This window comes from Haematobia irritans, chromosome 3 (genome assembly GCF_050003625.1).
Source record: "Haematobia irritans isolate KBUSLIRL chromosome 3, ASM5000362v1, whole genome shotgun sequence".
Taxonomy (NCBI): Eukaryota; Metazoa; Arthropoda; class Insecta; order Diptera; family Muscidae; genus Haematobia; species Haematobia irritans.
Genome location: NC_134399.1, coordinates 120,914,431 through 121,058,609, shown reverse-complemented (window position 1 = coordinate 121,058,609; position 144,179 = coordinate 120,914,431).

The following is a 144,179-nucleotide window of genomic DNA, read 5'->3' as shown; positions in this document are numbered from 1 at the left end:
ATTTTTATATGAAAAACTTGTTTTGCTCATATCTCCTAAACTATGCGCCCTAGAGCGAAAAGGAGCTTAATTCATGACCACCCCCCAAAAATCGAAAATTCCTTCCAAATCTTGAAAAAATGGAAATTTTTATATGAAAAACTTGTTTTGCTCATATCTCCTAAACTATGCGTCCTAGAGCGAAAAGGAGCTTAATTCATGACCACCTTCAAAAATTGAAAATTTCATCAAAATCCTGAAAAAATTGAAATTTTTAAATAAAAACTTGTTTTGCTCATATCTCCTAAACAATGCGTCCTAGAGCGAAAAGGAGCCTAATTCATGACCACCTCCAAAATTCCATCCAAATTCTGAAAAAATGGAAATTTTTATATGAAAAACTTGTTTTGCTCATATCTCCTAAACTATGCGTCCTAGAGCGAAAAGGAGCATAATTCAAGACCACCCCCCAAAAATTGAAAAATCCTTCCAAATCTTGAAAAAATTTAAATTTTTATATGAAAAACTTGTTTTGCTCATATCTCCTAAACTATGCGTCCTAGAGCGAAAAGGAGCTTAATTCATGACCACCCCCAAATTCTGAAAAAATGGAAATTTTTATATGAAAAACTTGTTTTGCTCATATCTCCTAAACTATGCGTCATAGAGCGAAAAGGAGCTTAATTCATGACCACCCCCAAAAAATTTAAAATTCCTTCCAAATCTTGAAAAAAATTTAAATTTTTATATGAAAAACTTGTTTTGCTCATATCTCCCAAACTATGCGTCCTAGAGCGAAAAGGAGCTTAATTCTTGACCACCCTCAAAAAATCGAAAATTCCTTCAAAATCCTGAAAAAATTGAAATTTTTATATGAAAAACTTTTTTTGCTCATATCTCCTAAACTATGCGTCCTAGAGCGAAAAGGAGCTTAATTCATGACCACCCCCCAAAAATTTAAAATTCCATCAAAATCCTAAAGAAAATGAAACTTTTATATGAAAAACTTGTTTTTCTCATATCTCCTAAACTATGCGTCCTAGAGCGAAAAGGATCTTAATTCATGACCAGCCCCCAAAAAGTGAAAATTCCTTCCAAATCATGAAAAAATTGAAATTTTTATATGAACAATTTGTTTTTCTCATATCTCCTAAACTATGCGTCCTAGAGCGAAAAGGAGCTTAATTCATGACCACTCCCCAAAAATTGAAAATTCCATCAAAATCCTAAAGAAAATGAAATTTTTATATGAAAAACTTGTTTTGCTCATATCTCCTAAACTATGCGTCCTAGAGCGAAAAGGAGCTCAATTCATAACCACCCTCAAAAATTGAAAATTCCATCCAAATCGTAAAAAAATTGAAATTTTTATATGAAAAATTTCATATCTCCTAAACTATGCGCCCTAGAGCGAAGAGGAGCTTAATTCATGACCACCTCCAAAAAATCGAAAATTCCATCCAAATCGTAAAGAAATTGACATTTTTATATGAAAAACTTGTTTTGCTCATATCTCCTAAACTATGCGTCCTAGAGCGAAAAGGAGCTTAATTCATGACCACCCCCAAAAAATCGAAAATTCCATCCAAATCGTGAAAAAATTAAATTTTTATATGAAAAACTTGTTTTGCTCATATCTCCTAAACTATGCGTCCTAGAGCGAAAATGAGCTTAATTCATGATCACCCCCAAAAATCGAAAATTCCACCCAAATCCTGAAAACACTGAAATTTTTATATGAAAGACTTGTTTTGCTCATATCTCCTAAACTATGCGACCTAGAGCGAAAAGGAGCTTAATTCATGACCACCCCCCAAAAATCGAAAATTCCATCAAAATCCTGAAAAAATTTAAATTTTTATATGAAAAACTTGTTTTGCTCATATCTCCTAAACTATGCGTCCTAGAGCGAAAAGGAGCTTAATTCATGACCACCCCAAAAAATCGAAATTTTTATTTGAAAAACTTTTTTTGCTCATATCTCCTAAACTATGTGTCCTAGAGCGAAAAGGGGCTTAATTCATGACCACTCCCCAAAAATTGAAAATTCCATCAAAATCCTAAAGAAAATGAAATTTTTATATGAAAAACTTGTTTTGCTCATATCTCCTAAACTATGCGTCCTAGAGCGAAAAGGAGCTCAATTCATAACCACCCTCAAAAATTGAAAATTCCATCCAAATCTTGAAAAAAATTAAATTTTTATATGAAAAACTTGTATTGCTCATATCTCCTAAACTATGCGTCCTAGAGCGAAAAGGAGCTTAATTCATGACCACCCCCAACAAATCGAAAATTCCATCCAAATTCTGAAAAAATGGAAATTTGTATATGAAAAACTTGTTTTGCTCATATCGCCTAAACTATGCGTCCTAGAGCGAAAAGGAGCTTAATTCATGACCACCCCCAAAAAATCGAAAATTCCATCCAAATTCTGAAAAAATGGAAATTTTTATATGAAAAACTTGTATTGCTCATATCTCCTAAACTATGCGTCCTAGAGCGAAAAGGAGCTTAATTCATAACCACCCCCAAAAATTGAAAATTCCCTCAAAATCCTGAAAAAATTGAAATTTTTGTATGAAAAACTTGTTTTGCTCATATCTCCTAAACTATGATTCCTAGAGCGAAAAGGAGCTTAATTCATGACCACCCCCAAAAAATCGAAAATTCCATCCAAATTCTAAAAAAATTGAAATTTTTAGATGAAAAACTTGTTTTGCTCGTATCTCCTAAACTATGCGTCCTAAAGCGAAAAGGAGCTTAATTCATGACCACCCGCAAAAAATCGAAAATTCCTTCAAAATCCTGAAAAAATTGAAATTTTTATATGAAAAACTTGTTTTGCTCATATCACCTAAACTATGCGTCCTACAGCGAAAAGGAGCTTAATTCATGACCACCCCCCAAAAATTTAAAATTCCATCAAAATTCTGAAAAAATGGAAATTTTTATATGAAAAACTTGTATTGCTCATATCTCTTAAACTATGCGTCCTAGAGCGAAAAGGAGCTTAATTCATGGCCACCCCCAAAAAATCGAAAATTCTCTCAAAATCCTGCAAAAATTTAAAATTTTATATGAAAAACTGGTTTTGCTCATATCTCCTAAACTATGCGCCCTAGAGCGAAAAGAAGCTTAATTCATGACCACCCCCAAAAAATCGAAAATTCCCTCAAAATCCTGCAAAAATTGAAATTTTTATATGAAAAACTTGTTTTGCTCATATCTCCTAAACTATGCGTCCTAGAGCGAAAAGGAGCTTAATTCATGACCACCCCCAAAAAATCGAAAATTCTCTCAAAATCCTGCAAAAATTGAAATTTTTATATGAAAAACTTGTATTGCTCATATCTCCTAAACTATGCGTCCTAGAGCGAAAAGGAGTTTAATTCATGACCACCCTCAAAAAATCGAAAATTCTCTCAAAATCCTGCAAAAATTGAAATTTTTATATGAAAAACTTGTATTGCTCATATCTCCTAAACTATGCGTCCTAGAGCGAAAAGGAGCTTAATTCATGACCACCCCCAAAAAATCGAAAAATCCATCCAAATTCTGAAAAAATGGAAATTTGTATATGAAAAACTTGTTTTGCTCATATCTCCTAAACTATGCGTCCTAGAGCGAAAACGAGCTTAATTCATGACCACCCCCAAAAAATCGAAAATTCCATCCAAATTCTGAAAAAATGGAAATTTTTATATGAAAAACTTGTTTTGCTCATATCTCCTAAACTATGCGTCCTAGAGCGAAAAGGAGCTTAATTCATAACCACCCCAAAAATTGAAAATTCCCTCAAAATCCTGAAAAAATTGAAATTTTTATATGAAAAACTTGTTTTGCTCATATCTCCTAAACTATGCGTCCTAGAGCGAAAAGGAGCTTAATTCATGACCACCCCCAAAAAATCGAAAATTCCATCCAAATTCTGAAAAAATGGAAATTTTTATATGAAAAACTTGTTTTGCTCATATCTCCTAAACTATGCGTCCTAGAGCGAAAAGGAGCTTAATTCATGACCACCCCAAAAAATCGAAAATTCCATCCAAATTCTGAAAAAATGGAAATTTTTATTTGAAAAACTTTTTTTGCTCATATCTCCTAAACTATGCGTCCTAGAGTGAAAAGGAGCTTAATTCATGACCACCCCCAAAAAATCGAAAATTCCATCCAAATCTTGAAAAAATTTAAATTCTTATCTGAAAAACTTGTATTGCTCATATCTCCTAAACTATGCGTCCTAGAGTGAAAAGGAGCTTAATTCATGACCACCCCCAAAAAATCGAAAATTCCATCCAAATCTTGATAAAATTTAAATTTTTATATGAAAAACTTGTTTTGCTCATATCTCCTAAACTATGCGTCCTAGAGCGAAAAGGAGCTTAATTCATGACCACCCCCCAAAAATTGAAAATTCCATCAAAATCCTAAAGAAAATGAAATTTTTATATGAAAACTTGTTTTGCTCATATCTCCTAAAAAAATTGAAAATTCCATCAAAATCCTAAAGAAAATGAAATTTTTATATGAAAAACTTGTTTTGCTCATATCTCCTAAACTATGCGTCCTAGAGTGAAAAGGAGCTTAATTCATGACCACCCCCAAAAAATCGAAAATTCCATCCAAATTCTGAAAAAATGGAAATTTTTAGATGAAAAACTTGTTTTGCTCATATCTCCTAAACTATGCGTCCTAGAGCGAAAAGGAGCTTAATTCATGACCACCCCCCAAAAATTGAAAATTCCATCAAAGTCCTGAATAAATTTAAATTTTTATATGAAAAACTTGTTTTGCTCATATCTCCTAAACTATGCGCCCTAGAGCGAAAAGGAGCTTAATTCATGACCACCCCCAAAAAATCGAAAATTCCATCCAAATTCTGAAAAAATGGAAATTTTTATATGAAAAACTTGTTTTGCTCATATCTCCTAAACTATGCGTCCTATAGCGAAAAGGAGCTTAATTCATGACCACCCCCCAAAAATTGAAAATTCCATCAAAGTCCTGAATAAATTTAATTTTTTATATGAAAAACTTGTTTTGCTCATATCTCCTAAACTATGCGTCCTAGAGCGAAAAGGAGCTTAATTCATGACCACCCCCCCAAAAATTTAAAATTCCATCAAAATCCTAAAGAAAATGACATTTTTATATGAAAAACTTGTTTTGCTCATATCTCCTAAACTATGCGTCCTAGAGCGAAAAGGAGCTTAATTCATGACCACCCCCCAAAAAATCACAATTCTCTCAAAATCCTGCAAAAATTGAAATTTTTATATGAAAAACTTGTTTTGCTCATATCTCCTAAACTATGCGTCCTAAATCGAAAATTCTCTCAAAATCCTGCAAAAATTGAAATTTTTATATGAAAAACTTGTTTTGCTCATATCTCCTAAACTATGCGTCCTAGAGCGAAAAGGAGCTTAATTCATGACCACCCCCCCAAAAATTGAAAATTCCTTCCAAATCTTGAAAAAATGTAAATTTTTATATGAAAAACTTGTTTTGCTCATATCTCCTAAACTATGCGTCCTAGAGCGAAAAGGAGCTTAATTCATAACCACCCCCAAAAATTGAAATTTCCCTCAAAATCCTGAAAAAATTGAAATTTTTATATGAAAAACTTGTTTTGCTCATATCTCCTAAACTATGCGTCCTAGAGCGAAAAGGAGCTTAATTCATGACCACCCCCAAAAAATCGAAAATTCCATCCAAATTCTGAAAAAATGGAAATTTTTATATGAAAAACTTGTTTTGCTCATATCTCCTAAACTATGCGTCCTAGAGCGAAAAGGAGCTTAATTCATGACCACCCCCAAAAAATCGAAAATTCCATCCAAATTCTGAAAAAATGAAAATTTTTATTTGAAAAACTGTTTTTGCTCATATCTCCTAAACTATGCGTCCTAGAGCGAAAAGGGGCTTAATTCATGACCACTCCCCAAAAATTGAAAATTCCATCAAAATCCTAAGAAAATGAAATTTTTATATGAAAAACTTGTTTTGCTCATATCTCCTAAACTATGCGTCCTAGAGCGAAAAGGAGCTTAATTCATGACCAGCCCCCAAAAAGTGAAAATTCCTCCCAAATCGTGGAAAAATTAAAATTTTTATATGAACAATTTGTTTTGCTCATATCTCCTAAACTATGCGTCCTAGAGTGAAAAGGAGCTTAATTCATAACCACCCCCAAAAATTGAAAATTCCATCCAAATTCTGAAAAAATGGAAATTTTTATATGAAAAACTTGTTTTGCTCATATCTCCTAAACTATGCGTCCTAGAGCGAAAAGGAGCTTAATTCATGACCACCCCCCAAAAATTTAAAATTCCATCAAAATCCTAAAGAAAATGACATTTTTATATGAAAAACTTGTTTTGCTCATATCTCCTAAACTATGCGTCCTAGAGCGAAAAGGAGCTTAATTCATGACCACCCCCCAAAAAATCACAATTCTCTCAAAATCCTGCAAAAATTGAAATTTTTATATGAAAAACTTGTTTTGCTCATATCTCCTAAACTATGCGTCCTAAATCGAAAATTCTCTCAAAATCCTGCAAAAATTGAAATTTTTATATGAAAAACTTGTTTTGCTCATATCTCCTAAACTATGCGTCCTAGAGCGAAAAGGAGCTTAATTCATGACCACCCCCCCAAAAATTGAAAATTCCTTCCAAATCTTGAAAAAATGTAAATTTTTATATGAAAAACTTGTTTTGCTCATATCTCCTAAACTATGCGTCCTAGAGCGAAAAGGAGCTTAATTCATAACCACCCCCAAAAATTGAAATTTCCCTCAAAATCCTGAAAAAATTGAAATTTTTATATGAAAAACTTGTTTTGCTCATATCTCCTAAACTATGCGTCCTAGAGCGAAAAGGAGCTTAATTCATGACCACCCCCCAAAAATTGAAAATTCCATCAAAGTCCTGAATAAATTTAAATTTTTATATGAAAAACTTGTTTTGCTCATATCTCCTAAACTATGCGTCCTACAGCGAAAAGGAGCTTAATTCATGACCACCCCCCAAAAATTTAAAATTCCATCAAAATCCTAAAGAAAATGCCATTTTTATATGAAAAACTTGTTTTGCTCATATCTCCTAAACTATGCGTCCTAGAGCGAAAAGGAGCTTAATTCATGACCACCCCCCAAAAAATCACAATTCTCTCAAAATCCTGCAAAAATTGAAATTTTTATATGAAAAACTTGTTTTGCTCATATCTCCTAAACTATGCGTCCTAAATCGAAAATTCTCTCAAAATCCTGCAAAAATTGAAATTTTTATATGAAAAACTTGTTTTGCTCATATCTCCTAAACTATGCGTCCTAGAGCGAAAAGGAGCTTAATTCATGACCACCCCCCCAAAAATTGAAAATTCCTTCCAAATCTTGAAAAAATGTAAATTTTTATATGAAAAACTTGTTTTGCTCATATCTCCTAAACTATGCGTCCTAGAGCGAAAAGGAGCTTAATTCATAACCACCCCCAAAAATTGAAATTTCCCTCAAAATCCTGAAAAAATTGAAATTTTTATATGAAAAACTTGTTTTGCTCATATCTCCTAAACTATGCGTCCTAGAGCGAAAAGGAGCTTAATTCATGACCACCCCCAAAAAATCGAAAATTCCATCCAAATTCTGAAAAAATGGAAATTTTTATATGAAAAACTTGTTTTGCTCATATCTCCTAAACTATGCGTCCAAGAGCGAAAATGAGCTTAATTCATGACCACCCCCAAAAAATCGAAAATTCCATCCAAATTCTGAAAAAATGAAAATTTTTATTTGAAAAACTGTTTTTGCTCATATCTCCTAAACTATGCGTCCTAGAGCGAAAAGGGGCTTAATTCATGACCACTCCCCAAAAATTGAAAATTCCATCAAAATCCTAAGAAAATGAAATTTTTATATGAAAAACTTGTTTTGCTCATATCTCCTAAACTATGCGTCCTAGAGCGAAAAGGAGCTTAATTCATGACCAGCCCCCAAAAAGTGAAAATTCCTTCCAAATCGTGAAAAAATTAAAATTTTTATATGAACAATTTGTTTTGCTCATATCTCCTAAACTATGCGTCCTAGAGTGAAAAGGAGCTTAATTCATAACCACCCCCAAAAATTGAAAATTCCATCCAAATTCTGAAAAAATGGAAATTTTTATATGAAAAACTTGTTTTGCTCATATCTCCTAAACTATGCGTCCTAGAGCGAAAAGGAGCTTAATTCATGACCACCCCCCAAAAATTTAAAATTCCATCAAAATCCTAAAGAAAATGACATTTTTATATGAAAAACTTGTTTTGCTCATATCTCCTAAACTATGCGTCCTAGAGCGAAAAGGAGCTTAATTCGTGACCACCCCCCAAAAATTGAAATTTCCTTCCAAATCTTGAAAAAATTGAAATTTTTATATGAAAAACTTGTTTTGCTCATATCTCCTAAACTATGCGTTCTAGAGCGAAAAGGAGCTTAATTCATGACCACCCCCAAAAAATCGAAAATTCTCTCAAAATCCTGCAAAAATTGAAATTTTTACATGAAAAACTTGTTTTGCTCATATCTCCTAAACTATGCGTCCTAGAGCGAAAAGGAGCTTAATTCATAACCACCCCCAAAAAATAGAAAATTCCCTCAAAATCCTGCGAAAATTGACATTTTTATATGAAAAACTTGTTTTGCTCATATCTCCTAAACTATGCGTCCTAGAGCGAAAAGGAGCTTAATTCATGACCACCCCCAAAAAATCGAAAATTCTCTCAAAATCCTGCAAAAATTGAAATTTTTATATGAAAAACTTGTTTTGCTCATATCTCCTAAACTATGCGTCCTAGAGCGAAAAGGAGCTTAATTCATGACCACCCCAAAAAAATCGAAAATTCCATCTAAATTCTGAAAAAATTGAAATTTTTATATGAAAAACTTGTTTTGCTCATATCTCCTAAACTATGCGTCCTAGAGCGAAAAGGAGCTTAATTCAAAACCACCCCCCAAAAATTGAAAATTCCATCAAAGTCCTGAAAAAATTTAAAGTTTTATATGAAAAACTTGTTTTGCTCATATCTCCTAAACTATGCGTCCTAGAGCGAAAAGGAGCTTAATTCATGACCACCCCCCCAAAAATTGAAAATTCCTTCCAAATCTTGAAAAAATTGAAATTTTTATATGAAAAGCTTGTTTTGCTCATATCTCCTAAACTATGCGTCCTAGAGCGAAAAGGAGCTTAATTCATGACCACCCCCAAAAAGTCGAAAATTCCATCCAAATTCTGAAAAAATGGAAATTTTTAGATGAAAAACTTGTTTTGCTCATATCTCCTAAACTATGCGTCCTAGAGCGAAAAGGAGCTTAATTCATGACCACCCCCAAAAAATCGAAAATTCCATCCAAATTCTGAAAAAATGGAAATTTTTATATGAAAAACTTGTTTTGCTCATATCTCCTAAACTATGCGTCCTAGAGCAAAAAGGAGCTTAATTCATGACCACCCCCCAAAAATTGAAAATTCCATCAAAATCCTGTAAAAATTTAAATTTTTATATGAAAAACTTGTTTTGCTCATATCTCCTAAACTATGCGCCCTAGAGCGAAAAAGATATTGCTCATATCTCCTAAACTATGCGTCCTAGAGCGAAAAGGAGCTTACTTCATGACCTCCCCCAAAAAATTGAAAATTCCATCCAAATCTTGAAAAAATTGAAATTTTTATATGAACAATTTGTTTTGCTCATATCTCCTAAACTATGCGTCCTAGAGCGAAAAGGAGCTTAATTCATGACCACCCCCAAAAAATCGAAAATTGCATCCAAATTCCGAAAAAATGGAAATTTTTATATGAAAAACTTGTTTTGCTCATATCTCCTAAACTATGCGTCCTAGAGCGAAAAAGAGCTTAATTCATAACCACCCCCAAAAATTGAAAATTCCATCCAAATCTTGAAAAAATTTAAATTTTTATATGAAAAATTTGTATTGCTCATATCTCCTAAACTATGCGTCCTAGAGCGAAAAGGAGCTTAATTCATGACCTCCCCCAAAAAATTGAAAATTCCATCCAAATCTTGAAAAAATTGAAATTTTTATATGAAAAACTTGTAGTGCTCATATCTCCTAAACTATGCGTCCTAGAGCGAAAAGGAGCTTAATTCATGACCACCCCCAAAAAATCGAAAATTCCATCCAAATTCTGAAAAAATGGAAATTTTTAGATGAAAAACTTGTTTTGCTCATATCTCCTAAACTATGCGTCCTAGAGCGAAAAGGAGCTTAATTCATGACCACCCCCAAAAAATCGAAAATTCTCTCAAAATCCTGCAAAAATTGAAATTTTTATATGAAAAACTTGTTTTGCTCATATCTCCTAAACTATGCGTCCTAGAGCGAAAAGGAGCTTAATTCATGACCACCCCCCCCAAAAATTGAAAATTCCTTCAAAATCTTGAAAAAATGTAAATTTTTATATGAAAAACTTGTTTTGCTCATATCTCGTAAACTATGCGTCCTAGAGCGAAAAGGAGCTTAATTCATAACCACCCCCAAAAATTTAAAATTCCCTCAAAATCCTGAAAAAATTGAAATTTTTGTATGAAAAACTTGTTTTGCTCATATCTCCTAAACTATGATTCCTAGAGCGAAAAGGAGCTTAATTCATGACCACCCCCCAAAAACTGAAAATTCCATCCAAATCTTGAAAAAATTTAAATTTTTATATGAAAAACTTGTATTGCTCATATCTCCTAAACTATGCGTCCTAGAGTGAAAAGGAGCTTAATTCATGACCACCCCCAAAAAATCGAAAATTCCATCCAAATTCTGAAAAAATGGAAATTTTTAGATGAAAAACTTGTTTTGCTCATATCTCCTAAACTATGCGTCCTAGAGCGAAAAGGAGCTTAATTCATGACCACCCCCCCAAAAATTGAAAATTCCATCAAAGTCCTGAAAAAATTTAAATTTTTATATGAAAAACTTGTTTTGCTCATATCTCCTAAACTATGCGTCCTAGAGCGAAAAGGAGCTTAATTCCTGACCACCCCCAAAAAATCGAAAATTCCATCCAAATTCTGAAAAAATGGAAATTTTTATATGAAAAACTTGTTTTGCTCATATCTCCTAAACTATGCGTCCTAGAGCGAAAAGGAGCTTAATTCATGACCACCCCCAAAAAATCGAAAATTCCATCCAAATTCTGCAAAAATGGAAATTTTTATATGAAAAACTTGTTTTGGTCATATCTCCTAAACTATGCGTCCTAAAGCGAAAAGGAGCTTAATTCATGACCACCCCCCCAAAAATTGAAAATTCCATCCAAATCTTGAAAAAATTTAAATTTTTATATAAAAACTTGTATTGCTCATATCTCCTAAACTATGCGTCCTAGAGCGAAAAGGAGCTTAATTCATGACCTCCCCCAAAAAATTGAAAATTCCATCCAAATCTTGAAAAAATTGAAATTTTTATATGAACAATTTGTTTTGCTCATATCTCCTAAACTATGCGTCCTAGAGCGAAAAGGAGCTTAATTCATGACCACCCCCAAAAAATCGAAAATTGCATCCAAATTCTGAAAAAATGGAAATTTTTATATGAAACACTTGTTTTGCTCATATCTCCTAAACTATGCGTCCTAGAGCGAAAAGGAGCTTAATTCATAACCACCCCCAAAAATTGAAAATTCCATCCAAATCTTGAAAAAATTTAAATTTTTATATGAAAAATTTGTATTGCTCATATCTCCTAAACTATGCGTCCTAGAGCGAAAAGGAGCTTAATTCATGACCTCCCCCAAAAAATTTAAAATTCCATCCAAATCTTGAAAAAATTGAAATTTTTATATGAAAAACTTGTAGTGCTCATATCTCCTAAACTATGCGTCCTAGAGCGAAAAGGAGCTTAATTCATGACCACCCCCAAAAAATCGAAAATTCCATCCAAATTCTGAAAAAATGGAAATTTTTAGATGAAAAACTTGTTTTGCTCATATCTCCTAAACTATGCGTCCTAGAGCGAAAAGGAGCTTAATTCATGACCACCCCCAAAAAATCGAAAATTCCATCCAAATTCTGAAAAAATGGAAATTTTTATATGAAAAACTTGTTTTGCTCATATCTCCTAAACTATGCGTCCTAGAGCGAAAAGGAGCTTAATTCATGACCACCTTCAAAAATTGAAAATTTCATCAAAATCCTGAAAAAATTGAAATTTTTAAATAAAAACTTGTTTTGCTCATATCTCCTAAACAATGCGTCCTCGAGCGAAAAGGAGCCTAATTCATGACCACCTCCAAAATTCCATCCAAATTCTGAAAAAATGGAAATTTTTATATGAAAAAGTTGTTTTGCTCATATCTCCTAAACTATGCGTCCTAGAGCGAAAAGGAGCTTAATTCATGACCAGCCCCCAAAAAGTGAAAATTCCATCCAAATCTTGAAAAAATTTAAATTTTTATATGAAAAACTTGTATTGCTCATATCTCCCAAACTATGCGTCCTAGAGCGAAAAGGAGCTTAATTCATGACCACCCCCAAAAATTGAAAATTCCATCCAAATCGTAAAAAAATTGAAATTTTTATATGAAAAACTTGTTTTGCTCATATCTCCTAAACTATGCGTCCTAGAGCGAAAAGGAGCTTAATTCATGACCACCCCCAAAAAATCGAAAATTCCATCCAAATCGTGAAAAAATTAAATTTTTATATGAAAAACTTGTTTTGCTCATATCTCCTAAACTATGCGTCATAGAGCGAAAAGTAGCTTAATTCATGACCACCCCCAAAAAATTTAAAATTCCTTCCAAATCTTGAAAAAAATTTAAATTTTTATATGAAAAACTTGTTTTGCTCATATCTCCCAAACTATGCGTCCTAGAGCGAAAAGGAGCTTAATTCTTGACCACCCTCAAAAAATCGAAAATTCCTTCAAAATCCTGAAAAAATTGAAATTTTTATATGAAAAACTTTTTTTGCTCATATCTCCTAAACTATGCGTCCTAGAGCGAAAAGGAGCTTAATTCATGACCACCCCCCAAAAATTTAAAATTCCAACAAAATCCTAACGAAAATGAAACTTTTATATGAAAAACTTGTTTTGCTCATATCTCCTAAACTATGCGTCCTAGAGCGAAAAGGATCTTAATTCATGACCAGCCCCCAAAAAGTGAAAATTCCTTCCAAATCATGAAAAAATTGAAATTTTTATATGAACAATTTGTTTTTCTCATATCTCCTAAACTATGCGTCCTAGAGCGAAAAGGAGCTTAATTCATGACCACTCCCCAAAAATTGAAAATTCCATCAAAATCCTAAAGAAAATGAAATTTTTATATGAAAAGCTTGTTTTGCTCATATCTCCTAAACTATGCGTCCTAGAGCGAAAAGGATCTTAATTCATGACCAGCCCCCAAAAAGTTAAAATTCCTTCCAAATCATGAAAAAATTGAAATTTTTATATGAACAATTTGTTTTTCTCATATCTCCTAAACTATGCGTCCTAGAGCGAAGGTTAGGTTATGTGGCAGCCTGATGTATCAGGCTCACTTAGACTATTCAGTCCATTGTGATACCACAGTGGTGAACTTCTCTCTTATCACTGAGTGCTGCCCGATTCCATGTTAAGCTCAATGACAAGGGACCTCCTTTTTATAGCCGAGTCCGAACGGCGTTCCACATTCCAGTGAAACCTAGAGCGAAAAGGAGCTTAATTCATGACCATACCCCAAAAATTGAAAATTCCATCAAAGTCCTGAAAAAATTTAAATTTTTATATGAAAAACTTGTTTTGCTCATATCTCCTAAACTTTGCGTCCTAGAGCGAAAAGGTGCTTAATTCATGACCACCCCCAAAAATTGAAAATTCCATCCAAATCGTAAAAAAATTGAAATTTTTATATGAAAAACTTGTTTTGCTCATATCTCCTAAACTATGCGTCCTAGAGCGAAAAGGAGCTTAATTCATGACCACCCCCAAAAAATCGAAAATTCCATCCAAATCGTGAAAAAATTAAATTTTTATATGAAAAACTTGTTTTGCTCATATCTCCTAAACTATGCGTCCTAGAGCGAAAATGAGCTTAATTCATGACCACCCTCAAAAAACCGAAAATTCTCTCAAAATCCTGCAAAAATTGAAATTTTTATATGAAAGACTTGTTTTGCTCATATCTCCTAAACTATGCGACCTAGAGCGAAAAGGAGCTTAATTCATGACCACCCCCCAAAAATCGAAAATTCCATCAAAATCCTGAAAAAATTTAAATTTTTATATGAAAAACTTGTTTTGCTCATATCTCCTAAACTATGCGTCCTAGAGCGAAAAGGAGCTTAATTCATGACCACTCCCCAAAAATTGAAAATTCCATCAAAATCCTAAAGAAAATGAAATTTTTATATGAAAAACTTGTTTTGCTCATATCTCCTAAACTATGCGTCCTAGAGCGAAAAGGAGCTCAATTCATAACCACCCTCAAAAATTGAAAATTCCATCCAAATCTTGAAAAAATTTAAATTTTTATATGAAAAACTTGTATTGCTCATATCTCCTAAACTATGCGTCCTAGAGCGAAAAGGAGCTTAATTCATGACCACCCCCAAAAAATCGAAAATTCCATCCAAATTCTGAAAAAATGGAAATTTGTATATGAAAAACTTGTTTTGCTCATATCTCCTAAACTATGCGTCCTAGAGCGAAAAGGAGCTTAATTCATGACCACCCCCAAAAAATCGAAAATTCCATCCAAATTCTGAAAAAATGGAAATTTTTATATGAAAAACTTGTATTGCTCATATCTCCTAAACTATGCGTCCTAGAGCGAAAAGGAGCTTAATTCATAACCACCCCCAAAAATTGAAAATTCCCTCAAAATCCTGAAAAAATTGAAATTTTTGTATGAAAAACTTGTTTTGCTCATATCTCCTAAACTATGATTCCTAGAGCGAAAAGGAGCTTAATTCATGACCACCCCCAAAAAATCGAAAATTCCATCCAAATTCTAAAAAAATTGAAATTTTTAGATGAAAAACTTGTTTTGCTCGTATCTCCTAAACTATGTGTCCTAAAGCGAAAAGGAGCTTAATTCATGACCACCCTCAAAAAATCGAAAATTCCTTCAAAATCCTGAAAAAATTGAAATTTTTATATGAAAAACTTGTTTTGCTCATATCACCTAAACTATGCGTCCTACAGCGAAAAGGAGCTTAATTCATGACCACCCCCCAAAAATTTAAAATTCCATCAAAATTCTGAAAAAATGGAAATTTTTATATGAAAAACTTGTATTGCTCATATCTCTTAAACTATGCGTCCTAGAGCGAAAAGGAGCTTAATTCATGGCCACCCCCAAAAAATCGAAAATTCTCTCAAAATCCTGCAAAAATTTAAATTTTTATATGAAAAACTGGTTTTGCTCATATCTCCTAAACTATGCGCCCTAGAGCGAAAAGAAGCTTAATTCATGACCACCCCCCAAAAATTGAAAATTCCATCAAAGTCCTGAAAAAATTTAAATTTTTACATGAAAAACTTGTTTTGCTCATATCTCCTAAACTATGCGTCCTAGAGCGAAAAGGAGCTTAATTCATGACCACCCCCAAAAAATCGAAAATTCTCTCAAAATCCTGCAAAAATTGAAATTTTTATATGAAAAACTTGTATTGCTCATATCTCCTAAACTATGCGTCCTAGAGCGAAAAGGAGTTTAATTCATGACCACCCTCAAAAAATCGAAAATTCTCTCAAAATCCTGCAAAAATTGAAATTTTTATATGAAAAACTTGTATTGCTCATATCTCCTAAACTATGCGTCCTAGAGCGAAAAGGAGCTTAATTCATGACCACCCCCAAAAAATCGAAAAATCCATCCAAATTCTGAAAAAATGGAAATTTGTATATGAAAAACTTGTTTTCCTCATATCTCCTAAACTATGCGTCCTAGAGCGAAAAGGAGCTTAATTCATGACCACCCCCAAAAAATCGAAAATTCCATCCAAATTCTGAAAAAATGGAAATTTTTATATGAAAAACTTGTTTTGCTCATATCTCCTAAACTATGCGTCCTAGAGCGAAAAGGAGCTTAATTCATAACCACCCCCAAAAATTGAAAATTCCCTCAAAATCCTGAAAAAATTGAAATTTTTATATGAAAAACTTGTTTTGCTCATATCTCCTAAAATATGCGTCCTAGAGCGAAAAGGAGCTTAATTCATGACCACCCCCAAAAAATCGAAAATTCCATCCAAATTCTGAAAAAATGGAAATTTTTATATGAAAAACTTGTTTTGCTCATATCTCCTAAACAATGCGTCCTAGAGCGAAAAGGAGCTTAATTCATGACCACCCCAAAAAATCGAAAATTCCATCCAAATTCTGAAAAAATGGAAATTTTTATTTGAAAAACTTTTTTTGCTCATATCTCCTAAACTATGCGTCCTAGAGTGAAAAGGAGCTTAATTCATGACCACCCCCAAAAAATCGAAAATTCCATCCAAATCTTGAAAAAATTTAAATTCTTATATGAAAAACTTGTATTGCTCATATCTCCTAAACTATGCGTCCTAGAGTGAAAAGGAGCTTAATTCATGACCACCCCCAAAAAATCGGAAATTCCATCCAAATCTTGAAAAAATTTAAATTTTTATATGAAAAACTTGTTTTGCTCATATCTCCTAAACTATGCGTCCTAGAGCGAAAAGGAGCTTAATTCATGACCACCCCCCAAAAATTGAAAATTCCATCAAAATCCTAAAGAAAATGAAATTTTTATATGAAAAACTTGTTTTGCTCATATCTCCTAAAAAAATTGAAAATTCCATCAAAATCCTAAAGAAAATGAAATTTTTATATGAAAAACTTGTTTTGCTCATATCTCCTAAACTATGCGTCCTAGAGTGAAAAGGAGCTTAATTCATGACCACCCCCAAAAAATCGAAAATTCCATCCAAATTCTGAAAAAATGGAAATTTTTAGATGAAAAACTTGTTTTGCTCATATCTCCTAAACTATGCGTCCTAGAGCGAAAAGGAGCTTAATTCATGACCACCCCCCAAAAATTGAAAATTCCATCAAAGTCCTGAATAAATTTAAATTTTTATATGAAAAACTTGTTTTGCTCATATCTCCTAAACTATGCGTCCTAGAGTGAAAAGGAGCTTAATTCATGACCACCCCCAAAAAATCGAAAATTCCATTCAAATCTTGAAAAAAATTTAATTTTTATATGAAAAACTTGTATTGCTCATATCTCCTAAACTATGCGTCCTAGAGTGAAAAGGAGCTTAATTCATGACCACCCCCAAAAAATCGAAAATTCCATCCAAATTCTGAAAAAATGGAAATTTTTAGATGAAAAACTTGTTTTGCTCATATCTCCTAAACTATGCGTCCTAGAGCGAAAAGGAGCTTAATTCATGACCACCCCCCAAAAATTGAAAATTCCATCAAAGTCCTGAATAAATTTAAATTTTTATATGAAAAACTTGTTTTGCTCATATCTCCTAAACTATGCGTCCTAGAGCGAAAAGGAGCTTAATTCATGACCACCCCCCAAAAATTTAAAATTCCATCAAAATCCTAAAGAAAATGACATTTTTATATGAAAAACTTGTTTTGCTCATATCTCCTAAACTATGCGTCCTAGAGCGAAAAGGAGCTTAATTCATGACCACCCCCCAAAAAATCACAATTCTCTCAAAATCCTGCAAAAATTGAAATTTTTATATGAAAAACTTGTTTTGCTCATATCTCCTAAACTATGCGTCCTAAATCGAAAATTCTCTCAAAATCCTGCAAAAATTGAAATTTTTATATGAAAAACTTGTTTTGCTCATATCTCCTAAACTATGCGTCCTAGAGCGAAAAGGAGCTTAATTCATGACCACCCCCCCAAAAATTGAAAATTCCTTCCAAATCTTGAAAAAATGTAAATTTTTATATGAAAAACTTGTTTTGCTCATATCTCCTAAACTATGCGTCCTAGAGCGAAAAGGAGCTTAATTCATAACCACCCCCAAAAATTGAAATTTCCCTCAAAATCCTGAAAAAATTGAAATTTTTATATGAAAAACTTGTTTTGCTCATATCTCCTAAACTATGCGTCCTAGAGCGAAAAGGAGCTTAATTCATGACCACCCCCAAAAAATCGAAAATTCCATCCAAATTCTGAAAAAATGGAAATTTTTATATGAAAAACTTGTTTTGCTCATATCTCCTAAACTATGCGTCCTAGAGCGAAAAGGAGCTTAATTCATGACCACCCCCAAAAAATCGAAAATTCCATCCAAATTCTGAAAAAATGAAAATTTTTATTTGAAAAACTGTTTTTGCTCATATCTCCTAAACTATGCGTCCTAGAGCGAAAAGGGGCTTAATTCATGACCACTCCCCAAAAATTGAAAATTCCATCAAAATCCTAAGAAAATGAAATTTTTATATGAAAAACTTGTTTTGCTCATATCTCCTAAACTATGCGTCCTAGAGCGAAAAGGAGCTTAATTCATGACCAGCCCCCAAAAAGTGAAATTCCTTCCAAATCGTGGAAAAATTAAAATTTTTATATGAACAATTTGTTTTGCTCATATCTCCTAAACTATGCGTCCTAGAGTGAAAAGGAGCTTAATTCATAACCACCCCCAAAAATTGAAAATTCCATCCAAATTCTGAAAAAATGGAAATTTTTATATGAAAAACTTGTTTTGCTCATATCTCCTAAACTATGCGTCCTAGAGCGAAAAGGAGCTTAATTCATGACCACCCCCCAAAAATTTAAAATTCCATCAAAATCCTAAAGAAAATGACATTTTTATATGAAAAACTTGTTTTGCTCATATCTCCTAAACTATGCGTCCTAGAGCGAAAAGGAGCTTAATTCATGACCACCCCCCAAAAAATCACAATTCTCTCAAAATCCTGCCAAAATTGAAATTTTTATATGAAAAACTTGTTTTGCTCATATCTCCTAAACTATGCGTCCTAAATCGAAAATTCTCTCAAAATCCTGCAAAAATTGAAATTTTTATATGAAAAACTTGTTTTGCTCATATCTCCTAAACTATGCGTCCTAGAGCGAAAAGGAGCTTAATTCATGACCACCCCCCCAAAAATTGAAAATTCCTTCCAAATCTTGAAAAAATGTAAATTTTTATATGAAAAACTTGTTTTGCTCATATCTCCTAAACTATGCGTCCTAGAGCGAAAAGGAGCTTAATTCATAACCACCCCCAAAAATTGAAATTTCCCTTAAAATCCTGAAAAAATTGAAATTTTTATATGAAAAACTTGTTTTGCTCATATCTCCTAAACTATGCGTCCTAGAGCGAAAAGGAGCTTAATTCATGACCACCCCCCAAAAATTGAAAATTCCATCAAAGTCCTGAATAAATTTAAATTTTTATATGAAAAACTTGTTTTGCTCATATCTCCTAAACTATGCGTCCTAGAGCGAAAAGGAGCTTAATTCATGACCACCCCCCAAAAATTTAAAATTCCATCAAAATCCTAAAGAAAATGACATTTTTATATGAAAAACTTGTTTTGCTCATATCTCCTAAACTATGCGTCCTAGAGCGAAAAGGAGCTTAATTCATGACCACCCCCCAAAAAATCACAATTCTCTCAAAATCCTGCAAAAATTGAAATTTTTATATGAAAAACTTGTTTTGCTCATATCTCCTAAACTATGCGTCCTAAATCGAAAATTCTCTCAAAATCCTGCAAAAATTGAAATTTTTATATGAAAAACTTGTTTTGCTCATATCTCCTAAACTATGCGTCCTAGAGCGAAAAGGAGCTTAATTCATGACCACCCCCCCCAAAATTGAAAATTCCTTCCAAATCTTGAAAAAATGTAAATTTTTATATGAAAAACTTGTTTTGCTCATATCTCCTAAACTATGCGTCCTAAAGCGAAAAGGAGCTTAATTCATAACCACCCCCAAAAATTGAAATTTCCCTCAAAATCCTGAAAAAATTGAAATTTTTATATGAAAAACTTGTTTTGCTCATATCTCCTAAACTATGCGTCCTAGAGCGAAAAGGAGCTTAATTCATGACCACCCCCAAAAAATCGAAAATTCCATCCAAATTCTGAAAAAATGAAAATTTTTATTTGAAAAACTGTTTTTGCTCATATCTCCTAAACTATGCGTCCTAGAGCGAAAAGGGGCTTAATTCATGACCACTCCCCAAAAATTGAAAATTCCATCAAAATCCTAAGAAAATGAAATTTTTATATGAAAAACTTGTTTTGCTCATATCTCCTAAACTATGCGTCCTAGAGCGAAAAGGAGCTTAATTCATGACCACCCCCCAAAAATTTAAAATTCCATCAAAATCCTAAAGAAAATGACATTTTTATATGAAAAACTTGTTTTGCTCATATCTCCTAAACTATGCGTCCTAGAGCGAAAAGGAGCTTAATTCGTGACCACCCCCCAAAAATTGAAAATTCCTTCCAAATCTTGAAAAAATTGAAATTTTTATATGAAAAACTTGTTTTGCTCATATCTCCTAAACTATGCGTTCTAGAGCGAAAAGGAGCTTAATTCATGACCACCCCCAAAAAATCGAAAATTCTCTCAAAATCCTGCAAAAATTGAAATTTTTATATGAAAAACTTGTTTTGCTCATATCTCCTAAACTATGCGTCCTAGAGCGAAAAGGAGCTTAATTCATAACCACCCCCAAAAAATAGAAAATTCCCTCAAAATCCTGCGAAAATTGACATTTTTATATGAAAAACTTGTTTTGCTCATATCTCCTAAACTATGCGTCCTAGAGCGAAAAGGAGCTTAATTCATGACCACCCCCAAAAAATCGAAAATTCTCTCAAAATCCTGCAAAAATTGAAATTTTTATATGAAAAACTTGTTTTGCTCATATCTCCTAAACTATGCGTCCTAGAGCGAAAAGGAGCTTAATTCATGACCACCCCAAAAAAATCGAAAATTCCATCTAAATTCTGAAAAAATTGAAATTTTTATATGAAAAACTTGTTTTGGTCATATCTCCTAAACTATGCGTCCTAGAGCGAAAAGGAGCTTAATTCATAACCACCCCCCAAAAATTGAAAATTCCATCAAAGTCCTGAAAAAATTTAAAGTTTTATATGAAAAACTTGTTTTGCTCATATCTCCTAAACTATGCGTCATAGAGCGAAAAGGAGCTTAATTCATGACCACCCCCAAAAAATCGAAAATTCCATCCAAATTCTGAAAAAATTTAAATTTTTATATGAAAAACTTGTTTTGCTCATATCTCCTAAACTATGCGTCCTAGAGAGAAAAGGAGCTTAATTCATGAATACCCCCCAAAAATTGAAAATTCCATCAAAGTCCTGAAAAAATTTAAATTTTTATATGAAAAACTTGTTTTGCTCATATCTTCTAAACTATGCGTCCTAAAGCGAAAAGGAGTTTAATTCCTGACCACCCCCAAAAAATCGAAAATTCCATCCAAATTCTGAAAAAATGGAAATTTTTATATGAAAAACTTGTTTTGCTCATATCTCCTAAACTATGCGTCCTAGAGCGAAAAGGAGCTTAATTCATGACCACCCCCCAAAAATTGAAAATTCCATCAAAGTCCTGAATAAATTTAAATTTTTATATGAAAAACTTGTTTTGCTCATATCTCCTAAACTATGCGCCCTAGAGCGAAAAAGATATTGCTCATATCTCCTAAACTATGCGTCCTAGAGCGAAAAGGAGCTTACTTCATGACCTCCCCCAAAAAATTGAAAATTCCATCCAAATCTTGAAAAAATTGAAATTTTTATATGAACAATTTGTTATGCTCATATCTCCTAAACTATGCGTCCTAGAGCGAAAAGGAGCTTAATTCATGACCACCCCCAAAAAATCGAAAATTCCATCCAAATTCTGAAAAAATGGAAATTTTTATATGAAAAACTTGTTTTGGTCATATCTCCTAAACTATGCGTCCTAGAGCGAAAAGGAGCTTAATTCATGACCACCCCCCCAAAAATTGAAAATTCCATCCAAATCTTGAAAAAATTTAAATTTTTATATGAAAAACTTGTATTGCTCATATCTCCTAAACTATGCGTCCTAGAGCGAAAAGGAGCTTAATTCATGACCTCCCCCAAAAAATTGAAAATTCCATCCAAATCTTGAAAAAATTGAAATTTTTATATGAACAATTTGTTTTGCTCATATCTCCTAAACTATGCGTCCTAGAGCGAAAAGGAGCTTAATTTTATATGAAAAACTTGTTTTGCTCATATCTCCTAAACTATGCGTCCTAGAGCGAAAAAGAGCTTAATTCATAACCACCCCCAAAAAATCGAAAATTCCATCCAAATTCTGAAAAAAATGGAAATTTTTATATGAAAAACTTGTTTTGCTCATATCTCCTAAACTATGCGTCCTAGAGCGAAAAAGAGCTTAATTCATAACCACCCCCAAAAATTGAAAATTCCATCCAAATCTTGAAAAAATTTAAATTTTTATATGAAAAATTTGTATTGCTCATATCTCCTAAACTATGCGTCCTAGAGCGAAAAGGAGCTTAATTCATGACCTCCCCCAAAAAATTGAAAATTCCATCCAAATCTTGAAAAAATTGAAATTTTTATATGAAAAACTTGTAGTGCTCATATCTCCTAAACTATGCGTCCTAGAGCGAAAAGGAGCTTAATTCATGACCACCCCCAAAAAATCGAAAATTCCATCCAAATTCTGAAAAAATGGAAATTTTTAGATGAAAAACTTGTTTTGCTCATATCTCCTAAACTATGCGTCCTAGAGCGAAAAGGAGCTTAATTCATGACCACCCCCAAAAAATCGAAAATTCTCTCAAAATCCTGCAAAAATTGAAATTTTTATATGAAAAACTTGTTTTGCTCATATCTCCTAAACTATGCGTCCTAGAGCGAAAAGGATCTTAATTCATGACCACCCCCCCCAAAAATTGAAAATTCCTTCAAAATCTTGAAAAAATGTAAATTTTTATATGAAAAACTTGTTTTGCTCATATCTCGTAAACTATGCGTCCTAGAGCGAAAAGGAGCTTAATTCATAACCACCCCCAAAAATTTAAAATTCCCTCAAAATCCTGAAAAAATTGAAATTTTTGTATGAAAAACTTGTTTTGCTCATATCTCCTAAACTATGATTCCTAGAGCGAAAAGGAGCTTAATTCATGACCACCCCCCAAAAATTGAAAATTCCATCCAAATCTTGAAAAAATTTAAATTTTTATATGAAAAACTTGTATTGCTCATATCTCCTAAACTATGCGTCCTAGAGTGAAAAGGAGCTTAATTCATGACCACCCCCAAAAAATCGAAAATTCCATCCAAATTCTGAAAAAATGGAAATTTTTAGATGAAAAACTTGTTTTGCTCATATCTCCTAAACTATGCGTCCTAGAGCGAAAAGGAGCTTAATTCATGACCACCCCCCCAAAAATTGAAAATTCCATCAAAGTCCTGAAAAAATTTAAATTTTTATATGAAAAACTTGTTTTGCTCATATCTCCTAAACTATGCGTCCTAGAGCGAAAAGGAGCTTAATTCCTGACCACCCCCAAAAAATCGAAAATTCCATCCAAATTCTGAAAAAATGGAAATTTTTATATGAAAAACTTGTTTTGCTCATATCTCCTAAACTATGCGTCCTAGAGCGAAAAGGAGCTTAATTCATGACCACCCCCAAAAAATCGAAAATTCCATCCAAATTCTGCAAAAATGGAAATTTTTATATGAAAAACTTGTTTTGGTCATATCTCCTAAACTATGCGTCCTAGAGCGAAAAGGAGCTTAATTCATGACCACCCCCCCAAAAATTGAAAATTCCATCCAAATCTTGAAAAAATTTAAATTTTTATATAAAAACTTGTATTGCTCATATCTCCTAAACTATGCGTCCTAGAGCGAAAAGGAGCTTAATTCATGACCTCCCCCAAAAAATTGAAAATTCCATCCAAATCTTGAAAAAATTGAAATTTTTATATGAAAAACTTGTAGTGCTCATATCTCCTAAACTATGCGTCCTAGAGCGAAAAGGAGCTTAATTCATGACCACCCCCAAAAAATCGAAAATTCCATCCAAATTCTGAAAAAATGGAAATTTTTAGATGAAAAACTTGTTTTGCTCATATCTCCTAAACTATGCGTCCTAGAGCGAAAAGGAGCTTAATTCATGACCACCCCCAAAAAATCGAAAATTCCATCCAAATTCTGAAAAAATGGAAATTTTTATATGAAAAACTTGTTTTGCTCATATCTCCTAAACTATGCGTCCTAGAGCAAAAAGGAGCTTAATTCATGACCACCCCCCAAAAATTGAAAATTCCATCAAAATCCTGTAAAAATTTAAATTTTTATATGAAAAACTTGTTTTGCTCATATCTCCTAAACTATGCGCCCTAGAGCGAAAAAGATATTGCTCATATCTCCTAAACTATGCGTCCTAGAGCGAAAAGGAGCTTACTTCATGACCTCCCCCAAAAAATTGAAAATTCCATCCAAATCTTGAAAAAATTGAAATTTTTATATGAACAATTTGTTTTGCTCATATCTCCTAAACTATGCGTCCTACAGCGAAAAGGAGCTTAATTCATGACCACCCCCAAAAAATCGAAAATTCCATCCAAATTCTGAAAAAATGGAAATTTTTATATGAAAAACTTGTTTTGGTCATATCTCCTAAACTATGCGTCCTAGAGCGAAAAGGAGCTTAATTCATGACCACCCCCCCAAAAATTGAAAATTCCATCCAAATCTTGAAAAAATTTAAATTTTTATATGAAAAACTTGTATTGCTCATATCTCCTAAACTATGCGTCCTAGAGCGAAAAGGAGCTTAATTCATGACCTCCCCCAAAAAATTGAAAATTCCATCCAAATCTTGAAAAAATTGAAATTTTTATATGAACAATTTGTTTTGCTCATATCTCCTAAACTATGCGTCCTAGAGCGAAAAGGAGCTTAATTCATGACCACCCCCAAAAAATCGAAAATTGCATCCAAATTCCGAAAAAATGGAAATTTTTATATGAAAAACTTGTTTTGCTCATATCTCCTAAACTATGCGTCCTAGAGCGAAAAAGAGCTTAATTCATAACCACCCCCAAAAATTGAAAATTCCATCCAAATCTTGAAAAATTTTAAATTTTTATATGAAAAATTTGTATTGCTCATATCTCCTAAACTATGCGTCCTAGAGCGAAAAGGAGCTTAATTCATGACCTCCCCCAAAAAATTGAAAATTCCATCCAAATCTTGAAAAAATTTAAATTTTTATATGAAAAACTTGTATTGCTCATATCTCCTAAACTATGCGTCCTAGAGCGAAAAGGAGCTTAATTCATGACCTCCCCCAAAAAATTGAAAATTCCATCCAAATCTTGAAAAAATTGAAATTTTTATATGAACAATTTGTTTTGCTCATATCTCCTAAACTATGCGTCCTAGAGCGAAAAGGAGCTTAATTCATGACCACCCCCAAAAAATCGAAAATTGCATCCAAATTCCGAAAAAATGGAAATTTTTATATGAAAAACTTGTTTTGCTCATATCTCCTAAACTATGCGTCCTAGAGCGAAAAGGAGCTTAATTCATGACCACCCCCCCCAAAAATTGAAAATTCCTTCAAAATCTTGAAAAAATGTAAATTTTTATATGAAAAACTTGTTTTGCTCATATCTCGTAAACTATGCGTCCTAGAGCGAAAAGGAGCTTAATTCATAACCACCCCCAAAAATTTAAAAATCCCTCAAAATCCTGAAAAAATTGAAATTTTTGTATGAAAAACTTGTTTTGCTCATATCTCCTAAACTATGATTCCTAGAGCGAAAAGGAGCTTAATTCATGACCACCCCCCAAAAATTGAAAATTCCATCCAAATCTTGAAAAAATTTAAATTTTTATATGAAAAACTTGTATTGCTCATATCTCCTAAACTATGCGTCCTAGAGTGAAAAGGAGCTTAATTCATGACCACCCCCAAAAAATCGAAAATTCCATCCAAATTCTGAAAAAATGGAAATTTTTAGATGAAAAACTTGTTTTGCTCATATCTCCTAAACTATGCGTCCTAGAGCGAAAAGGAGCTTAATTCATGACCACCCCCCCAAAAATTGAAAATTCCATCAAAGTCCTGAAAAAATTTAAATTTTTATATGAAAAACTTGTTTTGCTCATATCTCCTAAACTATGCGTCCTAGAGCGAAAAGGAGCTTAATTCCTGACCACCCCCAAAAAATCGAAAATTCCATCCAAATTCTGAAAAAATGGAAATTTTTATATGAAAAACTTGTTTTGCTCATATCTCCTAAACTATGCGTCCTAGAGCGAAAAGGAGCTTAATTCATGACCACCCCCAAAAAATCGAAAATTCCATCCAAATTCTGCAAAAATGGAAATTTTTATATGAAAAACTTGTTTTGGTCATATCTCCTAAACTATGCGTCCTAGAGCGAAAAGGAGCTTAATTCATGACCACCCCCCCAAAAATTGAAAATTCCATCCAAATCTTGAAAAAATTTAAATTTTTATATAAAAACTTGTATTGCTCATATCTCCTAAACTATGCGTCCTAGAGCGAAAAGGAGCTTAATTCATGACCTCCCCCAAAAAATTGAAAATTCCATCCAAATCTTGAAAAAATTGAAATTTTTATATGAACAATTTGTTTTGCTCATATCTCCTAAACTATGCGTCCTAGAGCGAAAAGGAGCTTAATTCATGACCACCCCCAAAAAATCGAAAATTGCATCCAAATTCTGAAAAAATGGAAATTTTTAGAGCGAAAAGGAGCTTAATTCATGACCACCCCCAAAAAAACGAAAATTCCATCCAAATTCTGAAAAAATGGAAATTTCTATATGAAAAACTTGTTTTGCTCATATCTCCTAAACTATGCGTCCTAGAGCGAAAAGGAGCTTAATTCATGACCACCCCCCAAAAATTTAAAATTCCATCAAAATCCTAAAGAAAATGACATTTTTATATGAAAAACTTGTTTTGCTCATATCTCCTAAACTATGATTCCTAGAGCGAAAAGGAGCTTAATTCATGACCACCCCCCAAAAATTTTAAATTCCATCAAAGTCCTGAAAAAATTTAAATTTTTATATGAAAAACTTGTTTTGCTCATATCTCCTAAACTATGCGTCCTAGAGCGAAAAGGAGCTTAATTCATGACCACCCCCAAAAAATCGAAAATTCCATCCAAATTCTGAAAAAATGGAAATTTTTATATGAAAAACTTGTTTTGCTCATATCTCCTAAACTATGCTTCCTAGAGCGAAAAGGAGCTTAATTCATGACCACCCCCGAAAAATCGAAAATTCCATCCAAATTCTGAAAAATGGAAATTTTTATATGAAAAACTTGTTTTGCTCATATCTCCTAAACTATGCGTCCTAGAGCGAAAAGGAGCTTAATTCATGACCACCCCCCAAAAATTTAAAATTCCATCCAAATTCTGAAAAAATGGAAATTTTTATATGAAAAACTTGTTTTGCTCATATCTCCTAAACTATGCGTCCTAGAGCGAAAAGGAGCTTAATTCATGACCACCCCCCAAAAATTGAAAATTCCATCAAAGTCCTGAAAAAATTTAAATTTTTATATGAAAAACTTGTTTTGCTCATATCTCCTAAACTATGCGTCCTAGAGCGAAAAGGAGCTTAATTCATGACCACCCCCAAAAAATCGAAAATTCCATCCAAATTCTGAAAAAATGGAAATTTTTATATGAAAAACTTGTTTTGCTCATATCTCCTAAACTATGCTTCCTAGAGCGAAAAGGAGCTTGATTCATGACCACCCCCAAAAAATCGAAAATTCTCTCAAAATCCTGCAAAAATTGACATTTTTATATGAAAAACTTGTTTTGCTCATATCTCCTAAACTATGCGTCCTAGAGCGAAAAGGAGCTTAATTCATGACCACCCCCCAAAAATTTCAAATTCCATCAAAATCCTAAAGAAAATGACATTTTTATATGAAAAACTTGTTTTGCTCATATCTCCTAAACTATGCGTCCTAGAGCGAAAAGGAGCTTAATTCATGACCACCCCCCAAAAATTTAAAATTCCATCAAAATCCTAAAGAAAATGACATTTTTATATGAAAAACTTGTTTTGCTCATATCTCCTAAACTATGCGTCCTAGAGCGAAAAGGAGCTTAATTCATAACCACCCCCAAAAATTGAAAATTCCCTCAAAATCCTGAAAAAATTGAAATTTTTGTATGAAAAACTTGTTTTGCTCATATCTCCTAAACTATGATTCCTAGAGCGAAAAGGAGCTTAATTCATGACCACCCCCCAAAAATTGAAAATTCCATCAAAATCTTGAAAAAATTTAAATTTTTATATGAAAAACTTGTATTGCTCATATCTCCTAAACTATGCGTCCTAGAGTGAAAAGGAGCTTAATTCATGACCACCCCCAAAAAATCGAAAATTCCATCCAAATTCTGAAAAAATGGAAATTTTTAGATGAAAAACTTGTTTTGCTCATATCTCCTAAACTATGCGTCCTAGGGCGAAAAGGAGCTTAATTCATGACCACCCCCCAAAAATTGAAAATTCCATCAAAGTCCTGAAAAAATTTAAATTGTTATATGAAAAACTTGTTTTGCTCATATCTCCTAAACTATGATTCCTAGAGCGAAAAGGAGCTTAATTCATGACCACCCCCCAAAAATTGAAAATTCCATCAAAATCTTGAAAACATTTAAATTTTTATATGAAAAACTTGTATTGCTCATATCTCCTAAACTATGCGTCCTAGAGTGAAAAGGAGCTTAATTCATGACCACCCCCAAAAAATCGAAAATTCCATCCAAATTCTGAAAAAATTGAAATTTTTATATGAAAAACTTGTTTTGCTCATATCTCCTAAACTATGCGTCCTAGAGCGAAAAGGAGCTTAATTCATGACCACCCCCCCAAAATTAAAAATTCCTTCCAAATCTTGAAAAAATTGAAATTTTTATATGAAAAACTTGTTTTGCTCATATCTCCTAAACTATGCGTCCTAGAGCGAAGAGGAGCTTAATTCATGACCACCCTTAAAAAATCGAAAATTCTCTCAAAATCCTGCAAAAATTGAAATTTTTATATGAAAAACTTCTTTTGCTCATATCTCCTAAACTATGCGTCCTAGAGCGAAAAGGAGCTTAATTCATGACCACCCCCCCAAAAATTGAAAATTCCTTCCAAATCTTGAAAAAATTTAAATTGTTATATGAAAAACTTGTTTTGCTCATATCTCCTAAACTATGCGTCCTAGAGCGAAAAGGAGCTTAATTCATGACCACCCCCAAAAAATAGAAAATTCTCTCAAAATCCTGAAAAAATTGAAATTTTTATATGAAAAACTTGTTTTGCTCATATCTCCTAAACTATGCGTCCTAGAGCGAAAAGGAGCTTAATTCATGACCACCCCAAAAAAATCGAAAATTCCATCTAAATTCTGAAAAAATTGAAATTTTTATATGAAAAACTTGTTTTGCTCATATCTCCTAATCTATGCGTCCTAGAGCGAAAAGGAGCTTAATTCATGACCACCCCCAAAAAATCGAAAATTCCATCCAAATTCTGAAAAAATGGAAATTTTTATATGAAAAATTTGTTTTGCTCATATCTCCTAAACTATGCGTCCTAGAGCGAAAAGGAGCTTAATTCATGACCACCCCCCAAAAATTGAAAATTCCATCAAAATCCTGAAAAAATTGAAATTTTTATATGAAAAACTTGTTTTGCTCATATCTCCTAAACTATGCATCCTAGAGCGAAAAGGAGCTTAATTCATGACCACCCCAAAAAATCGAAAATTCCATCCAAATTCTGAAAAATGGAAATTTTTATTTGAAAAACTGTTTTTGCTCATATCTCCTAAACTATGCGTCCTAGAGCGAAAAGGGGCTTAATTCATGACCACTCCCCAAATATTGAAATTTCCATCAAAATCCTAAAGAAAATGAAATTTTTATATGAAAAACTTGTTTTGCTCATATCTCCTAAACTATGCGTCCTAGAGCGAAAAGGAGCTTAATTCATGACCAGCCCCCAAAAAGTGAAAATTCCTTCCAAATCGTGAAAAAATTGAAATTTTTATATGAACAATTTGTTTTGCTCATATATCCTAAACTATGCGTCCTAGAGTGAAAAGGAGCTTAATTCATAACCACCCCCAAAAATTGAAAATTCCATCCAAATTCTGAAAAAAATGGAAATTTTTATATGAAAAACTTGTTTTGCTCATATCTCCTAAACTATGCGTCCTAGAGCGAAAAGGAGCTTAATTCATGACCACCCCCCAAAAATTGAAAATTCCTTCCAAATCTTGAAAAAATTGAAATTTTTATATGAAAAACTTGTTTTGCTCATATCTCCTAAACTATGCGTCCTAGAGCGAAAAGGAGCTTAATTCATGACCACCCCCAAAAAATCGAAAATTCTCTCAAAATCCTGCAAAAATTGAAATTTTTATATGAAAAACTTGTTTTGCTCATATCTCCTAAACTATGCGTCCTAGAGCGAAAAGGAGCTTAATTCATGACCACCCCCCAACAAATAGAAAATTCCCTCAAAATCCTGCAAAAATTGAAATTTTTATATGAAAAACTTGTTTTGCTCATATCTCCTAAACTATGCGTCCTAGAGCGAAAAGGAGCTTAATTCATGACCACCCCCCAAAAATTGAAAATTCCTTCCAAATCTTGAAAAAATTGAAATTTTTATATGAAAAACTTGTTTTGCTCATATCTCCTAAACTATGCATCCTAAAGCGAAAAGGAGCTTAATTCATGACCACCCTCAAAAAATCGAAAATTCCTTCAAAATCCTGAAAAAATTTAAATTGTTATATGAAAAACTTGTATTGCTCATATCTCCTAAACTATGCGTCCTAGAGCGAAAAGGAGCTTAATTCATGACCACCCCCTAAAAATCGAAAATTCCATCCAAATTCTGAAAAAATGGAAATTTTTATATGAAAAACTTGTTTTGCTCATATCTCCTAAACTATGCTTCCTAGAGCGAAAAGGAGCTTAATTCATGACCACCCCCAAAAAATCGAAAATTCCATCCAAATTCTGAAAAATGGAAATTTTTATATGAAAAACTTGTTTTTCTCATATCTCCAAAACTATGCGTCCTAGAGCGAAAAGGAGCTTAATTCATGACCACCCCCCAAAAATTTAAAATTCCATCAAAATCCTAAAGAAAATGACATTTTTATATGAAAAACTTGTTTTGCTCACATCTCCTAAACTATGCGTCCTAGAGCGAAAAGGAGCTTAATTCATGACCACCCCCCAAAAATTGAAAATTCCTTCCAAATCTTGAAAAAATTGAAATTTTTATATGAAAAACTTGTTTTGCTCATATCTCCTAAACTATGCGTCCTAGAGCGAAAAGAAGCTTAATTCATGACCACCCCCAAAAAATCGAAAATTCCCTCAAAATCCTGCAAAAATTGAAATTTTTATATGAAAAACTTGTTTTGCTCATATCTCCTAAACTATGCGTCCTAAAGTGAAAAGGAGCTTAATTCATGACCACCCTCAAAAAATCGAAAATTCCTTCAAAATCCTGAAAAAATTGAAATTTTTATATGAAAAACTTGTTTTGCTCATATCTCCTAAACTATGCGTCCTAAAGCGAAAAGGAGCTTAATTCATGACCACCCCCAAAAAATCGAAAATTCCATCCAAATTCTGAAAAAATGGAAATTTTTATATGAAAAACTTGTTTTGCTCATATCTCCTAAACTATGCGTCCTAGAGCGAAAAGGAGCTTAATTCATGACCACCCCCCCAAAAATTAAAAATTCCTTCCAAATCTTGAAAAAATTGAAATTTTTATATGAAAAACTTGTTTTGCTCATATCTCCTAAACTATGCGTCCTAGAGCGAAGAGGAGCTTAATTCATGACCACCCCCCCAAAAATTGAAAATTCCTTCCAAATCTTGAAAAAATGTAAATTGTTATATGAAAAACTTGTTTTGCTCATATCTCCTAAACTATGCGTCCTAGAGCGAAAAGGAGCTTAATTCATGACCACCCCCAAAAAATAGAAAATTCTCTCAAAATCCTGCAAAAATTGAAATTTTTATATGAAAAACTTCTTTTGCTCATATCTCCTAAACTATGCGTCCTAGAGCGAAAAGGAGCTTAATTCATGACCACCCCCCCAAAAATTGAAAATTCCTTCCAAATCTTGAAAAAATGTAAATTGTTATATGAAAAACTTGTTTTGCTCATATCTCCTAAACTATGCGTCCTAGAGCGAAAAGGAGCTTAATTCATGACCACCCCCAAAAAATAGAAAATTCTCTCAAAATCCTGAAAAAATTGAAATTTTTATATGAAAAACTTGTTTTGCTCATATCTCCTAAACTATGCGTCCTAGAGCGAAAAGGAGCTTAATTCATGACCACCCCAAAAAAATCGAAAATTCCATCTAAATTCTGAAAAAATTGAAATTTTTATATGAAAAACTTGTTTTGCTCATATCTCCTAAACTATGCGTCCTAGAGCGAAAAGGAGCTTAATTCATGACCACCCCCCAAAAATTGAAAATTCCATCAAAATCCTGAAAAAATTGAAATTTTTATATGAAAAACTTGTTTTGCTCATATCTCCTAAACTATGCATCCTAGAGCGAAAAGGAGCTTAATTCATGACCACCCCAAAAAATCGAAAATTCCATCCAAATTCTGAAAAATGGAAATTTTTATTTGAAAAACTGTTTTTGCTCATATCTCCTAAACTATGCGTCCTAGAGCGAAAAGGGGCTTAATTCATGACCACTCCCCAAATATTGAAATTTCCATCAAAATCCTAAAGAAAATGAAATTTTTATATGAAAAACTTGTTTTGCTCATATCTCCTAAACTATGCGTCCTAGAGCGAAAAGGAGCTTAATTCATGACCAGCCCCCAAAAAGTGAAAATTCCTTCCAAATCGTGAAAAAATTGAAATTTTTATATGAACAATTTGTTTTGCTCATATCTCCTAAACTATGCGTCCTAGAGTGAAAAGGAGCTTAATTCATAACCACCCCCAATAATTGAAAATTCCATCCAAATTCTGAACAAAATGTAAATTTTTATATGAAAAACTTGTTTTGCTCATATCTCCTAAACTATGCGTCCTAGAGCGAAAAGGAGCTTAATTCATGACCACCCCCTAAAAATCGAAAATTCCATCCAAATTCTGAAAAAATGGAAATTTTTATATGAAAAACTTGTTTTGCTCATATCTCCTAAACTATGCTTCCTAGAGCGAAAAGGAGCTTAATTCATGACCACCCCCAAAAAATCGAAAATTCCATCCAAATTCTGAAAAATGGAAATTTTTATATGAAAAACTTGTTTTTCTCATATCTCCTAAACTATGCGTCCTAGAGCGAAAAGGAGCTTAATTCATGACCACCCCCCAAAAATTTAAAATTCCATCAAAATCCTAAAGAAAATGACATTTTTATATGAAAAACTTGTTTTGCTCACATCTCCTAAACTATGCGTCCTAGAGCGAAAAGGAGCTTAATTCATGACCACCCCCCAAAAATTGAAAATTCCTTCCAAATCTTGAAAAAATTGAAATTTTTATATGAAAAACTTGTTTTGCTCATATCTCCTAAACTATGCGTCCTAGAGCGAAAAGGAGCTTAATTCATGACCACCCCCAAAAAATCGAAAATTCCCTCAAAATCCTGCAAAAATTGAAATTTTTATATGAAAAACTTGTTTTGCTCATATCTCCTAAACTATGCGTCCTAGAGCGAAAAGGAGCTTAATTCATGACCACCCCCAAAAAATCGAAAATTCTCTCAAAATCCTGCAAAAATTGAAATTTTTATATGAAAAACTTGTTTTGCTCATATCTCCTAAACTATGCGTCCTAGAGCGAAAAGGAGCTTAATTCATGACCACCCCAAAAAAATCGAAAATTCCATCTAAATTCTGAAAAAAATGAAATTTTTATATGAAAAACTTGTTTTGCTCATATCTCCTAAACTATGCGTCCTAGAGCGAAAAGGAGCTTAATTCATAACCACCCCCCAAAAATTGAAAATTCCATCAAAGTCCTGAAAAAATTTAAATTTTTATATGAAAAACTTGTTTTGCTCATATCTCCTAAACTATGCGTCCTAGAGCGAAAAGGAGCTTAATTCATGACCACCCCCCAAAAATTAAAAATTCCTTCCAAATCTTGAAAAAATTGACATTTTTATATGAAAAACTTGTTTTGCTCATATCTCCTAAACTATGCGTCCTAGAGCGAAGAGGAGCTTAATTCATGACCACCCTTAAAAAATCGAAAATTCTCTCAAAATCCTGCAAAAATTGAAATTTTTATATGAAAAACTTCTTTTGCTCATATCTCCTAAACTATGCGTCCTAGAGCGAAAAGGAGCTTAATTCATGACCACCCCCCCAAAAATTGAAAATTCCTTCCAAATCTTGAAAAAATGTAAATTGTTATATGAAAAACTTGTTTTGCTCATATCTCCTAAACTATGCGTCCTAGAGCGAAAAGGAGCTTAATTCATGACCACCCCCAAAAAATAGAAAATTCTCTCAAAATCCTGAAAAAATTGAAATTTTTATATGAAAAACTTGTTTTGCTCATATCTCCTAAACTATGCGTCCTAGAGCGAAAAGGAGCTTAATTCATGACCACCCCAAAAAAATCGAAAATTCCATCTAAATTCTGAAAAAATTGAAATTTTTATATGAAAAACTTGTTTTGCTCATATCTCCTAAACTATGCATCCTAGAGCGAAAAGGAGCTTAATTCATGACCACCCCAAAAAATCGAAAATTCCATCCAAATTCTGAAAAATGGAAATTTTTATTTGAAAAACTGTTTTTGCTCATTTTATATGAACAATTTGTTTTGCTCATATCTCCTAAACTATGCGTCCTAGAGTGAAAAGGAGCTTAATTCATAACCACCCCCAAAAATTGAAAATTCCATCCAAATTCTGAAAAAATGGAAATTTTTATATGAAAAACTTGTTTTGCTCATATCTCCTAAACTATGCGTCCTAGAGCGAAAAGGAGCTTAATTCATGACCACCCCCCAAAAATTGAAAATTCCTTCCAAATCTTGAAAAAATTGAAATTTTTATATGAAAAACTTGTTTTGCTCATATCTCCTAAACTATGCGTCCTAGAGCGAAAAGGAGCTTAATTCATGACCACCCCCAAAAAATCGAAAATTCTCTCAAAATCCTGCAAAAATTGAAATTTTTATATGAAAAACTTGTTTTGCTCATATCTCCTAAACTATGCGTCCTAGAGCGAAAAGGAGCTTAATTCATGACCACCCCCCAAAAATTGAAAATTCCTTCCAAATCTTGAAAAAATTGAAATTTTTATATGAAAAACTTGTTTTGCTCATATCTCCTAAACTATGCATCCTAAAGCGAAAAGGAGCTTAATTCATGACCACCCTCAAAAAATCGAAAATTCCTTCAAAATCCTGAAAAAATTTAAATTTTTATATGAAAAACTTGTTTTGCTCATATCTCCTAAACTATGCGTCCTAGAGTGAAAAGGAGCTTAATTCATGACCACCCCCAAAAAATCGAAAATTCCATCCAAATTCTGAAAAAATGGAAATTTTTATATGAAAAACTTGTTTTGCTCATATCTCCTAAACTATGCGTCCTAGAGCGAAAAGGAGCTTAATTCATGACCACCCCCCAAAAATTGAAAATTCCATCAAAGTCCTGAAAAAATTTCAATTTTTATATGAAAAACTTGTTTTGCTCATATCTCCTAAACTATGCGTCCTAGAGCGAAAAGGAGCTTAATTCATGACCACCCCCAAAAAATCGAAAATTCTCTCAAAATCCTGCAAAAATTGAAATTTTTATATGAAAAACTTGTTTTGCTCATATCTCCTAAACTATGCGTCCTAGAGCGAAAAGGAGCTTAATCCATGACCACCCCCCCAAAAATTGAAAATTCCTTCCAAATCTTGAAAAAATGTAAATTTTTATATGAAAAACTTGTTTTGCTCATATCTCCTAAACTATGCGTCCTAGAGCGAAAAGGAGCTTAATTCATAACCACCCCCAAAAATTGAAAATTCCCTCAAAATCCTGAAAAAATTGAAATTTTTGTATGAAAAACTTGTTTTGCTCATATCTCCTAAACTATGATTCCTAGAGCGAAAAGGAGCTTAATTCATGACCACCCCCAAAAATTGAAAATTCCATCCAAATTCTGAAAAAATGGAAATTTTTAGATGAAAAACTTGTTTTGCTCATATCTCCTAAACTATGCGTCCTAGAGAGAAAAGGAGCTTAATTCATGACCACCCCTCAAAAATTGAAAATTCCATCAAAGTCATGAAAAAATTTAAATTTTTATATGAAAAACTTGTTTTGCTCATATCTCCTAAACTATGCGTCCTAGAGCGAAGAGGAGCTTAATTCATGACCACCCTTAAAAAATCGAAAATTCTCTCAAAATCCTGCAAAAATTGAAATTTTTATATGAAAAACTTCTTTTGCTCATATCTCCTAAACTATGCGTCCTAGAGCGAAAAGGAGCTTAATTCATGACCACCCCCAAAAAATCGAAAATTTCCTCAAAATCCTGCAAAAATTGAAATTTTTATATGAAAAACTTGTTTCGCTCATATCTCCTAAACTATGCGTCCTAGAGCGAAAAGGAGCTTAATTCATGACCACCCCCAAAAACTCGAAAATTCTCTCAAAATCCTGCAAAAATTGAAATTTTTATATGAAAAACTTGTTTTGCTCATATCTCCTAAACTATGCGTCCTAGAGCGAAAAGGAGCTTAATTCATGACCACCCCCCAAAAATTGAAAATTCCATCAAAATCCTGCAAAAATTGAAATTTTTATATGAAAAACTTGTTTTGCTCATATCTCCTAAACTATGCATCCTAGAGCGAAAAGGAGCTTAATTCATGACCACCCCAAAAAATCGAAAATTCCATCCAAATTCTGAAAAATGGAAATTTTTATTTGAAAAACTGTTTTTGCTCATATCTCCTAAACTATGCGTCCTAGAGCGAAAAGGGGCTTAATTCATGACCACTCCCCAAATATTGAAATTTCCATCAAAATCCTAAAGAAAATGAAATTTTTATATGAAAAACTTGTTTTGCTCATATCTCCTAAACTATGCGTCCTAGAGCGAAAAGGAGCTTAATTCATGACCAGCCCCCAAAAAGTGAAAATTCCTTCCAAATCGTGAAAAAATTGAAATTTTTATATGAACAATTTGTTTTGCTCATATCTCCTAAACTATGCGTCCTAGAGTGAAAAGGAGCTTAATTCATAACCACCCCCAAAAATTGAAAATTCCATCCAAATTCTGAAAAAAATGTAAATTTTTATATGAAAAACTTGTTTTGCTCATATCTCCTAAACTATGCGTCCTAGAGCGAAAAGGAGCTTAATTCATGACCACCCCCTAAAAATCGAAAATTCCATCCAAATTCTGAAAAAATGGAAATTTTTATATGAAAAACTTGTTTTGCTCATATCTCCTAAACTATGCTTCCTAGAGCGAAAAGGAGCTTAATTCATGACCACCCCCAAAAAATCGAAAATTCCATCCAAATTCTGAAAAATGGAAATTTTTATATGAAAAACTTGTTTTTCTCATATCTCCTAAACTATGCGTCCTAGAGCGAAAAGAAGCTTAATTCATGACCACCCCCCAAAAATTTAAAATTCCATCAAAATCCTAAAGAAAATGACATTTTTATATGAAAAACTTGTTTTGCTCACATCTCCTAAACTATGCGTCCTAGAGCGAAAAGGAGCTTAATTCATGACCACCCCCCAAAAATTGAAAATTCCTTCCAAATCTTGAAAAAATTGAAATTTTTATATGAAAAACTTGTTTTGCTCATATCTCCTAAACTATGCGTCCTAGAGCGAAAAGGAGCTTAATTCATGACCACCCCCAAAAACTCGAAAATTCTCTCAAAATCCTGCAAAAATTGAAATTTTTATATGAAAAACTTGTTTTGCTCATATCTCCTAAACTATGCGTCCTAGAGCGAAAAGGAGCTTAATTCATGACCACCCCCTAAAAATCGAAAATTCCATCCAAATTCTGAAAAAATGGAAATTTTTATATAAAAAACTTGTTTTGCTCATATCTCCTAAACTATGCTTCCTAGAGCGAAAAGGAGCTTAATTCATGACCACCCCCAAAAAATCGAAAATTCCATCCAAATTCTGAAAAATGGAAATTTTTAGATGAAAAACTTGTTTTGCTCATATCTCCTAAACTATGCGTCCTAGAGCGAAAAGAAGCTTAATTCATGACCACCCCCCAAAAATTGAAAATTCCATCAAAGTCGTGAAAAAATTTAAATGTTTATATGAAAAACTTGTTTTGCTCATATCTCATAAACTATGCGTCCTAGAGCGAAAAGGAGCTTAATTCATACCACCCCCCAAAAATTGAAAATTCCATCAAAGTCGTGAAAAAATTTAAATGTTTATATGAAAAACTTGTTTTGCTCATATCTCCTAAACTATGCGTCCTAGAGCGAAAAGGAGCTTAATTCATGACCACCCCCAAAAAATCGAAAATTCCCTCAAAATCCTGCAAAAATTGAAATTTTTATATGAAAAACTTGTTTTGCTCATATCTCCTAAACTATGCGTCCTAGAGCGAAAAGGAGCTTAATTCATGACCACCCCCAAAAAATCGAAAATTCTCTCAAAATCCTGCAAAAATTGAAATTTTTATATGAAAAACTTGTTTTGCTCATATCTCCTAAACTATGCGTCCTAGAGCGAAAAGGAGCTTAATTCATGACCACCCCCAAAAAATCGAAAATTCCCTCAAAATCCTGCAAAAATTGAAATTTTTATATGAAAAACTTGTTTTGCTCATATCTCCTAAACTATGCGTCCTAGAGCGAAAAGGAGCTTAATTCATGACCACCCCCAAAAAATCGAAAATTCTCTCAAAATCCTGCAAAAATTGAAATTTTTATATGAAAAACTTGTTTTGCTCATATCTCCTAAACTATGCGTCCTAGAGCGAAAAGGAGCTTAATTCATAACCACCCCCCAAAAATTGAAAATTCCATCAAAGTCCTGAAAAAATTTAAATTTTTATATGAAAAACTTGTTTTGCTCATATCTCCTAAACTATGCGTCCTAGAGCGAAAAGGAGCTTAATTCATGACCACCCCCCAAAAATTAAAAATTCCTTCCAAATCTTGAAAAAATTGAAATTTTTATATGAAAAACTTGTTTTGCTCATATCTCCTAAACTATGCGTCCTAGAGCGAAGAGGAGCTTAATTCATGACCACCCTTAAAAAATCGAAAATTCTCTCAAAATCCTGCAAAAATTGAAATTTTTATATGAAAAACTTCTTTTGCTCATATCTCCTAAACTATGCGTCCTAGAGCGAAAAGGAGCTTAATTCATGACCACCCCCCCAAAAATTGAAAATTCCTTCCAAATCTTGAAAAAATGTAAATTGTTATATGAAAAACTTGTTTTGCTCATATCTCCTAAACTATGCGTCCTAGAGCGAAAAGGAGCTTAATTCATGACCACCCCCAAAAAATAGAAAATTCTCTCAAAATCCTGAAAAAATTGAAATTTTTATATGAAAAACTTGTTTTGCTCATATCTCCTAAACTATGCGTCCTAGAGCGAAAAGGAGCTTAATTCATGACCACCCCCAAAAAATCGAAAATTCCATCCAAATTCTGAAAAAATGGAAATTTTTATATGAAAAATTTGTTTTGCTCATATCTCCTAAACTATGCGTCCTAGAGCGAAAAGGAGCTTAATTCATGACCACCCCCCAAAAATTGAAAATTCCATCAAAATCCTGAAAAAATTGAAATTTTTATATGAAAAACTTGTTTTGCTCATATCTCCTAAACTATGCATCCTAGAGCGAAAAGGAGCTTAATTCATGACCACCCCAAAAAATCGAAAATTCCATCCAAATTCTGAAAAATGGAAATTTTTATTTGAAAAACTGTTTTTGCTCATATCTCCTAAACTATGCGTCCTAGAGCGAAAAGGGGCTTAATTCATGACCACTCCCCAAATATTGAAATTTCCATCAAAATCCTAAAGAAAATGAAATTTTTATATGAAAAACTTGTTTTGCTCATATCTCCTAAACTATGCGTCCTAAACCGAAAAGGAGCTTAATTCATGACCAGCCCCCAAAAAGTGAAAATTCCTTCCAAATCGTGAAAAAATTGAAATTTTTATATGAACAATTTGTTTTGCTCATATCTCCTAAACTATGCGTCCTAGAGTGAAAAGGAGCTTAATTCATAACCACCCCCAAAAATTGAAAATTCCATCCAAATTCTGAAAAAATGGAAATTTTTATATGAAAAACTTGTTTTGCTCATATCTCCTAAACTATGCGTCCTAGAGCGAAAAGGAGCTTAATTCATGACCACCCCCCAAAAATTGAAAATTCCTTCCAAATCTTGAAAAAATTGAAATTTTTATATGAAAAACTTGTTTTGCTCATATCTCCTAAACTATGCGTCCTAGAGCGAAAAGGAGCTTAATTCATGACCACCCCCAAAAAATCGAAAATTCTCTCAAAATCCTGCAAAAATTGAAATTTTTATATGAAAAACTTGTTTTGCTCATATCTCCTAAACTATGCGTCCTAGAGCGAAAAGGAGCTTAATTCATGACCACCCCCCAAAAATTGAAAATTCCTTCCAAATCTTGAAAAAATTGAAATTTTTATATGAAAAACTTGTTTTGCTCATATCTCCTAAACTATGCATCCTATAGCGAAAAGGAGCTTAATTCATGACCACCCTCAAAAAATCGAAAATTCCTTCAAAATCCTGAAAAAATTTAAATTTTTATATGAAAAACTTGTTTTGCTCATATCTCCTAAACTATGCGTCCTAGAGTGAAAAGGAGCTTAATTCATGACCACCTCCCCCAAAAATTGAAAATTCCTTCCAAATCTTGAAAAAATAATAATTCATGACCACCTTAAGGAGCTTAATTCATGACCCACCCCCAAAAAATCGAAAATTCCATCCAAATTCTGAAAAATGGAAATTTTTATATGAAAAACTTGTTTTGCTCATATCTCCTAAACTATGCGTCCTAGAGCGAAAAGGAGCTTAATTCATGACCACCCCCAAAAAATCGAAAATTCCATCCAAATTCTGAAAAAATGGAAATTTTTATATGAAAAGCTTGTTTTTCTCATATCTCCTAAACTATGCGTCCTAGAGCGAAAAGGAGCTTAATTCATGACCACCCCCCAAAAATTTAAAATTCCATCAAAATCCTAAAGAAAATGACATTTTTATATGAAAAGCTTGTTTTGCTCATATCTCCTAAACTATGCGTCCTAGAGCGAAGAGGAGCTTAATTCATGACCACCCTTAAAAAATCGAAAATTCTCTCAAAATCCTGCAAAAATTGAAATTTTTATATGAAAAACTTGTTTTGCTCATATCTCCTAAACTATGCGTCCTAGAGCGAAAAGGAGCTTAATTCATGACCACCCCCCCCAAAAATTGAAAATTCCTTCCAAATCTTGAAAAAATGTAAATTGTTATATGAAAAACTTGTTTTGCTCATATCTCCTAAACTACGCGTCCTAGAGCGAAAAGGAGCTTAATTCATGACCACCCCCCAAAAATTGAAAATTCCGTCCAAATCTTGAAAAAATTGAAATTTTTATATGAAAAACTTGTTTTGCTCATATCTCCTAAACTATGCGTCCTAGAGCGAAAAGGAGCTTAATTCATGACCACCTCCAAAAAATAGAAAATTCCCTCAAAATCCTGCAAAAATTGAAATTTTTATATGAAAAACTTGTTTTGCTCATATCTCCTAATCTATGCGTCCTAGAGCGAAAAGGAGCTTAATTCACGACCACCCCCAAAAAATCGAAAATTCTCTCAAAATCCTGAAAAAATTGAAATTTTTATATGAAAAACTTGTTTTGCTCATATCTCCTAATCTATGCGTCCTAGAGCGAAAAGGAGCTTAATTCATGACCACCCCCAAAAAATCGAAAATTCTCTCAAAATCCACCCCCCAAAAATTGAAAATTCCATCCAAATCTTGAAAAAATTTAAATTTTTATATGAAAAACTTGTATTGCTCATATCTCCTAAACTATGCGTCCTAGAGCGAAAAGGAGCTTAATTCATGACCACCCCCAAAAAATCGAAAATTCCATCCAAATTCTGAAAAAATGGAAATTTTTATATGAAAAACTTGTTTTGCTCATATCTCCTAAACTATGCGTCCTAGAGCGAAAAGGAGCTTAATTCATGACCACCCCCCAAAAAAATCGAAAATTCCATCAAAGTCCTGAAAAAATTTAAATTTTTATATGAAAAACTTGTTTTGCTCATATCTCCTAAACTATGCGTCCTAGAGCGAAGAGGAGCTTAATTCATGACCACCCTTAAAAAATCGAAAATTCTCTCAAAATCCTGCAAAAATTGAAATTTTTATATGAAAAACTTCTTTTGCTCATATCTCCTAAACTATGCGTCCTAGAGCGAAAAGGAGCTTAATTCATGACCACCCTCAAAAAATCTAAAATTCCTTCAAAATCCTGAAAAAATTTAAATTTATATATGAAAAACTTGTTTTGCTCATATCTCCTAAACTATGCGTCCTAAAGCGAAAAGGAGCTTAATTCATGACCACCCTCAAAAAATCTAAAATTCCTTCAAAATCCTGAAAAAATTTAAATTTATATATGAAAAACTTGTTTTGCTCATATCTCCTAAACTATGCGTCCTAGAGCGAAAAGGAGCTTAATTCATAACCTACCCCCCAAAAATTTAAAATTCCATCAAAATCCTGAAAAAATTGAAATTTTTATATGAAAAACTTGTTTTGCTCATATCTCCTAAACTATGCGCCCTAGAGCGAAAAGGAGCTTAATTCATGACCACCCCCCAAAAAAATCGAAAATTCCATCAAAGTCCTGAAAAAATTTAAATTTTTATATGAAAAACTTGTTTTGCTCATATCTCCTAAACTATGCATCCTAAAGCGAAAAGGAGCTTAATTCATGACCACCCTCAAAAAATCGAAAATTCCTTCAAAATCCTGAAAAAATTGAAATTTTTATATGAAAAACTTGTTTTGCTCATATCTCCTAAACTATGCGTCCTAGAGCGAAAAGGAGCTTAATTCATGACCACCCCCAAAAAATCGAAAATTCCATACAAATTCTGAAAAAATGGAAATTTTTATATGAAAAACTTGTTTTGCTCATATCTCCTAAACTATGCGTCCTAGAGCGAAAAGGAGCTTAATTCATGACCACCCCCCAAAAATTGAAAATTCCATCAAAGTCCTGAAAAAATTTAAATTTTTATATGAAAAACTTGTTTTGCTAATATCTCCTAAACTATGCGTCCTAGAGCGAAAAGGAGCTTAATTCATGAACACCCCCAAAAAATCGAAAATTCTCTCAAAATCCTGCAAAAATAGAAATTTTTATATGAAAAACTTGTTTTGCTCATATCTCCTAAACTATGCGTCCTAGAGCGAAAAGGAGCTTAATTCATGACCACCCCCAAAAAATCGAAAATTCTCTCAAAATCCTGCAAAAATTGAAATTTTTATATGAAAAACTTGTTTTGCTCATATCTACTAAACTATGCGTCCTAGAGCGAAAAGGAGCTTAATTCATGACCACCCCCCCAAAAATTGAAAATTCCTTCCAAATCTTGAAAAAATGTAAAGTTTTATATGAAAAACGTGTTTTGCTCATATCTCCTAAACTATGCGTCCTAGAGTGAAAATAAGCTTAATTCATGACCACCCCCAAAAAATCGAAAATTTCATCCAAATTCTGAAAAAATGGAAATTTTTAGATGAAAAACTTGTTTTGCTCATATCTCCTAAACTATGCGTCCTAGAGCGAGAAGGAGCTTAATTCATGACCACCCCCCAAAAATTGAAAATTCCATCAAAGTCCTGCAAAAATTTAAATTTTTATATGAAAAACTTGTTTTGCTCATATCTCCTAAACTATGCGTCCTAGAGCGAAAAGGAGCTTAATTCATGACCACCCCCAAAAAATCGAAAATTCCATCCAAATTCTGAAAAAATGGAAATTTTTATATGAAAAACTTGATTTGCTCATATCTCCTAAACTATGCGTCCTAGAGCGAAAAGGAGCTTAATTCATGACCACCCCCCAAAAATTTAAAATTCCATCAAAATCCTAAAGATTATGACATTTTTATATGAAAAACTTGTTTTGCTCATATCTCCTAAACTATGCGTCCTAGAGCGAAAAGGAGCTTAATTCATGACCACCCCCAAAAAATCGAAAATTCCATCCAAATTCTGAAAAAAATGGGAATTTTTATGTGAAAAACTTGTTTTGCTCATATCTCCTAAACTATGCGTCCTAGAGCGAAAAGGAGCTTAATTCATGACCACACCCAAAAAATCGAAAATTCCATCCAAATTCTGAAAAAATGGTAATTTTTATATGAAAAACTTGTTTTGCTCATATCTCCTAAACTATGCGTCCTAGAGCGAAAAGGAGCTTAATTCATGACCACCCCCAAAAATTGAAAATTCCCTCAAAATCCTGAAAAAATTGAAATTTTTGTATGAAAAACTTGTTTTGCTCATATCTCCTAAACTATGATTCCTAGAGCGAAAAGGAGCTTAATTCATGACCACCCCCAAAAAATCGAAAATTCCTTCCAAATCTTGAAAAAAGGGAAATTTTTATATGAAAAACTTGTTTTGCTCATATCTCCTAAACTATGCGTCCTAGAGCGAAAAGGAGCTTAATTCATGACCACCCCCCAAAAAATTGAAAATTCCATCCAAATTCTGAAAAAATGGAAATTTTTATATGAAAAACTTGTTTTGCTCATATCTCCTAAACTATGCGTCCTAAAGCGAAAAGGAGCTTAATTCATGACCACCCCCGAAAAATTTAAAATTCCTTCCAAATCTTGAAAAAATTGAAATTTTTATATGAAAAACTTGTTTTGCTCATATCTCCTAAACTATGCGTCCTAGAGCGAGAAGGAGCTTAATTCATGACCACCCCCAAAAAATCGAAAATTCCATCCAAATTCTGAAAAAATTGAAATTTTTATATGAAAAACTTGTTTTGCTCATATCTCCTAAACTATGCGTCCTAAAGCGAAAAGGAGCTTAATTCATGACCACCCCCAAAAAATCGAAAATTCCATCCAAATTCTGAAAAAATTTAAATTTTTATATGAAAAACTTGTTTTGCTCATATCTCCTAAACTATGCGTCCTAGAGCGAAAAGGAGCTTAATTCATGACCACCCCCAAAAAATCGAAAATTCCATCCAAATTCTGAAAAAATGGAAATTTTTATATGAAAAACTTGTTTTGCTCATATCTCCTAAACTATGCGTCCTAGAGCGAAAAGGAGCTTAATTCATGACCACCCCCAAAAAATCGAAAATTCCATCCAAATTCTGAAAAAATGGAAATTTTTATATGAAAAACTTGTTTTGCTCATATCTTCTAAACTATGCGTCCTAGAGCGAAAAGGAGCTTAATTCATGACCACCCCCAAAAAATCGAAAATTCCATCCAAATTCTGAAAAAATGGAAATTTTTATATGAAAAACTTGTTTTGCTCATATCTCCTAAACTATGCATCCTAGAGCAAAAAGGAGCTTAATTCATGACCACCCCCCAAAAATTGAAAATTCCATCAAAATCCTGAAAAAATTGAAATTTTTATATGAAAAACTTGTTTTGCTCATATCTCCTAAAGTATGCGTCCTAGAGCGAAAAGGAGCTTAATTCATGACCACCCCCAAAAAAATCGAAAATTCCATCAAAGTCCTGAAAAAATTTAAATTTTTATATGAAAAACTTGTTTTGCTCATATCTCCTAAACTATGCATCCTAAAGCGAAAAGGAGCTTAATTCATGACCACCCTCAAAAAATCGAAAATTCTCTCAAAATCCTGAAAAAATTGAAATTTTTATATGAACAACTTGTTTTGCTCATATCTCCTAAACTATGCGTCCTAGAGCGAAAAGGAGCTTAATTCATGACCACCCCCAAAAAATCGAAAATTCCATCCAAATTCTGAAAAAATGAAATTTTTATATGAAAAACTTGTTTTGCTCATATCTCCTAAACTATGCGTCCTAGAGCGAAAAGGAGCTTAATTCATGACCACCCCCCAAAAATTGAAAATTCCATCAAAGTCCTGAAAAAATTTAAATTTTTATATGAAAAACTTGTTTTGCTCATATCTCCTAAACTATGCGTCCTAGAGCGAAAAGGAGCTTAATTCATGACCACCCCCAAAAAATCGAAAATTCTCTCAACATCCTGCAAAAATTGAAATTTTTATATGAAAAACTTGTTTTGCTCATATCTCCTAAACTATGCGTCCTAGAGCGAAAAGGAGCTTAATTCATGACCACCCCAAAAAAATCGAAAATTCTCTCAAAATCCTGCAAAAATTTAAATTTTTATATGAAAAACTTGTTTTGCTCATATCTCCTAAACTATGCGTCCTAGAGCGAAAAGGAGCTTAATTCATGACCACTCCCCCAAAAATTGAAAAATTCCTTCCAAATCTTGAAAAAATGTAAATTTTTATATGAAAAACTTGTTTTGCTCATATCTCCTAAACTATGCGTCCTAGAGTGAAAAGGAGCTTAATTCATGACCACCCCCAAAAAATCGAAAATTCCATCCAAATTCTGAAAAAATGGAAATTTTTAGATGAAAAACTTGTTTTGCTCATATCTCCTAAACTATGCGTCCTAGAGCGAAAAGGAGCTTAATTCATGACCACCCCCCAAAAATTGAAAATTCCATCAAAGTCGTGAAAAAATTTAAATGTTTATATGAAAAACTTGTTTTGCTCATATCTCATAAACTATGCGTCCTAGAGCGAAAAGGAGCTTAATTCATGACCACCCCCCAAAAATTGAAAATTCCATCAAAGTCGTGAAAAAATTTAAATGTTTATATGAAAAACTTGTTTTGCTCATATCTCCTAAACTATGCGTCCTAGAGCGAAAAGGAGCTTAATTCATGACCACCCCCAAAAAATCGAAAATTCTCTCAACATCCTGCAAAAATTGAAATTTTTATATGAAAAGCTTGTTTTGCTCATATCTCCTAAACTATGCGTCCTAGAGCGAAAAGGAGCTTAATTCATGACCACCCCCAAAAAATCGAAAATTCCATCCAAATTCTGAAAAAATGAAATTTTTATATGAAAAACTTGTTTTGCTCATATCTCCTAAACTATGCGTCCTAGAGCGAAAAGGAGCTTAATTCATGACCACCCCCCAAAAATTGAAAATTCCATCAAAGTCCTGAAAAAATTTAAATTTTTATATGAAAAACTTGTTTTGCTCATATCTCCTAAACTATGCGTCCTAGAGCGAAAAGGAGCTTAATTCATGACCACCCCCAAAAAATCGAAAATGCTCTCAACATCCTGCAAAAATTGAAATTTTTATATGAAAAACTTGTTTTGCTCATATCTCCTAAACTATGCGTCCTAGAGCGAAAAGGAGCTTAATTCATGACCACCCCCCCAAAAATTGAAAATTCCTTCCAAATCTTGAAAAAATGTAAATTGTTATATGAAAAACTTGTTTTGCTCATATCTCCTAAACTATGCGTCCTAGAGCGAAAAGGAGCTTAATTCATGACCACCCCCAAAAAATCGAAAATTCTCTCAAAATCCTGCAAAAATTTAAATTTTTATATGAAAAACTTGTTGTGCTCATATCTCCTAAACTATGCGTCCTAGAGCGAAAAGGAGCTTAATTCATGACCACTCCCCCAAAAATTGAAAAATTCCTTCCAAATCTTGAAAAAATGTAAATTTTTATATGAAAAACTTGTTTTGCTCATATCTCCTAAACTATGCGTCCTAGAGTGAAAAGGAGCTTAATTCATGACCACCCCCAGAAAATCGAAAATTCCATTCAAATCTTGAAAAAATGTAAATTTTTATATGAAAAACTTGTTTTGCTCATATCTCCTAAACTATGCGTCCTTGAGTGAAAAGGAGCTTAATTCATGACCACCCCCAAAAAATCGAAAATTCCATTCAAATTCTGAAAAAATGGAAATTTTTATATGAAAAACTTGTTTTGCTCATATCTCCTAAACTATGCGTCCTAGAGCGAAAAGGAGCTTAATTCATGACCACCCCCCCCAAAAATTGAAAATTCCTTCCAAATCTTGAAAAAATGTAAATTGTTATATGAAAAACTTGTTTTGCTCATATCTCCTAAACTATGCGTCCTAGAGCGAAAAGGAGCTTAATTCATGACCACCCCCAAAAAATCGAAAATTCTCTCAAAATCCTGCAAAAATTTAAATTTTTATATGAAAAACTTGTTTTGCACATATCTCCTAAACTATGCGTCCTAGAGCGAAAAGGAGCTTAATTCATGACCACCCCCAAAAAATCGAAAATTCTCTCAACATCCTGCAAAAATTGAAATTTTTATATGAAAAACTTGTTTTGCTCATATCTCCTAAACTATGCGTCCTAGAGCGAAAAGGAGCTTAATTCATGACCACTCCCCCAAAAATTGAAAAATTCCTTCCAAATCTTGAAAAAATGTAAATTTTTATATGAAAAACTTGTTTTGCTCATATCTCCTAAACTATGCGTCCTAGAGCGAAAAGGAGCTTAATTCATGACCACCCCCAAAAATTGAAAATTCCATCAAAGTCGTGAAAAAATTTAAATGTTTATATGAAAAACTTGTTTTGCTCATATCTCATAAACTATGCGTCCTAGAGCGAAAAGGAGCTTAATTCATGACCACCCCCCAAAAATTGAAAATTCCATCAAAGTCATGAAAAAATTTAAATTTTTATATGAAAAACTTGTTTTGCTCATATCTCCTAAACTATGCGTCCTAGAGCGAAAAGGAGCTTAATTCATGACCCACCCCCAAAAAATCGAAAATTCCATCCAAATTCTGAAAAATGGAAATTTTTATATGAAAAACTTGTTTTGCTCATATCTCCTAAACTATGCGTCCTAGAGCGAAAAGGAGCTTAATTCATGACCACCCCCCAAAAATTTAAAATTCCATCAAAATCCTAAAGAAAATGACATTTTTATATGAAAAGCTTGTTTTGCTCATATCTCCTAAACTATGCGTCCTAGAGCGAAGAGGAGCTTAATTCATGACCACCCTTAAAAAATCGAAAATTCTCTCAAAATCCTGCAAAAATTGAAATTTTTATATGAAAAACTTGTTTTGCTCATATCTCCTAAACTATGCGTCCTAGAGCGAAAAGGAGCTTAATTCATGACCACCCCCCCAAAAATTGAAAATTCCTTCCAAATCTTGAAAAAATGTAAATTGTTATATGAAAAACTTGTTTTGCTCATATCTCCTAAACTACGCGTCCTAGAGCGAAAAGGAGCTTAATTCATGACCACCCCCAAAAAATAGAAAATTCTCTCAAAATCCTGAAAAAATTTAAATTTTTATATGAAAAACTTGTTTTGCTCATATCTCCTAAACTATGCGTCCTAGAGCGAAAAGGAGCTTAATTCATGACCACCTCCAAAAAATAGAAAATTCCCTCAAAATCCTGCAAAAATTGAAATTTTTATATGAAAAACTTGTTTTGCTCATATCTCCTAATCTATGCGTCCTAGAGCGAAAAGGAGCTTAATTCACGACCACCCCCAAAAAATCGAAAATTCTCTCAAAATCCTGAAAAAATTGAAATTTTTATATGAAAAACTTGTTTTGCTCATATCTCCTAATCTATGCGTCCTAGAGCGAAAAGGAGCTTAATTCATGACCACCCCCAAAAAATCGAAAATTCTCTCAAAATCCACCCCCCAAAAATTGAAAATTCCATCCAAATCTTGAAAAAATTTAAATTTTTATATGAAAAACTTGTATTGCTCATATCTCCTAAACTATGCGTCCTAGAGCGAAAAGGAGCTTAATTCATGACCACCCCCAAAAAATCGAAAATTCCATCCAAATTCTGAAAAAATGGAAATTTTTATATGAAAAACTTGTTTTGCTCATATCTCCTAAACTATGCGTCCTAGAGCGAAAAGGAGCTTAATTCATGACCACCCCCCAAAAAAATCGAAAATTCCATCAAAGTCCTGAAAAAATTTAAATTTTTATATGAAAAACTTGTTTTGCTCATATCTCCTAAACTATGCATCCTAAAGCGAAAAGGAGCTTAATTCATGACCACCCTCAAAAAATCGAAAATTCCTTCAAAATCCTGAAAAAATTTAAATTTATATATGAAAAACTTGTTTTGCTCATATCTCCTAAACTATGCGTCCTAGAGCGAAAAGGAGCTTAATTCATAACCTACCCCCCAAAAATTTAAAATTCCATCAAAATCCTGAAAAAATTGAAATTTTTATATGAAAAACTTGTTTTGCTCATATCTCCTAAACTATGCGCCCTAGAGCGAAAAGGAGCTTAATTCATGACCACCCCCCAAAAAAATCGAAAATTCCATCAAAGTCCTGAAAAAATTTAAATTTTTATATGAAAAACTTGTTTTGCTCATATCTCCTAAACTATGCATCCTAAAGCGAAAAGGAGCTTAATTCATGACCACCCTCAAAAAATCGAAAATTCCTTCAAAATCTTGAAAAAATTTAAATTTTTATATGAAAAACTTGTATTGCTCATATCTCCTAAACTATGCGTCCTAGAGCGAAAAGGAGCTTAATTCATGACCACCCCCAAAAAATCGAAAATTCCATCCAAATTCTGAAAAAATGGAAATTTTTATATGAAAAACTTGTTTTGCTCATATCTCCTAAACTATGCATCCTAAAGCGAAAAGGAGCTTAATTCATGACCACCCCCCAAAAATTGAAAATTCCATCAAAGTCCTGAAAAAATTTAAATTTTTATATGAAAAACTTGTTTTGCTAATATCTCCTAAACTATGCGTCCTAGAGCGAAAAGGAGCTTAATTCATGAACACCCCCAAAAAATCGAAAATTCTCTCAAAATCCTGCAAAAATAGAAATTTTTATATGAAAAACTTGTTTTGCTCATATCTCCTAAACTATGCGTCCTAGAGCGAAAAGGAGCTTAATTCATGACCACCCCCAAAAAATCGAAAATTCTCTCAAAATCCTGCAAAAATTGAAATTTTTATATGAAAAACTTGTTTTGCTCATATCTACTAAACTATGCGTCCTAGAGCGAAAAGGAGCTTAATTCATGACCACCCCCCCCAAAAATTGAAAATTCCTTCCAAATCTTGAAAAAATGTAAAGTTTTATATGAAAAACTTGTTTTGCTCATATCTCCTAAACTATGCGTCCTAGAGTGAAAAGGAGCTTAATTCATGACCACCCCCAAAAAATCGAAAATTTCATCCAAATTCTGAAAAAATGGAAATTTTTAGATGAAAAACTTGTTTTGCTCATATCTCCTAAACTATGCGTCCTAGAGCGAGAAGGAGCTTAATTCATGACCATCCCCCAAAAATTGAAAATTCCATCAAAGTCCTGCAAAAATTTAAATTTTTATATGAAAAACTTGTTTTGCTCATATCTCCTAAACTATGCGTCCTAGAGCGAAAAGGAGCTTAATTCATGATCACCCCCAAAAAATCGAAAATTCCATCCAAATTCTGAAAAAATGGAAATTTTTATATGAAAAACTTGATTTGCTCATATCTCCTAAACTATGCGTCCTAGAGCGAAAAGGAGCTTAATTCATGACCACCCCCCAAAAATTTAAAATTCCATCACAATCCTAAAGATTATGACATTTTTATATGAAAAACTTGTTTTGCTCATATCTCCTAAACTATGCGTCCTAGAGCGAAAAGGAGCTTAATTCATGACCACACCCAAAAAATCGAAAATTCCATCCAAATTCTGAAAAAAATGGTAATTTTTATATGAAAAACTTGTTTTGCTCATATCTCCTAAACTATGCGTCCTAGAGCGAAAAGGAGCTTAATTCATGACCACCCCCAAAAAATCGAAAATTCCATCCAAATTCTGAAAAAATGGAAATTTTTATATGAAAAACTTGTTTTGCTCATATCTTCTAAACTATGCGTCCTAGAGCGAAAAGGAGCTTAATTCATGACCACCCCCAAAAAATCGAAAATTCCATCCAAATTCTGAAAAAATGGAAATTTTTATATGAAAAACTTGTTTTGCTCATATCTCCTAAACTATGCATCCTAGAGCAAAAAGGAGCTTAATTCATGACCACCCCCCAAAAATTGAAAATTCCATCAAAATCCTGAAAAAATTGAAATTTTTATATGAAAAACTTGTTTTGCTCATATCTCCTAAAGTATGCGTCCTAGAGCGAAAAGGAGCTTAATTCATGACCACCCCCAAAAAAATCGAAAATTCCATCAAAGTCCTGAAAAAATTTAAATTTTTATATGAAAAACTTGTTTTGCTCATATCTCCTAAACTATGCATCCTAAAGCGAAAAGGAGCTTAATTCATGACCACCCTCAAAAAATCGAAAATTCCTTCAAAATCCTGAAAAAATTGAAATTTTTATATGAACAACTTGTTTTGCTCATATCTCCTAAACTATGCGTCCTAGAGCGAAAAGGAGCTTAATTCATGACCACCCCCAAAAAATCGAAAATTCCATCCAAATTCTGAAAAAATGAAATTTTTATATGAAAAACTTGTTTTGCTCATATCTCCTAAACTATGCGTCCTAGAGCGAAAAGGAGCTTAATTCATGACTACCCCCCAAAAATTGAAAATTCCATCAAAGTCCTGAAAAAATTTAAATTTTTATATGAAAAACTTGTTTTGCTCATATCTCCTAAACTATGCGTCCTAGAGCGAAAAGGAGCTTAATTCATGACCACCCCCAAAAAATCGAAAATTCTCTCAACATCCTGCAAAAATTGAAATTTTTATATGAAAAACTTGTTTTGCTCATATCTCCTAAACTATGCGTCCTAGAGCGAAAAGGAGCTTAATTCATGACCACCCCCCCAAAAATTGAAAATTCCTTCCAAATCTTGAAAAAATGTAAATTGTTATATGAAAAACTTGTTTTGCTCATATCTCCTAAACTATGCGTCCTAGAGCGAAAAGGAGCTTAATTCATGACCACCCCCAAAAAATCGAAAATTCTCTCAAAATCCTGCAAAAATTTAAATTTTTATATGAAAAACTTGTTTTGCTCATATCTCCTAAACTATGCGTCCTAGAGCGAAAAGGAGCTTAATTCATGACCACTCCCCCAAAAATTGAAAAATTCCTTCCAAATCTTGAAAAAATGTAAATTTTTATATGAAAAACTTGTTTTGCTCATATCTCCTAAACTATGCGTCCTAGAGTGAAAAGGAGCTTAATTCATGACCACCCCCAAAAAATCGAAAATTCCATTCAAATCTTGAAAAAATGTAAATTTTTATATGAAAAACTTGTTTTGCTCATATCTCCTAAACTATGCGTCCTTGAGTGAAAAGGAGCTTAATTCATGACCACCCCCAAAAAATCGAAAATTCCATTCAAATTCTGAAAAAATGGAAATTTTTATATGAAAAACTTGTTTTGCTCATATCTCCTAAACTATGCGTCCTAGAGCGAAAAGGAGCTTAATTCATGACCACCCCCAAAAAATCGAAAATTCTCTCAACATCCTGCAAAAATTGAAATTTTTATATGAAAAACTTGTTTTGCTCATATCTCCTAAACTATGCGTCCTAGAGCGAAAAGGAGCTTAATTCATGACCACCCCCCCCAAAAATTGAAAATTCCTTCCAAATCTTGAAAAAATGTAAATTGTTATATGAAAAACTTGTTTTGCTCATATCTCCTAAACTATGCGTCCTAGAGCGAAAAGGAGCTTAATTCATGACCACCCCCAAAAAATCGAAAATTCCATTCAAATTCTGAAAAAATGGAAATTTTTAGATGAAAAACTTGTTTTGCTCATATCTCCTAAACTATGCGTCCTAGAGCGAAAAGGAGCTTAATTCATGACCACTCCCCCAAAAATTGAAAAATTCCTTCCAAATCTTGAAAAAATGTAAATTTTTATATGAAAAACTTGTTTTGCTCATATCTCCTAAACTATGCGTCCTAGAGCGAAAAGGAGCTTAATTCATAACCTACCCCCCAAAAATTTAAAATTCCATCAAAATCCTGAAAAAATTGAAATTTTTATATGAAAAACTTGTTTTGCTCATATCTCCTAAACTATGCGCCCTAGAGCGAAAAGGAGCTTAACTCATGACCACCCCCCAAAAAAATCGAAAATTCCATCAAAGTCCTGAAAAAATTTAAATTTTTATATGAAAAACTTGTTTTGCTCATATCTCCTAAACTATGCATCCTAAAGCGAAAAGGAGCTTAATTCATGACCACCCTCAAAAAATCGAAAATTCCTTCAAAATCTTGAAAAAATTTAAATTTTTATATGAAAAACTTGTATTGCTCATATCTCCTAAACTATGCGTCCTAGAGCGAAAAGGAGCTTAATTCATGACCACCCCCAAAAAATCGAAAATTCCATCCAAATTCTGAAAAAATGGAAATTTTTATATGAAAAACTTGTTTTGCTCATATCTCCTAAACTATGCGTCCTAGAGCGAAAAGGAGCTTAATTCATGACCACCCCCCAAAAATTGAAAATTCCATCAAAGTCCTGAAAAAATTTAAATTTTTATATGAAAAACTTGTTTTGCTAATATCTCCTAAACTATGCGTCCTAGAGCGAAAAGGAGCTTAATTCATGAACACCCCCAAAAAATCGAAAATTCTCTCAAAATCCTGCAAAAATAGAAATTTTTATATGAAAAACTTGTTTTGCTCATATCTCCTAAACTATGCGTCCTAGAGCGAAAAGGAGCTTAATTCATGACCACCCCCCAAAAATTTAAAATTCCATCACAATCCTAAAGATTATGACATTTTTATATGAAAAACTTGAAAAGGAGCTTAATTCATGACCACCCCCAAAAAATCGAAAATTCCATCCAAATTCTGAAAAAATGGAAATTTTTATATGAAAAACTTGTTTTGCTCATATCTTCTAAACTATGCGTCCTAGAGCGAAAAGGAGCTTAATTCATGACCACCCCCAAAAAATCGAAAATTCCATCCAAATTCTGAAAAAATGGAAATTTTTATATGAAAAACTTGTTTTGCTCATATCTCCTAAACTATGCATCCTAGAGCAAAAAGGAGCTTAATTCATGACCACCCCCCAAAAATTGAAAATTCCATCAAAATCCTGAAAAAATTGAAATTTTTATATGAAAAACTTGTTTTGCTCATATCTCCTAAAGTATGCGTCCTAGAGCGAAAAGGAGCTTAATTCATGACCACCCCCAAAAAAATCGAAAATTCCATCAAAGTCCTGAAAAAATTTAAATTTTTATATGAAAAACTTGTTTTGCTCATATCTCCTAAACTATGCATCCTAAAGCGAAAAGGAGCTTAATTCATGACCACCCTCAAAAAATCGAAAATTCCTTCAAAATCCTGAAAAAATTGAAATTTTTATATGAACAACTTGTTTTGCTCATATCTCCTAAACTATGCGTCCTAGAGCGAAAAGGAGCTTAATTCATGACCACCCCCAAAAAATCGAAAATTCCATCCAAATTCTGAAAAAATGAAATTTTTATATGAAAAACTTGTTTTGCTCATATCTCCTAAACTATGCGTCCTAGAGCGAAAAGGAGCTTAATTCATGACCACCCCCCAAAAATTGAAAATTCCATCAAAGTCCTGAAAAAATTTAAATTTTTATATGAAAAACTTGTTTTGCTCATATCTCCTAAACTATGCGTCCTAGAGCGAAAAGGAGCTTAATTCATGACCACCCCCAAAAAATCGAAAATTCTCTCAACATCCTGCAAAAATTGAAATTTTTATATGAAAAACTTGTTTTGCTCATATCTCCTAAACTATGCGTCCTAGAGCGAAAAGGAGCTTAATTCATGACCACCCCCCCAAAAATTGAAAATTCCTTCCAAATCTTGAAAAAATGTAAATTGTTATATGAAAAACTTGTTTTGCTCATATCTCCTAAACTATGCGTCCTAGAGCGAAAAGGAGCTTAATTCATGACCACCCCCAAAAAATCGAAAATTCTCTCAAAATCCTGCAAAAATTTAAATTTTTATATGAAAAACTTGTTTTGCTCATATCTCCTAAACTATGCGTCCTAGAGCGAAAAGGAGCTTAATTCATGACCACTCCCCCAAAAATTGAAAAATTCCTTCCAAATCTTGAAAAAATGTAAATTTTTATATGAAAAACTTGTTTTGCTCATATCTCCTAAACTATGCGTCCTAGAGTGAAAAGGAGCTTAATTCATGACCACCCCCAAAAAATCGAAAATTCCATTCAAATCTTGAAAAAATGTAAATTTTTATATGAAAAACTTGTTTTGCTCATATCTCCTAAACTATGCGTCCTTGAGTGAAAAGGAGCTTAATTCATGACCACCCCCAAAAAATCGAAAATTCCATTCAAATTCTGAAAAAATGGAAATTTTTATATGAAAAACTTGTTTTGCTCATATCTCCTAAACTATGCGTCCTAGAGCGAAAAGGAGCTTAATTCATGACCACCCCCAAAAAATCGAAAATTCTCTCAACATCCTGCAAAAATTGAAATTTTTATATGAAAAACTTGTTTTGCTCATATCTCCTAAACTATGCGTCCTAGAGCGAAAAGGAGCTTAATTCATGACCACCCCCCCCAAAAATTGAAAATTCCTTCCAAATCTTGAAAAAATGTAAATTGTTATATGAAAAACTTGTTTTGCTCATATCTCCTAAACTATGCGTCCTAGAGCGAAAAGGAGCTTAATTCATGACCACCCCCAAAAAATCGAAAATTCCATTCAAATTCTGAAAAAATGGAAATTTTTAGATGAAAAACTTGTTTTGCTCATATCTCCTAAACTATGCGTCCTAGAGCGAAAAGGAGCTTAATTCATGACCACTCCCCCAAAAATTGAAAAATTCCTTCCAAATCTTGAAAAAATGTAAATTTTTATATGAAAAACTTGTTTTGCTCATATCTCCTAAACTATGCGTCCTAGAGCGAAAAGGAGCTTAATTCATAACCTACCCCCCAAAAATTTAAAATTCCATCAAAATCCTGAAAAAATTGAAATTTTTATATGAAAAACTTGTTTTGCTCATATCTCCTAAACTATGCGCCCTAGAGCGAAAAGGAGCTTAACTCATGACCACCCCCCAAAAAAATCGAAAATTCCATCAAAGTCCTGAAAAAATTTAAATTTTTATATGAAAAACTTGTTTTGCTCATATCTCCTAAACTATGCATCCTAAAGCGAAAAGGAGCTTAATTCATGACCACCCTCAAAAAATCGAAAATTCCTTCAAAATCTTGAAAAAATTTAAATTTTTATATGAAAAACTTGTATTGCTCATATCTCCTAAACTATGCGTCCTAGAGCGAAAAGGAGCTTAATTCATGACCACCCCCAAAAAATCGAAAATTCCATCCAAATTCTGAAAAAATGGAAATTTTTATATGAAAAACTTGTTTTGCTCATATCTCCTAAACTATGCGTCCTAGAGCGAAAAGGAGCTTAATTCATGACCACCCCCCAAAAATTGAAAATTCCATCAAAGTCCTGAAAAAATTTAAATTTTTATATGAAAAACTTGTTTTGCTAATATCTCCTAAACTATGCGTCCTAGAGCGAAAAGGAGCTTAATTCATGAACACCCCCAAAAAATCGAAAATTCTCTCAAAATCCTGCAAAAATAGAAATTTTTATATGAAAAACTTGTTTTGCTCATATCTCCTAAACTATGCGTCCTAGAGCGAAAAGGAGCTTAATTCATGACCACCCCCAAAAAATCGAAAATTCTCTCAAAATCCTGCAAAAATTGAAATTTTTATATGAAAAACTTGTTTTGCTCATATCTACTAAACTATGCGTCCTAGAGCGAAAAGGAGCTTAATTCATGACCACCCCCCCCAAAAATTGAAAATTCCTTCCAAATCTTGAAAAAATGTAAAGTTTTATATGAAAAACTTGTTTTGCTCATATCTCCTAAACTATGCGTCCTAGAGTGAAAAGGAGCTTTATTCATGACCACCCCCAAAAAATCGAAAATTTCATCCAAATTCTGAAAAAATGGAAATTTTTAGATGAAAAACTTGTTTTGCTCATATCTCCTAAACTATGCGTCCTAGAGCGAGAAGGAGCTTAATTCATGACCACCCCCCAAAAATTGAAAATTCCATCAAAGTCCTGCAAAAATTTAAATTTTTATATGAAAAACTTGTTTTGCTCATATCTCCTAAACTATGCGTCCTAGAGCGAAAAGGAGCTTAATTCATGACCACCCCCAAAAAATCGAAAATTCCATCCAAATTCTGAAAAAATGGAAATTTTTATATGAAAAACTTGATTTGCTCATATCTCCTAAACTATGCGTCCTAGAGCGAAAAGGAGCTTAATTCATGACCACCCCCCAAAAATTTAAAATTCCATCACAATCCTAAAGATTATGACATTTTTATATGAAAAACTTGTTTTGCTCATATCTCCTAAACTATGCGTCCTAGAGCGAAAAGGAGCTTAATTCATGACCACACCCAAAAAATCGAAAATTCCATCCAAATTCTGAAAAAAATGGTAATTTTTATATGAAAAACTTGTTTTGCTCATATCTCCTAAACTATGCGTCCTAGAGCGAAAAGGAGCTTAATTCATGACCACCCCCAAAAAATCGAAAATTCCATCCAAATTCTGAAAAAATGGAAATTTTTATATGAAAAACTTGTTTTGCTCATATCTTCTAAACTATGCGTCCTAGAGCGAAAAGGAGCTTAATTCATGACCACCCCCAAAAAATCGAAAATTCCATCCAAATTCTGAAAAAATGGAAATTTTTATATGAAAAACTTGTTTTGCTCATATCTCCTAAACTATGCATCCTAGAGCAAAAAGGAGCTTAATTCATGACCACCCCCCAAAAATTGAAAATTCCATCAAAATCCTGAAAAAATTGAAATTTTTATATGAAAAACTTGTTTTGCTCATATCTCCTAAAGTATGCGTCCTAGAGCGAAAAGGAGCTTAATTCATGACCACCCCCAAAAAAATCGAAAATTCCATCAAAGTCCTGAAAAAATTTAAATTTTTATATGAAAAACTTGTTTTGCTCATATCTCCTAAACTATGCATCCTAAAGCGAAAAGGAGCTTAATTCATGACCACCCTCAAAAAATCGAAAATTCCTTCAAAATCCTGAAAAAATTGAAATTTTTATATGAACAACTTGTTTTGCTCATATCTCCTAAACTATGCGTCCTAGAGCGAAAAGGAGCTTAATTCATGACCACCCCCAAAAAATCGAAAATTCCATCCAAGTTCTGAAAAAATGAAATTTTTATATGAAAAACTTGTTTTGCTCATATCTCCTAAACTATGCGTCCTAGAGCGAAAAGGAGCTTAATTCATGACCACCCCCCAAAAATTGAAAATTCCATCAAAGTCCTGAAAAAATTTAAATTTTTATATGAAAAACTTGTTTTGCTCATATCTCCTAAACTATGCGTCCTAGAGCGAAAAGGAGCTTAATTCATGACCACCCCCAAAAAATCGAAAATTCTCTCAACATCCTGCAAAAATTGAAATTTTTATATGAAAAACTTGTTTTGCTCATATCTCCTAAACTATGCGTCCTAGAGCGAAAAGGAGCTTAATTCATGACCACCCCCCCAAAAATTGAAAATTCCTTCCAAATCTTGAAAAAATGTAAATTGTTATATGAAAAACTTGTTTTGCTCATATCTCCTAAACTATGCGTCCTAGAGCGAAAAGGAGCTTAATTCATGACCACCCCCAAAAAATCGAAAATTCTCTCAAAATCCTGCAAAAATTTAAATTTTTATATGAAAAACTTGTTTTGCTCATATCTCCTAAACTATGCGTCCTAGAGCGAAAAGGAGCTTAATTCATGACCACTCCCCCAAAAATTGAAAAATTCCTTCCAAATCTTGAAAAAATGTAAATTTTTATATGAAAAACTTGTTTTGCTCATATCTCCTAAACTATGCGTCCTAGAGTGAAAAGGAGCTTAATTCATGACCACCCCCAAAAAATCGAAAATTCCATTCAAATCTTGAAAAAATGTAAATTTTTATATGAAAAACTTGTTTTGCTCATATCTCCTAAACTATGCGTCCTTGAGTGAAAAGGAGCTTAATTCATGACCACCCCCAAAAAATCGAAAATTCCATTCAAATTCTGAAAAAATGGAAATTTTTATATGAAAAACTTGTTTTGCTCATATCTCCTAAACTATGCGTCCTAGAGCGAAAAGGAGCTTAATTCATGACCACCCCCCCAAAAATTGAAAATTCCTTCCAAATCTTGAAAAAATGTAAATTGTTATATGAAAAACTTGTTTTGCTCATATCTCCTAAACTATGCGTCCTAGAGCGAAAAGGAGCTTAATTCATGACCACCCCCAAAAAATCGAAAATTCTCTCAAAATCCTGCAAAAATTTAAATTTTTATATGAAAAACTTGTTTTGCACATATCTCCTAAACTATGCGTCCTAGAGCGAAAAGGAGCTTAATTCATGACCACTCCCCCAAAAAATTGAAAAATTCCTTCCAAATCTTGAAAAAATGTAAATTTTTATATGAAAAATTTGTTTTGCTCATATCTCCTAAACTATGCGTCCTAGAGTGAAAAGGAGCTTAATTCATGACCACCCCCAAAAAATCGAAAATTCCATCCAAATTCTGAAAAAATGGAAATTTTTAGATGAAAAACTTGTTTTGCTCATATCTCCTAAACTATGCGTCCTAGAGCTTAATTCATGACCACCCCCCAAAAATTGAAAATTCCATCAAAGTCGTGAAAAAATTTAAATGTTTATATGAAAAACTTGTTTTGCTCATATCTCCTAAACTATGCGTCCTAGAGCGAAAAGGAGCTTAATTCATGACCACCCCCAAAAAATCGAAAATTCCATCCAAATTCTGAAAAAATGAAATTTTTATATGAAAAACATGTTTTGCTCATATCTCCCAAACTATGCGTCCTAGAGCGAAAAGGAGCTTAATTCATGACCACCCCCCAAAAATTGAAAATTCCATCAAAGTCCTGAAAAAATTTAAATTTTTATATGAAAAACTTGTTTTGCTCATATCTCCTAAACTATGCGTCCTAGAGCGAAAAGGAGCTTAATTCATGACCACCCCCAAAAAATCGAAAATTCTCTCAACATCCTGCAAAAATTGAAATTTTTATATGAAAAACTTGTTTTGCTCATATCTCCTAAACTATGCGTCCTAGAGCGAAAAGGAGCTTAATTCATGACCACCCCCAAAAAATCGAAAATTCCATCCAAATTCTGAAAAAATGAAATTTTTATATGAAAAACATGTTTTGCTCATATCTCCCAAACTATGCGTCCTAGAGCGAAAAGGAGCTTAATTCATGACCACCCCCCAAAAATTGAAAATTCCTTCAAAATCCTGAAAAAATTGAAATTTTTATATGAACAACTTGTTTTGCTCATATCTCCTAAACTATGCGTCCTAGAGCGAAAAGGAGCTTAATTCATGACCACCCCCAAAAAATCGAAAATTCCATCCAAGTTCTGAAAAAATGAAATTTTTATATGAAAAACTTGTTTTGCTCATATCTCCTAAACTATGCGTCCTAGAGCGAAAAGGAGCTTAATTCATGACCACCCCCCAAAAATTGAAAATTCCATCAAAGTCGTGAAAAAATTTAAATGTTTATATGAAAAACTTGTTTTGCTCATATCTCCTAAACTATGCGTCCTAGAGCGAAAAGGAGCTTAATTCATGACCACCCCCAAAAAATCGAAAATTCCATCCAAATTCTGAAAAAATGAAATTTTTATATGAAAAACATGTTTTGCTCATATCTCCCAAACTATGCGTCCTAGAGCGAAAAGGAGCTTAATTCATGACCACCCCCCAAAAATTGAAAATTCCTTCAAAATCCTGAAAAAATTGAAATTTTTATATGAACAACTTGTTTTGCTCATATCTCCTAAACTATGCGTCCTAGAGCGAAAAGGAGCTTAATTCATGACCACCCCCAAAAAATCGAAAATTCCATCCAAGTTCTGAAAAAATGAAATTTTTATATGAAAAACTTGTTTTGCTCATATCTCCTAAACTATGCGTCCTAGAGCGAAAAGGAGCTTAATTCATGACCACCCCCCAAAAATTGAAAATTCCATCAAAGTCCTGAAAAAATTTAAATTTTTATATGAAAAACTTGTTTTGCTCATATCTCCTAAACTATGCGTCCTAGAGCGAAAAGGAGCTTAATTCATGACCACCCCCAAAAAATCGAAAATTCTCTCAACATCCTGCAAAAATTGAAATTTTTATATGAAAAACTTGTTTTGCTCATATCTCCTAAACTATGCGTCCTAGAGCGATAAGGAGCTTAATTCATGACCACCCCCCCAAAAATTGAAAATTCCTTCCAAATCTTGAAAAAATGTAAATTGTTATATGAAAAACTTGTTTTGCTCATATCTCCTAAACTATGCGTCCTAGAGCGAAAAGGAGCTTAATTCATGACCACCCCCAAAAAATCGAAAATTCTCTCAAAATCCTGCAAAAATTTAAATTTTTATATGAAAAACTTGTTTTGCTCATATCTCCTAAACTATGCGTCCTAGAGCGAAAAGGAGCTTAATTCATGACCACTCCCCCAAAAATTGAAAAATTCCTTCCAAATCTTGAAAAAATGTAAATTTTTATATGAAAAACTTGTTTTGCTCATATCTCCTAAACTATGCGTCCTAGAGTGAAAAGGAGCTTAATTCATGACCACCCCCAAAAAATCGAAAATTCCATTCAAATCTTGAAAAAATGTAAATTTTTATATGAAAAACTTGTTTTGCTCATATCTCCTAAACTATGCGTCCTTGAGTGAAAAGGAGCTTAATTCATGACCACCCCCAAAAAATCGAAAATTCCATTCAAATTCTGAAAAAATGGAAATTTTTATATGAAAAACTTGTTTTGCTCATATCTCCTAAACTATGCGTCCTAGAGCGAAAAGGAGCTTAATTCATGACCACCCCCCCAAAAATTGAAAATTCCTTCCAAATCTTGAAAAAATGTAAATTGTTATATGAAAAACTTGTTTTGCTCATATCTCCTAAACTATGCGTCCTAGAGCGAAAAGGAGCTTAATTCATGACCACCCCCAAAAAATCGAAAATTCTCTCAAAATCCTGCAAAAATTTAAATTTTTATATGAAAAACTTGTTTTGCACATATCTCCTAAACTATGCGTCCTAGAGCGAAAAGGAGCTTAATTCATGACCACTCCCCCAAAAAATTGAAAAATTCCTTCCAAATCTTGAAAAAATGTAAATTTTTATATGAAAAATTTGTTTTGCTCATATCTCCTAAACTATGCGTCCTAGAGTGAAAAGGAGCTTAATTCATGACCACCCCCAAAAAATCGAAAATTCCATCCAAATTCTGAAAAAATGGAAATTTTTAGATGAAAAACTTGTTTTGCTCATATCTCCTAAACTATGCGTCCTAGAGCTTAATTCATGACCACCCCCCAAAAATTGAAAATTCCATCAAAGTCGTGAAAAAATTTAAATGTTTATATGAAAAACTTGTTTTGCTCATATCTCCTAAACTATGCGTCCTAGAGCGAAAAGGAGCTTAATTCATGACCACCCCCAAAAAATCGAAAATTCCATCCAAATTCTGAAAAAATGAAATTTTTATATGAAAAACATGTTTTGCTCATATCTCCCAAACTATGCGTCCTAGAGCGAAAAGGAGCTTAATTCATGACCACCCCCCAAAAATTGAAAATTCCATCAAAGTCCTGAAAAAATTTAAATTTTTATATGAAAAACTTGTTTTGCTCATATCTCCTAAACTATGCGTCCTAGAGCGAAAAGGAGCTTAATTCATGACCACCCCCAAAAAATCGAAAATTCTCTCAACATCCTGCAAAAATTGAAATTTTTATATGAAAAACTTGTTTTGCTCATATCTCCTAAACTATGCGTCCTAGAGCGAAAAGGAGCTTAATTCATGACCACCCCCCCCCCCAAAAATTGAAAATTCCTTCCAAATCTTGAAAAAATGTAAATTGTTATATGAAAAACTTGTTTTGCTCATATCTCCTAAACTATGCGTCCTAGAGCGAAAAGGAGCTTAATTCATGACCACCCCCAAAAAATCGAAAATTCCATTCAAATTCTGAAAAAATGGAAATTTTTAGATGAAAAACTTGTTTTGCTCATATCTCCTAAACTATGCGTCCTAGAGCGAAAAGGAGCTTAATTCATGACCACTCCCCCAAAAATTGAAAAATTCCTTCCAAATCTTGAAAAAATGTAAATTTTTATATGAAAAACTTGTTTTGCTCATATCTCCTAAACTATGCGTCCTAGAGTGAAAAGGAGCTTAATTCATGACCACCCCCAAAAAATCGAAAATTCCATTCAAATTCTGAAAAAATGGAAATTTTTAGATGAAAAACTTGTTTTGCTCATATCTCCTAAACTATGCGTCCTAGAGCGAAAAGGAGCTTAATTCATGACCACCCCCCAAAAATTGAAAATTCCATCAAAGTCGTGAAAAAATTTAAATGTTTATATGAAAAACTTGTTTTGCTCATATCTCCTAAACTATGCGTCGTAGAGCGAAAAGGAGCTTAATTCATGACCACCCCCCAAAAATTGAAAATTCCATCAAAGTCGTGAAAAAATTTAAATGTTTATATGAAAAACTTGTTTTGCTCATATCTCCTAAACTATGCGTCCAGAGCGAAAAGGAGCTTAATTCATGACCACCCCCAAAAAATCGAAAATTCTCTCAACATCCTGCAAAAATTGAAATTTTTATATGAAAAACTTGTTTTGCTCATATCTCCTAAACTATGCGTCCTAGAGCGAAAAGGAGCTTAATTCATGACCACCCCCCCAAAAATTGAAAATTCCTTCCAAATCTTGAAAAAATGTAAATTGTTATATGAAAAACTTGTTTTGCTCATATCTCCTAAACTATGCGTCCTAGAGCGAAAAGGGGCTTAATTCATGACCACCCCCAAAAAATCGAAAATTCTCTCAAAATCCTGCAAAAATTGAAATTTTTATATGAAAAACTTGTTTTGCTCATATCTCCTAAACTATGCGTCCTAGAGCGAAAAGGAGCTTAATTCATGACCACCCCCAAAAAATCGAAAATTCCATCCAAATTCTGAAAAAATGGGAATTTTTATATGAAAAACTTGTTTTGCTCATATCTCCTAAACTATGCGTCCTAGAGCGAAAAGGAGCTTAATTCATGACCACCCCCAAAAAATCGAAAATTCCATCCAAATTCTGAAAAAATGGAAATTTTTATATGAAAAACTTGTTTTGCTCATATCTCCTTAACTATGCGTCCTAGAGCGAAAAAGAGCTTAATTCATGACCACCCCCCCAAAAATTGAAAATTCCTTCCAAATCTTGAAAAAATGTATATTTTTATATGAAAAACTAGTTTTGCTCATATCTCCTAAACTATGCGTCCTAGAGCGAAAAGGAGCTTAATTCATAACCACCCCCAAAAATTGAAAATTCCCTCAAAATCCTGAAAAAATTGAAATTTTTGTATGAAAAACTTTTTTTGCTCATATCTCCTAAACTATGATTCCTAGAGCGAAAAGGAGCTTAATTCATGACCACCCCCAAAAAATCGAAAATTCCATCCAAATTCTGAAAAAATGGAAATTTTTAGATGAAAAACTTGTTTTGCTCATATCTCCTAAACTATGCGTCCTAGAGCGAAAAGGAGCTTAATTCATGACCACCCCCCCAAAAATTGAAAATTCCATCCAAATCTTGAAAAAATTTAAATTTTTATATGAAAAACTTGTATTGCTCATATCTCTAAACTATACGTCCTAGAGTGAAAAGGAGCTTAATTCATGACCACCCCCAAAAAATCGAAAATTCCATCCAAATTCTGAAAAAATGGAAATTTTTATATGAAAAACTTGTTTTTCTCATATCTCCTAAACTATGCGTCCTAGAGCGAAAAGGAGCTTAATTCATGACCACCCCCCAAAAATTTAAAATTCCATCAAAATCCTAAAGAAAATGACATTTTTATATGAAAAACTTGTTTTGCTCATGTCTCCTAAACTATGCGTCCTAGAGCGAAAAGGATCTTTATTCATGACAACCCCCCAAAAATTAAAAATTCCATCAAAATTCTGAAAAAATGGAAATTTTTATATGAAAAACTTGTTTTGCTCATATCTCCTAAAGTATGCGTCCTAGAGCGAAAAGAGCTTAATTCATGACCACCTCCCAAAAATTGAAAATTCCATCAAAATTCTGAAAAAATGGAAATTTTTATATGAAAAACTTGTATTGCTCATATCTCCTAAACTATGCGTCCTAGAGCGAAAAGGAGCTTAATTCATGACCACCCCCAAAAAAATTGAAAATTCCATCAAAATTCTAAAGAAAATGACATTTTTATCTGAAAAACTTGTTTTGCTCATATCTCCTAAACTATGCGTCCTAGAGCGAAAAGGAGCTAAATTCATGACCACCCCCAAAAAATCGAAAATTCCATCCAAATTCTGAAAAAATGGAAATTTTTATATGAAAAACTTGTTTTGCTCATATCTCCTAAACTATGCGTCCTAGAGCGAAAAGGAGCTTAATTCATGACCACCCCCAAAAAATCGAAAATTCTCTCAAAATCCTACAAAAATTGAAATTTTTATATGAAAAACTTGTTTTGCTCAGGAGCTTAATTCATGACCACCCCCCCAAAAATTGAAAATTCCTTCCAAATCTTGAAAAAATGTAAATTTTTATATGAAAAATTTGTTTTGCTCATATCTCCTAAACTATGCGTCCTAGAGCGAAAAGGAGCTTAATTCATGACCACCCCCAAAAAATCGAAAATTCTCTCAAAATCCTGAAAAAATTTTAATTTTTATATGAAAAACTTGTTTTGCTCATATCTCCTAAACTATGCGTCCTAGAGCGAAAAGGAGCTTAATTCATGACCACCCCCAAAAAATCGAAAATTCTCTCAAAATCCTGCAAAAATTGAAATTTTTATATGAAAAACTTGTTTTGCTCATATCTCCTAAACTATGCGTCCTAGAGCGAAAAGGAGCTTAATTCATGACCACCCCCAAAAAATCGAAAATTCCATCCAAATTCTGAAAAAATGGAAAATTTTATATGAAAAACTTGTTTTGCTCATATCTCCTAAACTATGCGTCCTAGAGCGAAAAGGAGCTTAATTCATGACCACCCCCAAAAAATCGAAAATTCTCTCAAAATCCTGAAAAAATTTTAATTTTTATATGAAAAACTTGTTTTGCTCATATCTCCTAAACTATGCGTCCTAGAGCGAAAAGGAGCTTAATTCATGACCACCCCCAAAAAATCGAAAATTCTCTCAAAATCCTGCAAAAATTGAAATTTTTATATGAAAAACTTGTTTTGCTCATATCTCCTAAACTATGCGTCCTAGAGCGAAAAGGAGCTTAATTCATGACCACCCCCAAAAAATCGAAAATTCCATCCAAATTCTGAAAAAATGGAAAATTTTATATGAAAAACTTGTTTTGCTCATATCTCCTAAACTATGCGTCCTAGAGCGAAAAGGAGCTTAATTCATGACCACCCCCAAAAAATCGAAAATTCTCTCAAAATCCTGAAAAAATTTTAATTTTTATATGAAAAACTTGTTTTGCTCATATCTCCTAAACTATGCGTCCTAGAGCGAAAAGGAGCTTAATTCATGACCACCCCCAAAAAATCGAAAATTCTCTCAAAATCCTGCAAAAATTGAAATTTTTATATGAAAAACTTGTTTTGCTCATATCTCCTAAACTATGCGTCCTAGAGCGAAAAGGAGCTTAATTCATGACCACCCTCAAAAAATCGAAAATTCCATCCAAATTCTGAAAAAATGGAAAATTTTATATGAAAAACTTGTTTTGCTCATATCTCCTAAACTATGCGTCCTAGAGCGAAAAGGAGCTTAATTCATGACCACCCCCAAAAAATCGAAAATTCCATCCAAATTCTGAAAAAATGGAAATTTTTATATGAAAAACTTGTTTTGCTCATATCTCCTAAACTATGCGTCCTAGAGCGAAAAGGAGCTTAATTCATGACCACCCCCAAAAAATCGAAAATTCTCTCAAAATCCTGCAAAAATTGAAATTTTTATATGAAAAACTTGTTTTGCTCATATCTCCTAAACTATGCGTCTTAGAGCGAAAAGGAGCTTAATTCATGACCACCCCCAAAAAATCGAAAATTCCATCCAAATTCTGAAAAAATGGAAATTTTTATATGAAAAACTTGTTTTGCTCATATCTCCTAAACTATGCGTCCTAGAGCGAAAAGGAGCTTAATTCATGACCACCCCCAAAAAATCGAGAATTCCATCCAAATTCTGAAAAAATGGAAATTTTTATATGAAAAACTTGTTTTGCTCATATCTCCTAAACTATGCGTCCTAGAGCGAAAAGGAGCTTAATTCATGACCACCCCCAAAAAATCGAAAATTCCTTCCAAATCTTGAAAAAAATTTAAATTTTAATATGAAAAACTTGTTTTGCTCATATCTCCTAAACTATGCGTCCTAAAGCGAAAAGGAGCTTAATTCATGACCCCCCTCAAAAAATCGAAAATTCCTTCAAAATCCTGAAAAAATTTTAAATTTTTATATGAAAAACTTGTCTTGCTCATATCTCCTAAACTATGCGTCCTAGAGCGAAAAGGAGCTTAATTCATGACCACCCCCCAAAAATTGAAAATTCCATCAAAATTCTGAAAAAATGGAAATTTTTATATGAAAAACTTGTATTGCTCATATCTCCTAAACTATGCGTCCTAGAGCGAAAAGGAGCTTAATTCATGACCACCCAAAAATTGCAAATTCCATCAAAATCCTAAAGAAAATGGCATTTTTATATGAAAAACTTGTTTTGCTCATATCTCCTAAACTATGCGTCCTAAAGCGAAAAGGAGCTTAATTCATGACCACCCTCAAAAAATCGAAAATTCCTTCAAAATCCTGAAAAAAATGAAATTTTTATATGAAAAACTTGTTTTGCTCATATCTCCTAAACTATGCGTCCTAGAGCGAAAAGGAGCTTAATTCATGACCACCCCCAAAAAATCGAAAATTCCATCCAAATTCTGAAAAAATGGAAATTTTTATATGAAAAACTTGTTTTGCTCATATCTCCTAAACTATGCGTCCTAGAGCGAAAAGGAGCTTAATTCATGACCACCCCCCAAAAATTTAAAATTCCATCAAAGTCCTGAAAAAATTTAAATTTTTATATGAAAAACTTGTTTTGCTCATATCTCCTAAACTATGCGTCCTCGAGCGAAAAGGAGCTTAATTCATGACCACCCCCAAAAAATCGAAAATTCTCTCAAAATCCTGCAAAAATTAAAATTTTTAGATGAAAAACTTGTTTTGCTCATATCTCCTAAACTATGCGTCCTAGAGAGAAAAGGAGCTTAATTCATGACCACCCCCAAAAAATCGAAAATTCTCTCAAAATCCTGCAAAAATTGAAATTTTTATATGAAAAACTTGTTTTGCTCATATCTCCTAAACTATGCGTCCTAGAGCGAAAAGGAGCTTAATTCATGACCACTCCCAAAAAACCGAAAATTCCATCCAAATTCTGAAAAAATTGACATTTTTATATGAAAAACTTGTTTTGCTCATTTCTCCTAAACTATGCGTCCTAGAGCGAAAAGGACTTTAATTCATGACCACCCCCAAAAAATTGAAAAATCCACCCAAAACCTAAAAAAATTGAAATTTTTATATGAAAAACTTCTTTTGCCCATATCTCCTTAAATATGCGTCCTAGAACGAAAAGGACTTTAATTCGTGACCACCCCCAAAAAGTTGAAGAATCCACCCAAAACCTAAAAAAATTGAGATTTTTATATGAAAAACTTCTTTTGTTTATATCTCCTTAAATATGCGTCCTAGAGCGAAAAGGACTTTAATTCGTAACCACCCCCAAAAAATTGAAAAATCCACCCAAAACCTAAAAATATTGAAATTTTTATATGAAAAACTTCTTTTGCCCATATCTCCTTAAATATGCGTCCTAGAGCGAAAAGGAATTTAATTCGCGACCACCCTCAAAAAATTGAAAAATCCACCCAAAACCTAAAAAAATTGAAATTTTTATATGAAAAACTTATTTTGCCCATATCTCCTAAACTAAGCGTCCTAGAGCGAAAAGGACTTTAATTCGCGATCACCCCCAAAAAATTGAAAAATCCACCCAAAACCTAAAAAAATTGAAATTTTTATATGAAAAACTTCTTTTGCCCATATCTCCTTAAATATGCGTCCTAGAGCGAAAAGGACTTTAATTCGTGACTACCCTCAAAAAATTGAAAAATCCACCCAAAACCTAAAAAAATTGAAATTTTTATATGAAAAACTTCTTTTGCCCATATCTTCTTAAATATGCGTCCTAGAGCGAAAAGGACTTTAATTCATGACCACCCCCAAAAAATTGCAAAATCCACCCAAAACCTAAAAAAATTGAAATTTTTATATGAAAAACTTCTTTTGCCCGTATCTCCTTAAATATGCGTCCTAGAGCGAAAAGGACTTTAATTCATGACCACCCCCAAAAAGTTTAAAAATCCACTCAAAACCTTAAAAAATTTAAATTTTTATATGAAAAACTTCTTTTGCCTATATCTCCTTAAATATGCGTCCTAGAGCGAAAAGGACTTTAATTCGTGACCACCCCAAAAAATTGCAAATTCCACCCAAAACCTAAAAAAATTGAAATTTTTATATGAAAAACTTCTTTTGCTCATATCTCCTAAACTATGCGTCCTAGAACGAAAAGGAGCTAAATTCATGACCACCCTCACAAAATCGAAAATTCCTTCAAAATCCTGAAAAAATTGAAATTTTTATATGAAAAATTTGTTTTGCTCATATCTCCTTAACTAAGCGTCCTAGAGCGAAAAGGACTTTAATTCGTCACCACCCCCAAAAAATTGAAAAATCCACCCAAAACCTAAAAAAATTGAAATTTTTATATGAAAAACTTCTTTTGCCCATATCTCCTTAAATATGCGTCCTAGAGCGAAAAGGACTTTAATTCGTCACCACCCCCAAAAAATTGAAAAATCCACCCAAAACCTAAAAAAATTGAAATTTTTATATGAAAAACTTCTTTTGCCCATATCTCCTTAAATATGCGTCCAAGAGCGAAAAGGACTTTAATTCGTCACCACCCCCAAAAAATTGAAAAATCCACCCAAAACCTAAAAATATTGAAATTTTTATATGAAAAACTTCTTTTGCCCATATCTCCTAAACTAAGCGTCCTAGAGCGAAAAGGACTTTAATTCGCGACCACCCCCAAAAAATTGAAAAATCCAACCAAAACCTAAAAAAATTGAAATTTTTATATGAAAAACTTCTTTTGCCCATATCTCCTTAAATATGCGTCCTAGAGCGAAAAGGACTTTAATTGGTGACCACCCCCAAAAAATTGAAAAATCCACCCAAAACCTAAAAAAATTGAGATTTTTATATGAAAAACTTCTTTTGCCCATATCTCCTTAAATATGCGTCCTAGAGCGAAAAGGACTTTAATACGTGACCACCCCCAAAAAATTTAAAAATCCACCCAAAACCGAAAAAAATTGAGATTTTTATATGAAAAACTTCTTTTGCCCATATCTCCTTAAATATGCGTCCTAGAGCGAAATGGACTTTAATTCGTGACCACCCTCAAAAAATTGAAAAATCCACCCAAAACCTAAAAAAACCTAAAAAAAATTTTATATGAAATACTTCTGTTGCTCATATCTCCTAAACTATGCGTCCTAGAGCGAAAAGGAGCTAAATTCATGACCTCCCCCAAAAAATCGAAAATTCCATCCAAATTCTAAAAAAATGGAAATTTTTATATGAAAAACTTGTTTTGCTCATATCTCCTAAACTATGCGTCCTAGAGCGAAAAGGAGCTTAATTCATGACCACCCCCCCAAAAATTGAAAATTCCTTCCAAATGTTGAAAAAATGTAAATTTTTATATGAAAAACTTGTTTTGCTCATATCTCCTAAACTATGCGTCCTAGAGCGAAAAGGAGCTTAATTCATGACCACCCCCCAAAAATCGAAAATTCCATCCAAATTCTGAAAAAATGGAAATTTTTAGATGAAAAACTTGTTTTGCTCATATCTCCTAAACTATGCGTCCTAGAGCGAAAAGGAGCTTAATTCATGACCACCCCCCCAACAATTGAAAATTCCCTCAAAATCCTGAAAAAATGGAAATTTTTAGATGAAAAACTTGTTTTGCTCATATCTCCTAAACAATGCGTCCTAGAGCGAAGAGGAGCTTAATTCATGACCACCTCCAAAAAATCGAAAATTCCATCCAAATTCTTAAAAAATGGAAATTTTTATATGAAAAACTTTTTTTTGCTCATATCTCCTAAACTATGCGTCCTAGAGCGAAAAGGAGCTTAATTCATGACCACCCCCAAAAAATCGAAAATTCCATCAAAGTCCTGAAAAAATTGAAATTTTTATATGAATAACTTGTTTTGCTCATATCTCCTAAACTATGCGTCCTAAAGCGAAAAGGAGCTTAATTCATGACCACCCTCACAAAATCGAAAATTCCTTCAAAATCCTGAAAAAATTTAAATTTTTATATGAAAAACTTGTTTTGCTCATATCTCCTAAACTATGCGTCCTAGAGCGAAAAGGAGCTCAATTCATGACCACCCCCCAAAAATTGAAAATTCCATCAAAATTCTGAAAAAATGGAAATTTTTATATGAAAAACTTGTTTTGCTCATATCTTCTAAACTATGCGTCCTAGAGCGAAAAGGAGCTTCATTCATGACCACCCTCACAAAATCGAAAATTCCTTCAAAATCCTGAAAAAATTGAAAATTTTATATGAAAAACTTGTTTTGCTCATATCTCCTAAACTATGCGTCCTAGAGCGAAAAGGAGCTTAATTCATGACCACCCCCAAAAAATTGAAAATTCCATTCAAATTCTGAAAAAAATGGAAATTTTTATATGAAAAACTTGTTTTGCTCATATCTCCTAAACTATGCGTCCTAGAGCGAAAAGGAGCTTAATTCATGACCACCCCCCAAAAATTGAAAATTCCATCAAAGTCCTGAAAAAATTTAAATTTTTATATGAAAATCTTGTTTTGCTCATATCTCCTAAACTATGCATCCTAGAGCAAACTATGCATCCTAAACTATGCGTCCTAGAGCGAAAAGGACTTTAATTCATGACCACCCCCAAAAAATTGAAAAATCCACCCAAAACCTAAAAAAATTGAAATTTTTATATGAAAAACTTCTTTTGTCCATATCTCCTTAAATATGCGTCCTAGAGCGAAAAGGACTTTAATTCGTGACCACCCCCAAAAAATTGAAAATTCCCTCAAAGTCCTGAAAAAATTTAAATTTTTATATGAAAAACTTCTTTTGCCCATATCTCCTTAAATATGCGTCCTAGAGCGAAAAGGACTTTAATTCGTTACCAGCACGAAAAACTTGAAAAATCCACTCAAAACCTAAAAAATTTAAATTTTTATATGAAAAACTTCTTTTGCCCATATCTCCTTAAATATGCGTCCTAGAGCTAAAAGGACTTTAATTCGTGACCAGCACGAAAAACTTGAAAAATCCACTCAAAACCTAAAAAAATTTAAATTTTTATATGAAAAACTTCTTTTGCCCATATCTCCTTAAATATGCGTCCTAGAGCGAAAAGGACTTTAATTCGTGACCACCCCCAAAAAGTTGAAAAATCTACTCAAAACCTAAAAAAATTGAAATTTTTATATGAAAAACTTCTTTTGCCCATATCTCCTTAAATATGCGTCCTAGAGCGAAAAGGGACTTTAATTTGTGACCACCCCCAAAAAGTTTAAAAATCCACCCAAAACCTTAAAAAATTTAAATTTTTATATGAAAAACTTCTTTTGCCCATATCTCCTAAACTAAGCGTCCTAGAGCGAAAAGGACTTTAATTCGCGACCACCCGTAAAAAATTGAAAAATCCACCCAAAACCTAAAAAATTGAAATTTTTATATGAAAAACTTCTTTTGCGCATATCTCCTTAAATATGCGTCCTAGAGCGAAAAGGACTTTAATTCGTGATCACCCCCAGAAAGTTGAAAAATCCACTCGAAACCTAAAAAAATTTAGATTTTTATATGAAAAACTTCTTTTGCCCATATCTCCTAAACTAAGCGTCCTAGAGCGAAAAGGACTTTAATTCGCGACCACCCCCAAAAAATTGAAAAATCCACCCAAAACCTAAAAAAAAAATTGAAATTTTTATATGAAAAACTTCTTTTGCTCATATCTCCTAAACTAAGCGTCCTAGAGCGAAAAGGAATTTAATTCGTGACCACCCCCAAAAAGTTTAAAAATCCACTCAAAACCTAACAAAATTTAAATTTTTATATGAAAAACTCCTTTTGCCCATATCTCCTAAACTAAGCGTCCTAGAGCGAAAAGGACTTTAATTCGTGACCACCCTCAAAAAATTGAAAAATCCACCCAAAACCTAAAAAAATTGAAATTTTTATATGAAAAACTTCTTTTGCCCATATCTCCTTAAATATGCGTCCTAGAGCGAAAAGGACTTTAATTCGTGACCACCCCCAAAAAGTTTAAAAATCCACTCAAAACCTAACAAAATTTAAATTTTTATATGAAAAACTTCTTTTGCCCATATCTCCTAAACTAAGCGTCCTAGAGCGAAAAGGACTTTACTTCGTGACCACCCCCAAAAAGTTGAAAAATCCACCCAAAACCTTAAAAAATTTAAATTTTTATATGAAAAACTTCTTTTGCCCATATCTCCTTAAATATGCGTCCTACAGCGAAAAGGACTTTAATTCGTGACCACCCCCAAAAAATTGAAAAATCCACCCAAAACCTAAAACAATTGAAATTTTTATATGAAAAACTTCTTTTGCCCATATCTCCTTAAATATGCGTCCTAGAGCGAAAAGGACTTTAATTCGTGACCACCCCCAAAAAATTGAAAAATCCACCCAAAACCTAAAAAAATTTAAATTTTTATATGAAAAACTTCTTTTGCCCATATCTCCTAAACTAAGCGTCCTAGAGCGAAAAGGACTTTAATTCGTGACCACCCTCAAAAAATTGAAAAATCCACCCAAAACCTAAAAAAATTGAAATTTTTATATGAAAAACTTCTTTTGCCCATATCTCCTTAAATATGCGTCCTAGAGCGAAAAGGACTTTAATTCGTGACCACCCTCAAAAAATTGAAAAATCCACCCAAAACCTAAAAAAATTGAAATTTTTATATGAAAAACTTCTTTTGCCCATATCTCCTAAACTAAGCGTCCTAGAGCGAAAAGGACTTTAATTCGTGACCACCCCCAAAAAGTTGAAAAATCCACCCAAAACCTAAAAAAATTGAGATTTTTATATGAAATACTTCTTTTGCCCATATCTCCTTAAATATGCGAAAAGGAGCTTAATTCATCACCACCCCCAAAAAACCGAAAATTCCATCCAAATTCTGAAAAAATTGAAATTTTTATATGAAAAACTTGTTTTGCTCATTTCTCCTAAACTATGCGTCCTAGAGCGAAAAGGACTTTAATTCATGACCACCCTCAAAAAATTGAAAAATCCACCCAAAACCTAAAAAAATTGAAATTTTTATATGAAAAACTTCTTTTGCCCATATCTCCTAAACTAAGCGTCCTAGAGCGAAAAGGACTTTAATTCGTGACCACCCTCAAAAAATTGAAAAATCCACCCAAAGCCTAAAAAAATTGAAATTTTTATATGAAAAACTTCTTTTGCCCATATCTCCTTAAATATGCGTCCTAGAACGAAAAGGACTTTAATTCGTGACCACCCCCAAAAAGTTGAAAAATCCACCCAAAACGTAAAAAAATTGAGATTTTTATATGAAAAACTTCTTTTGTCCATATCTCCTTAAATATGCGTCCTAGAGCGAAAACGACTTTAATTCGTGACCACCCCCAAAAAATTGAAAAATCCACCCAAAACCTAAAAAAATTGAAATTTTTATATGAAAAACTTCTTTTGCCCATATCTCCTTAAATATGCGTCCTAGAGCGAAAAGGACTTTAATTCGTTACCAGCACGAAAAACTTGAAAAATCCACTCAAAACCTAATAAAATTTAAATTTTTATATGAAAAACTTCTTTTGCCCATATCTCCTTAAATATGCGTCCTAGAGCGAAAAGGACTTTAATTCGTGACCAGCACGAAAAACTTGAAAAATCCACTCAAAACCTAAAAAAATTTAAATTTTAATATGAAAAACTTCTTTTGCCCATATCTCCTTAAATATGCGTCCTAGAGCGAAAAGGACTTTAATTCGTGACCACCCCCAAAAAGTTGAAAAATCTACTCAAAACCTAAAAAAAATGAAATTTTTATATGAAAAACTTCTTTTGCCCATATCTCCTTAAATATGCGTCCTAGAGCGAAAAGGGACTTTAATTTGTGACCACCCCCAAAAAGTTTAAAAATCCACCCAAAACCTTAAAAAATTTAAATTTTTATATAAAAAACTTATTTTGCCCATATCTCCTAAACTAAGCGTCCTAGAGCGAAAAGGACTTTAATTCGAGACCACCCTCAAAAAATTGAAAAATCCACCCAAAACCTAAAAAAATTGAAATTTTTATATGAAAAACTTATTTTGCGCATATCTCCTTAAATATGCGTCCTAGAGCGAAAAGGACTTTAATTCGTGACCACCCCCAGAAAGTTGAAAAATCCACTCGAAACCTAAAAAAAATTAGATTTTTATATGAAAAACTTCTTTTGCCCATATCTCCTTAAATATGCGTCCTACAGCGAAAAGGACTTTAATTCGTGACCACCCCCAAAAAATTGAAAAATCCACCCAAAACCTAAAACAATTGAAATTTTTATATGAAAAACTTCTTTTGCCCATATCTCTTAACTAAGCGTCCTAGAGCGAAAAGGACTTTACTTCGTGACCACCCCCAAAAAGTTTAAAAATCCACCCAAAACCTTAAAAAATTTAAATTTTTATATAAAAAACTTATTTTGCCCATATCTCCTAAACTAAGCGTCCTAGAGCGAAAAGGACTTTAATTCGAGACCACCCTCAAAAAATTGAAAAATCCACTCGAAACCTAAAAAAAATTAGATTTTTATATGAAAAACTTCTTTTGCCCATATCTCCTTAAATATGCGTCCTACAGCGAAAAGGACTTTAATTCGTGACCACCCTCAAAAAATTGAAAAATCCACCCAAAACCTAAAAAAATTTAAATTTTTATATGAAAAACTTCTTTTGCCCATATCTCCTTAAATATGCGTCCTACAGCGAAAAGGACTTTACTTCGTGACCACCCCCAAAAAGTTGAAAAATCCACCCAAAACCTTAAAAAATTGAAATTTTTATATGAAAAACTTCTTTTGTCCATATCTCCTTAAATATGCGTCCTAGAGCGAAAAGGACTTTAATTCGTGACCACCCCCAAAAAATTGAAAAATCCACCCAAAACCTAAAAAAATTGAAATTTTTATATGAAAAACTTCTTTTGCCCATATCTCCTTAAATATGCGTCCTAGAGCGAAAAATCCACTCAAAACCTAAAAAAATTTAAATTTTTATATGAAAAACTTCTTTTGCCCATATCTCCTAAACTAAGCGTCCTAGAGCGAAAAGGACTTTAATTCGTAACCATCCCCAAAAAGTTGAAAAATCCACTCAAAACCTAAAAAAATTGAAATTTTTATATGAAAAACTTCTCTTGCCCATATCTCCTTAAATATGCGTCCTAGAGCGAAAAGGACTTTAATTCGCGACCACCCTCAAAAAATTGAAAAATCCACCCAAAACCTAAAAAAATTGAAATTTTTATATGAAAACCTTCTTTTGCCCATATCTCCTAAACTAAGCGTCCTAGAGCGAAAAGGACTTTAATTCGTGACCACCCTCAAAAAATTGAAAAATCCACCCAAAACCTAAAAAAATTTAAATTTTTATATGAAAAACTTCTTTTGCCCATATCTCCTTAAATATGCGTCCTAGAGCGAAAAGGACTTTAATTCGTGACCACCCCCAAAAAGTTGAAAAATCCTAACAAAATTGAAATTTTTATATGAAAAACTTATTTTGCCCATATCTCCTAAACTAAGCGTTCTAGAGCGAAAAGGACTTTAATTCGTAACCACCCCCAAAAAGTTGAAAAATCCACTCAAAACCTAAAAAAATTGAAATTTTTATATGAAAAACTTCTTTTGCCCATATCTCCTTAAATATGCGTCCTAGAACGAAAAGGACTTTAATTCGTGACCACCCCCAAAAAGTTGAAAAATCCGCCCAAAACCTAAAAAAATTGAGTTTTTTTTTTGAAAAACTTCTTTTGCCCATATCTCCTTAAATATGCGTCCTAGAGCGAAAAGGACTTTAATTCGCGACCACCCTCAAAAAATTGAAAAATCCACCCAAAACCTAAAAAAATTGAAATTTTTATATGAAAAACTTCTTTTGCCCATATCTCCTAAACTAAGCGTCCTAGAGCGAAAAGGACTTTAATTCGCGACCACCCTCAAAAAATTGAAAAATCCACCCAAAGCCGAAAACAATTGAAATTTTTATATGAAAAACTTCTTTTGCCCATATCTCCTTAAATATGCGTCCTAGAGCGAAAAGGACTTTAATTCGCGACCACCCTCAAAAAATTGAAAAATCCACCCAAAACCTAAAAAAATTGAAATTTTGATATGAAGAACTTCTTTTGCCCATATCTCCTTAAATATGCGTCCTAGAACGAAAAGGACTTTAATTCGTGACCACCCCCAAAAAATTGAAAAATCCACCCAAAACCTAAAACAATTGAAATTTTTATATGAAAAACTTCTTTTGCCCATATCTCCTTAAATATGCGTCCTAGAGCGAAAAGGTCTTTAATTCGTGACCACCCCCAAAAAATTGAAAAATCCACCCAAAACCTAAAAAATTTAAATTTTTATATGAAAAACTTCTTTTGCTCATATCTCCTAAACTATGCGTCCTAGAGCGAAAAGGAGCTTAATTCATGACCACCCCCCAAAAATTGAAAATTCCATCAAAGTCCTGAAAAAATTTAAATTTTTATATGAAAAACTTGTTTTGCTCATATCTCCTAAACTATGCGTCCTAGAGCGAAAAGGAGCTTAATTCATGACCACCCCCAAAAAATCGAAAATTCTCTCAAAATCCTGCAAAAATTGAAATTTTTATATGAAAAACTTGTTTTGCTCATATCTCCTAAACTATGCGTCCTAGAGCGAAAAGGAGCTTAATTCATGACCACCCCCAAAAAACCGAAAATTCCATCCAAATTCTGAAAAAATGGAAATTTTCATATGAAAAACTTGTTTTGCTCATTTCTCCTAAACTATGCGTCCTAGAGCGAAAAGGACTTTAATTCATGACCACCCCCAAAAAATTGGATTTTTCAATTTTTTGAAAAATCCAATTTTAAAAAAATTGAAATTTTTATATGAAGAACTTCTTTTGCCCATATCTCCTTAAATATGCGTCCTAGAACGAAAAGGACTTTAATTCGTGACCACCCCCAAAAAGTTGAAAAATTCACCCAAAACCTAAAAAAATTGAAATTTTTATATGAAAAACTTCTTTTGCCCATATCTCCTTAAATATGCGTCCTAGAGCGAAAAGGACTTTAATTCGTGACCACCACGAAAAACTTGAAAAATCCACTCAAAACCTAAAAAAATTTAAATTTTTATATGAAAAACTTCTTTGGCCTATATCTCCTAAACTAAGCGTCCTAGAGCGAAAAGGACTTTACTTCGTAACCACCCCCAAAAAGTTGAAAAATCCACCCAAAACCTAAAAAAATTAAAATTTTTATTTGAAAAACTTCTTTTGCCCATATCTCCTTAAATATGCGTCCTAGAGCGAAAAGGACTTTAATTCGTGACCACCCCCAAAAAATTGCAAAATCCACCCAAAACCTAAAAAAATTGAAATTTTTATATGAAAAACTTCTTTTGCCCATATCTCTTAACTAAGCGTCCTAGAGCGAAAAGGACTTTAATTCGTGACCACCCTCAAAAAATTGAAAAATCCACCCAAAACCTAAAAAAATTTAAATTTTTATATGAAAAACTTCTTTTGCCCATATCTCCTTAAATATGCGTCCTACAGCGAAAAGGACTTTACTTCGTGACCACCCCCAAAAAGTTGAAAAATCCACCCAAAACCTTAAAAAATTGAAATTTTTATATGAAAAACTTCTTTTGTCCATATCTCCTTAAATATGCGTCCTAGAGCGAAAAGGACTTTAATTCGTGACCACCCCCAAAAAATTGAAAAATCCACCCAAAACCTAAAAAAATTGAAATTTTTATATGAAAAACTTCTTTTGCCCATATCTCCTTAAATATGCGTCCTAGAGCGAAAAATCCACTCAAAACCTAAAAAAATTTAAATTTTTATATGAAAAACTTCTTTTGCCCATATCTCCTAAACTAAGCGTCCTAGAGCGAAAAGGACTTTAATTCGTAACCATCCCCAAAAAGTTGAAAAATCCACTCAAAACCTAAAAAAATTGAAATTTTTATATGAAAAACTTCTCTTGCCCATATCTCCTTAAATATGCGTCCTAGAGCGAAAAGGACTTTAATTCGCGACCACCCTCAAAAAATTGAAAAATCCACCCAAAACCTAAAAAAATTGAAATTTTTATATGAAAACCTTCTTTTGCCCATATCTCCTAAACTAAGCGTCCTAGAGCGAAAAGGACTTTAATTCGTGACCACCCTCAAAAAATTGAAAAATCCACCCAAAACCTAAAAAAATTTAAATTTTTATATGAAAAACTTCTTTTGCCCATATCTCCTTAAATATGCGTCCTAGAGCGAAAAGGACTTTAATTCGTGACCACCCCCAAAAAGTTGAAAAATCCTAACAAAATTGAAATTTTTATATGAAAAACTTATTTTGCCCATATCTCCTAAACTAAGCGTTCTAGAGCGAAAAGGACTTTAATTCGTAACCACCCCCAAAAAGTTGAAAAATCCACTCAAAACCTAAAAAAATTGAAATTTTTATATGAAAAACTTCTTTTGCCCATATCTCCTTAAATATGCGTCCTAGAACGAAAAGGACTTTAATTCGTGACCACCCCCAAAAAGTTGAAAAATCCGCCCAAAACCTAAAAAAATTGAGTTTTTTTTTTGAAAAACTTCTTTTGCCCATATCTCCTTAAATATGCGTCCTAGAGCGAAAAGGACTTTAATTCGCGACCACCCTCAAAAAATTGAAAAATCCACCCAAAACCTAAAAAAATTGAAATTTTTATATGAAAAACTTCTTTTGCCCATATCTCCTAAACTAAGCGTCCTAGAGCGAAAAGGACTTTAATTCGCGACCACCCTCAAAAAATTGAAAAATCCACCCAAAGCCGAAAACAATTGAAATTTTTATATGAAAAACTTCTTTTGCCCATATCTCCTTAAATATGCGTCCTAGAGCGAAAAGGACTTTAATTCGCGACCACCCTCAAAAAATTGAAAAATCCACCCAAAACCTAAAAAAATTGAAATTTTGATATGAAGAACTTCTTTTGCCCATATCTCCTTAAATATGCGTCCTAGAACGAAAAGGACTTTAATTCGTGACCACCCCCAAAAAATTGAAAAATCCACCCAAAACCTAAAACAATTGAAATTTTTATATGAAAAACTTCTTTTGCCCATATCTCCTTAAATATGCGTCCTAGAGCGAAAAGGTCTTTAATTCGTGACCACCCCCAAAAAATTGAAAAATCCACCCAAAACCTAAAAAATTTAAATTTTTATATGAAAAACTTCTTTTGCTCATATCTCCTAAACTATGCGTCCTAGAGCGAAAAGGAGCTTAATTCATGACCACCCCCCAAAAATTGAAAATTCCATCAAAGTCCTGAAAAAATTTAAATTTTTATATGAAAAACTTGTTTTGCTCATATCTCCTAAACTATGCGTCCTAGAGCGAAAAGGAGCTTAATTCATGACCACCCCCAAAAAATCGAAAATTCTCTCAAAATCCTGCAAAAATTGAAATTTTTATATGAAAAACTTGTTTTGCTCATATCTCCTAAACTATGCGTCCTAGAGCGAAAAGGAGCTTAATTCATGACCACCCCCAAAAAACCGAAAATTCCATCCAAATTCTGAAAAAATGGAAATTTTCATATGAAAAACTTGTTTTGCTCATTTCTCCTAAACTATGCGTCCTAGAGCGAAAAGGACTTTAATTCATGACCACCCCCAAAAAATTGGATTTTTCAATTTTTTGAAAAATCCAATTTTAAAAAAATTGAAATTTTTATATGAAGAACTTCTTTTGCCCATATCTCCTTAAATATGCGTCCTAGAACGAAAAGGACTTTAATTCGTGACCACCCCCAAAAAGTTGAAAAATTCACCCAAAACCTAAAAAAATTGAAATTTTTATATGAAAAACTTCTTTTGCCCATATCTCCTTAAATATGCGTCCTAGAGCGAAAAGGACTTTAATTCGTGACCACCACGAAAAACTTGAAAAATCCACTCAAAACCTAAAAAAATTTAAATTTTTATATGAAAAACTTCTTTGGCCTATATCTCCTAAACTAAGCGTCCTAGAGCGAAAAGGACTTTACTTCGTAACCACCCCCAAAAAGTTGAAAAATCCACCCAAAACCTAAAAAAATTAAAATTTTTATTTGAAAAACTTCTTTTGCCCATATCTCCTTAAATATGCGTCCTAGAGCGAAAAGGACTTTAATTCGTGACCACCCCCAAAAAATTGCAAAATCCACCCAAAACCTAAAAAAATTGAAATTTTTATATGAAAAACTTCTTTTGCCCATATCTCCTTAAATATGCGTCCTAGAGCGAAAAGGACTTTAATTCGTGACCACCACGAAAAACTTGAAAAATCCACTCAAAACCTAAAAAAATTTAAATTTTTATATGAAAAACTTCTTTTGCCTATATCTCCTAAACTAAGCGTCCTAGAGCGAAAAGGACTTTAATTCGTAACCACCCCCAAAAAGTTGAAAAATCCACTCGAAACCTAAAAAAATTGAAATTTTTATATGAAAAACTTCTTTTGCCCATATCTCCTTAAATATGCGTCCTAGAGCGAAAAGGACTTTAATTCGCGACCACCCTCAAAAAATTGAAAAATCCACCCAAAACCTAAAAAAATTGAAATTTTTATATGAAAAACTTCTTTTGCCCATATCTCCTTAAATATGCGTCCTAGAGCGAAAAGGACTTTAATCCGTGACCACCCCCAAAAAGTTGAAAAATCCACTCAAAACCTAACAAAATTGAAATTTTTATATGAAAAACTTATTTTGCCCATATCTCCTAAACTAAGCGTCCTAGAGCGAAAAGGACTTTAATTCGCGACCACCCCCAAAAAATTGAAAAATCCACCCAAAACCTAAAAAAATTGAAATTTTTATATGAAAAACTTGTTTTGCCCATATCTTCTTAAATATGCGCCCTAGAGCGAAAAGGACTTTAATTCATGACCACCCCCAAAAAATTGAAAAATCCACCCAAAACCTAAAAAAATTGAAATTTTTATATGAAAAACTTCTTTTGCCCATATCTCATAAACTAAGCGTCCTAGAGCGAAAAGGACTTTAATTCGTGACCACCCTCAAAAAATTGAAAAATCCACCCAAAGCCTAAAACAATTGAAATTTTTATATGAAAAACTTCTTTTGCCCATATCTCCTTAAATATGCGTCCTAGAGCGAAAAGGACTTTAATTCGTGACCACCCCCAAAAAGTTGAAAAATCCACTCAAAACCTAAAAAAATTTAAATTTTTATATGAAAACCTTCTTTTGCCCATAGCTCCTAAACTAAGCGTCCTAGAGCGAAAAGGACTTTAATTCGCGACCACCCTCAAAAAATTTAAAAATCCACCCAAAACCTAAAAAAATTGAAATTTTTATATGAAAAACTTATTTTGCCCATATCTCCTAAACTAAGCGTCCTAGAGCGAAAAGGACTTTAATTCGCGACCACCCCCAAAAAATTGAAAAATCCACCCAAAACCTAAAAAAATTGAAATTTTTATATGAAAAACTTGTTTTGCCCATATCTTCTTAAATATGCGCCCTAGAGCGAAAAGGACTTTAATTCGTGACCACCCCCAAAAAGTTGAAAAATCCACTCAAAACCTAAAAAAATTGAAATTTTTATATGAAAAACTTATTTTGCCCATATCTCCTAAACTAAGCGTCCTAGAGCGAAAAGGACTTTAATTCGTGACCACCCCCACAAAGTTGAAAAATCCACTCAAAACCTAACAAAATTGAAATTTTTATATGAAAAACTTATTTTGCCCATATCTCCTAAACTAAGCGTCCTAGAGCGAAAAGGACTTTAATTCGTAACCACCCCAAAAAGTTGAAAAATCCACTCAAAACCTAAAAAAATTGAAATTTTTATATGAAAAACTTCTTTTGCCCATATCTCCTTAAATATGCGTCCTAGAGCGAAAAGGACTTTAATTCGTGACCACCCCCAAAAAGTTTAAAAATCCACTCAAAACCTAACAAAATTTAAATTTTTATATGAAAAACTTCTTTTGCCCATATCTCCTAAACTAAGCGTCCTAGAGCGAAAAGGACTTTACTTCGTGACCACCCCCAAAAAGTTGAAAAATCCACCCAAAACCTTAAAAAATTGAAATTTTTATATGAAAAACTTCTTTTGCCCATATCTCCTTAAATATGCGTCCTACAGCGAAAAGGACTTTAATTCGTGACCACCCCCAAAAAATTGAAAAATCCACCCAAAACCTAAAACAATTGAAATTTTTATATGAAAAACTTCTTTTGCCCATATCTCCTTAAATATGCGTCCTAGAGCGAAAAAGACTTTAATTCGTGACCACCCCCAAAAAATTGAAAAATCCACCCAAAACCTAAAAAAATTTAAATTTTTATATGAAAAACTTCTTTTGCCCATATCTCCTAAACTAAGCGTCCTAGAGCGAAAAGGACTTTAATTCGTGACCACCCTCAAAAAATTGAAAAATCCACCCAAAACCTAAAAAAATTGAAATTTTTATATGAAAAACTTCTTTTGCCCATATCTCCTAAACTAAGCGTCCTAGAGCGAAAAGGACCACCCCCAAAAAGTTGAAAAATCCACCCAAAACCTAAAAAAAATTGAGATTTTTATATGAAATACTTCTTTTGCCCATATCTCCTTAAATATGCGTCCTACAGCGAAAAGGACTTTAATTCGTGACCACCCCCAAAAAATTGAAAAATCCAACCAAAACCTAAAACAATTGAAATTTTTATATGAAAAACTTCTTTTGCCCATATCTCCTTAAATATGCGTCCTAGAGCGAAAAGGTCTTTAATTCGTGACCACCCCCAAAAAATTGAAAAATCCACCCAAAACCTAAAAAAATTTAAATTTTTATATGAAAAACTTCTTTTGCTCATATCTCCTAAACTATGCGTCCTAAAGCGAAAAGGAGCTTAATTCATGACCACCCTCACAAAATCGAAAATTCCTTCAAAATCCTGAAAAAATTGAAATTTTTATATGAAAAACTTGTTTTGCTCATATCTCCTAAACTATGCGTCCTAGAGCGAAAAGGAGCTTAATTCATGACCACCCCCAAAAAATCGAAAATTCCATCAAAATTCTGAAAAAATGGAAATTTTTATATGAAAAACTTGTTTTGCTCATATCTCCTTAACTATGCGTCCTAGAGCGAACAGGAGCTTAATTCATGACCACCCCCCAAAAATTGAAAATTCCATCAAAGTCCTGAAAAAATTTAAATTTTTATATGAAAAACTTGTTTTGCTCATATCTCCTAAACTATGCGTCCTAGAGCGAAAAGGAGCTTAATTCATGACCACCCCCAAAAAATCGAAAATTCTCTCAAAATCCTGCAAAAATTGAAATTTTTATATGAATAACTTGTTTTGCTCATATCTCCTAAACTATGCGTCCTAGAGAGAAAAGGAGCTTAATTCATGACCACCCCCAAAAAATCGAAAATTCTCTCAAAATCCTGCAAAAATGTAATTTTTTATATGAAAAGCTTGTTTTGCTCATATCTCCTAAACTATGCGTCCTAGAGCGAAAAGGAGCTTAATTCATGACCACCCCAAAAAAAAATCGAAAATTCCATCCAAATTCTGAAAAAATGGAAATTTTTATATGAAAAACTTGTTTTGCTCATATCTCCTAAACTATGCGTCCTAGAGCGAACAGGAGCTTAATTCATGACCACCCCCCAAAAATTGAAAATTCCATCAAAGTCCTGAAAAAATTTAAATTTTTATATGAAAAACTTGTTTTGCTCATATCTCCTAAACTATGCGTCCTAGAGCGAAAAGGAGCTTAATTCATGACCACCCCCAAAAAATCGAAAATTCTCTCAAAATCCTGCAAAAATTGAAATTTTTATATGAAAAACTTGTTTTGCTCATATCTCCTAAACTATGCGTCCTAGAGCGAAAAGGAGCTTAATTCATGACCACCCCCAAAAAACCGAAAATTCCATCCAAATTCTGAAAAAATGGAAATTTTCATATGAAAAACTTGTTTTGCTCATTTCTCCTAAACTATGCGTCCTAGAGCGAAAAGGACTTTAATTCATGACCACCCCCAAAAAATTGGATTTTTCAATTTTGTGAAAAATCCAATTTTAAAAAAATTGAAATTTTTATATGAAGAACTTCTTTTGCCCATATCTCCTTAAATATGCGTCCTAGAACGAAAAGGACTTTAATTCGTGACCACCCCCAAAAAGTTGAAAAATCCACCCAAAACCTAAAAAAATTGAGATTTTTATATGAAAAACTTCTTTTGTCCATATCTCCTTAAATATGCGTCCTAGAGCGCAAAGGACTTTAATTCGTGACCACCCCCAAAAAATTGAAAAATCCACCCAAAACCTAAAAAAATTGAAATTTTTGTATGAAAAACTTCTTTTGCCCATATCTCCTTAAATATGCGTCCTAGAGCGAAAAGGACTTTAATTCGCGACCACCCCCAAAAAATTGAAAAATCCACCCAAAACCTAAAAAAATTGAAATTTTTATATGAAAAACTTGTTTTGCCCATATCTTCTTAAATATGCGCCCTAGAGCGAAAAGGACTTTAATTCATGACCACCCCCAAAAAATTGAAAAATCCACCCAAAACCTAAAAAAATTGAAATTTTTATATGAAAAACTTCTTTTGCCCATATCTCATAAACTAAGCGTCCTAGAGGGAAAAGGACTTTAATTCGTGACCACCCTCAAAAAATTGAAAAATCCACTCAAAACCTAAAAAAATTGAAATTTTTATTTGCCCATATCTCCTTAAATATGCGTCCTAGAGCGAAAAGGACTTTAATTCGTGACCACCCCCAAAAAGTTTAAAAATCCACTGAAAACCTAACAAAATTTAAATTTTTATATGAAAAACTTCTTTTGCCCATATCTCCTAAACTAAGCGTCCTAGAGCGAAAAGGACTTTAATTCGCGACCACCCTCAAAAAATTTAAAAATCCACCCAAAACCTAAAAAAATTGAAATTTTTATATGAAAAACTTATTTTGCCCATATCTCCTAAACTAAGCGTCCTAGAGCGAAAAGGACTTTAATTCGTGACCACCCCCAAAAAGTTGAAAAATCCACTCAAAACCTAACAAAATTGAAATTTTTATATGAAAAACTTATTTTGCCCATATCTCCTAAACTAAGCGTCCTAGAGCGAAAAGGACTTTAATTCGTAACCACCCCCAAAAAGTTGAAAAATCCACTCAAAACCTAAAAAAATTGAAATTTTTATATGAAAAACTTCTTTTGCCCATATCTCCTTAAATATGCGTCCTAGAGCGAAAAGGACTTTAATTCGTGACCACCCCCAAAAAGTTTAAAAATCCACTCAAAACCTAACAAAATTTAAATTTTTATATGAAAAACTTCTTTTGCCCATATCTCCTAAACTAAGCGTCCTAGAGCGAAAAGGACTTTACTTCGTGACCACCCCCAAAATGTTGAAAAATCCACCCAAAACCTTAAAAAATTCAAATTTTTATATGAAAAACTTCTTTTGCCCATATCTCCTTAAATATGCGTCCTACAGCGAAAAGGACTTTAATTCGTGACCACCCCCAAAAAATTGAAAAATCCACCCAAAACCTAAAACAATTGAAATTTTTATATGAAAAACTTCTTTTGCCCATATCTCCTTAAATATGCGTCCTAGAGCGAAAAGGACTTTAATTCGTGACCACCCCCAAAAAATTGAAAAATCCACCCAAAACCTAAAAAAATTTAAATTTTTATATGAAAAACTTCTTTTGCCCATATCTCCTAAACTAAGCGTCCTAGAGCGAAAAGGACTTTAATTCGTGACCACCCTCAAAAAATTGAAAAATCCACCCAAAACCTAAAAAAATTGAAATTTTTATATGAAAAACTTCTTTTGCCCATATCTCCTAAACTAAGCGTCCTAGAGCGAAAAGGACCACCCCCAAAAAGGTGAAAAATCCACCCAAAACCTAAAAAAAATTGAGATTTTTATATGAAATACTTCTTCTGCCCATATCTCCTTAAATATGCGTCCTACAGCGAAAAGGACTTTAATTCGTGACCACCCCCAAAAAATTGAAAAATCCACCCAAAACCTAAAACAATTGAAATTTTTATATGAAAAACTTCTTTTGCCCATATCTCCTTAAATATGCGTCCTAGAGCGAAAAGGTCTTTAATTCGTGACCACCCCCAAAAAATTGAAAAATCCACCCAAAACCTAAAAAAATTTAAATTTTTATATGAAAAACTTCTTTTGCTCATATCTCCTAAACTATGCGTCCTAAAGCGAAAAGGAGCTTAATTCATGACCACCCTCACAAAATCGAAAATTCCTTCAAAATCCTGAAAAAATTGAAATTTTTATATGAAAAACTTGTTTTGCTCATATCTCCTAAACTATGCGTCCTAGAGAGAAAAGGAGCTTAATTCATGACCACCCCCAAAAAATCGAAAATTCTCTCAAAATCCTGCAAAAATGTAATTTTTTATATGAAAAGCTTGTTTTGCTCATATCTCCTAAACTATGCGTCCTAGAGCGAAAAGGAGCTTAATTCATGACCACCCCCAAAAAACCGAAAATTCCATCCAAATTCTGAAAAAATGGAAATTTTCATATGAAAAACTTGTTTTGCTCATTTCTCCTAAACTATGCGTCCTAGAGCGAAAAGGACTTTAATTCATGACCACCCCCAAAAAATTGGATTTTTCAATTTTTTGAAAAATCCAATTTTAAAAAAATTGAAATTTTTATATGAAGAACTTCTTTTGCCCATATCTCCTTAACTATGCGTCCTAGAACGAAAAGGACTTTAATTCGTGACCACCCCCAAAAAGTTGAAAAATCCACCCAAAACCTAAAAAAATTGAGATTTTTATATGAAAAACTTCTTTTGTCCATATCTCCTTAAATATGCGTCCTAGAGCGAAAAGGACTTTAATTCGTGACCACCCCCAAAAAATTGAAAAATCCACCCAAAACCTAAAAAAATTGAAATTTTTATATGAAAAACTTCTTTTGCCCATATCTCCTTAAATATGCGTCCTAGAGCGAAAAGGACTTTAATTCGTGACCACCACGAAAAACTTGAAAAATCCACTCAAAACCTAAAAAAATTTAAATTTTTATATGAAAAACTTCTTTTGCCTATATCTCCTAAACTAAGCGTCCTAGAGCGAAAAGGACTTTAATTCGTGACCACCCCCAAAAAGTTGAAAAATCCACTCAAAACCTAACAAAATTGAAATTTTTATATGAAAAACTTATTTTGCCCATATCTCCTAAACTAAGCGTCCTAGAGCGAAAAGGACTTTAATTCGCGACCACCCCCAAAAAATTGAAAAATCCACCCAAAACCTAAAAAAATTGAAATTTTTATATGAAAAACTTGTTTTGCCCATATCTTCTTAAATATGCGCCCTAGATCGAAAAGGACTTTAATTCATGACCACCCCCAAAAAATTGAAAAATCCACCCAAAACCTAAAAAAATTGAAATTTTTATATGAAAAACTTCTTTTGCCCATATCTCATAAACTAAGCGTCCTAGAGCGAAAAGGACTTTAATTCGCGACCACCCTCAACAAATTGAAAAATCCACCCAAAGCCTAAAACAATTGAAATTTTTATATGAAAAACTTCTTTTGCCCATATCTCCTTAAATATGCGTCCTAGAGCGAAAAGGACTTTAATTCGTGACCACCCCCAAAAAGTTGAAAAATCCACTCAAAACCTAAAAAAATTGAAATTTTTATATGAAAACCTTCTTTTGCCCATATCTCCTAAACTAAGCGTCCTAGAGCGAAAAGGACTTTAATTCGCGACCACCCTCAAAAAATTTAAAAATCCACCCAAAACCTAAAAAAATGGAAATTTTTATATGAAAAACTTATTTTGCCCATATCTCCTAAACTAAGCGTCCTAGAGCGAAAAGGACTTTAATTCGTGACCACCCCCAAAAAGTTGAAAAATCCACTCAAAACCTAACAAAATTGAAATTTTTATATGAAAAACTTATTTTGCCCATATCTCCTAAACTAAGCGTCCTAGAGCGAAAAGGACTTTAATTCGTAACCACCCCCAAAAAGTTGAAAAATCCACTCAAAACCTAAAAAAATTGAAATTTTTATATGAAAAACTTCTTTTGCCCATATCTTCTTAAATATGCGCCCTAGAGCGAAAAGGACTTTAATTCATGACCACCCCCAAAAAATTTAAAAATCCACCCAAAACCTAAAAAAATGGAAATTTTTATATGAAAAACTTATTTTGCCCATATCTCCTAAACTAAGCGTCCTAGAGCGAAAAGGACTTTAATTCGTAACCACCCCCAAACAGTTGAAAAATCCACCCAAAACCTAAAAAAATTGAAATTTTTATATGAAAAACTTCTTTTGCCCATATCTCCTTAAATATGCGTCCTAGAACGAAAAGGACTTTAATTCGTGACCACCCCCAAAAAGTTGAAAAATCCACCCAAAACCTAAAAAAATTGAGATTTTTATATGAAAAACTTCTTTTGTCCATATCTCCTTAAATATGCGTCCTAGAGCGAAAAGGACTTTAATTCGTGACCACCCCCAAAAAATTGAAAAATCCACCCAAAACCTAAAAAAAATGAAATTTTTATATGAAAAACTTCTTTTGCCCATATCTCTTTAAATATGCGTCCTAGAGCGAAAAGGACTTTAATTCGTTACCAGCACGAAAAACTTGAAAAATCCACTCAAAACCTAAAAAAATTGAAATTTTTATATGAAAAACTTCTTTTGCCCATATCTCCTTAAATATGCGTCCTAGAGCGAAAAGGACTTTAATTCGCGACCACCCTCAAAAAATTGAAAAATCCACCCAAAACCTAAAAAAATTTAAATTTTTATATGAAAAACTTCTTTTGCCCATATCTCCTAAACTAAGCGTCCTAGAGCGAAAAGGACTTTAATTCGTGACCACCCCCAAAAAGTTGAAAAATCCACTCAAAACCTAACAAAATTGAAATTTTTATATGAAAAACTTATTTTGCCCATATCTCCTAAACTAAGCGTCCTAGAGCGAAAAGGACTTTAATTCGCGACCACCCCCAAAAAATTGAAAAATCCACCCAAAACCTAAAAAAATTGAAATTTTTATATGAAAAACTTCTTTTGCCCATATCTTCTTAAATATGCGCCCTAGAGCGAAAAGGACTTTAATTCATGACCACCCCCAAAAAATTGAAAAATCCACCCAAAACCTAAAAAAATTGAAATTTTTATATGAAAAACTTCTTTTGCCCATATCTCATAAACTAAGCGTCCTAGAGCGAAAAGGACTTTAATTCGCGACCACCCTCAAAAAATTGAAAAATCCACCCAAAGCCTAAAACAATTGAAATTTTTATATGAAAAACTTCTTTTGCCCATATCTCCTTAAATATGCGTCCTAGAACGAAAAGGACTTTAATTCGTGACCACCCCCAAAAAGTTGAAAAATCCACCCAAAACCTAAAAAAATTGAGATTTTTATATGAAAAACTTCTTTTGTCCATATCTCCTTAAATATGCGTCCTAGAGCGAAAAGGACTTTAATTCGTGACCACCCCCAAAAAATTGAAAAATCCACCCAAAACCTAAAAAAATTGAAATTTTTATATGAAAAACTTCTTTTGCCCATATCTCTTTAAATATGCGTCCTAGAGCGAAAAGGACTTTACTTCGTTACCAGCACGAAAAACTTGAAAAATCCACTCAAAACCTAAAAAAAATTAAATTTTTATATGAAAAACTTCTTTTGCCCATATCTCCTTAAATATGCGTCCTAGAGCGAAAAGGACTTTAATTCGTGACCAGCACGAAAAACTTGAAAAATCCACTCAAAACCTAAAAAAATTTAAATTTTTATATGAAAAACTTCTTTTGCCCTTATCTCCTTAAATATGCGTCCTAGAGCGAAAAGGACTTTAATTCGTGACCACCCCCAAAAAGTTGAAAAATCTACTCAAAACCTAAAAAAACCAGAAAGTTGAAAAATCCACTCGAAACCTAAAAAAATTTAGATTTTTATATGAAAAACTTCTTTTGCCCATATCTCCTAAACTAAGCGTCCTAGAGCGAAAAGGACTTTAATTCGCGACCACCCCCAAAAAATTGAAAAATCCACCCAAAACCTAAAAAAATTGAAATTTTTATATGAAAAACTTCTTTTGCCCATATCTTCTTAAATATGCGCCCTAGAGCGAAAAGGACTTTAATTCGCGACCACCCCCAAACAGTTGAAAAATCCACCCAAAACCTTAAAAAATTTAAATTCTTATATGAAAAACTTCTTTTGCCCATATCTCCTAAACTAAGCGTCCTAGAGCGAAAAGGACTTTAATTCGTAACCACCCCCAAACAGTTGAAAAATCCACCCAAAACCTAAAAAAATTGAAATTTTTATATGAAAAACTTCTTTTGCCCATATCTCCTTAAATATGCGTCCTAGAACGAAAAGGACTTTACTTCGTTACCAGCACGAAAAACTTGAAAAATCCACTCAAAACCTAAAAAAAATTAAATTTTTATATGAAAAACTTCTTTTGCCCATATCTCCTTAAATATGCGTCCTAGAGCGAAAAGGACTTTAATTCGTGACCAGCACGAAAAACTTGAAAAATCCACTCAAAACCTAAAAAAATTTAAATTTTTATATGAAAAACTTCTTTTGCCCTTATCTCCTTAAATATGCGTCCTAGAGCGAAAAGGACTTTAATTCGTGACCACCCCCAAAAAGTTGAAAAATCTACTCAAAACCTAAAAAAATTGAAATTTTTATATGAAAAACTTCTTTTGCCCATATCTCCTTAAATATGAGTCCTAGAGCGAAAAGGGACTTTAATTTGTGACCACCCCCAAAAAGTTTAAAAATCCACCCAAAACCTTAAAAAATTTAAATTCTTATATGAAAAACTTCTTTTGCCCATATCTCCTAAACTAAGCGTCCCAGAGCGAAAAGGACTTTAATTCGCGACCACCCTCAAAAAATTGAAAAATCCACCCAAAACCTAAAAAAATTGAAATTTTTATATGAAAAACTTCTTTTGCGCATATCTCCTTAAATATGCGTCCTAGAGCGAAAAGGACTTTAATTCGCGACCACCCCCAAAAAATTGAAAAATCCACCCAAAACCTAAAAAAATTGAAATTTTTATATGAAAAACTTCTTTTGCCCATATCTCCTAAACTAAGCGTCCTAGAGCGAAAAGGACTTTAATTCGTGACCACCCTCAAAAAATTGAAAAATCCACCCAAAACCTAAAAAAATTGAAATTTTTATATGAAAAATTTCTTTTGCCCATATCTCCTTAAATATGCGTCCTAGAGCGAAAAGGACTTTAATTCGTGACCACCCCCAAAAAGTTTAAAAATCCACTCAAAACCTAACAAAATTTAAATTTTTATATGAAAAACTTCTTTTGCCCATATCTCCTAAACTAAGCGTCCTAGAGCGAAAAGGACTTTACTTCGTGACCACCCCCAAAAAGTTGAAAAATCCACCCAAAACCTAAAACAATTGAAATTTTTATATGAAAAACTTCTTTTGCCCATATCTCCTTAAATATGCGTCCTAGAGCGAAAAGGACTTTAATTCGTGACCACCCCCAAAAAATTGAAAATCCACCCAAAACCTAAAAAAAATTAAATTTTTATATGAAAAACTTCTTTTGCCCATATCTCCTAAACTAAGCGTCCTAGAGCGAAAAGGACTTTAATTCGTGACCACCCTCAAAAAATTGAAAAATCCACCCAAAACCTAAAAAAATTGAAATTTTTATATGAAAAACTTCTTTTGCCCATATCTCCTAAACTAAGCGTCCTAGAGCGAAAAGGACTTTAATTCGTGACCACCCCCAAAAAGTTGAAAAATCCACTCAAAACCTAAAAAAATTTAGATTTTTATATGAAAAACTTCTTTTGCCCATATCTCCTAAACTAAGCGTCCTAGAGCGAAAAGGACTTTAATTCGCGACCACCCCCAAAAAATTGAAAAATCCACCCAAAACCTAAAAAAATTGAAATTTTTATATGAAAAACTTCTTTTGCCCATATCTCCTTAAATATGCGTCCTAGAGCGAAAAGGACTTTAATTGGTGACCACCCCCAAAAAGTTGAAAAATCCACTCAAAACCTAACAAAATTGAAATTTTTATATGAAAAACTTATTTTGCCCATATCTCCTAAACTAAGCGTCCTAGAGCGAAAAGGACTTTAATTCGTAACCACCCCCAAAAAGTTGAAAAATCCACTCAAAACCTAAAAAAATTAAAATTTTTATATGAAAAACTTCTTTTGCCCATATCTCCTTAAATATGCGTCCTAGAGCGAAAAGGACTTTAATTCGCGACCACCCTCAAAAAATTGAAAAATCCACCCAAAACCTTAAAAAATTTAAATTTTTATATGAAAAACTTCTTTTGCCCATATCTCCTAAACTAAGCGTCCTAGAGCGAAAAGGACTTTAATTCGTAACCACCCCCAAAAAGTTTAAAAATCCACTCAAAACCTAAAAAAATTGAAATTTTTATATGAAAGCCTTCTTTTGCCCATATCTCCTAAACTAAGCGTCCTAGAGCGAAAAGGACTTTAATTCGCGACCACCCTCAAAAAATTGAAAAATCCACCCAAACCCTAAAAAAATTGAAATTTTTATATGAAAAACTTATTTTGCCCATATCTCCTAAACTAAGCGTCCTAGAGCGAAAAGGATTTTAATTCGTGACCACCCTCAAAAAATTGAAAAATCCACCCAAAACCTAAAAAAATTGAAATTTTTATATGAAAAACTTCTTTTGCCCATATCCCCTTAAATATGCGTCCTACAGCGAAAAGGACTTTAATTCGTGACCACCCCCAAAAAATTGACAAATCCACCCAAAACCTAAAACAAATGAAATATGAAAAACTTCTTTTGCCCATATCTCCTTAAATATGCGCCCTAGAGCGAAAAGGCTTTAATTCGTGACCACCCCCAAAAAATTGAAAAATCCACCCAAAACCTAAAAAAATTTAAATTTTTATATGAAAAACTTCTTTTGCCCATATCTCCTAAACTAAGCGTTCTAGAGCGAAAAGGACTTTAATTCGTGACCACCCTCAAAAAATTGAAAAATCCACCCAAAACCTAAAAAAAATGAAATTTTTATATGAAAAACTTCTTTTGCCCATATCTCCTTAAATATGCGTCCTAGAGCGAAAAGGACTTTAATTCGTGACCACCCCCAAAAAGTTGAAAAATCCACCCAAAACCTAAAAAAATTGAAATTTTTATATGAAAAACTTATTTTGCCCATATCTCCTAAACTAAGCGTCCTAGAGCGAAAAGGACTTTAATTCGCGACCACCCTCAAAAAATTGAAAAATCCACCCAAAACCTTAAAAAATTTAAATTTTTATATGAAAAACTTCTTTTGCCCGTATCTCCTAAACTAAGCGTCCTAGAGCGAAAAGGACTTTAATTCGTAACCACCCCCAAAAAGTTTAAAAATCCACTCAAAACCTAAAAAAATTGAAATTTTTACATGAAAACCTTCTTTTGCCCATATCTCCTAAACTAAGCGTCCTAGAGCGAAAAGGACTTTAATTCGCGACCACCCTCAAAAAATTGAAAAATCCACCCAAACCCTAAAAAAATTGAAATTTTTATATGAAAAACTTATTTTGCCCATATCTCCTAAACTAAGCGTCCTAGAGCGAAAAGGACTTTAATTCGTGACCACCCTCAAAAAATTGAAAAATCCACCCAAAACCTAAAAAAATTGAAATTTTTATATGAAAAACTTCTTTTGCCCATATCTCCTTAAATATGCGTCCTAGAGCGAAAAGGACTTTAATTCATGACCACCCCCAAAAAGTTGAAAAATCCACTCAAAACCTAACAAAATTGAAATGTTTATATGAAAAACTTATTTTGCCCATATCTCCTAAACTAAGCGTCCTAGAGCGAAAAGGTCTTTCATTCGTAACCACCCCCAAAAAGTTGAAAAATCCACTCAAAACCTAAAAAAATTGAAATTTTTATATGAAAAACTTCTTTTGCCCATATCTCCTTAAATATGCGTCCTAGAGCGAAAAGGACTTTAATTCGCGACCACCCTCAAAAAATTGAAAAATCCACCCAAAACCTAAAAAAATTGAAATTTTTATATGAAAAACTTCTTTTGCCCATGTCTTCTTAAATATGCGTCCTAGAGCGAAAAGGACTTTAATTCGTGACCACCCCCAAAAAATTGAAAAATCCACCCAAAATCTAAAAAAATTGAAATTTTTATATGAAATACTTCTTTTGCCCATATCTCCTTAAATATGCGTCCTACAGCGAAAAGGGACTTTACTTCGTGACCACCCCCAAAAAATTGAAAAATCCACCCAAAACCTTAAACAATTTAAATTTTTATATGAAAAACTTCTGTTGCCCATATCTCCTAAACTAAGCGTGCTAGACCGAAAAGGACTTTACTTCGTGACCACCCCCAAAAAGTTGAAAAATCCACCCAAAACCTTAAAAAATTGAAATTTTTATATGAAAAACTTCTTTTGCCCATATCTCCTTAAATATGCGTCCTAGAGCGAAAAGGACTTTACTTCGTGACCACCCCCAAAAAATTGAAAAATCCACCCAAAATCTAAAAAAATTTAAATTTTTATATGAAATACTTCTTTTGCCCATATCTCCTTAAATATGCGTCCTACAGCGAAAAGGGACTTTACTTCGTGACCACCCCCAAAAAATTGAAAAATCCACCCAAAACCTTAAAAAATTTAAATTTTTATATGAAAAACTTCTGTTGCCCATATCTCCTAAACTAAGCGTGCTAGACCGAAAAGGACTTTACTTCGTGACCACCCCCAAAAAGTTGAAAAATCCACCCAAAACCTTAAAAAATTGAAATTTTTATATGAAAAACTTCTTTTGCCCATATCTCCTTAAATATGCGTCCTACAGCGAAAAGGACTTTAATTCGTGACCACCCCCAAAAAATTGACAAATCCACCCAAAACCTAAAAAAATTGAAATTTTTATATGAAAAACTTATTTTGCCCATATCTCCTAAACTAAGCGTCCTAGAGCGAAAAGGACTTTAATTCGCGACCACCCTCAAAAAATTGAAAAATCCACCCAAATCCTTAAAAAATTTAAATTTTTATATGAAAAACTTCTTATGCCCGTATCTCCTAAACTAAGCGTCCTAGAGCGAAAAGGACTTTAATTCGTAACCACCCCCAAAAAGTTTAAAAATCCACTCAAAACCTAAAAAAATTGAAATTTTTACATGAAAACCTTCTTTTGCCCATATCTCCTAAACTAAGCGTCCTAGAGCGAAAAGGACTTTAATTCGCGACCACCCTCAAAAAATTGAAAAATCCACCCAAACCCTAAAAAAATTGAAATTTTTATATGAAAAACTTATTTTGCCCATATCTCCTAAACTAAGCGTCCTAGAGCGAAAAGGACTTTAATTCGTGACCACCCTCAAAAAATTGAAAAATCCACCCAAAACCTAAAAAAATTGAAATTTTTATATGAAAAACTTCTTTTGCCCATATCTCCTTAAATATGCGTCCTAGAGCGAAAAGGACTTTAATTCATGACCACCCCCAAAAAGTTGAAAAATCCACTCAAAACCTAACAAAATTGAAATGTTTATATGAAAAACTTATTTTGCCCATATCTCCTAAACTAAGCGTCCTAGAGCGAAAAGGACTTTCATTCGTAACCACCCCCAAAAAGTTGAAAAATCCACTCAAAACCTAAAAAAATTGAAATTTTTATATGAAAAACTTCTTTTGCCCATATCTCCTTAAATATGCGTCCTAGAGCGAAAAGGACTTTAATTCGCGACCACCCTCAAAAAATTGAAAAATCCACCCAAAACCTAAAAAAATTGAAATTTTTATATGAAAAACTTCTTTTGCCCATGTCTTCTTAAATATGCGTCCTAGAGCGAAAAGGACTTTAATTCGTGACCACCCCCAAAAAATTGAAAAATCCACCCAAAATCTAAAAAAATTGAAATTTTTATATGAAATACTTCTTTTGCCCATATCTCCTTAAATATGCGTCCTACAGCGAAAAGGGACTTTACTTCGTGACCACCCCCAAAAAATTGAAAAATCCACCCAAAACCTTAAACAATTTAAATTTTTATATGAAAAACTTCTGTTGCCCATATCTCCTAAACTAAGCGTGCTAGACCGAAAAGGACTTTACTTCGTGACCACCCCCAAAAAGTTGAAAAATCCACCCAAAACCTTAAAAAATTGAAATTTTTATATGAAAAACTTCTTTTGCCCATATCTCCTTAAATATGCGTCCTAGAGCGAAAAGGACTTTACTTCGTGACCACCCCCAAAAAATTGAAAAATCCACCCAAAATCTAAAAAAATTTAAATTTTTATATGAAATACTTCTTTTGCCCATATCTCCTTAAATATGCGTCCTACAGCGAAAAGGGACTTTACTTCGTGACCACCCCCAAAAAATTGAAAAATCCACCCAAAACCTTAAAAAATTTAAATTTTTATATGAAAAACTTCTGTTGCCCATATCTCCTAAACTAAGCGTGCTAGACCGAAAAGGACTTTACTTCGTGACCACCCCCAAAAAGTTGAAAAATCCACCCAAAACCTTAAAAAATTGAAATTTTTATATGAAAAACTTCTTTTGCCCATATCTCCTTAAATATGCGTCCTACAGCGAAAAGGACTTTAATTCGTGACCACCCCCAAAAAATTGACAAATCCACCCAAAACCTAAAACAATTGAAATTTTTATATGAAAAACTTATTTTGCCCATATCTCCTAAACTAAGCGTTCTAGAGCGAAAAGGACTTTAATTCGTGACCACCCCCAAAAAGTTGAAAAATCCACCCAAAACCTAAAAAAATTCAGATTTTTATATGAAAAACTTCTTTTGCCCATATCTGCTTAAATATGCGTCCTAGAGCGAAAAGGACTTTAATTCGTGACCACCCTCAAAAAATTGAAAAATCCACCCAAAACCTAAAAAAATTGAAATTTTTATATGAAAAACTTCTTTTGCCCATATCTCTTTAAATATGCGTCCTAGAGCGAAAAGGAGTTTAATTCGTGACCACCCTCAAAAAATTGAAAACTCCACCCAAAACCTAAAAAAATTGAAATTTTTATATGAAAAACTTCTTTTGCCCATATCTCCTAAACTAAGCGTTCTAGAGCGAAAAGGACTTTAAATCGTGACCACCCCCAAAAAATTGAAAAATCCACCCAAAACCTAAAACAATTGAAATTTTTATATGAAAAACTTCTTTTGCCCATATCTCCTTAAATATGCGTCCTAGAGCGAAAAGGACTTTAATTCGTGACCACCCCCAAAAATTTGAAAAATCCACCCAAAACCTAAAACAATTGAAATTTTTATATGAAAACCTTCTTTTGCTCATATCTCCTAAACTATGCGTCCTAAGGCGAAAAGGAGCTTAATTCATGACCACCCTCACAAAATCGAAAATTCCTTCAAAATCCTGAAAAAATTGAAATTTTTATATGAAAAACTTATTTTGCCCATATCTCCTAAACTAAGCGTCCTAGAGCGAAAAGGACTTTAATTCGTGACCACCCTCAAAAAATTGAAAAATCCACCCGAAACCTAAAAAAATTGAAATTTTTATATGAAAAACTTCTTTTGCCCATATCTCCTTAAATATGCGTCCTAGAGCGAAAAGGACTTTAATTCATGACCACCCCCAAAAAGTTGAAAAATCCACTCAAAACCTAACAAAATTGAAATTTTTATATGAAAAACTTATTTTGCCCATATCTCCTAAACTAAGCGTCCTAGAGCGAAAAGGACTTTAATTCGTAACCACCCCCAAAAAGTTGAAAAATCCACTCAAAACCTAAAAAAATTGACATTTTTATATGAAAAACTTCTTTTGCCCATATCTCCTTAAATATGCGTCCTAGAGCGAAAAGGACTTTAATTCGCGACCAACCTCAAAAAATTGAAAAATCCACCCAAAACCTTAAAAAATTTAAATTTTTATATGAAAAACTTCTTTTGCCCATATCTCCTAAACTAAGCGTCCTAGAGCGAAAAGGACTTTAATTCGTAACCACCCCCAAAAAGTTGAAAAATCCACTCAAAACCTAAAAAAATTGAAATTTTTATATGAAAACCTTCTTTTGCCCATATCTCCTAAACTAAGCGTCCTAGAGCGAAAAGGACTTTAATTCGCGACCACCCTCAAAAAATTGAAAAATCCACCCAAACCCTAAAAAAATTGAAATTTTTATATGAAAAACTTATTTTGCCCATATCTCCTAAACTAAGCGTCCTAGAGCGAAAAGGACTTTAATTCGTGACCGCCCCCAAAAAGTTGAAAAATCCACTCGAAACCTAAAAAAAATTAGATTTTTATATGAAAAACTTCTTTTGCCCATATCTCCTAAACTAAGCGTCCTAGAGCGAAAAGGACTTTAATTCGTGACCACCCTCAAAAAATTGAAAAATCCACCCAAAACCTAAAAAAATTGAAATTTTTATATGAAAAACTTCTTTTGCCCATATCTCCTAAACTAAGCGTCCTAGAGCGAAAAGGACTTTAATTCGCGACCACCCCCAAAAAATTGAAAAATCCACCCAAAACCTAAAAAAATTGAAATTTTTATATGAAAAACTTCTTTTGCTCATATCTCCTAAACTAAGCGTCCTAGAGCGAAAAGGACTTTAATTCGTGACTACCCCCAAAAAGTTTAAAAATCCACTCAAAACCTAACAAAATTTAAATTTTTATATGAAAAACTTCTTTTGCCCATATCTCCTAAACTAAGCGTCCTAGAGCGAAAAGGACTTTAATTCGTGACCACCCTCAAAAAATTGAAAAAATCACCCAAAACCTAAAAAAATTTAAATTTTTATATGAAAAACTTCTTTTGCTCATATCTCCTAAACTATGCGTCCTAAAGCGAAAAGGAGCTTAATTCATGACCACCCTCACAAAATCGAAAATTCCTTCAAAATCCTGAAAAAATTGAAATTTTTATATGAAAAACTTGTTTTGCTCATAGCTCCTAAACTATGCGTCCTAGAGCGAAAAGGAGCTTAATTCGTGACCACCCCCAAAAAATCGAAAATTCCATCCAAATTCTGAAAAAATTGAAATTTTTATATGAAAAACTTGTTTTGCTCATATCTCCTAAACTATGCGTCCTAGAGAGAAAAGGAGCTTAATTCATGACCACCCCCAAAAAATCGAAAATTCTCTCAAAATCCTGCAAAAATTGAAATTTTTATATGAAAAACTTGTTTTGCTCATATCTCCTAAACTATGCGTCCTAGAGCGAAAAGGAGCTTAATTCATGACCACCCCCAAAAAACCGAAAATTCCATCCAAATTCTGAAAAAATGGAAATTTTTATATGAAAAACTTGTTTTGCTCATTTCTCCTAAACTATGCGTCCTAGAGCGAAAAGGACTTTAATTCATGACCACCCCCAAAAAATTTAAAAATCCACCCAAAACCTAAAAAAATTGAAATTTTTATATGAAGAACTTCTTTTGCCCATATCTCCTTAAATATGCGTCCTAGAGCGAAAAGGACTTTAATTCGTTACCAGCACGAAAAACTTGAAAAATCCACTCAAAACCTAAAAAAATTTTAATTTTTATATGAAAAACTTCTTTTGCCCATATCTCCTTAAATATGCGTCCTAGAGCGAAAAGGACTTTAATTCGTGACCACCCCCAAAAAATTGAAAACTCCACCCAAAACCTAAAAAAATTGAAATTTTTATATGAAAAACTTCTTTTGCCCATATCTCCTTAAATATGCGTCCTAGAACGAAAAGGACTTTAATTCGTGACCACCCCCAAAAAGTTGAAAAATCCGCCCAAAACCTAAAAAAATTGAGTTTTTTTTTGAAAAACTTCTTTTGCCCATATCTCCTTAAATATGCGTCCTAGAGCGAAAAGGACTTTAATTCGCGACCACCCTCAAAAAATTGAAAAATCCACCCAAAACCTAAAAAAATTGAAATTTTTATATGAAAAACTTCTTTTGCCCATATCTCCTAAACTAAGCGTCCTAGAGCGAAAAGGACTTTAATTCGCGACCACCCTCAAAAAATTGAAAAATCCACCCAAAGCCGAAAACAATTGAAATTTTTATATGAAAAACTTCTTTTGCCCATATCTCCTTAAATATGCGTCCTAGAGCGAAAAGGACTTTAATTCGCGACCACCCTCAAAAAATTGAAAAATCCACCCAAAACCTAAAAAAATTGAAATTTTTATATGAAAACCTTCTTTTGCCCATATCTCCTAAACTAAGCGTCCTAGAGCGAAAAGGACTTTAATTCGTGACCACCCCCAAAAAATTGAAAAATCCACCCAAAACCTAAAAAAATTTAAATTTTTATATGAAAAACTTCTTTTGCCCATATCTCCTAAACTAAGCGTCCTAGAGCGAAAAGGACTTTAATTCGTGACCACCCTCAAAAAATTGAAAAATCCACCCAAAACCTAAAAAAATTGAAATTTTGATATGAAGAACTTCTTTTGCCCATATCTCCTTAAATATGTGTCCTAGAACGAAAAGGACTTTAATTCGTGACCACCCCCAAAAAATTGAAAAATCCACCCAAAACCTAAAACAATTGAAATTTTTATATGAAAAACTTCTTTTGCCCATATCTCCTTAAATATGCGTCCTAGAGCGAAAAGGTCTTTAATTCGTGACCACCCCCAAAAAATTGAAAAATCCACCCAAAACCTAAAAAAATTTAAATTTTTATATGAAAAACTTCTTTTGCTCATATCTCCTAAACTATGCGTCCTAGAGCGAAAAGGAGCTTAATTCATGACCACCCTCACAAAATCGAAAATTCCTTCAAAATTCTGAAAAAATGGACATTTTTATATGAAAAACTTGTTTTGCTCATATCTCCTAAACTATGCGTCCTAGAGCGAACAGGAGCTTAATTCATGACCACCCCCCAAAAATTGAAAATTCCATCAAAGTCCTGAAAAAATTTAAATTTTTATATGAAAAACTTGTTTTGCTCATATCTCCTAAACTATGCGTCCTAGAGCGAAAAGGAGCTTAATTCATGACCACCCCCAAAAAATCGAAAATTCTCTCAAAATCCTGCAAAAATTGAAATTTTTATATGAAAAATTTGTTTTGCTCATATCTCCTAAACTATGCGTCCTAGAGCGAAAAGGAGCTTAATTCATGACCACCCCCAAAAAACCGAAAATTCCATCCAAATTCTGAAAAAATGGAAATTTTCATATGAAAAACTTGTTTTGCTCATTTCTCCTAAACTATGCGTCCTAGAGCGAAAAGGACTTTAATTCATGACCACCCCCAAAAAATTGGATTTTTCAATTTTTTGAAAAATCCAATTTTAAAAAAATTGAAATTTTTATATGAAGAACTTCTTTTGCCCATATCTCCTTAAATATGCGTCCTAGAACGAAAAGGACTTTAATTCGTGACCACCCCCAAAAAGTTGAAAAATTCACCCAAAACCTAAAAAAATTGAAATTTTTATATGAAAAACTTCTTTTGCCCATATCTCCTTAAATATGCGTCCTAGAGCGAAAAGGACTTTAATTCGTGACCACCACGAAAAACTTGAAAAATCCACTCAAAACCTAAAAAAATTTAAATTTTTATATGAAAAACTTCTTTTGCCTATATCTCCTAAACTAAGCGTCCTAGAGCGAAAAGGACTTTACTTCGTAACCACCCCCAAAAAGTTGAAAAATCCACCCAAAACCTAAAAAAATTAAAATTTTTATTTGAAAAACTTCTTTTGCCCATATCTCCTTAAATATGCGTCCTAGAGCGAAAAGGACTTTAATTCGTGACCACCCCCAAAAAATTGCAAAATCCACCCAAAACCTAAAAAAATTGAAATTTTTATATGAAAAACTTCTTTTGCCCATATCTCCTTAAATATGCGTCCTAGAGCGAAAAGGACTTTAATTCGTGACCACCACGAAAAACTTGAAAAATCCACTCAAAACCTAAAAAAATTTAAATTTTTATATGAAAAACTTCTTTTGCCTATATCTCCTAAACTAAGCGTCCTAGAGCGAAAAGGACTTTAATTCGTAACCACCCCCAAAAAGTTGAAAAATCCACTCGAAACCTAAAAAAATTGAAATTTTTATATGAAAAACTTCTTTTGCCCATATCTCCTTAAATATGCGTCCTAGAGCGAAAAGGACTTTAATTCGCGACCACCCCCAAAAAATTGAAAAATCCACCCAAAACCTAAAAAAATTGAAATTTTTATATGAAAAACTTGTTTTGCCCATATCTTCTTAAATATGCGCCCTAGAGCGAAAAGGACTTTAATTCATGACCACCCCCAAAAAATTGAAAAATCCACCCAAAACCTAAAAAAATTTAAATTTTTATATGAAAAACATCTTTTGCCCATATCTCATAAACTAAGCGTCCTAGAGCGAAAAGGACTTTAATTCGTGACCACCCTCAAAAAATTGAAAAATCCACCCAAAGCCTAAAACAATTGAAATTTTTATATGAAAAACTTCTTTTGCCCATATCTCCTTAAATATGCGTCCTAGAGCGAAAAGGACTTTAATTCGTGACCACCCCCAAAAAGTTGAAAAATCCACTCAAAACCTAACAAAATTGAAATTTTTATATGAAAAACTTATTTTGCCCATATCTCCTAAACTAAGCGTCCTAGAGCGAAAAAAAAAATTGAAATTTTTATATGAAAAACTTGTTTTGCCCATATCTTCTTAAATATGCGCCCTAGAGCGAAAAGGACTTTAATTCATGACCACCCCCAAAAAATTGAAAAATCCACCCAAAACCTAAAAAAATTGAAATTTTTATATGAAAAACTTCTTTTGCCCATATCTCATAAACTAAGCGTCCTAGAGCGAAAAGGACTTTAATTCGTGACCACCCTCAAAAAATTGAAAAATCCACCCAAAGCCTAAAACAATTGAAATTTTTATATGAAAAACTTCATTTGCCCATATCTCCTTAAATATGCGTCCTAGAGCGAAAAGGACTTTAATTCGTGACCACACCCAAAAAGTTGAAAAATCCACTCAAAACCTAACAAAATTGAAATTTTTATATGAAAAACTTATTTTGCCCATATCTCCTAAACTAAGCGTCCTAGAGCGAAAAGGACTTTAATTCGCGACCACCCTCAAAAAATTTAAAAATCCACACAAAACCTAAAAAAATTGAAATTTTTATATGAAAAACTTATTTTGCCCATATCTCCTAAACTAAGCGTCCTAGAGCGAAAAGGACTTTAATTCGCGACCACCCCCAAAAAATTGAAAAATCCACCCAAAACCTAAAAAAATTGAAATTTTTATATGAAAAACTTGTTTTGCCCATATCTTCTTAAATATGCGCCCTAGAGCGAAAAGGACTTTAATTCGTGACCACCCCCAAAAAGTTGAAAAATCCACTCAAAACCTAAAAAAATTGAAATTTTTATATGAAAAACTTATTTTGCCCATATCTCCTAAACTAAGCGTCCTAGAGCGAAAAGGACTTTAATTCGTAACCACCCCCAAAAAGTTGAAAAATCCACTCAAAACCTAAAAAAATTGAAATTTTTATATGAAAAACTTCTTTTGCCCATATCTCCTTAAATATGCGTCCTAGAGCGAAAAGGACTTTAATTCGTGACCACCCCTAAAAAGTTGAAAAATCCACCCAAAACCTTAAAAAATTGAAATTTTTATATGAAAAACTTATTTTGCCCATATCTCCTAAACTAAGCGTCCTAGAGCGAAAAGGACTTTAATTCGTAACCACCCCCAAAAAGTTGAAAAATCCACTCAAAACCTAAAAAAATTGAAATTTTTATATGAAAAACTTCTTTTGCCCATATCTTCTTAAATATGCGCCCTAGAGCGAAAAGGACTTTAATTCGTGACCACCCCCAAAAAGTTGAAAAATCCACTCAAAACCTAAAAAAATTGAAATTTTTATATGAAAAACTTATTTTGCCCATATCTCCTAAACTAAGCGTCCTAGAGCGAAAAGGACTTTAATTCGCGACCACCCCCAAAAAATTGAAAAATCCACCCAAAACCTAAAAAAATTGAAATTTTTATATGAAAAACTTGTTTTGCCCATATCTTCTTAAATATGCGCCCTAGAGCGAAAAGGACTTTAATTCGTGACCACCCCCAAAAAGTTGAAAAATCCACTCAAAACCTAAAAAAATTGAAATTTTTATATGAAAAACTTATTTTGCCCATATCTCCTAAACTAAGCGTCCTAGAGCGAAAAGGACTTTAATTCGTAACCACCCCCAAAAAGTTGAAAAATCCACTCAAAACCTAAAAAAATTGAAATTTTTATATGAAAAACTTCTTTTGCCCATATCTCCTTAAATATGCGTCCTAGAGCGAAAAGGACTTTAATTCGTGACCACCCCCAAAAAGTTGAAAAATCCACTCAAAACCTAAAAAAATTGAAATTTTTATATGAAAAACTTATTTTGCCCATATCTCCTAAACTAAGCGTCCTAGAGCGAAAAGGACTTTAATTCGTAACCACCCCCAAAAAGTTTAAAAATCCACTCAAAACCTAACAAAATTTAAATTTTTATATGAAAAACTTCTTTTGCCCATATCTCCTAAACTAAGCGTCCTAGAGCGAAAAGGACTTTACTTCGTGACCACCCCTAAAAAGTTGAAAAATCCACCCAAAACCTTAAAAAATTGAAATTTTTATATGAAAAACTTCTTTTGCCCATATCTCCTTAAATATGCGTCCTACAGCGAAAAGGACTTTAATTCGTGACCACCCCCAAAAAATTGAAAAATCCACCCAAAACCTAAAACAATTGAAATTTTTATATGAAAAACTTCTTTTGCCCATATCTCCTTAAATATGCGTCCTAGAGCGAAAAAGACTTTAATTCGTGACCACCCCCAAAAAATTGAAAAATCCACCCAAAACCTAAAAAAATTTAAATTTTTATATGAAAAACTTCTTTTGCCCATATCTCCTAAACTAAGCGTCCTAGAGCGAAAAGGACTTTACTTCGTGACCACCCCTAAAAAGTTGAAAAATCCACCCAAAACCTTAAAAAATTGAAATTTTTATATGAAAAACTTCTTTTGCCCATATCTCCTTAAATATGCGTCCTACAGCGAAAAGGACTTTAATTCGTGACCACCCCCAAAAAATTGAAAAATCCACCCAAAACCTAAAACAATTGAAATTTTTATATGAAAAACTTCTTTTGCCCATATCTCCTTAAATATGCGTCCTAGAGCGAAAAAGACTTTAATTCGTGACCACCCTCAAAAAATTGAAAAATCCACCCAAAACCTAAAAAAATTGAGATTTTTATATGAAAAACTTCTATTGCCCATATCTCCTAAACTAAGCGTCCTAGAGCGAAAAGGACCACCCCCAAAAAGTTGAAAAATCCACCCAAAACCTAAAAAAAATTGAGATTTTTATATGAAATACTTCTTTTGCCCATATCTCCTTAAATATGCGTCCTACAGCGAAAAGGACTTTAATTCGTGACCACCCCCAAAAAATTGAAAAATCCAACCTAAACCTAAAACAATTGAAATTTTTATATGAAAAACTTCTTTTGCCCATATCTCCTTAAATATGCGTCCTAGAGCGAAAAGGTCTTTAATTCGTGACCACCCCCAAAAAATTGAAAAATCCACCCAAAACCTAAAAAAATTTAAATTTTTATATGAAAAACTTCTTTTGCTCATATCTCCTAAACTATGCGTCCTAAAGCGAAAAGGAGCTTAATTCATGACCACCCTCACAAAATCGAAAATTCCTTCAAAATCCTGAAAAAATTGAAATTTTTATATGAAAAACTTGTTTTGCTCATATCTCCTAAACTATGCGTCCTAGAGCGAAAAGGAGCTTAAGTCATGACCACCCCCAAAAAATCGAAAATTCCATCAAAATTCTGAAAAAATTGAAATTTTTATATGAAAAACTTGTTTTGCTCATATCTCCTTAACTATGCGTCCTAGAGCGAACAGGAGCTTAATTCATGACCACCCCCAAAAAATCTAAAATTCTCTCAAAATCCTGCAAAAATTTAAATTTTTATATGAAAAACTTGTTTTGCTCATATCTCCTAAACTATGCGTCCTAGAGAGAAAAGGAGCTTAATTCATGACCACCCCCAAAAAATCGAAAATTCTCTCAAAATCCTGCAAAAATGTAATTTTTTATATGAAAAGCTTGTTTTGCTCATATCTCCTAAACTATGCGTCCTAGAGCGAAAAGGAGCTTAATTCATGACCACCCCCCAAAAATTGAAAATTCCATCAAAGTCCTGAAAAAATTTAAATTTTTATATGAAAAACTTGTTTTGCTCATATCTCCTAAACTATGCGTCCTAGAGCGAAAAGGAGCTTAATTCATGACCACCCCCAAAAAATCGAAAATTCTCTCAAAATCCTGCAAAAATTGAAATTTTTATATGAAAAACTTGTTTTGCTCATATCTCCTAAACTATGCGTCCTAGAGAGAAAAGGAGCTTAATTCATGACCACCCCCAAAAAATCGAAAAATCTCTCAAAATCCTGCAAAAATGTAATTTTTTATATGAAAAGCTTGTTTTGCTCATATCTCCTAAACTATGCGTCCTAGAGCGAAAAGGAGCTTAATTCATGACCACCCCAAAAAAAAATCGAAAATTCCATCCAAATTCTGAAAAAATGGAAATTTTTATATGAAAAACTTGTTTTGCTCATATCTCCTAAACTATGCGTCCTAGAGCGAACAGGAGCTTAATTCATGACCACCCCCCAAAAATTGAAAATTCCATCAAAGTCCTGAAAAAATTTAAATTTTTATATGAAAAACTTGTTTTGCTCATATCTCCTAAACTATGCGTCCTAGAGCGAACAGGAGCTTAATTCATGACCACCCCCCAAAAATTGAAAATTCCATCAAAGTCCTGAAAAAATTTAAATTTTTATATGAAAAACTTGTTTTGCTCATATCTCCTAAACTATGCGTCCTAGAGCGAAAAGGAGCTTAATTCATGACCACCCCCAAAAAATCGAAAATTCTCTCAAAATCCTGCAAAAATTGAAATTTTTATATGAAAAACTTGTTTTGCTCATATCTCCTAAACTATGCGTCCTAGAGAGAAAAGGAGCTTAATTCATGACCACCCCCAAAAAATCGAAAAATCTCTCAAAATCCTGCAAAAATGTAATTTTTTATATGAAAAGCTTGTTTTGCTCATATCTCCTAAACTATGCGTCCTAGAGCGAAAAGGAGCTTAATTCATGACCACCCAAAAAAAAATCGAAAATTCCATCCAAATTCTGAAAAAATGGAAATTTTTATATGAAAAACTTGTTTTGCTCATATCTCCTAAACTATGCGTCCTGGAGCGAACAGGAGCTTAATTCATGACCACCCCCCAAAAATTTAAAATTCCATCAAAGTCCTGAAAAAATTTAAATTTTTATATGAAAAACTTGTTTTGCTCATATCTCCTAAACTATGCGTCCTGGAGCGAACAGGAGCTTAATTCATGACCACCCCCCAAAAATTTAAAATTCCATCAAAGTCCTGAAAAAATTTAAATTTTTATATGAAAAACTTATTTTGCCCATATCTCCTAAACTAAGCGTCCTAGAGCGAAAAGGACTTTAATTCGCGACCACCCTCAAAAAATTTAAAAATCCACACAAAACCTAAAAAAATTGAAATTTTTATATGAAAAACTTATTTTGCCCATATCTCCTAAACTAAGCGTCCTAGAGCGAAAAGGACTTTAATTCGCGACCACCCCCAAAAAATTGAAAAATCCACCCAAAACCTAAAAAAATTGAAATTTTTATATGAAAAACTTGTTTTGCCCATATCTTCTTAAATATGCGCCCTAGAGCGAAAAGGACTTTAATTCGTGACCACCCCCAAAAAGTTGAAAAATCCACTCAAAACCTAAAAAAATTGAAATTTTTATATGAAAAACTTATTTTGCCCATATCTCCTAAACTAAGCGTCCTAGAGCGAAAAGGACTTTAATTCGTAACCACCCCCAAAAAGTTGAAAAATCCACTCAAAACCTAAAAAAATTGAAATTTTTATATGAAAAACTTCTTTTGCCCATATCTCCTTAAATATGCGTCCTAGAGCGAAAAGGACTTTAATTCGTGACCACCCCTAAAAAGTTGAAAAATCCACCCAAAACCTTAAAAAATTGAAATTTTTATATGAAAAACTTATTTTGCCCATATCTCCTAAACTAAGCGTCCTAGAGCGAAAAGGACTTTAATTCGTAACCACCCCCAAAAAGTTGAAAAATCCACTCAAAACCTAAAAAAATTGAAATTTTTATATGAAAAACTTCTTTTGCCCATATCTTCTTAAATATGCGCCCTAGAGCGAAAAGGACTTTAATTCGTGACCACCCCCAAAAAGTTGAAAAATCCACTCAAAACCTAAAAAAATTGAAATTTTTATATGAAAAACTTATTTTGCCCATATCTCCTAAACTAAGCGTCCTAGAGCGAAAAGGACTTTAATTCGCGACCACCCCCAAAAAATTGAAAAATCCACCCAAAACCTAAAAAAATTGAAATTTTTATATGAAAAACTTGTTTTGCCCATATCTTCTTAAATATGCGCCCTAGAGCGAAAAGGACTTTAATTCGTGACCACCCCCAAAAAGTTGAAAAATCCACTCAAAACCTAACAAAATTGAAATTTTTATATGAAAAACTTATTTTGCCCATATCTCCTAAACTAAGCGTCCTAGAGCGAAAAGGACTTTAATTCGTAACCACCCCCAAAAAGTTGAAAAATCCACTCAAAACCTAAAAAAATTGAAATTTTTATATGAAAAACTTCTTTTGCCCATATCTCCTTAAATATGCGTCCTAGAGCGAAAAGGACTTTAATTCGTGACCACCCCCAAAAAGTTGAAAAATCCACTCAAAACCTAAAAAAATTGAAATTTTTATATGAAAAACTTATTTTGCCCATATCTCCTAAACTAAGCGTCCTAGAGCGAAAAGGACTTTAATTCGTAACCACCCCCAAAAAGTTTAAAAATCCACTCAAAACCTAACAAAATTTAAATTTTTATATGAAAAACTTCTTTTGCCCATATCTCCTAAACTAAGCGTCCTAGAGCGAAAAGGACTTTACTTCGTGACCACCCCTAAAAAGTTGAAAAATCCACCCAAAACCTTAAAAAATTGAAATTTTTATATGAAAAACTTCTTTTGCCCATATCTCCTTAAATATGCGTCCTACAGCGAAAAGGACTTTAATTCGTGACCACCCCCAAAAAATTGAAAAATCCACCCAAAACCTAAAACAATTGAAATTTTTATATGAAAAACTTCTTTTGCCCATATCTCCTTAAATATGCGTCCTAGAGCGAAAAAGACTTTAATTCGTGACCACCCCCAAAAAATTGAAAAATCCACCCAAAACCTAAAAAAATTTAAATTTTTATATGAAAAACTTCTTTTGCCCATATCTCCTAAACTAAGCGTCCTAGAGCGAAAAGGACTTTACTTCGTGACCACCCCTAAAAAGTTGAAAAATCCACCCAAAACCTTAAAAAATTGAAATTTTTATATGAAAAACTTCTTTTGCCCATATCTCCTTAAATATGCGTCCTACAGCGAAAAGGACTTTAATTCGTGACCACCCCCAAAAAATTGAAAAATCCACCCAAAACCTAAAACAATTGAAATTTTTATATGAAAAACTTCTTTTGCCCATATCTCCTTAAATATGCGTCCTAGAGCGAAAAAGACTTTAATTCGTGACCACCCTCAAAAAATTGAAAAATCCACCCAAAACCTAAAAAAATTGAGATTTTTATATGAAAAACTTCTATTGCCCATATCTCCTAAACTAAGCGTCCTAGAGCGAAAAGGACCACCCCCAAAAAGTTGAAAAATCCACCCAAAACCTAAAAAAAATTGAGATTTTTATATGAAATACTTCTTTTGCCCATATCTCCTTAAATATGCGTCCTACAGCGAAAAGGACTTTAATTCGTGACCACCCCCAAAAAATTGAAAAATCCAACCTAAACCTAAAACAATTGAAATTTTTATATGAAAAACTTCTTTTGCCCATATCTCCTTAAATATGCGTCCTAGAGCGAAAAGGTCTTTAATTCGTGACCACCCCCAAAAAATTGAAAAATCCACCCAAAACCTAAAAAAATTTAAATTTTTATATGAAAAACTTCTTTTGCTCATATCTCCTAAACTATGCGTCCTAAAGCGAAAAGGAGCTTAATTCATGACCACCCTCACAAAATCGAAAATTCCTTCAAAATCCTGAAAAAATTGAAATTTTTATATGAAAAACTTGTTTTGCTCATATCTCCTAAACTATGCGTCCTAGAGCGAAAAGGAGCTTAAGTCATGACCACCCCCAAAAAATCGAAAATTCCATCAAAATTCTGAAAAAATTGAAATTTTTATATGAAAAACTTGTTTTGCTCATATCTCCTTAACTATGCGTCCTAGAGCGAACAGGAGCTTAATTCATGACCACCCCCAAAAAATCTAAAATTCTCTCAAAATCCTGCAAAAATTTAAATTTTTATATGAAAAACTTGTTTTGCTCATATCTCCTAAACTATGCGTCCTAGAGAGAAAAGGAGCTTAATTCATGACCACCCCCAAAAAATCGAAAATTCTCTCAAAATCCTGCAAAAATGTAATTTTTTATATGAAAAGCTTGTTTTGCTCATATCTCCTAAACTATGCGTCCTAGAGCGAAAAGGAGCTTAATTCATGACCACCCCCCAAAAATTGAAAATTCCATCAAAGTCCTGAAAAAATTTAAATTTTTATATGAAAAACTTGTTTTGCTCATATCTCCTAAACTATGCGTCCTAGAGCGAAAAGGAGCTTAATTCATGACCACCCCCAAAAAATCGAAAATTCTCTCAAAATCCTGCAAAAATTGAAATTTTTATATGAAAAACTTGTTTTGCTCATATCTCCTAAACTATGCGTCCTAGAGAGAAAAGGAGCTTAATTCATGACCACCCCCAAAAAATCGAAAAATCTCTCAAAATCCTGCAAAAATGTAATTTTTTATATGAAAAGCTTGTTTTGCTCATATCTCCTAAACTATGCGTCCTAGAGCGAAAAGGAGCTTAATTCATGACCACCCCAAAAAAAATCGAAAATTCCATCCAAATTCTGAAAAAATGGAAATTTTTATATGAAAAACTTGTTTTGCTCATATCTCCTAAACTATGCGTCCTAGAGCGAACAGGAGCTTAATTCATGACCACCCCCCAAAAATTGAAAATTCCATCAAAGTCCTGAAAAAATTTAAATTTTTATATGAAAAACTTGTTTTGCTCATATCTCCTAAACTATGCGTCCTAGAGCGAACAGGAGCTTAATTCATGACCACCCCCCAAAAATTGAAAATTCCATCAAAGTCCTGAAAAAATTTAAATTTTTATATGAAAAACTTGTTTTGCTCATATCTCCTAAACTATGCGTCCTAGAGCGAAAAGGAGCTTAATTCATGACCACCCCCAAAAAATCGAAAATTCTCTCAAAATCCTGCAAAAATTGAAATTTTTATATGAAAAACTTGTTTTGCTCATATCTCCTAAACTATGCGTCCTAGAGAGAAAAGGAGCTTAATTCATGACCACCCCCAAAAAATCGAAAAATCTCTCAAAATCCTGCAAAAATGTAATTTTTTATATGAAAAGCTTGTTTTGCTCATATCTCCTAAACTATGCGTCCTAGAGCGAAAAGGAGCTTAATTCATGACCACCCAAAAAAAAATCGAAAATTCCATCCAAATTCTGAAAAAATGGAAATTTTTATATGAAAAACTTGTTTTGCTCATATCTCCTAAACTATGCGTCCTAGAGCGAACAGGAGCTTAATTCATGACCACCCCCCAAAAATTTAAAATTCCATCAAAGTCCTGAAAAAATTTAAATTTTTATATGAAAAACTTGTTTTGCTCATATCTCCTAAACTATGCGTCCTGGAGCGAACAGGAGCTTAATTCATGACCACCCCCCAAAAATTGAAAATTCCATCAAAGTCCTGAAAAAATTTAAATTTTTATATGAAAAACTTGTTTTGCTCATATCTCCTAAACTATGCGTCCTAGAGCGAAAAGGAGCTTAATTCATGACCACCCCCAAAAAATCGAAAATTCTCTCAAAATCCTGCAAAAATTGAAATTTTTATATGAAAAACTTGTTTTGCTCATATCTCCTAAACTATGCGTCCTAGAGCGAAAAGGAGCTTAATTCATGACCACCCCCAAAAAACCGAAAATTCCATCCAAATTCTGAAAAAATGGAAATTTTCATATGAAAAACTTGTTTTGCTCATTTCTCCTAAACTATGCGTCCTAGAGCGACAAGGACTTTAATTCATGACCACCCCCAAAAAATTGGATTTTTCAATTTTTTGAAAAATCCAATTTTAAAAAAATTGAAATTTTTATATGAAGAACTTCTTTTGTCCATATCTCCTTAAATATGCGTCCTAGAGCGAAAAGGACTTTAATTCGTGACCACCCCCAAAAAATTGAAAAATCCACCCAAAACCTAAAAAAATTGAAATTTTTGTATGAAAAACTTCTTTTGCCCATATCTCCTTAAATATGCGTCCTAGAGCGAAAAGGACTTTAATTCGTGACCACCACGACAAACTTGAAAAATCCACTCAAAACCTAAAAAAATTTAAATTTTTATATGAAAAACTTCTTTTGCCTATATCTCCTAAACTAAGCGTCCTAGAGCGAAAAGGACTTTAATTCGTAACCACCCCCAAAAAGTTGAAAAATCCACTCAAAACCTAAAAAAATTGAAATTTTTATATGAAAAACTTCTTTTGCCCATATCTCCTTAAATATGCGTCCTAGAGCGAAAAGGACTTTAATTCGCGACCACCCTCAAAAAATTGAAAAATCCACCCAAAACCTAAAAAAATTGAAATTTTTATATGAAAAACTTCTTTTGCCCATATCTCCTTAAATATGCGTCCTAGAGCGAAAAGGACTTTAATTCGTGACCACCCCCAAAAAGTTGAAAAATCCACTCAAAACGTAACAAAATTGAAATTTTTATATGAAAAACTTATTTTGCCCATATCTCCTTAAATATGCGTCCTAGAGCGAAAAGGACTTTAATTCGCGACCACCCTCAAAAAATTGAAAAATCCACCCAAAACCTAAAAAAATTGAAATTTTTATATGAAAAACTTGTTTTGCCCATATCTTCTTAAATATGCGCCCTAGAGCGAAAAGGACTTTAATTCATGACCACCCCCAAAAAATTGAAAAATCCACCCAAAACCTAAAAAAATTGAAATTTTTATATGAAAAACTTCTTTTGCCCATATCTCATAAACTAAGCGTCCTAGAGGGAAAAGGACTTTAATTCGTGACCACCCTCAAAAAATTGAAAAATCCACTCAAAACCTAAAAAAATTGAAATTTTTATATGAAAAACTTCTTTTGCCCATATCTCCTTAAATATGCGTCCTAGAGCGAAAAGGACTTTAATTCGTGACCACCCCCAAAAAGTTTAAAAATCCACTGAAAACCTAACAAAATTTAAATTTTTATATGAAAAACTTCTTTTGCCCATATCTCCTAAACTAAGCGTCCTAGAGCGAAAAGGACTTTAATTCGCGACCACCCTCAAAAAATTTAAAAATCCACCCAAAACCTAAAAAAATTGAAATTTTTATATGAAAAACTTATTTTGCCCATATCTCCTAAACTAAGCGTCCTAGAGCGAAAAGGACTTTAATTCGTGACCACCCCCAAAAAGTTGAAAAATCCACTCAAAACCTAACAAAATTGAAATTTTTATATGAAAAACTTATTTTGCCCATATCTCCTAAACTAAGTGTCCTAGAGCGAAAAGGACTTTAATTCGTAACCACCCCCAAAAAGTTGAAAAATCCACTCAAAACCTAAAAAAATTGAAATTTTTATATGAAAAACTTCTTTTGCCCATATCTCCTTAAATATGCGTCCTAGAGCGAAAAGGACTTTAATTCGTGACCACCCCCAAAAAGTTTAAAAATCCACTCAAAACCTAACAAAATTTAAATTTTTATATGAAAAACTTCTTTTGCCCATATCTCCTAAACTAAGCGTCCTAGAGCGAAAAGGACTTTACTTCGTGACCACCCCCAAAAAGTTGAAAAATCCACCCAAAACCTTAAAAAATTCAAATTTTTATATGAAAAACTTCTTTTGCCCATATCTCCTTAAATATGCGTCCTACAGCGAAAAGGACTTTAATTCGTGACCACCCCCAAAAAATTGAAAAATCCACCCAAAACCTAAAACAATTGAAATTTTTATATGAAAAACTTCTTTTGCCCATATCTCCTTAAATATGCGTCCTAGAGCGAAAAGGACTTTAATTCGTGACCACCCCCAAAAAATTGAAAAATCCACCCAAAACCTAAAAAAATTTAAATTTTTATATGAAAAACTTCTTTTGCCCATATCTCCTAAACTAAGCGTCCTAGAGCGAAAAGGACTTTAATTCGTGACCACCCTCAAAAAATTGAAAAATCCACCCAAAACCTAAAAAAATTGAAATTTTTATATGAAAAACTTCTTTTGCCCATATCTCCTAAACTAAGCGTCCTAGAGCGAAAAGGACCACCCCCAAAAAGTTGAAAAATCCACCCAAAACCTAAAAAAAATTGAGATTTTTATATGAAATACTTCTTCTGCCCATATCTCCTTAAATATGCGTCCTACAGCGAAAAGGACTTTAATTCGTGACCACCCCCAAAAAATTGAAAAATCCACCCAAAACCTAAAACAATTGAAATTTTTATATGAAAAACTTCTTTTGCCCATATCTCCTTAAATATGCGTCCTAGAGCGAAAAGGTCTTTAATTCGTGACCACCCCCAAAAAATTGAAAAATCCACCCAAAACCTAAAAAAATTTAAATTTTTATATGAAAAACTTCTTTTGCTCATATCTCCTAAACTATGCGTCCTAAAGCGAAAAGGAGCTTAATTCATGACCACCCCCAAAAAATCGAAAATTCCATCAAAATTCTGAAAAAATGGAAATTTTTATATGAAAAACTTGTTTTGCTCATATCTCCTTAACTATGCGTCCTAGAGCGAACAGGAGCTTAATTCATGACCACCACCGAAAAATTGAAAATTCCATCAAAGTCCTGAAAAAATTTAAATTTTTATATGAAAAACTTGTTTTGCTCATATCTCCTAAACTATGCGTCCTAGAGCGAAAAGGAGCTTAATTCATGACCACCCCCAAAAAATCGAAAATTCTCTCAAAATCCTGCAAAAATTGAAATTTTTATATGAAAAACTTGTTTTGCTCATATCTCCTAAACTATGCGTCCTAGAGAGAAAAGGAGCTTAATTCATGACCACCCCCAAAAAATCGAAAATTCTCTCAAAATCCTGCAAAAATGTAATTTTTTATATGAAAAGCTTGTTTTGCTCATATCTCCTAAACTATGCGTCCTAGAGCGAAAAGGAGCTTAATTCATGACCACCCCCAAAAAACCGAAAATTCCATCCAAATTCTGAAAAAATGGAAATTTTCATATGAAAAACTTGTTTTGCTCATTTCTCCTAAACTATGCGTCCTAGAGCGAAAAGGACTTTAATTCATGACCACCCCCAAAAAATTGGATTTTTCAATTTTTTGAAAAATCCAATTTTAAAAAAATTGAAATTTTTATATGAAGAACTTCTTTTGCCCATATCTCCTTAAATATGCGTCCTAGAACGAAAAGGACTTTAATTCGTGACCACCCCCAAAAAGTTGAAAAATCCACCCAAAACCTAAAAAAATTGAGATTTTTATATGAAAAACTTCTTTTGTCCATATCTCCTTAAATATGCGTCCTAGAGCGAAAAGGACTTTAATTCGTGACCACCCCCAAAAAATTGAAAAATCCACCCAAAACCTAAAAAAATTGAAATTTTTATATGAAAAACTTCTTTTGCCCATATCTCCTTAAATATGCGTCCTAGAGCGAAAAGGACTTTAATTCGTGACCACCACGAAAAACTTGAAAAATCCACTCAAAACCTAAAAAAATTTAAATTTTTATATGAAAAACGTCTTTTGCCTATATCTCCTAAACTAAGCGTCCTAGAGCGAAAAGGACTTTAATTCGTAACCACCCCCAAAAAGTTGAAAAATCCACTCAAAACCTAAAAAAATTGAAATTTTTATATGAAAAACTTCTTTTGCCCATATCTCCTTAAATATGCGTCCTAGAGCGAAAAGGACTTTAATTCGCGACCACCCTCAAAAAATTGAAAAATCCACCCAAAACCTAAAAAAATTTAAATTTTTATATGAAAAACTTCTTTTGCCCATATCTCCTTAAATATGCGTCCTAGAGCGAAAAGGACTTTAATTCGTGACCACCCCCAAAAAGTTGAAAAATCCACTCAAAACCTAACAAAATTGAAATTTTTATATGAAAAACTTATTTTGCCCATATCTCCTAAACTAAGCGTCCTAGAGCGAAAAGGACTTTAATTCGCGACCACCCCCAAAAAATTGAAAAATCCACCCAAAACCTAAAAAAATTGAAATTTTTATATGAAAAACTTGTTTTGCCCATATCTTCTTAAATATGCGCCCTAGATCGAAAAGGACTTTAATTCATGACCACCCCCAAAAAATTGAAAAATCCACCCAAAACCTAAAAAAATTGAAATTTTTATATGAAAAACTTCTTTTGCCCATATCTCATAAACTAAGCGTCCTAGAGCGAAAAAGACTTTAATTCGCGACCACCCTCAAAAAATTGAAAAATCCACCCAAAGCCTAAAACAATTGAAATTTTTATATGAAAAACTTCTTTTGCCCATATCTCCTTAAATATGCGTCCTAGAGCGAAAAGGACTTTAATTCGTGACCACCCCCAAAAAGTTGAAAAATCCACTCAAAACCTAAAAAAATTGAAATTTTTATATGAAAACCTTCTTTTGCCCATATCTCCTAAACTAAGCGTCCTAGAGCGAAAAGGACTTTAATTCGCGACCACCCTCAAAAAATTTAAAAATCCACCCAAAACCTAAAAAAATGGAAATTTTTATATGAAAAACTTATTTTGCCCATATCTCCTAAACTAAGCGTCCTAGAGCGAAAAGGACTTTAATTCGTGACCACCCCCAAAAAGTTGAAAAATCCACTCAAAACCTAACAAAATTGAAATTTTTATATGAAAAACTTATTTTGCCCATATCTACTAAACTAAGCGTCCTAGAGCGAAAAGGACTTTAATTCGTAACCACCCCCAAAAAGTTGAAAAATCCACTCAAAACCTAAAAAAATTGAAATTTTTATATGAAAAACTTCTTTTGCCCATATCTCCTTAAATATGCGTCCTAGAGCGAAAAGGACTTTAATTCGCGACCCCCCTCAAAAAATTGAAAAATCCACCCAAAACCTTAAAAAATTTAAATTTTTATATGAAAAACTTCTTTTGCCCATATCTCCTAAACTAAGCGTCCTAGAGCGAAAAGGACTTTAATTCGTAACCACCCCCAAACAGTTGAAAAATCCACCCAAAACCTAAAAAAATTGAAATTTTTATATGAAAAACTTCTTTTGCCCATATCTCCTTAAATATGCGTCCTAGAGCGAAAAGGACTTTAATTCGTGACCACCCTCAAACAACTGAAAAATCCACCCAAACCTAAAAAAAAATGAAATTTTTATATGAAAAACTTCTTTTGCCCATATCTCCTTAAATATGCGCCCTAGGGCGAAAAGGACTTTAATTCGTGACCACCCCCAAAAAATTGAAAAATCCACCCAACACCTAAAAAAATTGAAATTTTTATATGAAAAACTTCTTTTGCCCATATCTCCTAAACTAAGCGTCCTAGAGCGAAAAGGACTTTAATTCGTGACCACCCTCAAAAAATTGAAAAATCCACCCAAAACCTAAAAAATTGAAATTTTTATATGAAAAACTTCTTTTGCCCATATCTCCTTAAATATGCGTCCTAGAGCGAAAAGGACTTTAATTCATGACCACCCCCAAAAAATTGAAAAATCCACCCAAAACCTAAAAAAATTTAAATTTTAATATGAAAAACTTCTTTTGCCCATATCTCCTTAAATATGCGTCCTAGAGCGAAAAGGACTTTAATTCATGACCACCCCCAAAAAGTTGAAAAATCCACCCAAAACCTAAAAAAATTGAGATTTTTATATGAAAAACTTCTTTTGTCCATATCTCCTTAAATATGCGTCCTAGAGCGAAAAGGACTTTAATTCGTGACCACCCCCAAAAAATTGAAAAATCCACCCAAAACCTAAAAAAATTGAAATTTTTATATGAAAAACTTCTTTTGCCCATATCTCTTTAAATATGCGTCCTAGAGCGAAAAGGACTTTAATTCGTTACCAGCACGAAAAACTTGAAAAATCTACTCAAAACCTAAAAAAATTGAAATTTTTATATGAAAAACTTCTTTTGCCCATATCTCCTTAAATATGCGTCCTAGAGCGAAAAGGACTTTAATTCGCGACCACCCTCAAAAAATTGAAAAATCCACCCAAAACCTAAAAAAATTTAAATTTTTATATGAAAAACTTCTTTTGCCCATATCTCCTAAACTAAGCGTCCTAGAGCGAAAAGGACTTTAATTCGTGACCACCCCCAAAAAGTTGAAAAATCCACTCAAAACCTAACAAAATTGAAATTTTTATATGAAAAACTTATTTTGCCCATATCTCCTAAACTAAACGTCCTAGAGCGAAAAGGACTTTAATTCGCGACCACCCCCAAAAAATTGAAAAATCCACCCAAAACCTAAAAAAATTGAAATTTTTATATGAAAAACTTCTTTTGCCCATATCTTCTTAAATATGCGCCCTAGAGCGAAAAGGACTTTAATTCATGACCACCCCCAAAAAATTGAAAAATCCACCCAAAACCTAAAAAAATTGAAATTTTTATATGAAAAACTTCTTTTGCCCATATCTCATAAACTAAGCGTCCTAGAGCGAAAAGGACTTTAATTCGCGACCACCCTCAAAAAATTGAAAAATCCACCCAAAGCCTAAAACAATTGAAATTTTTATATGAAAAACTTCTTTTGCCCATATCTCCTTAAATATGCGCCCTAGAGCGAAAAGGACTTTTATTCGTGACCACCCCCAAAAACTTGAAAAATCCACTCAAAACCTAAAAAAAATTAAATTTTTATATGAAAAACTTCTTTTGCCCATATCTCCTAAACTAAGCGTCCTAGAGCGAAAATGACTTTACTTCGTAACCACCCCCAAAAAGTTGAAAAATCCACTCAAAACCTAAAAAAATTGAAATTTTTATATGAAAAACTTCTTTTGCCCATATCTCCTTAAATATGCGTCCTAGAGCGAAAAGGACTTTAATTCGCGACCACCCTCAAAAAATTGAAAAATCCACCCAAAATCTTAAAAAATTTAAATTTTTATATGAAAAACTTCTTTTGCCCATATCTCCTAAACTAAGCGTCCTAGAGCGAAAAGGACTTTAATTCGTAACCACCCCCAAACAGTTGAAAAATCCACCCAAAACCTAAAAAAATTGAAATTTTTATATGAAAAACTTCTTTTGCCCATATCTCCTTAAATATGCGTCCTAGAACGAAAAGGACTTTAATTCGTGACCACCCCCAAAAAGTTGAAAAATCCACCCAAAACCTAAAAAAATTGAGATTTTTATATGAAAAACTTCTTTTGTCCATATCTCCTTAAATATGCGTCCTAGAGCGAAAAGGACTTTAATTCGTGACCACCCCCAAAAAATTGAAAAATCCACCCAAAACCTAAAAAAATTGAAATTTTTATATGAAAAACTTCTTTTGCCCATATCTCTTTAAATATGCGTCCTAGAGCGAAAAGGACTTTAATTCGTTACCAGCACGAAAAACTTGAAAAATCCACTCAAAACCTAAAAAAATTGAAATTTTTATATGAAAAACTTCTTTTGCCCATATCTCCTTAAATATGCGTCCTAGAGCGAAAAGGACTTTAATTCGCGACCACCCTCAAAAAATTGAAAAATCCACCCAAAACCTAAAAAAATTTAAATTTTTATATGAAAAACTTCTTTTGCCCATATCTCCTAAACTAAGCGTCCTAGAGCGAAAAGGACTTTAATTCGTGACCACCCCCAAAAAGTTGAAAAATCCACTCAAAACCTAACAAAATTGAAATTTTTATATGAAAAACTTATTTTGCCCATATCTCCTAAACTAAACGTCCTAGAGCGAAAAGGACTTTAATTCGCGACCACCCCCAAAAAATTGAAAAATCCACCCAAAACCTAAAAAAATTGAAATTTTTATATGAAAAACTTCTTTTGCCCATATCTTCTTAAATATGCGCCCTAGAGCGAAAAGGACTTTAATTCATGACCACCCCCAAAAAATTGAAAAATCCACCCAAAACCTAAAAAAATTGAAATTTTTATATGAAAAACTTCTTTTGCCCATATCTCATAAACTAAGCGTCCTAGAGCGAAAAGGACTTTAATTCGCGACCACCCTCAAAAAATTGAAAAATCCACCCAAAGCCTAAAACAATTGAAATTTTTATATGAAAAACTTCTTTTGCCCATATCTCCTTAAATATGCGCCCTAGAGCGAAAAGGACTTTTATTCGTGACCACCCCCAAAAACTTGAAAAATCCACTCAAAACCTAAAAAAAAATTAAATTTTTATATGAAAAACTTCTTTTGCCCATATCTCCTAAACTAAGCGTCCTAGAGCGAAAATGACTTTACTTCGTAACCACCCCCAAAAAGTTGAAAAATCCACTCAAAACCTAAAAAAATTGAAATTTTTATATGAAAAACTTCTTTTGCCCATATCTCCTTAAATATGCGTCCTAGAGCGAAAAGGACTTTAATTCGCGACCACCCTCAAAAAATTGAAAAATCCACCCAAAATCTTAAAAAATTTAAATTTTTATATGAAAAACTTCTTTTGCCCATATCTCCTAAACTAAGCGTCCTAGAGCGAAAAGGACTTTAATTCGTAACCACCCCCAAACAGTTGAAAAATCCACCCAAAACCTAAAAAAATTGAAATTTTTATATGAAAAACTTCTTTTGCCCATATCTCCTTAAATATGCGTCCTAGAACGAAAAGGACTTTAATTCGTGACCACCCCCAAAAAGTTGAAAAATCCACCCAAAACCTAAAAAAATTGAGATTTTTATATGAAAAACTTCTTTTGTCCATATCTCCTTAAATATGCGTCCTAGAGCGAAAAGGACTTTAATTCGTGACCACCCCCAAAAAATTGAAAAATCCACCCAAAACCTAAAAAAATTGAAATTTTTATATGAAAAACTTCTTTTGCCCATATCTCTTTAAATATGCGTCCTAGAGCGAAAAGGACTTTACTTCGTTACCAGCACGAAAAACTTGAAAAATCCATTCAAAACCTAAAAAAAATTAAATTTTTATATGAAAAACTTCTTTTGCCCATATCTCCTTAAATATGCGTCCTAGAGCGAAAAGGACTTTAATTCGTGACCAGCACGAAAAACTTGAAAAATCCACTCAAAACCTAAAAAAATTTAAATTTTTATATGAAAAACTTCTTTTGCCCTTATCTCCTTAAATATGCGTCCTAGAGCGAAAAGGACTTTAATTCGTGACCACCCCCAAAAAGTTGAAAAATCTACTCAAAACCTAAAAAAATTGAAATTTTTATATGAAAAACTTCTTTTGCCCATATCTCCTTAAATATGCGTCCTAGAGCGAAAAGGGACTTTAATTTGTGACCACCCCCAAAAAGTTTAAAAATCCACCCAAAACCTTAAAAAATTTAAATTTTTATATGAAAAACTTCTTTTGCCCATATCTCCTAAACTAAGCGTCCCAGAGCGAAAAGGACTTTAATTCGCGACCACCCTCAAAAAATTGAAAAATCCACCCAAAACCTAAAAAAATTGACATTTTTATATGAAAAACTTCTTTTGCGCATATCTCCTTAAATATGCGTCCTAGAGCGAAAAGGACTTTAATTCGTGACCACCCCCAGAAAGTTGAAAAATCCACTCGAAACCTAAAAAAATTTAGATTTTTATATGAAAAACTTCTTTTGCCCATATCTCCTAAACTAAGCGTCCTAGAGCGAAAAGGACTTTAATTCGCGACCACCCCCAAAAAATTGAAAAATCCACCCAAAACCTAAAAAAATTGAAATTTTTATATGAAAAACTTCTTTTGCCCATATCTTCTTAAATATGCGCCCTAGAGCGAAAAGGACATTAATTCATGACCACCCCCAAAAAATTGAAAAATCCACCCAAAACCTAAAAAAATTGAAATTTTTATATGAAAAACTTCTTTTGCCCATATCTCATAAACTAAGCGTCCTAGAGCGAAAAGGACTTTAATTCGCGACCACCCTCAAAAAATTGAAAAATCCACCCAAAGCCTAAAACAATTGAAATTTTTATATGAAAAACTTCTTTTGCCCATATCTCCTTAAATATGCGCCCTAGAGCGAAAAGGACTTTTATTCGTGACCACCCCCAAAAACTTGAAAAATCCACTCAAAACCTAAAAAAAATTAAATTTTTATATGAAAAACTTCTTTTGCCCATATCTCCTAAACTAAGCGTCCTAGAGCGAAAATGACTTTACTTCGTAACCACCCCCAAAAAGTTGAAAAATCCACTCAAAACCTAAAAAAATTGAAATTTTTATATGAAAAACTTCTTTTGCCCATATCTCCTTAAATATGCGTCCTAGAGCGAAAAGGACTTTAATTCGCGACCACCCTCAAAAAATTGAAAAATCCACCCAAAACCTTAAAAAATTTAAATTTTTATATGAAAAACTTCTTTTGCCCATATCTCCTAAACTAAGCGTCCTAGAGCGAAAAGGACTTTAATTCGTAACCACCCCCAAACAGTTGAAAAATCCACCCAAAACCTAAAAAAATTGAAATTTTTATATGAAAAACTTCTTTTGCCCATATCTCCTTAAATATGCGTCCTAGAACGAAAAGGACTTTACTTCGTTACCAGCACGAAAAACTTGAAAAAACCACTCAAAACCTAAAAAAAAATTAAATTTTTATATAAAAAACTTCTTTTGCCCATATCTCCTTAAATATGCGTCCTAGAGCGATAAGGACTTTAATTCGTGACCAGCACGAAAAACTTGAAAAATCCACTCAAAACCTAAAAAAATTTAAATTTTTATATGAAAAACTTCTTTTGCCCTTATCTCCTTAAATATGCGTCCTAGAGCGAAAAGGACTTTAATTCGTGACCACCCCCAAAAAGTTGAAAAATCTACTCAAAACCTAAAAAAATTGAAATTTTTATATGAAAAACTTCTTTTGCCCATATCTCCTTAAATATGCGTCCTAGAGCGAAAAGGGACTTTAATTTGTGACCACCCCCAAAAAGTTTAAAAATCCACCCAAAACCTTAAAAAATTTAAATTCTTATATGAAAAACTTCTTTTGCCCATATCTCCTAAACTAAGCGTCCCAGAGCGAAAAGGACTTTAATTCGCGACCACCCTCAAAAAATTGAAAAATCCACCCAAAACCTAAAAAAATTGAAATTTTTATATGAAAAACTTCTTTTGCGCATATCTCCTTAAATATGCGTCCTAGAGCGAAAAGGACTTTAATTCGTGACCACCCCCAGAAAGTTGAAAAATCCACTCGAAACCTAAAAAAATTTAGATTTTTATATGAAAAACTTCTTTTGCCCATATCTCCTAAACTAAGCGTCCTAGAGCGAAAAGGACTTTAATTCGCGACCACCCCCAAAAAATTGAAAAATCCACCCAAAACCTAAAAAAATTGAAATTTTTATATGAAAAACTTCTTTTGCCCATATCTCCTAAACTAAGCGTCCTAGAGCGAAAAGGACTTTAATTCGTGACCACCCTCAAAAAATTGAAAAATCCACCCAAAACCTAAAAAAATTGAAATTTTTATATGAAAAATTTCTTTTGCCCATATCTCCTTAAATATGCGTCCTAGAGCGAAAAGGACTTTAATTCGTGACCACCCCCAAAAAGTTTAAAAATCCACTCAAAACCTAACAAAATTTAAATTTTTATATGAAAAACTTCTTTTGCCCATATCTCCTAAACTAAGCGTCCTAGAGCGAAAAGGACTTTACTTCGTGACCACCCCCAAAAAGTTGAAAAATCCACCCAAAACCTAAAACAATTGAAATTTTTATATGAAAAACTTCTTTTGCCCATATCTCCTTAAATATGCGTCCTAGAGCGAAAAGGACTTTAATTCGTGACCACCCCCAAAAAATTGAAAATCCACCCAAAACCTAAAAAAAATTAAATTTTTATATGAAAAACTTCTTTTGCCCATATCTCCTAAACTAAGCGTCCTAGAGCGAAAAGGACTTTAATTCGTGACCACCCTCAAAAAATTGAAAAATCCACCCAAAACCTAAAAAAATTGAAATTTTTATATGAAAAACTTCTTTTGCCCATATCTCCTTAAATATGCGTCCTAGAGCGAAAAGGACTTTAATTCGTGACCACCCCCAAAAAGTTGAAAAATCCACTCAAAACCTAAAAAAATTTAGATTTTTATATGAAAAACTTCTTTTGCCCATATCTCCTAAACTAAGCGTCCTAGAGCGAAAAGGACTTTAATTCGCGACCACCCCCAAAAAATTGAAAAATCCACCCAAAACCTAAAAAAATTGAAATTTTTATATGAAAAACTTCTTTTGCCCATATCTCCTTAAATATGCGTCCTAGAGCGAAAAGGACTTTAATTGGTGACCACCCCCAAAAAGTTGAAAAATCCACTCAAAACCTAACAAAATTGAAATTTTTATATGAAAAACTTATTTTGCCCATATCTCCTAAACTAAGCGTCCTAGAGCGAAAAGGACTTTAATTCGTAACCACCCCCAAAAAGTTGAAAAATCCACTCAAAACCTAAAAAAATTAAAATTTTTATATGAAAAACTTCTTTTGCCCATATCTCCTTAAATATGCGTCCTAGAGCGAAAAGGACTTTAATTCGCGACCACCCTCAAAAAATTGAAAAATCCACCCAAAACCTTAAAAAATTTAAATTTTTATATGAAAAACTTCTTTTGCCCATATCTCCTAAACTAAGCGTCCTAGAGCGAAAAGGACTTTAATTCGTAACCACCCCCAAAAAGTTTAAAAATCCACTCAAAACCTAAAAAAATTGAAATTTTTATATGAAAACCTTCTTTTGCCCATATCTCCTAAACTAAGCGTCCTAGAGCGAAAAGGACTTTAATTCGCGACCACCCTCAAAAAATTGAAAAATCCACCCAAACCCTAAAAAAATTGAAATTTTTATATGAAAAACTTATTTCGCCCATATCTCCTAAACTAAGCGTCCTAGAGCGAAAAGGATTTTAATTCGTGACCACCCTCAAAAAATTGAAAAATCCACCCAAAACCTAAAAAAATTGAAATTTTTATATGAAAAACTTCTTTTGCCCATATCCCCTTAAATATGCGTCCTACAGCGAAAAGGACTTTAATTCGTGACCACCCCCAAAAAATTGACAAATCCACCCAAAACCTAAAACAAATGAAATATGAAAAACTTCTTTTGCCCATATCTCCTTAAATATGCGCCCTAGAGCGAAAAGGACTTTAATTCGTGACCACCCCCAAAAAATTGAAAAATCCACCCAAAACCTAAAAAAATTTAAATTTTTATATGAAAAACTTCTTTTGCCCATATCTCCTAAACTAAGCGTCCTAGAGCGAAAAGGACTTTAATTCGTAACCACCCCCAAAAAGTTTAAAAATCCACTCAAAACCTAAAAAAATTGAAATTTTTACATGAAAACCTTCTTTTGCCCATATCTCCTAAACTAAGCGTCCTAGAGCGAAAAGGACTTTAATTCGCGACCACCCTCAAAAAATTGAAAAATCCACCCAAACCCTAAAAAAATTGAAATTTTTATATGAAAAACTTATTTTGCCCATATCTCCTAAACTAAGCGTCCTAGAGCGAAAAGGACTTTAATTCGTGACCACCCTCAAAAAATTGAAAAATCCACCCAAAACCTAAAAAAATTGAAATTTTTATATGAAAAACTTCTTTTGCCCATATCTCCTTAAATATGCGTCCTAGAGCGAAAAGGACTTTAATTCATGACCACCCCCAAAAAGTTGAAAAATCCACTCAAAACCTAACAAAATTGAAATGTTTATATGAAAAACTTATTTTGCCCATATCTCCTAAACTAAGCGTCCTAGAGCGAAAAGGACTTTAATTCGTAACCACCCCCAAAAAGTTGAAAAATCCACTCAAAACCTAAAAAAATTGAAATTTTTATATGAAAAACTTCTTTTGCCCATATCTCCTTAAATATGCGTCCTAGAGCGAAAAGGACTTTAATTCGCGACCACCCTCAAAAAATTGAAAAATCCACCCAAAACCTAAAAAAATTTAAATTTTTATATGAAAAACTTCTTTTGCCCATGTCTCCTTAAATATGCGTCCTAGAGCGAAAAGGACTTTAATTCGTGACCACCCCCAAAAAATTGAAAAATCCACCCAAAATCTAAAAAAATTGAAATTTTTATATGAAATACTTCTTTTGCCCATATCTCCTTAAATATGCGTCCTACAGCGAAAAGGGACTTTACTTCGTGACCACCCCCAAAAAATTGAAAAATCCACCCAAAACCTTAAACAATTTAAATTTTTATATGAAAAACTTCTGTTGCCCATATCTCCTAAACTAAGCGTGCTAGACCGAAAAGGACTTTACTTCGTGACCACCCCCAAAAAGTTGAAAAATCCACCCAAAACCTTAAAAAATTGAAATTTTTATATGAAAAACTTCTTTTGCCCATATCTCCTTAAATATGCGTCCTAGAGCGAAAAGGACTTTACTTCGTGACCACCCCCAAAAAATTGAAAAATCCACCCAAAATCTAAAAAAATTGAAATTTTTATATGAAATACTTCTTTTGCCCATATCTCCTTAAATATGCGTCCTACAGCGAAAAGGGACTTTACTTCGTGACCACCCCCAAAAAATTGAAAAATCCACCCAAAACCTTAAAAAATTTAAATTTTTATATGAAAAACTTCTGTTGCCCATATCTCCTAAACTAAGCGTGCTAGACCGAAAAGGACTTTACTTCGTGACCACCCCCAAAAAAGTTGAAAAATCCACCCAAAACCTTAAAAAATTGAAATTTTTATATGAAAAACTTCTTTTGCCCATATCTCCTTAAATATGCGTCCTACAGCGAAAAGGACTTTAATTCGTGACCACCCCCAAAAAATTGACAAATCCACCCAAAACCTAAAACAATTGAAATTTTTATATGAAAAACTTATTTTGCCCATATCTCCTTAAATATGCGCCCTAGAGCGAAAAGGACTATAATTCGTGACCACCCCCAAAAAATTGAAAAATCCACCCAAAACCTAAAAAAATTTAAATTTTTATATGAAAAACTTCTTTTGCCCATATCTCCTAAACTAAGCGTTCTAGAGCGAAAAGGACTTTAATTCGTGACCACCCTCAAAAAATTGAAAAATCCACCCAAAACCTAAAAAAATTGAAATTTTTATATGAAAAACTTCTTTTGCCCATATCTCTTTAAATATGCGTCCTAGAGCGAAAAGGACTTTAATTCGTGACCACCCTCAAAAAATTGAAAACTCCACCCAAAACCTAAAAAAATTGAAATTTTTATATGAAAAACTTCTTTTGCCCATATCTCCTAAACTAAGCGTTCTAGAGCGAAAAGGACTTTAATTCGTGACCACCCCCAAAAAGTTGAAAAATCCACCCAAAACCTACAAAAATTGAGATTTTTATATGAAAAACTTCTTTTGCCCATATCTGCTTAAATATGCGTCCTAGAGCGAAAAGGACTTTAATTCGTGACCACCCCCAAAAAATTGAAAAATCCACCCAAAACCTAAAACAATTGAAATTTTTATATGAAAAACTTCTTTTGCCCATATCTCCTTAAATATGCGTCCTAGAGCGAAAAGGACTTTAATTCGTGACCACCCCCAAAAATTTGAAAAATCCACCCAAAACCTAAAACAATTGAAATTTTTATATGAAAACCTTCTTTTGCTCATATCTCCTAAACTATGCGTCCTAAGGCGAAAAGGAGCTTAATTCATGACCACCCTCACAAAATCGAAAATTCCTTCAAAATCCTGAAAAAATTGAAATTTTTATATGAAAAACTTATTTTGCCCATATCTCCTAAACTAAGCGTCCTAGAGCGAAAAGGACTTTAATTCGTGACCACCCTCAAAAAATTGAAAAATCCACCCGAAACCTAAAAAAATTGAAATTTTTATATGAAAAACTTCTTTTGCCCATATCTCCTTAAATATGCGTCCTAGAGCGAAAAGGACTTTAATTCATGACCACCCCCAAAAAGTTGAAAAATCCACTCAAAACCTAACAAAATTGAAATTTTTATATGAAAAACTTATTTTGCCCATATCTCCTAAACTAAGCGTCCTAGAGCGAAAAGGACTTTAATTCGTAACCACCCCCAAAAAGTTGAAAAATCCACTCAAAACCTAAAAAAATTTAAATTTTTATATGAAAAACTTCTTTTGCCCATATCTCCTTAAATATGCGTCCTAGAGCGAAAAGGACTTTAATTCGCGACCACCCTCAAAAAATTGAAAAATCCACCCAAAACCTAAAAAAATTGAAATTTTTATATGAAAAACTTCTTTTGCCCATATCTCCTTAAATATGCGTCCTAGAGCGAAAAGGACTTTATATGAAAAACTTCTTTTGCCCATATCTCCTTAAATATGCGTCCTAGAGCGAAAAGGACTTTAATTCGTGACCACCCCCAAAAAATTGAAAAATCCACCCAAAATCTAAAAAAATTGAAATTTTTATATGAAATACTTCTTTTGCCCATATCTCCTTAAATATGCGTCCTACAGCGAAAAGGACTTTAATTCGTGACCACCCCCAAAAAATTGAAAAATCCACCCAAAATCTAAAAAAATTGAAATTTTTATATGAAATACTTCTTTTGCCCATATCTCCTTAAATATGCGTCCTACAGCGAAAAGGGACTTTACTTCGTGACCACCCCCAAAAAGTTGAAAAATCCACCCAAAACCTAAAAAAATTTAAATTTTTATATGAAAAACTTCTTTTGCCCATATCTCCTAAACTAAGCGTCCTAGAGCGAAAAGGACTTTAATTCGTAACCACCCCCAAAAAGTTGAAAAATCCACTCAAAACCTAAAAAAATTTAAATTTTTATATGAAAAACTTCTGTTGCCCATATCTCCTAAACTAAGCGTGCTAGACCGAAAAGGACTTTACTTCGTGACCACCCCCAAAAAGTTGAAAAATCCACCCAAAACCTTAAAAAATTGAAATTTTTATATGAAAAACTTCTTTTGCCCATATCTCCTTAAATATGCGCCCTAGAGCGAAAAGGACGTTAATTCGTGACCACCCCCAAAAAATTGAAAAATCCACCCATAACCTAAAAAAATTTAAATTTTTATATGAAAAACTTCTTTTGCCCATATCTCCTAAACTAAGCGTTCTAGAGCGAAAAGGACTTTAATTCGTGACCACCCTCAAAAAATTGAAAAATCCACCCAAAACCTAAAAAAATTGAAATTTTTATATGAAAAACTTCTTTTGCCCATATCTCCTTAAATATGCGTCCTAGAGCGAAAAGGACTTTAATTCGTGACCACCCCCAAAAATTTGAAAAATCCACCCAAAACCTAAAAAAATTTAAATTTTTATATGAAAAACTTCTTTTGCTCATATCTCCTAAACTATGCGTCCTAAGGCGAAAAGGAGCTTAATTCATGACCACCCTCACAAAATCGAATATTCCTTCAAAATCCTGAAAAAATTGAGATTTTTATATGAAAAACTTCTTTTGCTCATATCTCCTAAACTATGCGTCCTAGAGCGAAAAGGAGCTTAATTCATGACCACCCCCAAAAAATCGAAAATTCCATCCAAATTCTGAAAAAATGGAAATTTTTATATGAAAAACTTGTTTTGCTCATATCTCCTAAACTATGCGTCCTAGAGCGAACAGGAGCTTAATTCATGACCACCCCCCAAAAATTGAAAATTCCATCAAAGTCCTGAAAAAATTTAAATTTTTATATGAAAAACTTGTTTTGCTCATATCTCCTAAACTATGCGTCCTAGAGCGAAAAGGAGCTTAATTCATGACCACCCCCAAAAAATCGAAAATTCTCTCAAAATCCTGCAAAAATTGAAATTTTTATATGAAAAACTTGTTTTGCTCATATCTCCTAAACTATGCGTCCTAGAGAGAAAAGGAGCTTAATTCATGACCACCCCCAAAAAATCGAAAATTCTCTCAAAATCCTGCAAAAATTGAAATTTTTATATGAAAAACTTGTTTTGCTCATATCTCCTAAACTATGCGTCCTAGAGCGAAAAGGAGCTTAATTCATGACCACCCCAAAAAACCGAAAATTCCATCCAAATTCTGAAAAAATGGAAATTTTTATATAAAAAACTTGTTTTGCTCATTTCTCCTAAACTATGCGTCCTAGAGCGAAAAGGACTTTAATTCATGACCAACCCCAAAAAATTGAAAAATCCACCCAAAACCTAAAAAAATTGAAATTTTTATATGAAGAACTTCTTTTGCCCATATCTCCTTAAATATGCGTCCTAGAACGAAAAGGACTTTAATTCGTGACCACCCCCAAAAAATTGAAAAATCCACCCAAAACCTAAAAAAATTGAAATTTTTATATGAAAAACTTCTTTTGCCCATATCTCCTTAAATATGCGTCCTAGAGCGAAAAGGACTTTAATTCGTGACCACCACGAAAAACTTGAAAAATCCACTCAAAACCTAAAAAAAATTAAATTTTTATATGAAAAACTTCTTTTGCCCATATCTCCTTAAATATGCGTCCTAGAGCGAAAAGGACTTTAATTCGTGACCACCCTCAAAAAATTGAAAAATCCACCCAAAACCTAAAAAAATTGAAATTTTTATATGAAAAACTTCTTTTGCCCATATCTCCTTAAATATGCGTCCTAGAGCGAAAAGGACTTTAATTCGTGACCACCCCCAAAAAGTTGAAAAATCCACTCAAAACCTATCAAAATTGAAATTTTTATATGAAAAACTTATTTTGCCCATATCTCCTAAACTAAGCGTCCTAGAGCGAAAAGGACTTTAATTCGCGACCACCCCCAAAAAATTGAAAAATCCACCCAAAACCTAAAAAAATTGAAATTTTTATATGAAAAACTTCTTTTGCCCATATCTTCTTAAATATGCGCCCTAGAGCGAAAAGGACTTTAATTCATGACCACCCCCAAAAAATTGAAAAGTCCACCCAAAACCTAAAAAAATTGAAATTTTTATATGAAAAACTTCTTTTGCCCATAAACTATGCGTCCTAGAGCGAACAGGAGCTTAATTCATGACCACCCCCCCAAAATTGAAAATTCCAACAAAGTCCATAAAAAACTTTAAATTTTTATATGAAAAACTTGTTTTGCTCATATCTCCTAAACTATGCGTCCTAGAGCGAAAAGGAGCTTAATTCATGACCACCCCCAAAAAATCGAAAATTCTCTCAAAATCCTGCAAAAATTGAAATTTTTATTTTGTTTTGCTCATATCTCCTAAACTATGCGTCCTAGAGCGAAAAGGAGCTTAATTCATGACCACCCCCAAAAAACCGAAAATTCCATCCAAATTCTGAAAAAATGGAAATTTTTATATGAAAAACTTGTTTTGCTCTTTCTCCTAAACTATGCGTCCTAGAGCGAAAAGGACTTTAATTCATGACCACCCCCAAAAAATTGAAAAATCCACCCAAAACCTAAAAAAATTGAAATTTTTATATGAAAAACTTCTTTTGCCCATATCTTCTTAAATATGCGCCCTAGAGCGAAAAGGACTTTAATTCGTGACCACCCCCAAAAAGTTGAAAAATCCACTCAAAACCTATCAAAATTGAAATTTTTATATGAAAAACTTATTTTGCCCATATCTCCTAAACTAAGCGTCCTAGAGCGAAAAGGACTTTAATTCGCGACCACCCCCAAAAAATTGAAAAATCCACCCAAAACCTAAAAAAATTGAGATTTTTATATGAAAAACTTCTTTTGTCCATATCTCCTTAAATATGCGTCCTAGAGCGAAAAGGACTTTAATTCGTGACCACCCCCAAAAAATTGCAAAATCCACCCAAAACCTTAAAAAATTGAAATTTTTATATGAAAAACTTCTTTTGCCCATATCTCCAAAACTAAGCGTCCTAGAGCGAAAAGGACTTTAATTCGTGACCACCACGAAAAACTTGAAAAATCCACTCAAAACCTAAAAAAATTTAAATTTTTATATGAAAAACTTCTTTTGCCCATATCTCCTAAACTAAGCGTCCTAGAGCGAAAAGGACTTTAATTCGTAACCACCCCCAAAGTTGAAAAATCCACTCAAAACCTAAAAAAATTGAAATTTTTATATGAAAAACTTCTTTTGCCCATATCTCCTTAAATATGCGTCCTAGAGCGAAAAGGACTTTAATTCGCGACCACCCTCAAAAAATTGAAAAATCCACCCAAAACCTAAAAAAATTGAAATTTTTATATGAAAACCTTCTTTTGCCCATATCTCCTAAACTAAGCGTCCTAGAGCGAAAAGGACTTTAATTCGTGACCACCCTCAAAAAATTGAAAAATCCACCCAAAACCTAAAAAAATTGAAATTTTTATATGAAAAACTTCTTTTGCCCATATCTCCTTAAATATGCGTCCTAGAGCGAAAAGGACTTTAATTCGTGACCACCCTCAAAAAGTTGAAAAATCCACTCAAAACCTAAAAAAATTTAAATTTTTATATGAAAACCTTCTTTTGCCCATATCTCCTAAACTAAGCGTCCTAGAGCGAAAAGGACTTTAATTCGCGACCACCCTCAAAAAATTGAAAAATCCGCCCAAAACCTAAAAAAATTGAAATTTTTATATGAAAAACTTATTTTGCCCATATCTCCTAAACTAAGCGTCCTAGAGCGAAAAGGACTTTAATTCGTAACCACCCCCAAAAAGTTGAAAAATCCACTCAAAACCTAAAAAAATTCAAATTTTTATATGAAAAACTTCTTTTGCCCATATCTCCTAAACTAAGCGTCCTAGAGCGAAAAGGACTTTAATTCATGACCACCCCCAAAAAGTTGAAAAATCCACTCAAAACCTATCAAAATTGAAATTTTTATATGAAAAACTTATTTTGCCCATATCTCCTAAACTAAGCGTCCTAGAGCGAAAAGGACTTTAATTCGCGACCACCCCCAAAAAATTGAAAAATCCACCCAAAACCTAAAAAAATTGAAATTTTTATATGAAAAACTTCTTTTGCCCATATCTTCTTAAATATGCGCCCTAGAGCGAAAAGGACTTTAATTCATGACCACCCCCAAAAAATTGAAAAGTCCACCCAAAACCTAAAAAAATTGAAATTTTTATATGAAAAACTTCTTTTGCCCATAAACTATGCGTCCTAGAGCGAACAGGAGCTTAATTCATGACCACCCCCCCAAAATTGAAAATTCCAACAAAGTCCATAAAAAACTTTAAATTTTTATATGAAAAACTTGTTTTGCTCATATCTCCTAAACTATGCGTCCTAGAGCGAAAAGGAGCTTAATTCATGACCACCCCCAAAAAACCGAAAATTCCATCCAAATTCTGAAAAAATGGAAATTTTTATATGAAAAACTTGTTTTGCTCATTTCTCCTAAACTATGCGTCCTAGAGCGAAAAGGACTTTAATTCATGACCACCCCCAAAAAATTGAAAAATCCACCCAAAACCTAAAAAAATTGAAATTTTTATATGAAGAACTTCTTTTGCCCATATCTCCTTAAATATGCGTCCTAGAACGAAAAGGACTTTAATTCGTGACCACCCCCAAAAAGTTGAAAAATCCACCCAAAACCTAAAAAAATTGAGATTTTTATATGAAAAACTTCTTTTGTCCATATCTCCTTAAATATGCGTCCTAGAGCGAAAAGGACTTTAATTCGTGACCACCCCCAAAAAATTGCAAAATCCACCCAAAACCTTAAAAAATTGAAATTTTTATATGAAAAACTTCTTTTGCCCATATCTCCAAAACTAAGCGTCCTAGAGCGAAAAGGACTTTAATTCGTGACCACCACGAAAAACTTGAAAAATCCACTCAAAACCTAAAAAAATTTAAATTTTTATATGAAAAACTTCTTTTGCCCATATCTCCTAAACTAAGCGTCCTAGAGCGAAAAGGACTTTAATTCGTAACCACCCCCAAAGTTGAAAAATCCACTCAAAACCTAAAAAAATTGAAATTTTTATATGAAAAACTTCTTTTGCCCATATCTCCTTAAATATGCGTCCTAGAGCGAAAAGGACTTTAATTCGCGACCACCCTCAAAATGTTGAAAAATCCACTCAAAACCTAAAAAAATTTAAATTTTTATATGAAAACCTTCTTTTGCCCATATCTCCTAAACTAAGCGTCCTAGAGCGAAAAGGACTTTAATTCGCGACCACCCTCAAAAAATTGAAAAATCCGCCCAAAACCTAAAAAAATTGAAATTTTTATATGAAAAACTTATTTTGCCCATATCTCCTAAACTAAGCGTCCTAGAGCGAAAAGGACTTTAATTCGTAACCACCCCCAAAAAGTTGAAAAATCCACTCAAAACCTAAAAAAATTCAAATTTTTATATGAAAAACTTCTTTTGCCCATATCTCCTAAACTAAGCGTCCTAGAGCGAAAAGGACTTTAATTCATGACCACCCCCAAAAAGTTGAAAAATCCACTCAAAACCTAACAAAATTGAAATTTTTATATGAAAAACTTATTTTACCCATATCTCCTAAACTAAGCGTCCTAGAGCGAAAAGGACTTTAATTCGTAACCACCCCCAAAAAGTTGAAAAATCCACTCAAAGCCTAAAAAAATTGAAATTTTTATATGAAAAACTTCTTTTGCCCATATCTCCTTAAATATGCGTCCTAGAGTGAAAAGGACTTTAATTCGCGACCACCCTCAAAAAATTGAAAAATCCACCCAAAACCTAAAAAAATTGAAATTTTTATATGAAAAACTTCTTTTGCCCATATCTCCTTAAATATGCGTCCTAGAGCGAAAAGGACTTTAATTCGTGACCACCCCCAAAAAATTGAAAAATCCACCCAAAATCTAAAAAAATTGAAATTTTTATATGAAATACTTCTTTTGCCCATATCTCCTTAAATATGCGTCCTACAGCGAAAAGGGACTTTACTTCGTGACCACCCCCAAAAAATTGAAAAATCCACCCAAAACCTAAAAAAAAATGAAATTTTTATATGGAAAACTTCTTTAGCCCATATCTCCTTAAATATGCGTCCAAGAGCGAAAAGGACTTTAATTCGTGACCACCCTCAAAAAATTGAAAAATCCACCCAAAACCTAAAAAAATGAAATTTTTATATGAAAAACTTCTTTTGCCCATATCTCCTTAAATATGCGTCCAAGAGCGAAAAGGACTTTAATTCGTGACCACCCTCAAAAAATTGAAAAATCCACCCAAAACCTAAAAAAATTGAAATTTTTATATGAAAAACTTATTTTGCCCATATCTCCTTAAATATGCGTCCTAGAGCGAAAAGGACTTTAATTCGTGACCACCCCCAAAAAGTTGAAAAATCCACTCGAAACCTAAAAAATTTAGATTTTTATATGAAAAACTTCTTTTGCCCATATCTCCTAAACTAAGCGTCCTAGAGCGAAAAGGTCTTTAATTCGCGACCACCCCCAAAAAATTGAAAAATCCACCCAAAACCTAAAAAAATTGAAATTTTTATATGAAAAACTTCTTTTGCCCATATCTCCTTAAATATGCGTCCTAGAGCGAAAAGGACTTTAATTGGTGACCACCCCCAAAAAATTGAAAAATCCACCCAAAACCTAAAAAAATTGAAATTTTTATATGAAAAACTTCTTTTGCCCATATCTCCTTAAATATGCGTCCTAGAGCGAAAAGGACTTTACTTCGTGACCACCCCCAAAAAGTTGAAAAATCCACCCAAAACCTTAAAAAATTGAAATTTTTATATGAAAAACTTCTTTTGCCCATATCTCCTTAAATATGCGTCCTAGAGCGAAAAGGACTTTAATTCGTGACCACCCCCAAAAAATTGAAAAATCCACACAAAACCTAAAAAATTAAAATTTTTATATGAAAAACTTCTTTTGCCCATATCTCCTAAACTAAGCGTCCTAGAGCGAAAAGGACTTTAATTCGTGACCACCCCCAAAAAATTGAAAAATCCACCCAAAACCTAAAAAATTGAGATTTTTATATGAAATACTTCTCCTAAACTAAGCGTCCTAGAGCGAAAAGGACTTTAATTCGTGACCACCCCCAAAAAATTGAAAAATCCACCCAAAACCTAAAAAATTGAGATTTTTATATGAAATACTTCTTTTGCCCATATCTGCTTAAATATGCGTCCTAGAGCGAAAAGGACTTTAATTCGTGACCACCCTCAAAAAATTGAAAAATCCACCCAAAACCTAAAAAAATTGAAATTTTTATATGAAATACTTCTTTTGCCCATATCTCCTTAAATATGCGTCCTACAGCGAAAAGGACTTTAATTCGTGACCACACCCAAAAAATTGAAAAATCCACCCAAAACCTAAAACAATAGAAATTTTTATATGAAAAACTTCTTTTGCCCATATCTCCTTAAATATGCGTCCTAGAGCGAAAAGGACTTTAATTCGTGACCACCCCCAAAAAATTGAAAAATCCACCCAAAACCTAAAAAAAATTAAATTTTTATATGAAAAACTTCTTTTGCCCATATCTCCAAAACTAAGCGTCCTAGAGCGAAAAGGACTTTAATTCGTGACCACCCTCAAAAAATTTAAAAATCCACCCAAAACCTAAAAAAATTGAAATTTTTATATGAAAAACTTCTTTTGCCCATATCTCCTAAACTAAGCGTCCTAGAGCGAAAAGGACTTTAATTCGTGACCACCCTCAAAAAATTGAAAAATCCACCCAAAACCTAAAAAAATTGAAATTTTTATATGAAAAACTTCTTTTACCCATATCTCCTTAAATATGCGTCCTAGAGCGAAAAGGACTTTAATTCGTGACCACCCCCAAAAAGTTGAAAAATCCACTCGAAACCTAAAAAAATTTAAATTTTTATATGAAAAACTTCTTTTGCCCATATCTCCTAAACTAAGCGTCCTAGAGCGAAAAGGACTTTAATTCGTAACCACCCCCAAAAAGTTGAAAAATCCACTCAAAACCTAAAAAAATTGAAATTTTTATATGAAAAACTTCTTTTGCCCATATCTCCTTAAATATGCGACCTAGAGCGAAAAGGACTTTAATTCGCGACCACCCTCAAAAAATTGAAAAATCCACCCAAAACCTAAAAAAATTGAAATTTTTATATGAAAACCTTCTTTTGCCCATATCTCCTAAACTAAGCGTCCTAGAGCGAAAAGGACTTTAATTCGTGACCACCCTCAAAAAAATGAAAAAACCACCCAAAACCTAAAAAAATTTAAATTTTTATATGAAAAACTTATTTTTCCCATATCTCCTAAACTAAGCGTCCTAGAGCGAAAAGGACTTTAATTCGCGACCACCCCCAAAAAATTGAAAAATCCATCCAAAACCTAAAAAAATTGAAATTTTTATATGAAAAACTTCTTTTGCCCATATCTTCTTAAATATGCGCCCTAGAGCGAAAAGGACTTTAATTCATGACCACCCCCACTTCTTTTGCCCATATCTCCTAAACTAAGCGTCCTAGAGCGAAAAGGACTTTAATTCGCGACCACCCTCAAAAAATTGAAAAATCCACCCAAAACCTAAAACAATTGAAATTTTTATATGAAAAACTTCTTTTGCCCATATCTCCTTAAATATGCGTCCTAGAGCGAAAAGGACTTTAATTCGTGACCACCCCCACAAAGTTGAAAAATCCACTCAAAACCTAAAAAAATTGAAATTTTTATATGAAAACCTTCTTTTGCCCATATCTCCTAAACTAAGCGTCCTAGAGCGAAAAGGACTTTAATTCGCGACCACCCTCAAAAAATTGAAAAATCCACCCAAAACCTAAAAAAATTGAAATTTTTATATGAAAAACTTATTTTGCCCATATCTCCTAAACTAAGCGTCCTAGAGCGAAAAGGACTTTAATTCGTAACCACCCCCACAAAGTTGAAAAATCCACTCAAAACCTAAAAAAATTGAAATTTTTATATGAAAACCTTCTTTTGCCCATATCTCCTAAACTAAGCGTCCTAGAGCGAAAAGGACTTTAATTCGTGACCACCCCAAAAAGTTTAAAAATCCACTCAAAACCTAACAAAATTGAAATTTTTATATGAAAAACTTATTTTGCCCATATCTCCTAAACTAAGCGTCCTAGAGCGAAAAGGACTTTAATTCGTAACCACCCCCAAAAAGTTGAAAAATCCACTCAAAACCTAAAAAAATTGAAATTTTTATATGAAAAACTTCTTTTGCCCATATCTCCTTAAATATGCGTCCTAGAGCGAAAAGGACTTTAATTCGCGACCACCCTCAAAAAATTGAAAAATCCACCCAAAACCTTAAAAAATTGAAATTTTTAAATGAAAAACTTCTTTTGCCCATATCTCCTAAACTAAGCGTCCTAGAGCGAAAAGGACTTTAATTCGTGACCACCCCCAAAAAATTGAAAAATCCACCCAGAACCTAAAAAATTGAAATTTTTATATGAAATACTTCTTTTGCTCATATCTCCTAAACTAAGCGTCCTAGAGCGAAAAGGACTTTAATTCGCGACCACCCCCAAAAAATTGAAAAATCCACCCAAAATGTAAAAAAATTGAAATTTTTATATGAAATACTTCTTTTGCCCATATCTCCTTAAATATGCGTCCTACAGCGAAAAGGGACTTTAATTCGTGACCACCCCCAAAAAATTGAAAAATCCACCCAAAACCTAAAAAAAATGAAATTTTTATATGAAAAACTTCTTTTGCCCATATCTTCTTAAATATGCGTCCAAGAGCGAAAAGGACTTTAATTCGTGACCACCCTCAAAAAATTGAAAAATCCACCCAAAACCTTAAAAAATTGAAATTTTTAAATGAAAAACTTCTTTTGCCCATATCTCCTAAACTAAGCGTCCTAGAGCGAAAAGGACTTTAATTCGTGACCACCCTCAAAAAATTGAAAAATCCATCCAAAACCTAAAAAAATTGAAATTTTTATATGAAAAACTTCTTTTGCCCATATCTCCTTAAATATGCGTCCTAGAGCGAAAAGGACTTTAATTCGCGACCACCCTCAAAAAATTGAAAAATCCACCCAAAACCTTAAAAAATTGAAATTTTTAAATGAAAAACTTCTTTTGCCCATATCTCCTAAACTAAGCGTCCTAGAGCGAAAAGGACTTTAATTCGTGACCACCCCCAAAAAATTGAAAAATCCACCCAAAGCCTAAAAAATTGAGATTTTTACATGAAAAACTTCTTTTGCCCATATCTGCTTAAATATGCGTCCTAGAGCGAAAAGAACTTTAATTCGTGACCACCCTCAAAAAATTGAAAAATCCACCCAAAACCTTAAAAAATTGAAATTTTTAAATGAAAAACTTCTTTTGCCCATATCTCCTAAACTAAGCGTCCTAGAGCGAAAAGGACTTTAATTCGTGACCACCCCCAAAAAATTGAAAAATCCACCCAGAACCTAAAAAATTGAAATTTTTATATGAAATACTTCTTTTGCTCATATCTCCTAAACTAAGCGTCCTAGAGCGAAAAGGACTTTAATTCGCGACCACCCCCAAAAAATTGAAAAATCCACCCAAAATGTAAAAAAATTGAAATTTTTATATGAAATACTTCTTTTGCCCATATCTCCTTAAATATGCGTCCTACAGCGAAAAGGGACTTTAATTCGTGACCACCCCCAAAAAATTGAAAAATCCACCCAAAACCTAAAAAAAATGAAATTTTTATATGAAAAACTTCTTTTGCCCATATCTCCAAAACTAAGCGTCCTAGAGCGAAAAGGACTTTAATTCGTGACCACCCTCAAAAAATTGAAAAATCCACCCAAAAACTAAAAAATTGAGATTTTTACATGAAAAACTTCTTTTGCCCATATCTGCTTAAATATGGGTCCTAGAGCGAAAAGGACTTTAATTCGTGACCACCTTCAAAAAATTGAAAAATCCACCCAAAACCTAAAAAAATTGAAATTTTTATATGAAATACTTCTTTTGCCCATATCTCCTTAAATATGCGTCCTACAGCGAAAAGGGACTTTAATTCGTGACCACCCCCAACAAATTGAAAAATCCACCCAAAACCTAAAAAAAATGAAATATTTATATGAAAAACTTCTTTTACCCATATCTCCTTAAATATGCGTCCAAGAGCGAAAAGGACTTTAATTCGTGACCACCCTCAAAAAATTGAAAAATCCACCCGAAACCTAAAAAAATGAAATTTTTATATGAAAAACTTCTTTTGCCCATATCTCCTTAAATATGCGTCCAAGAGCGAAAAGGACTTTAATTCGTGACCACCCTCAAAAAATTGAAAAATCCACCCAAAACCTAAAAAAATTGAAATTTTTAAATGAAAAACTTCTTTTGCCCATATCTCCTTAAATATGCGTCCTAGAGCGAAAAGGACTTTAATTCGTGACCACCCCCAAAAAATTGAAAAATCCACACAAAACCTAAAAAAATTAAAATTTTTATATGAAAAACTTCTTTTGCCCATATCTGCTTAAATATGCGTCCTAGAGCGAAAAGGACTTTAATTCGTGACCACCCTCAAAAAATTGAAAAATCCACCCAAAACCTAAAAAAATTGAAATTTTTATATGAAATACTTCTTTTGCCCATATCTCCTTAAATATGCGTCCTACAGCGAAAAGGACTTTAATTCGTGACCACACCCAAAAAATTGAAAAATCCACCCAAATCCTAAAACAATAGAAATTTTTATATGAAAAACTTCTTTTGCCCATATCTCCTTAAATATGCGTCCTAGAGCGAAAAGGACTTTAATTCGTGACCACCCCCAAAAAATTGAAAAATCCACCCAAAACCTAAAAAAATTGAAATTTTTATATGAAAAACTTCTTTTGCCCATATCTCCAAAACTAAGCGTCCTAGAGCGAAAAAGGACTTTAATTCGTGACCACCCTCAAAAAATTGAAAAATCCACCCAAAACCTAAAAAATTGAGATTTTTACATGAAAAACTTCTTTTGCCCATATCTGCTTAAATATGGGTCCTAGAGCGAAAAGGACTTTAATTCGTGACCACCTTCAAAAAATTGAAAAATCCACCCACAACCTAAAAAAATTGAAATTTTTATATGAAATACTTCTTTTGCCCATATCTCCTTAAATATGCGTCCTACAGCGAAAAGGACTTTAATTCGTGACCACACCCAAAAAAT